We start from the raw sequence: 121,896 nt of genomic DNA, 5'->3' as shown, positions 1-121,896 counted from the left end.
GCCCTTCTTAGCATCAGAAGCTATCAGGAAACCTATTTTTCCCATGCCTCCTATATGACCTATAAAATGAAAATAAAACCTGTCTTCCGGACAGCATTCTAGAGATTTTTTATGATTTAAGAATAAAAAGAGCTATAGAAATGCAAAGCTTTATTTATTACTAATATTCAGCAGAGACTAATTCCCATATCGACACTTCTGGGCCTTAACAACTTGGCAAGGGCTCTTCTGACTCCCTCCAAGATTAAGCTCCTCATCTCTGTGAACATAAAATCAATCTGCTATGTAGCTTGAAGAGTCTTTGTCATTATGCTCCTAAAGAACCTAGCACCTCTCTTCAGAGGCCAAGAGAAAGCTTTAAAATCTTTTGTAGACTTCTTCTCAGCATGTTTTGCTAAAAATGACAAAATGTTCATTTGGAAGCATAGGCAGGCATATTCGGCTGGTTAGGTCCAAAAGAAATAACAGGAGCTGGGATAAATGAAGTGTTACTGGAAATCTGGGCCATTTGTGGACTCCTAGAACAACTCGCCTCTAGAAGCTAGCTATAAATATCCTTAGAAATAATTTCCCTTCAAAAGCCTTGGGAAAACATGCCAACTGGATTTTTACAAATGAAACGGTTACTTTGGTAAAAGAAAACCTCCAAAGGCTAGGGTAGGTCCGCGTAGGTTAGTATGTGGGGTGACACTGCCACCTGGTGGCTGGCATGCACTACAGCACAAGGAGCTCAGCAACAGGGAAACCACACTCCCCGCGTTCAAAGAATAACCAGAGCTATTAATAAAAAAGAAACCAAGCTTCCAGAACAGTCCTTCTTACTGAGAGGCTACTTCTTGTAGAATTGGCCCCATGCCTGCAAGGACAAAATAATTTAAGCTTGGAATTTACTGTGTGATATGAGCAAAAGACTTCTATCTGCTCGATTCTTAGTGCAAGGTGTAACCAAAGGATGTGATTAAAAAAGAGCTTGACTGAAAAAAATTCTGAAATGTTTTAATTCATATCGTACATACTTTTAAAAAAGGCGGAAACATTTAGGGTAACACCACTGACGTGAAAGAATCTTGAGCCACAGGACCTTGAAAATCAGTCTGAAAATGTTTTGCTTTCACATTGTCTTTTTCATGGCTGCTTGTGTCATGCTGAAGAGATAAGCTTCGTAGATTATATTCAAGAAGTTGTCATCGTTCTGGAAAACAAAATCAAAAGACCCAAGGGAATGTGATTTGGCTGGCAGGAACCAAAGGCTTCCTCTGTCTTGGAGCTAAACTGGCATTCTGACACTCAGATGCTCCTCTCTGCCTGTCTGCTCCAACGGCTGGTGGTTTTTCACTGCACACAAGAGTGTTAAGTGGGACTGGAGGCCTGACCGAGTCAGCTGCTGGTGTCCAACAGTCATATGAGAAGTAGCAAGTGCTCATTACCTACAGCACGGATGGGCAGCCCAGCCACATGGCAGTATGGGATAAGGGTCACTCAAAAAAAGCCCAGGTCTGTTTCAGGAAAAGATACAGGTCCTAACAGAAGGCTGGAGTGGGAGGCAATGATCCAGGTCAGTGGTCTCTTTGGTTAGGAGATAGCTGGGGCTTCTTAAAGGTTCTCCAAGTCTCCCACAATATATACACTTTATTTCAACATTAGTTAAGATTTACTTGCAACATGCTTCATTTATATCATCGAAACTAGCATAATTCTCCCATTAATTATGGAAAGTTTTTGGTCTGGGTGAGTGGGCAGCAGTTAGACTGGCAGTCTCTGGGCTCTACTGCCTGGCTAGGACTGAGGGAGAATCATGGGTCTAATCAGTGGTGCTCTTTGTTTTTAATTCTAGAGACTTCTCCCTCCCACTCAAATCCTTTAAAGCTTTAGCAATTCACCCACATTTCACATTCCCCCTTCATTCCCTCTTGGCACCCCACGCACATAGTGTTATTCTCATGCAATGAAAGAGTGATTTCTCCCTGTTTTTCCTACAAAGTAGCCACAAAGTCCCTGTGCGTGAGACTGTGTCCTACCAACAGGCGAAGACTAAAAACAGTCTGCATGAGTGACTTCTAAGAGTCCATCAGGAAGATGATGTCTACATGGGGAAAAGTAAAGTGTATGCGGAGAGTGGACGGATCATAATTTTCTACCTAGCAACGTACCGGGCCTGCTCTAGACTTTTGCTGGAGTCTTGGCTCCTGTACAAAGATCTTTGGAACAATGTTTTTTTAAATGGAATGAACCAGAAAAAAATGTGAAACTTCTCAATTTAAGTTTTTTTTTATTTATTGCACATAAAAAAGTTTATAGATGTCCTAAGTCCTCATGAACTTATGAGTGGCTTGAAAAGGTGGGAAATATTTTTACCCTGATATTTGTTTATGGATTATATGGATCAGCAACTCATTTGTTGCTGATCTTTAGTGGGCTGCTATTCTGCTTTCACACTTGGACACTGATTGCTAGCCCTCTCTCCTTCCCTTCCCTCCAAAATACGTGACCTTTAAAAAATGTTTTTAATAACAGAGACCACAGGCTTTTTAACTAGGACGGAACATCTGTGGAGTGCTAGCCAGCTCTCTGAAAGTCTGCCAAAGCTTAAGTAAAGTACCACAAAAATTTTCTTAAAGACTGTATCAAAGACACCTAACTATGTTAACTGAGGTGTTTGAAGTCTGTCTGGATAAAAGTGTTCCACTTTTCAAGGCCTAGCATATATTTTTGGGGTATGCTTCACCTGGTAGACTGCTGAACGGCCTCCGGAGGCCCATCCCTTGCAGTCCCATTACTACCATGGCCCCAGCCCAGTGCAGCAGGAAGGAGCACTCTGTAGCCAGAGTGCGGTTGAATCCTAGCTCTGCTATTTCCTAGCTGTGGCCTCAGGCCAGTCACTTAGCCTCAGTTTCCTTGTCTCTAAAAATAGAAAAGATAATAGGGTTGTTGTAGAAGGATTAAATGAATTAATATATGTGAAGCATTTAAGACAGCGCCCGGCACAGAGCTCTCTACATGTGGCCACTGTTATGTTGTTACCTCACGAGCCAAGTGAGACAAATGGCTGACAAAGAAGTCCCCTCCTTCTATCCTGTCCTATCAGTAGGTTTCAAACTTATTTGTAAAATATGCCCTTAGTAGTCACAGCCATTACTTGCTTCCCTACCTTTTTCCTCCTTCTTCAACAGTCCTTGTGAACCTTCCCCTAAATGCTGCCACTTACTCAAGATGGCTCTCACCTCCATTTCCCCATGGTGAGCTTTCTGGGCACCAGCCAGCACCTACAATCCTCCCAGTGGCTGCTTAATTATACAGTATACGTTTCTTTCTTTTCTGGCAGGTGACAGCTTGGAGGACTTAGTCAATACTACAAAATCCTTGATGGTCTGAGACACCCAAAGTCCACAGCCAGTATTTTGAATCTCACCCAGCTAACTGAGCATGGATGCCGTTGAGGTTTAGGTTGAATTGTTACATGGTCCTTTTATTCTTGGGGAGTACTAAGTAGGCATTAGCTAACTGAGTCTTTATCTCAAAGTGGCAACCAACAGGTCAGCAGGGAAAGGGAAGAAGAGAGACGACGTGACTCTCCTACCTGAATGAGGTACAGCAGTGCTTCCTGAAGCTGGAGCTTGGTAAGTGGGCTGCTGGTGACTGCAGGGGGTTCTGGGGTCTGCAGAGGCAGGAGGAGGCTGGTGGAAGTGGCAGCTGGTTCTTGGCTTCCCAGAGGCAGGAGCCCACTGTCCCTCTCCTTTGGTGGGGCACAGGTGGGTTGTGTGAACACCATAGGGGACATGAGCAGAGAAGGAGCCACTGTGGCAAGGACGCGCGGAGGTGAGATGGCCTGCTCACAGCAAATACACACAGAGGGCAGGAGTAAGTAGCAACTCATTGAAAAGAAAGGTAGACAGATAAAGAGGCCCCTCGCTGGCAAGAATGGATATAAATGAGTTTCAGTATTAATTGCTCACAACTCCACTAGGTGGAGGAGCCTGTAGGAGACTGACTCCTGCTCAGTTGTCTCCACATTTTCCTTTGTCATCACTAAGCTGCTCTGGCAGTCTGCCGCTGTAACTATTGTTCCCATTGCATATAAAGCTCATCCTCTGAGTAATATTTTCTGCAGTTTACCACCATCACCTTGCAGCATGCATTTAGGACTGCTGGTCTCTTCCTCAGGGCTAACTGGCCACTACTCTGACCTAAAGGTCCAGCAACCCACGTGAGTTGTGACACTTGCTGGGGGCACACACACATTTCCGCTCCTGATTTCTCTACGTGGAGGAAACTTCCCGGCCTCTCTCCACCTGCTCATGATTTCTCATTAGGAGGGAGACATGCTTATTAGGTTCACCCCTCCTAGTCCCTCCCTGATAGGATCTGCCAGCTCACGGAGAGCATCCAGCTCAAGTATGGCGGCAGGAAGGGCCAGTGGTGCTCAGCACTGCCAGTGACTTATCTGTCCAAGACAGTATGTCTACCTCACTTGGCTAAACACCTAAAACCAAGTTTTCCAACAGCTTTTCCAGTTATGCAAGTGACATTTTATCCCTGTCTGATGGACTCCTACAGCTAGCTCTCATTTGTTTCTAAGGCAGGTGAGAAAAAATGCCCCAAAAGAACTCACGAGAAGGGGGCATAAAGGCTGATAGTCTAGAAGCTGCTGTGACTTTTATATATCTTATAAAAAGATACTCCCTCAGTATCTTTTTGGGCAGAAAGAAGCCTGGAGGAAGGCAGGTTGTTTGTTTTCTTTAACTGTCCCTATCTGCCATCGCGAGGAGAGGAGCTAGAACAGATGCCACCCACAGTGCGGGTCCCGGCACCCTTAAGGAGAATGCAGTGCAGGCTGACGGATGCACACTGTCGTGATCAGCTCTCCACACACGTGGGCACTTAAGAGAAATGAGAATTGTGCCCACTGAAGTTGATGTCAAACTATTAACCCCAACTTTTCTAGCGTCCCATCTAAACCACCAAGAGAAGCAGCTATCAAAGAAAGGGACACTATCGCACTGAAATGAGGAGGGGGGTGGGTAACAATCGTTTCTTTGAGATTGTCATAAATAATCAACAACGCTTTGACTCAGGCTCTCACGTATACAAAGACTTACGCTATGTGACTGTGATCTTTGTTTTCAAAAAGGTGAAGGACTTTTGAGGAACCGTTGTAAGCTACGGTCCTGTAAGCAGGACAAAAAGACCAATGCTGACATCTGTTAATGAACAGAGAGAATGTCCTAACTTTTTTATTTTTTTTAATTTTCTTTTTTAAAGTTTATTTATTTTTGAGAGGAGACAGAGCATGAGTGGGGGAGAGGCAGAGAGAGAGAGGGAGACACAGAATCTGAAGCAGGCTGCAGGCTCTGAGCTGTCAGCACAGAACCCGATGTGGGGCTTGAACTCACAAACTGTGAGATCATGACCTGAGCCGAAAGTCGGATGCCTAACTGACTGAGCCACCCAGGAATGCCAAGAAATGTCCTAACTTTTAAACCCAATGCCTTTTCACTGAATTTGTACCAATCCAAATGGGAAAAAAAAAAAAAATCAGAGGTCTCCAGATGTTACTCATAGGTGATGAAACAGCTGTGGTTTTCTCACCGCTCCAAGTTACTGATAAACTTAGAACTGCCTTTCTCAAAGGACAGAGTATTTCTGAAAGTATTTCCTCCTGTCTGGCACTTTGTGTGTGTGTGTGTGTGTGTGTGTGTGTGTGTGTGTGTGTGTGTAGTTAGATGGCATACTCACTCCTCTCTCAATCTTTATTTTTTTTTTTTAAATTTTTTTTTTTCAACGTTTATTTATTTTTGGGACAGAGAGAGACAGAGCATGAACGGGGGAGGGGCAGAGAGAGAGGGAGACACAGAGTCGGAAACAGGCTCCAGGCTCTGAGCCATCAGCCCAGAGCCCGACGCGGGGCTCGAACTCACGGACCGCGAGATCGTGACCTGGCTGAAGTCGGACGCTTAACCGACTGCGCCACCCAGGCGCCCCTCTCTCAATCTTTATTAAGCTATACCAGTGACAGAAATAAAACCAGCCTGCACCTCTGAGGTGGTGAGTCTGCATGTCTTATCACTCGTCACACACCTGCAGGTATGTACCCACAGGAAGCACGGTGCCCGGCACGTAATAAGTGCTCAGAGGTATTTAGTGAATACATGGATAAACAGTAATGATTTTAAAATAATCAGAAAAGGTCGAATGTTTGGCATCTCACAGTATTTCAGAGCAGACAGTAAGTATCCATGGTCAAAGATTAGGGGGTTCTCTGCACGTCCGTGTTGTTTCCCGTGTTCACGTGCTTGTGTCAGGCCTTATGACACTGTGAAGATTTAACTGTACAAATAAAGTATCTCTAAAAGGCGGGAAGCCCCCAGATGGCTAAGCAAAGAAAGGATGCTCTCTCCAGGCAGAAAGTTATGGTGATAATCAGATGCACAGATATGGCGCTCGGCGCCCTGCTCTGCACAGAAATGTCCCTAGAGCACAGAGGCTGATGCCAAGCTTCACTGCAGTGCAGCAATACCGCCCCCACGCCCCCACCCCTGTAGACACGCACCTGAAAAAGAGGAGTCTGCTTTTCTGTGCTGGGTGTCTTGTCTATCCAGGACTCCAAGGTCTTCCCTGTCCTAGAGCTCTGGGTTACCACGGGGAACTTCGCTGCCAAAGCCGGCCGGTTAGATGCGTGCAACTGCTGCTCCTGCTGTACAATCTGAAGCTTTTTCAGTAACTCTTGAGGGGAGATCACTCCAGAGCTGCTCATCTGATTGCCAGAGAGGGGGAGTGTTGGTCTCGGGTGTGTTGACTGCTCTTTTCCATGAGCCTGATGTCCTGGTGTCTGAGGTGGAAGGGAGCCATTGAAATACCCCACCTGTGCCTGCACCAGTCCCCTTACTGGAGCGCCGGGGGTGGCAGCAGGGAGAGTGGTGCTGAGGGTTGGGGCAGCTGAGCCAGCAGGTGCTGGTATACTAGGCTCATACTTGTTCGCTGACCTTGGGGTGCTCTGAAGCTTCTCCAACAGGTTCTGAGTTCTGGAAGCACTCTGTACATGACAGGAAGTCCCAATGCTATGGGGAGACCCTGGCTGGACAGGTCCCAGAAAAACCTCCCCAGCAGAACAGGTATTGCCATTTTTGGAGGGCCGGTTTTCAGGCAGCTCTGACAATGGATGGAGGTCTGTACTCCTGACCATGAGTTTCTGAATGGCCGGACAGAGCTGTTTCTCGAGGGGGGGTGAGTGTCTTCTGGGTTCCTCATAGGAGAGAGAGCGTACAACCCCCTGCCTGACTGGAAGTTTCTCCTGCTGCTGCTGCTGCTGCTGCTGCTGCTGTTGCTGGTGGCGGATGGTCTGTGGGGACCCCACAGTTTCTTGACATGTAGATTTGTCCTGCTTCCCAAAGAGAGCTGTCAAGGACAAGTGCTGTGGTTCAGGGTCTAAGGTCTGGAAAAAATAAAAATGTCTGAAAATGGTTCTATAGACAATTTGGTTATATAGGGGGGCTATGAAACATAACTAACCTCACTGATGATTTATTCTATTTACATAGGATCAATTAGAAGGGATGAAAAAACTATAATTATAGTAAATTTTACAAATTTAAGACCTCCTTTTAAGGTCAAAAATTTTCAGTATTCTTCTCTACCACCCCTGAGATAATGGTCATATTCTAGCATCTGTTGATAAAATAGGTCCTTGATGGGCTTGGGGTTCACAGACAGGGGACCAGTATGGTACAAACTTATATATACTAAAAGGGAAATAATCTCTTCAACAGGAAGTCTGCCTAACCCTGCAGAGTACAAGAAGATGCTAAGAATGCACAGGAATGTGAGGATTTTTGTAGAATTATAAATTTAGGACTGGAAAGAAATCTAAGTCATCTAATCTAACTTGACCCTTTCAACTATACACCAGTAGCTTTAAAACAATCATCATGTGCATACATACTATGTGCCCTGGCCCGATCAGTCACAAAGCTACCTCCTTCCTGCTCTGTATCACCTCCTGCTCCTTCTGCTGCTTCCTGTGTTGTTGGACTAAGAAAACATGAGCTTCATTCTAAAGTCAACATATTCCAGTTTCTCTATTAAAAAAAATTTCCATGGAAGGCAAACAAAAATAAAAGAAAGCTAAAACATAATTAGAAAAGACTTATTTTTAAAAAAAATCAACATGAGACTTTCATTTAGCCAGTCTTTATGTCTTTTGGCTCTATATTCATTTTCAAAATTGATTTAAATGAATTCCTTAAAAACAAACAAAAAAAAATATCAAACCTTTAATGAGGAATAACCATAGGAAACAGAAATAGCCACGTCACATTTGTAATCAATAATGGGACTTCCAGATTAGCAATTTTGTTAATGCTGCACTATTCTGAAAAATATATGTACAAAATATGCCATCATACTTATATATTTAGATGCAAATGCCATGACAAATCATCAGGTCTACAGGGGAATTGTATGCCCCTCCTCAGAACAGGAATCCATTTCTGTACACTCAGTGCCCAGCGCCACACCCAGTATAGTGGAAGTGCTCAGAAATGTTTAACTGACTTGTTGCCTTGGTGTCCTTCCCTCAGTAGCCTTGGGAAGCCAACCACCTACCTCAGAAGAACACGGACCTGCCAGGTAGTATTCCTGTCAGCTCTGACAATGTTACGAGTTTGCTGTTTTTTAAAAAATATATTATCTAAGGAGTTCAAGTCCACAAGAGATGAGCACAGATTATGGTAAATGCCAAAATTAAAAATTTCAACCTGCTTCTAGGAAGAATACATTAATAGTAATTTTTTAAAAATCTTGAATTTGAAATCTCTCTTTCTTGGGTTTACCTTGAAGCACCCTTGAATAGTACCAGGCTCTCCCTTGACTATACTCTGGGTCAAAGTTCTTTAAGAATTCTAGAGAGACATGGCAAATGAAAAGCACAGGACTTGTACCTGGCTGGGCCGAGGTATGCGCTGTTGCTGGTTTTCACTAGGCTTCACTGGAATTGGTTTGATGAGATTGGGGTTGTCATAGATAGCAGATGAACTGGTTATCTGTTTTGGCTCAGAACAGGTTTTACACTGAAATGGAAAAAAGAACCTTATTTTTGGTGAAAAAGAAGCTTTAATCTTTTTAAAAGTACATAACTTGTTGCTCTTTATTTTATCTAATTGGTAGCTATTTTTTGATAAATTTTTGTGCAAAAAGGAAAATTACTTTATCTCCTCTGATATGAGCTATATTTGAGTATAAGTCAAATTCCAATTTAATTTTTCTTTGTTGTACAATTTCAATGCCCTAAAAATATTACCAACAGTGTCAGTCTGCAAGATCCAGAGACTCTGAGATACCTAGATGCTTGAAAGGCTATGGATATGCTTAAGAAGCAATAGTTTAAAGATACAGAGTCTAGGAGCACCTGGGTAGCTCAGTTGGTTGAGCATCCGGCTCTTGATTTCAGCTCAGGTCATGATCTCACCATTGTGAGACTGAGCCCCAAGTCATGTTTTGCACTGAGTATGGAGCCTGCTTAAGATTCCCCCCCTCTTTCCCCCCCTCCCCCCCTGCCCCTCCCCCGCTCATGCAAGTATGTGGACACACTCACTTGCTCTCTGTCAAAAGAAATGGAGAGAGTATCACTTACTTAACCATATGCTTACTGTTGTTTGTTTACATTATTTCACACTTTTCAACATGGTATAATAAAGATTTTTACTTGTGGAAAAAAAAGAAATGGAGAGTCTAATGCTTTTCAATGAAAACAGTGATAGAAACAATGATTTATTATTTTTAAATTTTTTAATGTTTATTTATTTTTGAGTGAGAGAGAGAGAGAGAGAGAGAGAGAAAGAGACAGAGTGTGAGCCAGAGAGGGGCAGAGACAGAGGGAGACACAGAATCCCAAGCAGGCTACAGGCTCTGCACTGGGAGCACAGAGCCCTATGCGGGGCTTGAACCCACAAACTGTGAGATCATGACCTGAGCTGAAGTCAGACGCTTAACTGACTGAGCCACCCAGGTGCCCCAGAAACAATTCTTTAAATGCCATGTCTGGATAACTGTATGGTTTATTCACCCATTAGCAGTTGACTTAAAACTGGGGAGTTGCATTATCAAAGTAACTAACCTTTTCGGTCTACAAACCAAAAAGTAAAGCTGATTCAAACCACTGATTTAAAAACTGCTAACATCATCTTTATTTAATAAATGACGTTTTACATAAACAGAATAATTCAAATCTGAGTGTTCTGAGCCACTCACTACAAATTAGAATTTCACAGAGAAAGAGACAAGAGACAAGACTCATCATTTCAAATACTGAATCATTATCATACATTAATCTAACCAACCATGCAATTGCTAACACAGTAGGATTTATAACACCAAGAATACAGCAATGATGTCAGTATCTACCTTGTTGAAACACCAAATAAAACTGAATATAAAACCACTACCTTCTATTCTATATTCTCCATAGCATTGCTAGTTTCAACTGTCAAGGCTTCAGGCCAGAAAATATCTCACACTGTCCCTGACATGGAATGAGCTATAAAGACACTCTTGTCCCTCAAGAATCTAAGGTGCTTTACAGTTATTGGGTTGTATTTTCTAATTCAAGGATGTAAGAGTATGGGGTCAATTACCACCATGTTCACTTGGGTTTGTAAAGTTAATTGTACATAGGACTTATTTTCTTCCAAGAATCCTATCAATAATTTGGGTATTTGGCACTAGATTGATTGGTAGGTGAAATCCCTTTGAGTCAAAAAATGTTATTTCTAATTCTTAGGTGAATGCTGGTGGCTGCATGGACCAACTGGCCTGGCTTTCCAAGGCAATAACCAACACAAGACAAGAATACAGCCTGAGATAGAGTCACTTACAAAATGTTAGCATGGAAGCCTAGAACTTCTGCTTGCTATGTAAAAGAAAGAGGACACTCAGATTACTTTCAATGAATGACCGTGTCTGTACTTTTTCATCCTCTCTGTTCAGGGACCTTGAATTCAAGCAAGGAAAAACAGATTTTCCCTCCACCTTTGCTATACACATATCTGCATGTGCCAAGAAGCTGCTGTTTCTTGCTATGCATAAGCCCCAGATAGCCTTTCTAAGTAAAACTGCTATAAGCTGTCTTCTGTGTCACTATCTATCCATCACTGAAGCCTTGCTTTCATGTAAAAATTGTTCTTTATCAAATTGCTCAGAATTAAACATCATCTGCCTCAATAGTTCGTAGCTCATTTTCCAGCTGTTTAATTTTCTATGCTTCTCTCGACCCAAATAACTCTATGATACTTGGAAAAAAACACAGAGCTGGAAAAAGTGCATAATGGATTCTCCATAGAGATCCTGAGGCACTTCTTTAAAGCCTTAAAAACTATGTCACATGATCTAATTTTCTCACACACAAACACACAAACATATGTACCCATGCCAAGAGAGAAGCCTGGAAGAAAATATACTGAAAGCGTTAAAAGTAGACATCTTGGGGTTATAGGATTATGGATATTTTTTATTTCCCTTTTCTACTTTTTTGACTTTCCTCATTGAACATCAAACGACACTTAGTAATTTCTTTAATTTTATAAATAAATCACAGTATATTAAAAGAGACTTATTAATTCTTGCCTTAAACCACAAAACACAACATAGTCCATTTCTGCACACTCAGAACTTAACTATGCAGCCAAGGATCCTTTCTGGCCCTGGTTCTTTTTCTTACTGAGCGTTGGTGGTTTTACTGTATTGCTCATTTGCATATCAGCTAGAAGTCTAATAGGAGGTAAAAAGAGATGAAGCTCAAATTAACATCATGCTACTTTACAGCAGATTCACAGAAAGTTGTTGCTTAGGGGAAAAAATATAAAATATTGGCCAAAATAAGGTTTTTAAATTATTTTATTCACTTCATGTAAGTAGTTGCATCTGATGTCAGTAGGCTTCACTTTACCAACATCATGTACCTCTAGCTCAAAAGTTTTCCTCCTCTTAAGTTTTGGGATTTTCAAGAATTGAGTAATTTTAAAGTTGGGAAGCATCCCAGAAATCACTGAGTTTAATCCCTACCCAGAGAAGTGAGATTCTTTTCTAGTATCCTGGTATGTCATCATGTGGTTTCTTCCTGAATACTCCTGGTGATGGGAGAGGCACTTCCTCACACGAGAAGTCCGAGGGAAATCTTGTTTTCTTTCTCTTTTGCCTCTTTCTGTGTTCCCCCTTTCCTGTACCTCACAGCCATTTTACTCATGATCTCCACATGTTCTGAAATGTCTGTGTGTGGGAGAGGAGGTAACACAAACACAGGCAAATATAAAGCAGGTTTACACAATGCAACGGAAGTTCACAGAGGAGCATATACATCAGGTTGCGTAGATCAGAAATAACAGGATGGACAAAGACCATTTGAAATGGGCCGTGAAGGGCTAATCATACGTTGGCAGGTAAAGAAGGAGAGGGGACAGCATGGGAAGAAGGCATGAAGACACTTGCAGGAAGTGACACTGTTACTCTGGTAGGAGTTTCAAATATTTGTGGGGGGTGGTGGAGTAGAAGGTAGTGAGATTAGAAGAATAAACTGGGGCTATGTTATGTAATCCTTGGAGAGTCCAAAGGTTCATATACTAGGCAACGAGAAACCAGGAAGAATTTAGACCAGAGAAGTAATATAATGATTCAGGTGCTCCTGGGTTACATCATTGGCTGTTAATGACAGAAGGAATAATTTCTTCTGCTTATCACACAGTTGGAGCAATTAACATTATGCATATAACATGTATTTGGGTTTAGAGAAAAGCAAGTCTATACGCTGATTAAACATCTGCACCTCATGTCAACACTATAACAACCAATATGGGGGGCATAATGATGAATAGAACACTGTTTTGACCTCAACAAGTTTATTATTTTTATTTTTTATTTTTTTAATGTTTTTTTCAATTTATTCTTGAGAGAGAGAGAGAGAGAGAGAGAGAGAGAAAGAGACCATGAGTGGGGGAGGGGTAGAGCAAGAGAGGGACACAGAATCCGAAGCAGGCTCCAGGCTCTGAGCTGTCAGCACAGAGACCAATCCGTGAGATCATGACCTGAGCCGAAGTCGGATGCTCAACCGACTGAGCCACCCAGGCGCCCGTGACCTCAACAAGTTTATAGTGGTAGAAGTTGACTTAAAGGTAACAAACGAGGAAGAACAAAATAAGTTCTAAATAGTAACAGACTGCTGAGTTCAGTAGAAAGAATAATTAATTTGAATGAAGAGATATGGGAAAATTCCATGTAAAAGTGGAATTTTAACTGGGCTTTGAAGGATATGTAGATTCTGAAGGGCAAACGAAGTGAGGGGAAACACTGTAAGTTGTAGGTACGGTATAAAGTGATAGCCTACATGACATCTCCAAAACCACGTATGAGTGTTTCTGTGTGTGTGTTCTGTGTCCTTTGATGAGACAGTCAGGTGCAGCTATAAGAGGAGACACTGGAGAGGCTCAGGAAACAAAATTACACTCAAAGGTCCTAGAAACAGGAGGCACAGGACGCCCCGCAGGGCCACACGGGGCAGCCTCAGGGTGGGCAGGGAGCAGAAAGCGGGAGCAAAGGGAAAGCCAAGACTAGAGCCTCTGCTGGGGTTTCTGCACTTTAGGACTGGCTAGTTTGGATAACTGCAGTATGTTCTACACTACAGGGTGGTCCCTAGTAGCCTAACCTGGCTCTGAAATGATTAAGGCAGAGGAATATTACCTCCTGGGGTGCTGGGGCCAGATCCAGGAGGGATGGCTCTAGACTGGTTAGTGTGCATGTCAAAGGCATCCTCTGACTGGGCCCTTTGCTAGTTCTAAGAATTGGCTAGCCCAAGGAGGAGGATTCTGTCCCCAACCAGAAGACTTTTAAGATGTCAAAACATCATAAAAGAAAAATAACACAATATATGTGTTTGTGTATGTGAATGTGTGTATGTGTGTGTATGCATATGTGTGTGTGTATTGAGAGGAGGGAGGGAGAAGAAAGAAAATAATTTTTGTTCAATATTTGCATTCATTATTTATTGGCCATGGTTAAGTTGTCCTCACAGAACTTAAGTTCCCAGAGGGCAAAAATGTCACCTTTTAAGATTAATCTTTGGTGTGCCTAACATAGCGCAATTAGTAAAGTATAATGAGTTGACAGTTGCCAAGTCATTAGGATATCTTTCAATGGCTGTTAAAGAATTAAGCAAAACACAAAACTAATACAGAAATAGTTGTTACTGACTGAATCTGGCATTTTAAAGCATCCTCTGTCCAGGCCCTCCAATAGAAGGATAACGAAACTGTGGTTAATTCAGATTCATATTCATTTGTATTCATTCCCTCAACAATCATTTATTTAGCACCTATGTGCTGGGAGCTCTGAAGGTTCTGAAGATAAATGAAGGATGTTCTTAGTACTCAAGTAGCTCACAGTCCAACAATCAAGAGAAGGTCAACCATCAAGTCAAAGGCATGCTAAAGAAATTCGGTCCGTTGTCCTTTACTATGTACCCTCCCCTCAGGATTTTTCTGAGCTTCCTTGTTGTGTCATTTAAGTTGTTTTCTACCTGCCCTTTCCCCCTCTTCCCTTTCATTTTCTGTAAACTATAAAGTTTAAGAAAGCTCAAGACTTAGATTCAGAATCTAATGACATGTAAGAACATTTAGAAGTGGTGCTACATGTTTCTGTTTCACATTATATCACATTAGGAGGCACGTGATGTCTGGTTATCTGACTTTTAAAGGCACTGATCAGTGGATTCAGATGGTGGCAGATTGATCCTTCCATGGTCAAGTTTCCATCAAACTTTCTCATAATATTAACATTACTAATGACAATTGCTTGAATCACTTATTTTACTATGGTGATTTTAAGTTCTATCACTTCATCTACATTTAATAGCTGGAATTCTTGGTTGAGAACTTTCCCTCCTAAGCCACGATTATGAGGTTACTCTGAAAATTGGTCCCTGCTGGGCAGGCAGGGTAAATGCTTAATTCCTTCCCATAAACTACCAATTATCAGAGGAACGACTTGGTGTCCTAATACCTCCAAGAATAGCCAACAATTATTTTTTGTTTTGTTTTATATTTTTAGTCTGCTTGCTCTCTTATCACCACGAACTCACAGATTATATATATGCAATGTGTTTCAATCCATTGTAGTCATTCTTGTTGATGTTAGAATTTGATGTTTTGGTTAGCGGTCCCTTCACGTTGACTTCTGTGCTCCTTTCACATAACCCTATTTGTTTGATTTTCCTATTCCAGACATGGGATATAGGAATTGGGAATTTCTTCAAAGAGCCCTGATACCTTTTAGGAGGGAACAGTATTTAGAAACAATAATCTTGGGGCCAGGGGTGCTTATTGCTACTGGGTTGTCACTTATCTCTAGGTCTCTTCAGGGTAGAAGTTAGTAACTACATATTTAAGAAACCAAATATGAACTAATTCTCACACTTTACTTAAAATTTAACATTATATGACTTTAACTTATTATTTTTCTCTTATACGAAAGGTTTTGTTCTGAGCACATAAACATACTCATTTATTATATCCATGACAGCTAAAAAAAATTACAATGCCAATGTTATTATTAACAATAAAACCACTGAATGAAGTTTACAATTTCTTTGCAGTTCTTTTTGTCCTTCAAATATAATGCTCTAAGGGTCCTTATGTCCTTTAAATATAATGTACTAAGGGTCCAAATATGGGGCTCTGAAGTCACTTTAATTTCTTTTCTAAGTAATTATAATATGATATTCAGTTATGTACATTATTTCAGCTGGTTTCCAAATCCTAGGTTTTAATTATCCTTTTTCCCTAATTTTCTTTTTTCCTATGTTTCTAGAGAGTGTCAATCTTTTACTTCTCAATTTTTATAAGAGCAGTGTATAAAATAGGGAAATTAACCCTCTTCCTCTTGCTTAAATATAAATGTTTCTCAGTTTTATATATCTTTCCACTTTTTAAAACCAGGCAAAACATTTATTTTTTGATTTTTATATAGCTGAATTAATTGCTTTTGGGTTTTAAGATATAGTTAGGAAGATTTTCCCTTTCCAGATTACAAAGAAATCTATACAAATTTTCCTCTGGTACTTGAATGGTTTTTTTTTACAATTAAATTTCTAATAATTTGGAATTTATCCTGGTATAAGGGACAAATCCAATTTTGTATTTTTCCAAATGGCTACCATTTGTTCCCATTTCATTTATTTAAATATCCACTCAAACAGTTGATTTGAGATTTTCATCTTTATCTTCATCCTAAATGACATCCTAATGGGGGGTCATTTTGGACTTTCTCACCTGTCCCATTGGTCTCTCTGGCTGTTTATGCATCGATACCATCAAGACCATAGTGTTTTATGTGCTTAGGTGTTAATGCCTTAATATTCAGAGTTTGCTGCCCCTTCTCTCCCAATAGTGCCCTTCTTTGTCAGAGTTTCCACTGCTTTTCTTCCTGTATATTTCTTGATGAACTTTACAATCAACATGTCTGGCTCCAGAAAAGAAGAAAATAAACCAGTCTTTATTTGTTTAGGAATCATCTAAAATTTACAGACTAAACAGAAGTGAAAGCTTTAAGTTTCATCTTCTTATCCAAGATCAGGACATATATTTCCATTTGGTCAAGTCTATTTTTATGCCTTCATACAGGTTTTGCCCTTTCCTTGTTACCTTTATTCCAAAGAATGTTATATTAATAGTTGCTACTGTAAATGGGGTCTTCTAGTAAACCTTCTGATTGGGTACTATTTGTATATATGAAGCCTGCTGATTTCTTAGGCTACCTTTTAATCCACTTAAAACAAACAGTCTTCTTTATCCTGCTGAAAGCAAATAAAGACTTAACTTGTCATACAATTTTGTTTGGTGGAAGGAATAGCACTAAGCCTTTCCCAACAAGCATATTACCACTGTAGGATTTAAGTATGTTTCACAAGGGAAGACAAAAACTCACCTTGGTGTATTCATCTTTGGCCTTGGTAAGCATTCGCAAGATATCTACTTCCTTGCCCTCTCCTGAATTGAGGATCATCGGGGAGTTTCCTGCTCCAGCTCCCTGATGGGCTTTCAACTGTTCATACTGAGTTAGGCTAGAAAAACAGAGGGGAGAATCCACAGAAGAAAAACGAACTCAACACAAATGGCTTTTAAAACCATCCAATTCTCACCCAGTTGTTTTTGTCTTGTTATAGTCATAGTAGAAGTAGGACTGCTTAGGAATTGAAAGAAGAAAAATAAGAGTGGAGGTCCTGAGTACAGTGAGTACATAAATGAATCCAGAGTAGGGGTGGGCAAACTATGTCCTGCAGGCCAAATCCGGCCCACCACCTGTTTTTGTAAAGTTACAAACAGACACACTGTTACTGTATCACTTAGCTGCCTCGCACAGTAACTGCCGAGTTGAGCAGATGTGACAGATAACTATGGCTTTACAAAGCCTAAAATACTTGTTTTTTTGTTTTGTTTTGTTTTTCAGAAAAAGTTTGCTGACTCCTCATTTAGAGCATTTGACAGGACTCATTAATTGCTGAGGAAACCCAATTTAGAGTTCTCAAACACTGAGCAAACGGCATGGCATATCGAGATTTCCACCCCCCCCACGCCTTGTTTCAATATGCCTTGAAGTCAAAGCAAAATTGATTCCAGCAACTCAAATCCTCTAGTCCTCTGGCAGTTTATGAACTGTGAAGATTCCACTCTAGAAGAGGGGCATTACAACAAACAAACAAACAAACAAACAAATGGAGCAATGTAGAGTGTCTTCTGTTTTCCTGAAAACAATACAGAAGGGAGACCAGATTGCTCCTATGTGGTGCTAGGTGACACTGAGAAAAATACTTTTCCTTTTGTGTGCTTTGACTTTCAGCTCAAATTTTTATAACTGCCATGTCATTTATGGTAAAAGAGATCTGAGAATTTACTGGGAGATTTAATTCTAACTGAGGAAGGGCTCAGAATCCACACATATCAGCTGCTTATTGCTAGTCAACAATCAATTTCCTGCCCCAGCTGTTAAGTAATTACTGCAGAATGCTAACAATTTTAACATGGCCTCTTGGCTGAGCCACAGGGTATTTTTTAATCTATATAAAATCCTGCTATTATTATCCATTGCACAGTTTACAATAACATGAATGTGTTAGGAACTAGTTGTTATGGTGGTAAATACCAGTTTGAGCACACTTAATCACCATCTGCAACTTGAGCTGGTTACCTACAATTAGCTATCACAAGCTAGATTTTCAGAAATCTATTTATAAAAAAGTGTTCCCCACATTTCGTTTTGCGGGGTCACTTTTAAGTCATTTCCTTGCCTCAGGATTTAAAATTGGAAAATGGTTCTTTTACAGATGGAGATGCTTTGTCAAATCCATGCGGGCAGCAGCCATACTGTGTGTTTGGCGAAGTCCAGTCACTGGCTGCGATACGGCATGTGTAGGAAATTTAGTTCATTCTGAGGCTTTAAACCATCCCCATAAAGCAGGGAAAGAACTGCCTCCCAGTGAGCAGTGTCGGGGCTCAAGAACCAATCACAGAATAGACAGCATGCTTACCTGGGCCTTCCTTTCAATGCAGTCAGGGGAGCCAAGAGTGGGAGTCAGACAGTGATTTAAATTTCCCAAAATGCAGATGGGACAAACCACAATGTATCAAGAGATTAAAAGAAAAAGAGACTAGCTACAAAAAAAAAAAAAAGACTGTCTACTGATCACTAAACTAATATTAACCCAGATATTTCCAACAAGATTGAAAATAAAGTCTACATACTCAACAGCATTTGAGATGTGAGGAAATTCTGATCTCCCATAACCATGGGTATGCAGTTAAAGGAAAGCGTTTAGGGCAGGAAGGAAATGGAAGATCTTAGAGGATGTGTAGTGGCCTTTAAAACGGCTCAGAGTGTTCTTTTTACTGACAGCTATACTGATAGCTTTTCAAAGAAAAAAACTGCTAATTTGCAAATGAGTAAAATATTGAAGAAAACTGCCATCTGGAACAATTCATATCATGGATATTTCACACATGCAAAAAAAAAATGAGGTGAACTGTTCTACCTACTGAGGAATCTTACCTAGTGAAAATGTAAAAATGTGTCTGTTTTTCATCTAAGTAATAGTACATGTTTTCCTAACCACTGTGGAAAGGATTGCTGTGAGGGAGATATTCTGTTAAGAGTATAGTGTAGTCATACTGGGAAACACAAACAAAAGCATCATGTCCTGAAAAATACTTAGCCTTTCAGCACCTACTTTTTCATAAGCTCTGCAATTCTTTGGCATTCTTCCTTATCATAAAACCAAATTCCATAAATGGACACTGCAAAAAACACATCAAACAAATTATGAGCACCTTCAAAACTACAAAAGGGAAAGAAATTCCCTTTCCATCTTGAAGAAAATACACACTTACAAATAAATGAAACCAATCACTGGAGTTTAAGCTTGAAAACCTAGTACTGGAATTTTCTAAGCCCACAGAGAAATCTGTAGTGGTCTTATGCGTGCGCAGACACATATACATACCCCAAATAAAGTATGTTGCCCTTAACAATATAGTACCTGAACATAATGGGCATCTGGCAAATGCTTCTTAAATGAATGAATACAGGCTGAAGACTAAACCCCTGGCTTTGAAGCATCATTGTTTCTAGACTCCATCTGCACATTTATATATGTATTTCATCTTTAGGTATTCAGAAACCTGATGCACAAATTAGGCCTAGAAATCTCTCTCCTTCTCTCAGGAATACGTTAACTGAAAAACTGGCTTTGTAAGCTCTAAGTTAAGAAAGAGTACAGAAAAAAATAAAATTCAATAACAAATCTCTGCCTTCAGAATGTACAGAATACTTACAACTGTTGAAAGATGAGATGTGACTATGTCTTAATCATTTAGGAATGAAAGAAAAATGTAGTAAGTTGTAGCTGCTATGGATTCATCTAACAATTTTCAAATAAACTGTATACCTTAGTATGTGCCCATTTATATCACTTTTATAGCAAAGGCTAAACAGTTCCAAAGTACATTTATAAAGATCTAGTTAAGGATTTGGTGGTATTTTAATCATATAAATAATGCATTAACTACAGATACATTTAAATAATCTTCATTGAAAATAGCAGCAATGTTATGATAGAGCAATGAAAAATAACAATATATTTTTTTAAAGCAAAAACTTTAAAATTTAAACGTTCAAAACATTTAATTATATACATATTATTTGGTCATTAAAACAGCTGATATTTTAACAACTTCTTTTCCCCACCCGTCTGACCAGTGCCTCGGTGTGGGATTTCTGCTTCTTGTCAGTAATGATTCAGATACGAAGCTTCAGGAAATGTCTCTTTAGTGCTATTTTAAACAGATATATTTTTTAAAAGGAACCCTATAAATCTGAATTACTGACTCGCCATAAGGTGGCAATGAGGTTTTAAACTTTTTATATGATTAGTGTGCCAGGAATCTTTATCTTACCTACATGTGAAGAGGAAAAAAAAAAATGGAAAAACCCTCCAGCATTTTCCTGAACAGGACCATTTTATCCTCCTAGAAATACATACACATATTTCTCTTTAGTACATTGATAATCTTTTGAAAAAAGAACATCTGAATTCTGAAGCTTATGTGCTGAGAGAGCCTCAATACTGAAAAGAAATTCTTTCATCTCAAGATCATTAAATGTGTATCTTAAAGCTTTTCACTCAAGGTTCTTTGCAAATCCATCCACACTAATGTCCTATTCTGATTGCCTACACAGATTCCTATACACTCACCCATTGAGCCTTGTGTCCTTGTAAGCAAAAGTGCATTAGGTCACTGACATTCAACGACAATAAATCTGAATACATTTGTGTGTTGTGGCAGTTTTAACTGTAGTTATAAAACTAGGAGCCTGGTCTATTTTTTGATTACAGTGAAACCTTCCAAATCTTGGAGACTGGGTTTCCCAAAACTATCAAAAGAGAAAGGTGGTAGCAGGGGAGAAAAACACAGCACAACTAAGAAACTCCAGGCCCAATGGCAGAGGAAAACGAGCCATTTGTGTCTCATCTGTAGAATGTATTAGTAGAAATGTTTTGAGTGTCATTTTTTTTGTTTGATGTTACACATTTGTGGCATTTGACATAAGGATTAGGTTTTCGTAAGAGTTAGATGCCAAGGAAACTGTTGATACAAACAGAAAAGCAGTCTGACAATGTCATTACCATGAGGTAACTGAAATGTACATTTAGGAAGGAAAAATGCTATGAAAACATCTTTCAGATGCCAAAGCAGAATGAAGGGAAGATCAGGTCTGTAATGACTATTTAAGACATGGTGGAGGTTTCTTTAGGACCTGACCATTTATCTCTAAAACAACGGGACTTCAAAATTAAAATGGGATCATTTTGAAATAGCACTTTTCATCCCAGTTAATACTTAGTTTGAACATAAAATTTAACTAGTCGGTGGAGAAAAAAAACAGACCGCCTAACAGTCTTGGCTACTGAAGGGTAACACTGAGATAAAATGTAGAACTGGACCTAAGTTTTTTTCTCCTTAAAATAGTTTCGCAACTTGAGTTGCATTCCACCAGGAAAGGGCCAACAGTTACATGAACGTGCACATTCCAACTGAAGTTTTCTGCCTCTTAGGCCCAAGGTCTCCCAACCCCTGGACAAAACTATCGCTCTTCCACACAAGAGGCTATATCAAAGCAGCTCGTGCTGATATATAAAAACCAGAGATCAACATGCCTCAGGGAGGTGATGAGCTGACAGGCTGACAGAAACCATTAACTTCACATTTCAATCCCAGTTTTCTTGTACAGCCACTGGGGGAGAGGCCCATCCTTATGTAGGCAGTGAGTACAGCAGGCAAGACAGAAAAAAATAGGTTGAAAAGAACCAAAAAAGAAGGCGTGGTTTCTTGAATTCTAACACTTAAAAAGGAATCACCGGGACCTAAATTTGCGAGGTGATACAGCGGTGTAAACTTGTAGAACAATGAAATGGGAATGACTTCTGGGCTTTAAGAAATTACAAGGAGAAAAGCTCATGAGAAGATTTGTTTTAAAAAACTGACCTATTAGTCCACATCTGGACATCCACCATGCTTCGAGCCTTTGTTCAGCCTGCTGCGCCTGCATACCAGCCGCTTCCCAGGCACCCTTCTGCCGAGTCAGAGGTGAAGTTTAAGGGCACTTTGGTGCATGAAGCTCAACTCAACTGTTTCTACATCCCTCCCGGAGGTAAGTAACCCAAAAGTGGAGTAAAGGCTAGAAAGAACACGTTGAAGTTTACTCTAAAATATTCTAATGACATCTAGAATGTGTGATGTAACGACTCATCTTTTTGGCAATCCTCTTCGTATTTAATGCAGGACTTTCAATAGCACAGTTGTGAAATTTTGCTGAAAACTGTACTGTCCTGGTCTATCTCATGCTTTGGAAAATTTCAATTGAAAAAAAACACTGTTTGAAGCAACAGGCAATGTAATATTGCCTTCACCTATCTATTTAAGCAACAATCTTCCACTTTGTTTTTAATTCTGCATGCAAGATTAAGGAAAGTAAATTCCCCCATTAGGTTTCATGTCTGAATATGTAGGTACACACAGATGACAAAGAGAGCAAGCTGATTATATCTGATAATGGTATTTTCTTCTTTTTAAATTTCTTCAGCAGAAAAATTGAAAGCTGATAAAAATTTAAGAGTGTAGTTAAGAGGTCATTAGAGGCAATATCAAAGGTCCTTAAATGCACTCTTGGATTCGTATTAGCATGGAGCATTAGTTCATTCTGGATGTTCTTTGGGGATTTACCTCATCTGGTTTATGTTCCTAACAAGTATTTCTATACAGGATGTTCTTTTAAGCCATATATCATTTGTCCCATGTTTTACCCTAAATATCTTTCAACTCCCAATCATGAACGGTAGTGTGCAGTCGTCTAATAAGGAGTCATGCTAATATTTGTGCAACTTCAAAATATAAGGCATATTTCTATATAGTTAGGAAGTAGATAATTCATAATTACATAGGTAAAGTTTAAATAGGCATGAGAAGGATATCTGATTTGGTAATGCTCTCTTCTCTTTCTCTCCTTAATTTTTTTTTTAATGTTAATTTTTGAGAGAGAGAGAGAGAGAGAGAGAGAGAGAGAGAGAGAACGCGAGCAGGGGAGGGGCAGAGAGAGAGAGGGAGATGCAAAAACTGAAGCAGGCTCCAGGCTCCGAGCTGTCAGCACAGAGCCCAATGCGGGGCTGGAACCCACAAGTCGTGAAATCATGACTTAAGCTGAAGTTGGACACTTAACCAATTGAGCCACCAAGCGCCCCATTCTCTCTCCCTCTTTAATAATTTCATTCAAAAGCAAAGGGATATACGCTTCTTAGAATGCAGCAAAGAAGGCATTTAAATTCTCTTTTTTAACTAGGAGAGCTATGGAAATGTGGCAGTGTAAATTACATAAATCTCTTCTGCGCAGTTAAGGATAAACCAAAATTTAAAATTCCTTCAAACCCCATTCCTTTCACCAAGTCTTTTCCAAATGAGTGGAATAATAACCCCAATGTAAGGACCAACATCTAATCGATGTAAACACTTGTTTTTGAGACTTTGCTCAAATATCATGTTTCTTGAATCTTTCTGTAAGATTGGCCACGTTGACGATGACCTGTCACTGGTATTTGGTGGTAAGTCTGCACACCCAGCTCCTACCCTTTGAAAGATCAACAGGTAGTTAAAAAATCAGAAGTTAGAATCATGAAGTTTTAGAGTTGGAAGGCAGCTAAGAAGTGTGCAGTTCAACAACCTATTTCACTAATGAGGAATGTGTGGTCTAACAAGGCAAAATGACTTAGTCAATGTCATTTTTACTGGTTCAATCTGTTTTCTCTAAAATATGCTCCTCCCCCCACCTTACAAATTAAGTAAATAAAGATTGAAACAATTTTTATGTTTGAGGTGTAGGCTTGGTTTTAAGAGATGGGAATTAGCCTTTTTTAAAAACAAGTCTGATATGGACTCTCAAAAAGGAAAAAAGGAAAGATGGGAGGGAGGGTGGGAGGAAATGAGGGTAGAAGGAAGGAAGGGAGAGGGAGGAAACAAAGAGGAATCTGAGATTTCTAGTATTGGCAGTATTTTTATGGCAGTGAATGCTAGGACAGCAATCATACTGCCCATGTTCTGGCAGCCACATATGGGAAACGCAAGCTCTGTTTGGCTGCTCTACGCTGACTCTGTACCTCTACCCCATTTGGAAGGCTTTGCACTAAAAATGTTTTCCTTCATAATGTTCTTTAATGCCTTTAAAGCAGTGTTCTTTCATTCACCTTCTGCCTTAGCTCTACTGACCAAACACGGACACAATCTTGTAAAACAAAATCTTCACTGGCCACGGAGAGTCTACATAGCGGTGTTATCTTTGGCCCCCCGGTCTGGTTCTTTTCATATGACATAGCTTTACTGCACCTCACAAATCAGTGATCCCATGATCTCAAAATACTGGAAGGTTCACAGTAGATGAGAAGCAGTTTCTATTTTATGGGTGACTAATACTCATGAACATTTTGTGAGAAACAGTAGAAAACCTAAATAAATATTGTGAAGTAAAAACAATTCTTTTTTCTAAATAAATTATCTTCATTGTAAAGTTAACATCAGAAACAACAACCACAAAAACAATCTCTCAACTAAAGCATTATACTAATTTGGATTAAGTTAATATGTATCTCCAACCATACACTAGCATTTATTACTTCAAAAGAAAAGGATGGATTTATCTTTTAAAAAGTTTTTATTTAAAACAAATGCATGTTATGTCATAAGGCCTCCCTAATCTCCACAGAGGTCGTTATCCAAATGAGAAACTTTAGGTCTACTAGCCTCAAGTTCATGAAAGGCCAGATGGAATCTTTTTCATGACATACTAATTTCCTAATTTTATTTATTTCAGGGGAAAGTTCCTTTAATCTGAGATTTAACAAAGTAAATAAACATTAAAAAAATTAGGAAGCAGGAAAAGTTATCAGTAATAATAAATATAAATAGGAATTACTTATTCTGCTTTTTGGCCATTTAAATTTATATATATATATATATTTTTTTAATTTTATTTATTTTGAGAGAGAGAGAGAGAGAGAGAGAGAGAGAGAGAGAGAGAACTCATGTGTGCATGTATGAGCAGGGAAGGGACAGAGAGAGAGGGAGAGAATACCCTAAGCAGGCTCCACACAGACAGCACAGAGCCCGATGTGGCGCTCGATTTCACCAACTGCATGATCATGAACTGAGCTGAAATCAAGACTTGGACACTTAACCAACTGAGCCACCTAGGTGCCCCTATATCTTCTTTTTGTTCATAATCCTGTGGATTAATTTCAAAATCTCCTAGACCACAAATAACAAACATGGGTTCCCTAAAGTGTCTTTCCCCCTCTCTGAGCTAATAGTTGTCTTCAGAACTATGAGTTTTTCTCATTCCTTTAGTGATAACTAATCTCAACTTCTTTGTTGCTCACATAGTTTTTTGTACACCCTTGAACCAAAAAAAGAAAAAAAAGAGCACATGTCATAATTAAGTACTTACACAACTGTTTGCTCCACTAGACTATGAATTCCTGGAAGGTAGGACATTGTTAATACACCCAGCATAAGACTAGCATGGGGTAGACAGTCAATAAATATTTGCTGAGTTGAACTGAAATCAGACTACAAGATCTTATACTATCAATATTCCTTGTATTGTTAATATTAATAGTTATCACTATTCTGGGCTAATTACACATCACAGGTTAGATGTGCTAGATCCTCTGTATTCAATGATAACAACTTCTACCAGGGATTACATAGCATGGGAATTCTCCTAACATTGCTTAACATTTCTCCTTCTAACCGGAATTTATTTAGTTTCACACATTTGGTAACCTTCAGCATTAGCCATCTTGATGGGATTTTGTCACTGGGGTTGAGCTCCCTCAGATTGTATATTTCTATTGCCCCAGCACTTTGTAGGCACTAATGTATTCATTTCATGTGTATTTATTATTATGACAATTCTACCATATGCCAGTCTTCCTGACTGAATACCTGTCAGGCCCTGGCAACTAAGAGCTCAAAGAATGCAATTAATCTGCAAAATCACATGCATTTATCTTGAATCCCAATGTAGCAAAATAAGTCTTATCGCATACAATTATAGTTTATGAAAAATATATGTTTAACCTAAACATAAAAGAGTGTTTCTACATGTCAAAGCTTGTTCCAATGAAAAGCAGACTTCGTCATATTTGACTCAGATTATTTAACCAAGTGTTTGATAATTACAGGAATAGCTTTGCTGAAAATATCCTAACTATTAAATATATGATCAATGAAAAACTTCTAAGATTCCGTATAGCAGTGGCCTAGAAAGGAGCCAAATGCTACTTCTTTAAAAAAAATTTTTAAATTTTTAATGTTTATTTTTGAGAGAGAGAGAGAGAGAGAGAGAGAGAGAGAGACATAGCATGAGCAGGGGAAGGGCAGAGAAAGAGAGAGGGAGACACAGAATGTGAAGCAGGCTCCAGGCTCTGAGCTGTCAATACAGACAGCTTGAACCCACAAACAGTGAGATCAGGACCTGAGCTGAAGTCGGCCGCTTAACCGACTGTGCCACACAGGCGCCCCCAAATGCTACTTCTTGATTGAAGAAAAATAAGCCAGAGTTTCTGTACTTTTTCCAATTTGACCTCAATCTACAATTATGGATATAGGAGATACCACTTTTCCCAAAGCCCTTTATGTTATAAACATTGAATCATGTTTTGGTCCTACTTAAATTAAATTAGATCTCTAAGGCTGTATACAGTATAATTTTAACACAAATTCTTGGCTAAAATCGTTTTATTTCTCCAAAACCCCTAAGAACATGAAAAATTCTAACTTTTCCTTCTGTGGGTTAAGAAGTATATTAATCCAATACTTTCAAATTGATTATTTGAAACTATTTTCTAAGTGGTTTTTGGACAAAAGTCAATAATAGAAAAGAAAGACTCTAAAGAAGAACAGATATGAGCACTCAGTGCAGCCATAATGAGCACTGACTATGTGCAGAGCACTGTGTTAGGGTAGGGAAACTAAAAGATGCTTCACACATTAAGCATTTCCGAAAGTGTTTTGGAATCCAGTTTTTTTCTGCCAAGATTTAGACTTCTCTCATGCCAAACTGGGCTCTGAAAAACAAAATATAAAATACAGTCTGTCTCCAAGCCACAAGTGTAGTGTATGAATCCAAATAGCATCACTATGCAGATGTTTCTTTGGTAAAGTTGAGAATCCTAAAAGTGTTTTTTGGTTCAGGATAAAATAAACGTGACTTCACTTTAATTTCACTCACATAGTATCTGTGTATCAGGTTTGCTACATGGGTTCTTTATCTAACTGTGCCAGATTGTTAAGTCAAATAAGTTTAGAGATGCATATACACAGCTCCCCATTAAATTCATGTGACTGTCCTATATCCACTGAGTCCTCTGGTAATAATGGAAGTCTGGAGGCTGCATAAACTGGGTGGTCAGGGTGAAGAGAAGTATTGTTTCCCCACCTTGTGTGTGTGTTTCAAGGAGCTACCAAGTATCACAACTCAACACAGTAATAAAAAAAAAAAAACAAAAAAAAAAAACATGAAACCTAGACATACTACATGGCTCAAAGGTGAAATTTTGCTTTATGTGAGGCTTTTCAGATCCTCCTTTAACTGATAGGATGTGAGTTCTTTAGATTAATAGTCTCCTCTAGAGTTTAGATCTTTTCCTTTCACCACGGACTGAGCATTGACAGAAGAAGAGTGATTCTGGGTTAAGGTCAGAGTGACAGGTTTCATCACTCAAGTCACAGCAGATGTACAACCCTTAACCATATATTAAAACACACTAGCTTTCTGAGCAATGGTGCATAATAAATAGGTCAATTTTTCAGTTAGAATGGTAAAGGAGGCTGACAGACACAGAGTAAGATTCAGTGACCATACTGTAAGGTTTAAATTTTGGTGGCCTTCTTTCTTTCTCACTAAGAAGCCCAGACTTCAAGTTGGTAGAAAGAATTCTTGGTTACCTAGTGCAACCAACCACTCCTCTCATGTACAGTAAAAGAGCAAGACTATATCAGTTACCTATTCTAATTGCATATGAAATGTCAAATTCCTTGTCTCCCATTCCATACTGCATATGATTTGAATGAGTTTACTTTAAGGATCTTGTATCACTGGACAGATCCTTAATAGAACATTCTCTTCTTATTCCTGCAAATACTAAGATTCTGCTAGAATGTCAAGTATTTTTAGCCATATAATTACTTTAAAGATCTTTCTTGACTCTAGAGGGCTTTAGGGGTTCAATAAAATCCCTGAAGTTGTATGCAAAATGATGTGTCTATATGCAAAGAAGACATTCTTGAAGGTAGGAAGTACAAAGCATAACCGCCCCCCCCCCAACAATTCCTGGCACATGGCAGGCAATTAAAAAATGTTGCGAGGGCAGGGAGGAAGAAAAATGTTGCGAGGGCAGGGAGGATCATCAGATCCTCAAAGGAATCTGTGACTCAAAAAAGGTTAAGAACTACTATTTGAGGATCAATACACCAGTAAATACCTTAGAATGGAAAAATAACTCTCAATTATCTGTGGGCAGATAATGTGACTTTCATTTTCTTCGTAATAAATTTACACAGAGTTCACTTTTAACCTTGCAAATTGGTTTTGTAATAATTGCCTGAACTGATTCCAAGGTTAAAAAAACAGTTGATAAAGTCTCAAGGTCTTCAAATTTGTTAAGATGTAAGACCTTTTCCTCCTCCACGTGGCCTGAAGTCTAGGAGAGAGCTTCAAAAACCAGACTTTGCATCCTTGGCCACAGCAAGGGTGAACCACACAGTTCAGCTTCTGTTACTGCTCTACATTAGCTTGATAGGTAGGATTTTCAATCTTAACCATGAAATGGCCAACAGTGAGGAATTCAGTAAAGTTGGGCAACATTGTGGCCCTTTCTCAATCACCCCAAGCAGAGTATCTTCATAGCTGGACAAAAACATCAGACATATATCCCTAATAACAAATCTAGAATTGATATAAATGATTTGGGAATTACACTAAGTACATTGTGTCTATTTCTTATCTAGATCTGTTCATTTTCTGTGCTTATTTGGTACCACAGAACACAAAATATTAAGATGTAGTCTCTGCCCTTGGTAATCTATTACTCAGGTCACTGCTTTCTCAATAGCCTAGATAATCAATAATCAACCAATTAATGACAGAATAGTGGAAGAGAAAACATTTCACAAAATGCATTTGACCTATCTTTGTTTGCAAATTTGGCTTTCTTACTGCTATTACTTATTATGACTATGCCCAGGTATATTTCAACTGGAGCTTTGGAAAAAAATTAAAGCTTATATTTCATAATATGTTTTCTAATAGCCATCAAGAAAAATTGTATTAATTGCTTACTATATATGAATTGTTTACTATATATTTTGTTCTAGAAAAAGGACTGCAAAATAGATGCTACGGCTTCTCTCTACCAGAAAACTGACTTTATTATTTTTTTCATTTTATTGTTTTTAAATTTACATCCAAATTAGTTAGCATATAGTGCAACAATGATTTCAGGAGTAGATTCCTTAATGCCCCTTGCCCATTTACCCCATCCCCCCTCCCACAACCCCTCCAGGAACCCTCTGTTTGTTCTCCATATTTAAGAGTCTCTTATGTTTTTGTCTCCCTCCCTGTTTTTATATTATTTTTGTTTCCCTTCCCTTATGTTCATCTGTTTTGTCTCTTAAAGTCCTCACATGAGTGAAGTCATATGATATTTGTCTTTGACTCACTAATTTCACTTAGCATAATACCCTCCAGTTCCATCCACGCAGTTGCAAATGGCAAGATTTCATTCTTTTTCATGAAATTTCATCAAATTTGATCAAATTTCATTTGATTGCTGAGTAATACTCCATTGTATATATATATATACCACATCTTCTTTATCCATTTATCCATCGATGGACATTTAGGCTCTTTCCATACTTTGGCTATTGTTGATAGTGCTGCTATAAACATTGGGGTGCATATGTCTCTTTGAAACAGCACACCTGTATCCCTTGGATAAATACCTAGTAGTGCAATTGCTGGGTCATAGGGTAGTTCTATTTTTAATTTTTTGAGGAACCTCCATACTGTTTTCCAGAGTGGCTGCACCAGCTTGCATTCCCACCAACAATGCAAAAGAGATCTTCTTTCTCTGCATCCTCCCCAACATGTGTTGTTGCCTGACTTGTTAATATTAGCCATTCTGACAGGTGTAAGGTGGTATCTCATTGTGGTTTTGATTTCTATTTCCCTGATGATGAGTGATGTTGAGCATTTTTTCATGTGTCGGTTGGCCATCTGGATGTCTTCTTTGGAAAAGTGTCTATTCATGTGTTTTGCCCATTTCTTCACTGGATTATTTGTTTTTGGGGTGTTGAGTTTGATAAGTTCTTTATAGATTTTGGATACTAACCCTTTATCTGATATGTTGCTTGCAAATATCTTCTCCCATTCCATCAGTTGCCTTTTAGTTTTGCTGATTGTTTCCTTCGCTGTGCTTTTTATTTTGTTGAGGTCCCAGTAGTTCATTTTTGCTTTTGTTTCCCTTGCCTCCAGAGATGTGTTGAGTAAGAAGTTGCTGCGGCCAAGATCAAAGAGGTTTTTGCCTGCTTTCTCCTCGACGATTTTGATGGCTTCCTGTCTTACATTTAGGTCTTTCATCCATTTTGAGTTTATTTTTGTGTATAGTGTAAGAAAGTGGTCCAGGTCCATTCTTCTGCATGTCGCTGTCCAATTTTTCCAGCACCATTTGCTGAAGAGACTGTCTTTATTCCATTGCATATTCTTTCCTACTTTGTCAAAGATTAGTTGGCCATATGTTTGTGGGTCCATTTCTGGGTTCTCTATTCTGTTCCATTGTTCTGAATGTCTGCTCTTGTGCCAGTACCATACTGTCTTGATGATTACAGCTTTGTAGTATAGCTTGAAGTCCAGGATTGTGATGCCTCCTGCTTTGGGTTTCTTTTTCAAGATTGCTTTGGCTATTTGGGGTCTTTTCTGGTTCCTTACAAATTTTAGGATTATTCATTCTAGTTCTGTGAAGAATGCTGCTGTTATTTTGATAGGGATTGCATTGAATATGTAGATTGCTTTGGGTAGTACCGACATTTTAACAATATTTGTCTTCCTATCCAGGAGCATGGAATCTTTTTCCATTTTTTTGTGTCTTCTTCAATTTCTTTCTATAGTTTTCAGTGTATAGATTTTTCACCTCTTTGGTTAGATTTATTCCTAGGTATCTTATGGTTTTTGGTGCAATTGTAAATGGGATCGATTCCTGGATTTCTCTTTCTGTTGCTTCATTGTTGGTGAATAGGAATGCAACCGATTTCTGTGCATTGATTTTATATCCTGCAACTTTGTTGAATTCATAAATCAGTTCTAACAGTTTTTTGGTGGAATCTTTTGGGTTTTCCATATAGAGTATCATGTCATCTGCGAAGAGTGAAAGTCTGACCTCCTCCTGGCCGATCTGGATGCCTTTTATTTCTTTGTGTTGTCTGACTGCAGAAGCCAGAAAACTGACTTAAAAAACAACACTGAAAAGGGGAATGGAAAGCTAATTCCTTCCACTCAGGAAAAAAGATCAAGTTGTACAGGTTTTCATATATTCAGCAAAAAGAAACATTTCTTCTTTGGCCCTGTGGAGGAAGTAGATGGCCCAAGCCAGAGGAAAGGGGGCATAGCCTTCCTAACAATCTAGACACTACAAACGCAAATTAAACTATTTCCATTACCTCAAATTACTTAAAACTTTCAGTTGAGGTCAAATTACATGAAGGCTTTGGTGTCATTTGTTTTAAAATCCTGAATATGTGTTTTAGAATAAAGATAGTGAGTTATACCAGGTTGAGGAAGCCAAGATAGAAATTGGAGAAGAGTTAGTTTAGTACTCTCATCAATTTAGAAGAAGAGATCAAGATTAGAAGAAATGGTGGTTAATACATGCCAGGATAAAAAAGAAAGGTAACCAATTATATTTAAGTATTCATTTATGTAAAGAGTCTTCTTTTATAAAATTCAATTGTTTCCACTTTTTTTTCAATGTTTATTTATTTTTGAGAGAGAGAGAGAGAGAGAGAGAGCAAGTGGGGAAGGGGCAGAGAGAGAGACAGAGAGAGAGAGAGAGAGAGACATAGAATCTGAAGCAGGCTCCAGGCTCCAAGCTGTCAGCACAGAGCTTGATGGGGGGGGGGAGGCTCGAACCCATGAACTGTGAGATCACGACTTGAACCAAAGTTGGACACTTAACCGACTAAGCCACCCAGGTGCCTCTACGTTATGTATGATAAAAGGGACAGAACTCAAAGTGTTTTGTTTGATGAGTTTTGGCAATAATACACTCTCAGGTAAGCAGCCACCCAAAACAAGATATAAAACATTGTGATCACCTTTTCAGTCAAAAACTATAGAATTTCCACCACCAACTCCAGCAGATAAAATCATTTTCTCACTTCTATCACAATAGATTAGTTTTGCCTGTTCTTAGACTTCATATGAATGGGATCATACAACATGTACTCTTTTGTAGATGGCTTCTTTTCCTCAGGATGCTTTTGAAATTCATCCATGTTATTGAACCAATCGGTAATTCATTCCTTTTCATTGCTAAGTAGTATTCCCTTATATGGATATACCAGATTTGCTTGTCCACTTACTTATTGATGAATGGACATTTGGGTTATTTCTAGATTTTTCTGGCTATTATAAATAAAATTGCTATGAACATTTGGATAAAAGTCTTTGTGTGGACAATATTTTTTCATTTCTTTTAAGTAAATACTAATGAATGGAAATTGTTGGATCATGATAATTATGTTTATAGGTCTATAAGAAATTGCTAAACCATTTTCCACAGTGGTTGACCATATTACCCTCCCACCAGCAATGTATGACAGCTTCAGATGTTCCCACATTCTTTTTTTAAAAAAAATTTTTAATGTTTATTTTTGAGAGAGAGAGCACAGGAAGGGGAGGGGCAGAGAGAGAGAGAGAGGGAGACACAGAATCTGAAGCAGGCTCCAGGCTTTGAGCTGTCAGTGCAGAGCCTGCTCCGGGGCTTGAACTCACAAACTGTGAGATCATGACCTGAGCCAAGTCGGACGCTTAATCAACTGAGCCACCCAGGCCTCCTGACTGTTCCACATTCTTATTAACACTTAGGTAATGTCAGTTATTAAATTTTGGTCATTCTACTAAGTTATGTGGTATTTTCATGCTAGTTTTCATTTGTATATCCATCCAATGTGCGATAAACATATGAAAAAGTGCTCAACACAATTAATTACGGCAAAATGCAGATTAAAACCACAATGATATCACTTCAGAACTCCCAGAATAGCTCAAGTTAAAAGGAACAATATCGAGTGTTGACAACGATATGAAGCAATTGGAACTCTTATACATTACTGGAAAGAGAATAAACAGGCGTGCAACTTTAGAAAACTGTTCAGCATTATCTATTAAAACTAACAAACCTCTGTACTACATATAAGTGGTTGCTAAAAACGCAAAACAATTAAGTGCATATACCTACTTGAAAACCATGGTCCAGAATGTTCATGGCAACTTTATTCACAATAGTTTAAAACTAGAAATAATTCAGATAACCCACCAACAGGAGAATAAATTAACAGATTGCAATATTCTGATGCTACAGAATACTACGTAGCAATAAAAAGCAATAAGCTATTGCTACAACATAGTTACTTAGAAGTTTCTGGTAATTATTGTTGAGCATCTCTTTATTGGCTACTTATAGATCTTCTTTTGTAAAATGTCTGTTAAAAATATTGCCAATTTTTAAATTGGGTTCTTTTCTTCCTATTACTGAGTTCTTAGAGTTTTTACATATTCTGGATATAAGTATTATGTCAGATATATGAAGTGAGAATATTTTTTCCCTGTCTGTGGCTTGCCTTTTCATTTTCTGAAAGGTATCTTTAGGCGGCACCTAGGTGGCTCAGTTGGTTGAGTTTCTGACTCTTTCGGCTCAGGTCATGATCTCATGGTTCGTGGGACTGAACCTCACATCGGACTCTGCACTGTTAGCCTCTGCTTGGGATTCCCTCTCCCTCTCTCTGGCCCTCCCCCATTCTCTCTCTCTCTCTCTCTCTCTCTCTCTCTCTCTCTCTCAAAATAAATAAAGAAAAAAATTTTTTAAAGGTATCTTTAGAAGAACAGAAGGTTTTTTTTGTTTGTTTTTGTTTTTGTTGTTACAGTTTTTTTTTTTTTTTTTTTTAAAGGGGAAGGCAGATAGGTGGCTCAGTCAGTTAAGCATTTGACTCTTGATTTCAGCTCAGGTCATGATCTCACAGTGGTGAGACTGTTTAGGATTCCCTCTCCCCTCCCTCCCTCCCCACCCTGCACCCCAATGTCCCCTTGCCTGCTTGCTTGCATGCACAAGCTCTCTCTAAAAAACAAACAAAAAACCCTGAAGTTTTTGATTTGATAAAATTTTTCCTTTTGATGGGGAACAACTTATCATTTTTTTCTTTTATGGTAAATGCTTACAAGATTTAATTTAAATCTAGTGTTTGGTAATACTACCTGTTTTTAACTGTTGTTGGTAAAGTCTTACAGATTTGGTTGCTTACACAAACATGGAAAAAAGGATTTCTTATTTAATTCTCAGATAAATTGTCTATAGCATAAGCATTACTGTTTAAGCCATGTGATTGTGATTTAACAGGGCCACTGGAAAATAGCAACATGACCTATTTTCATATATCCTAACTTTGGTGTAATGAATAAACTTCTTTTTTTGGGGAGGGGGGTGCATTTTAAAAAGGTGATTTTATTAAAGCACAGGGATAGGACCTGTGGACAGAAAGAGCTGCCATGAATAAACTTCTTAAATATCAAATCAGAATGCCTCAATAAAACAAATTTGAATGAAACATTCTTTTTCTTTAAATGTTTATTTATTTTTAAGAGAAAGAGAGAGACAGAGTAGGAGCAGGAGAGGGGCAGAGAGAGAAGGAAAAACTGAATCAGAAGTAGGCTCCAGGCTCTTAGCTATCAGCACAGAGCCCAGTACGGGGCTCAAACTCACAAACCGTGAGATCATGACCTGAGCTGAAGTTGGACACTCAACCGAATGGGCCACCCAGGCGCCCCTGAAGGAAACATTCTGTAAAATGTTTTTTAAAACTTAAAGTTTCATAAAGAACATTCACATAAGATTAAATTAACATTTTCCCACATTATATATCTCTTCCTAGAACTGTTAAATTTCTCAAGATGAGAATGCATGAATTTTCACAACTTGCAATAATTTCTAGAAACTTTTAGGTAAATGTTACTACTATCTATATAAAATCAACCTTGAGGAGCAGAGGAATTCCTATGTAAGCTGCTGAAATTATTTAGTATTTTGAGTTTCTATCCAGGAACCACACAGAGCTTTAAGTTATGTTTACTGGCTGTTGGATAATGCCCCAAAAGAAAAAAGATTGAAGAAATAGTTGTGAAATTGTTGGTTAAGCTTTATTGGTTGCCTTGAATAAAGAAATCTAATAAAAACTCATTGCAAATATTTAACTGTGCACACTTAATGCCAGGAATTAAGGAGAGTGGAAGGATATCTTGTCACGTAGGAGCTTGCTAATGGAGAAACTAAGACCAATATCTATAAGGTAAAATATAAGTACTAGTAAGTGCCTGCTCTATATTTCCAGCTCAGCATTTAGCGTATTATTTTGAACACTTATATTTATATGTCCGTCTTGTGTGCTAGGATAGTAAACTATAAGAGGGAAGGGATGTGCCTTATTCTTTAATGAACTCTTGAAATCCAGCATTGATCCATCACTATCAACAGACAAGTGTTCAATAAGCACTTAAACAAATCAAAGTATATGTTGCAGCAAGAAATCACAGCTAGACACAGGAATTATAAAAACAGTAGGGAGAGGTCAAGTTTCACTTGGGTTTTGAAATATGAGTAGAATTTATATGGTAGAGATTGGTCAGGGTGAGGGAGAGAATTCAAGGAGAAAAAATAAGAAACATGTTTAAAAACATGGAGATAAGAAATTAAAGAATATTCTGGGAAAAACATATGTTGTGTTTGGTTACAACAGAAAACAAGTGTAGAAGAATAATGGTAGACTCGGCCAGACAGGCAAACTGGGACCTGACTATAGTAAGGTTTAAACACTTCGTGAAAATGTTTTCTTGGTAGGCATTTAAGATTTTGAGCAGGAAAATGACTTGATCAGACTTATGCTTTAGGAAGATAAATCTAACAGTGGTTTTGCATGGAGGGGATAATAAGCCAGATGCAAATTATAAGGCTAATGTTATATCATCCTTTTTATATGTTCCTGGGCTCAATTTGCTAGTATTTCTTTTTACTATGGTAAAACATAAATAACATTAAGCCTACCATTTTAACCATATTTAATTACATAGTTCAGTGCATTATGTACATTCATGATATTGTGCAACCATCAGCACTATCCACCTCCAGAACTTTTTCATCATCCCAAACCAAAACCCTGTACCTGTTAAACACTAACTCTCCATTCCCTCCTCTCTCCAGCCCCCTGGTAACCACTATTCTGCTTCCTGTCACTATGAATTTAACTCTACTAGGTACTTCATACAAGTGGAATCATACAGTATTTGTCCTTTTGTGTATGGCTTATTTCACTTAGAATAAAGTCTTAAAGGTTCAACCATGTTGTAGCACGTATCAGAATTTCATTCCTTTTGGGGAACCTGGGTACTCAGTCAGTTAAGCGTCCTACTCCAGCTCAGGTCATGATCTCATGGTTCATGGGTTCGAGCCCCGCATCAGGCTCTGTGCTGATAGCTCAGAGCCTAGAGCCTGCTTCGGATTCTGTGTCTCCCTCTCTCTCTGCCCCTCTCTGCTCATGCTCTGACTCTGTCTCTCAGAAATAAATAAACATTAACAAACTGTTTTTTTTTAATTAAAATTCTGCAACTTACATTAAAAAAAAAAAAAGAATTTCAGAGTCACCTGGGTGGCTCAGTGGGTTAAGCGTCCAACTTCGGCTTAGGTCATGATCTCACTATTTGTGAGTTCAAGCCCTGCTTCAGCTTCTGTGCTGACAGCTCAGAGCCTAGAGTCTGTTTCAGATTCTGTGTCTCCTCTCTCTGCCCCTCCTCTGCTCACACTCTCTTTCTCTATCAAGTAACTGATAGTGTTGCCCAGGTTTCTATATCCTTGCTGTTTTCTGTCTATTTGTTCTATCAATTATAGAAAGTGGAGTACTGAAGTCTTCCAAGCATATTTGCAAGGTTTTATTTCTCCTTTTATTTCTATTACTTTTGCTTCACATATTTGGAAGCTCTGTTATTAGGTGTATGTTAATGATTGTTATGTGTTTTGGATAAACTGACCTTTTTTTTTTTTTTTTAATTTTTTTTTCAACGTTTATTTATTTTTGGGACAGAGAGAGACAGAGCATGAACGGGGGAGGGGCAGAGAGAGAGGGAGACACAGAATCGGAAACAGGCTCCAGGCTCTGAGCCATCAGCCCAGAGCCCGACACGAGGCTCGAACTCACGGACCGCGAGATCGTGACCTGGCTGAAGTCGGACGTTTAACCGACTGCGCCACCCAGGCGCCCCTAAACTGACCTTTTTATCATTATATCATGTCCATCTTTATCCCTGGTAAGTTTCTTTGTTCTGATGTTTACTTTGTCTGATATTAAAATAGTCACTCTAGCTTTCTTTTAATTAGTATTTGCCTGGTATATCTTTCTCTCTTCTTTTACCTTTAATTTATCTACATCATTACATTTAAAAAGGGTTTTTTAATAAGCAGCATAGTGTCAGGTCATGATTTTTTACCCAATTGGACAATCTCTTTTAATTGGTATGTTTAAATCATTTATATTTAATATGCTTAATATAGTTAGATTTAGATCTACTGTTTTGTTTCATGTTTATCCTTCCTGTTTGGTTCTGATGTTACTTCCATTCTTGCCTACTTTTGTATTACTTGAAATGTTTTTAGTATTCTATTTTAATTTACCTATTGGCATCTATATCTGTTTGTATTGTATTTTTTTAGTGGTTGCTCTAGGGATCACAATACACACACTTAACTTTTCACAGTCTACTACATTTTTTATTTTACCATTTCAAGTAAACAGAAAGGCTTTGCAACTATATAGGTCCCCTTGCCCTCCCCCTTTATATTATAGTTGTCACACATATCACATCTACATACATTAACCCCCCCCGACAACATTATAACTTTTGCTTTTAATAATCCTGCACATTTTAAAGATCTAGAGAGAAGGAAAAGTACTTTTTATTTACCCATATATTTACTACATATATTGCTCTTCCTAAGGCACATTACAGTTCCAACTTTCCCTGTGGTATCATTTCCCTTCAGTCTGAAGAATTTCTTTTAGCATTTATTTTAGAACACGTTAGCTGACAAAAAATTCTTTTAATTTTTCTTTATCTGATGTCTTTAATTTCACCTTAATTCTTGGGGGACATTTTCACTGGGGAGAGAATTCAAAGTTGACATTTCTTTCATTTCAGCACTTTGAAATGTTGCCCCACTGTCTTCCAGGCTCTGTGGTTTCTTAAGAGAAATCTGTAGTTATTCAAAACATTATTCCTCCATATGTACCATTTTCCTCTGGTTGCTTTCATGATTTTTTAAAATCTGCTTTTCAGCAGTTTGGTTATGATTAAGAGGCACAGTTTCCTTTGGGCTGATCCTGTTTGGGGTTCAGTGAGTTTCTTGACTCCATATATTTGTGTCTCACCAAGTTTGGAAAGTTTTCAGTCATTATTTCTTCAAAAACTTTTCTGCAGCAGTCTTTTTCTCCTTTCATAGTACTCCAGTGACACAAGTTCAGACCCTTTGATATTGTCCTATAGGTTTCTGAGGCCCTGTTTTGTTTTCATCTGTTTCCTCTATATCTTCAGGTTGGTGATTTCTACTGATCTATCTTTGAAGTTGCTGACTCTTCATTCCTATTCTGCTATATCTCTATTCTGCTATTAAGACCATCCAGTGAATACTGTATTACTCAGCTCCAAATTTTCCATCTGGTTTGTTTTTATATCTATTTCTCTGCTGAGAATTTCTCTTTACATTCTTTTTAAGAGTATTTAGTTTGGGGGCACCTGGGTGGCTCAGTGGGTTAAACGTCCAACTCTTGATTTTGGCTCAGGTCATGATTTCACGGTTCACAGGATCAAGCCTGGCCTCAGGCTCTGTGCTGTCAGTGTGAAACCTGGTTGGAATTTTCTCTATTATATCTCTCCCCCTCATCCCCATGCTCTTGCTCTCTCTCTCAAAATAGATAAATAAATAAACATTAAAAAATCAGTTTTACCTCATGGAGCATAGCAATAATAACTATCTTAAAGCCACTGTCTTATAATTCCAACATCTATATCATCTCAGGGTAGGCTTCTGTTGATTGGCTTTTCCCTTAAGAATTGATCAGATTTTCCTGTTTCTTTTGCATGATTAGCAATTTTGGATTGTACCAAATGTCCAACATTTTGGTTACACTGTGAGACTCTAAAAACTCTTAAAATCCCCCAGAGAATGTTTATTTTGTTTGAGAAGGTGATCAACTCTTTTAGGGTTAGATAGGAAGTTCTGTCTTGCCTTTTGTGGGCCATGGTTCTTATGTCAGTTCCATTTCAAAGCTGTGTACTACTCAGGTGTTAGTCTAAAACTTGGATGGTGATTTATATTGTAGGTGAGTTCTCAAAGCCTTTGCTGTTTCTTTGTCTTTGTTAAATGTATGTGAACCTCAGAGGTGAGACCAGGACATGTGTCCATTTATAATCAGAATTAGGAGATTTTCTTATTCAGCTTTCTCCTCTACAGTCTCCCCAACTTTTGAGCTCTCAGGGACCCTTTCCCCCAGTCCTCTGGCTATAAAGTCAGGATATCTGTCAAAGTTTTAGCTTATCACAGTCAGCTAGTCTATATAGGTTGGGATGTTCACAGGTAAAGCAAAAGAAAGATCAAAATATATAGTGGGAATTCTTCCCCATCTTTAGACCACAGGGGTCCTGGTTTCCAGTTCCCATGGCAGAGACAGGCTGTTTTTTGGAATCTTTAGGTGACTGTGCCACCACCATCACTGCCACAGTGGCAGTTCAGCTTTGAGCTACAATTGGCTTCAGGGTAGGGCTAGGAGAGGGAAAAAAGGGGGACTGAGGGAGATTCTTTTCATGCTTTGTAGCTTACAGGAGTCCACTTCTCCAGTTCTGAAACTAAAAAACGAGTTTCTCCTAGTTTTTGTTGTTCTTGTCCATAGTTCTGCAACTTGGCCCACTCTTGAGTCACCATCAGGAGATAAAGAATGAATAAAATCCAGAAATTCACCACCATACTGGTTGTTCTTTAAGCTTTGATTTCCCTCCCCAATATGTCTGTTGTTTACTTGCAGAATCTTCAATTAGTTGCTTTTTGTATTTAGGACTTTTAGTTCTGTTTAGATGTGAGAGAGATGTCTCATAGTGAACTTACATTTTGGCTGGTGCTGGAAGCTTTGGTCATAAGGAGTTATGACATACCCCCATGTAACAGATAATGCCTGAACCAGAATGGATGTGGGAAGGGAAGGGAAGAGAAAACAGGAGAACCACTACTGAACTAGGGCTTAGCAACTGTCTGAGACAGCTTCAGTTTACTTTACTATTACCAAACATGCTACAATACAATTCATATGAATATTTAGCCTTACAAATAATCTATTAATACAAATGAGCATTAGAAGTCCTCTGACCTGTAGCTAAGGAAGTTATACATTTGGGGATATACATAAGTTTTATTCTTGAGTAAATTTTCCTATACAAATAATGCTATACATGCTAGTGCTATATTTCATATGTGCATCATTATAATGTTAGTGTGCTATTCTTCAGTGTGTACACTGGACTGAAAAGACTCTTGTGAGTTGACTCAGAAATCTAACCAACTAAAATATTATTTTTATGAATGCATCCTGATATCCAATTTTTTAAAGTTTTAATTTTTTTATTTGGAGAGAGAGAGAGAGCATGTGCATGAGCAGGGGAGGAGCAGAGAGAGGGACAGAGAAAATCCCAGGCATGTTCCATGCTGTCAGTGATAAGCCCGATGCAGGGCTCGAACCAATGAACTGTGAGATCATGACCTGAGATGAAATCAAGAGTCGGATTCTTAACCAACTGAGCCACCCAGACACCTCCTGATATCCAATTTTTTTAAATGCTAATCATTATCAAAATAATACATGTACATAATATAAAGTCATATAAGGTTTATAATAACAAATAGCAGAACTCTTCTTTAGCCATTACATTCTTTATTACTGTACCTCCAAAGCCACCTTAATTATATACATGACAATTATTACCGCTCTCCATTTATTTCTCATCTAACTTTTCTTGAGGCATTTAAACTTCTTTTTCTATATGTTGTATATACACTACTTCCTGATTTTTAAAAATTCATTGACGATTTAGTTTTCTTATAATACACACACTCTTACATATAAACACACTTTCCCCCATCCTTCCAATAAGTATAAAACCATTCTATAGTCTGTTTATAATTTAGTTATTATAACTTGCAAAGCCATATAGTGTACTATAATTACATTTCCTTTCTTTTACTATATTTTGTTTTCCCAGGAATTAAGAATTGCCTCCTTTTGTTGTACTTTTCCCTCCCTCTCTCGGTTTTCAATGTTTTTACAGCCTGCCAAACTTTCTTAACAAAAAACTATAAATGTCCTAATAGATTCAAAGTATTAGCTGTAAAGTTTTTCCTGGATACCCTTCCTGAAGCCCTTTATTCTTTTTTTAGTTTTTTTTTTTTTCAACGTTTATTTATTTTTGGGACAGAGAGAGGCAGAGCATGAACGGGGGAGGGGCAGAGAGAGAGGGAGACACAGAATCGGAAACAGGCTCCAGGCTCTGAGCCATCAGCCCAGAGCCTGATGCGGGGCTCGAACTCACGGACCGCAAAATCGTGACCTGGCTGAAGTCGGACGCTTAACCGACTGCGCCACCCAGGCGCCCCCTGAAGCCCTTTATTCTTATACTTTAATTTAAACTGACTGATCTTTAGTTGCACAGGGTTCATCATGGGATTCCTTTTTACCACTGTCGTTAGAATTCCTTTACCTCCATCCAGTGTTTGGATTCCCTTTTTCCTGAATGGTTTATGTATCAGTCACAGCAGGCCAAATTATGCTTCAGTAACAAATGACCCCCAAATCTCAATGGTTTACAACGATAAAGATTTATTTCATATACACATTACATGTCCATCATGGGTCACTTTTACCTCTGTGCCATATTATCCTTACTCTAGGATCCAGGCTGACAGAGCAGCCTCTGCCTAGAACATTGCTGGTCATCAGAAGGAAAAGAGACATGGTGAATCATGAACCTGTTCTTAAAGTATCTGCTCAGAAGTGACACAAGCCACTTCTACCCATATTTTACTGGCCAAAGCAATTCATATAGCCATACTTGAGTTCAACAGAGTCACTACATATCCTCCAGGATGGTGGGTCATAGGGGGAAGAACCAAATCACGTAGTCAAGTCTGACACCAACAGAGCAGAGGTATATAAACTTTTGCAGGGAAGCAAAGTTAATAATTGTGAATAGTAAAGCTATCATAGCATATCTTCCTCTTTCTTGTTTATTTCGTCTTTTATGTGAAATGCATCCCCTGCCCTTGTGGATTTATGTCTTTTTGATTTCTTTGTTGTTATTTCAATAGTTATAGGAGAACCATAGGAATGTGTTCAACATGCCATGTCATCTACTAACCAATTAGTTTAAAAGGGCACTGCTAGGACATGGCATGTTTGAAAGAGGAGGACTGCCCATATATTATCTTTTTCATTTAGTGTACCATTTTCCATTATTTATATCAGTTTTTATCAGATCCTACAAATGTCAATAAAGGATTTGAACTGTATTTCTTTCTGAATACAAAACTACCCAATATGGTAAATTCCCTTAAAACTGAGGAGGAGGTTCTAAAACAACTTTGATCTTAAATATCTTGATTTTGCTTTTATCATTTTCTCTAAGCTCCAGGCTTATGTCTGCAATGAAATCAAGCAGCTCAAAAGAATCTTGTTCTAATCCTGTAGCCACACACAATGATACATTCAACATGTTGATCTAACTCTGAAATCTACTTGCCAGTGCTGTCTCTAATGTATCTTAGATATTACGATATATTTGGGAAAATACAGTCTTTTTTAGGTGTACGATGGAAAACACAGTAAATGGTTGCTAAAGGATTATAATACAAAAGAAATGGTCAAATTCAGCTTTTTGATACATTATTTTTATTTGATTTTCTCCTTTCTAATAGCTGAGATACAAGAGATTCTCAACTTAAAAAAAAATTGGGGGGCGCCTGGGTGGCTCAGTCAGTTAAACATCAGACTCTTGGTTTTGGCTTAGGCCCTGATCTCATGGTTCGTGGGATCAAGCCCCATGTCCAGCTCTGTGTTGACACTGCAGAGCCTGCTTGGGATTCTCTCTTCCTCTCTCTCTGCCCCTCCCCCACTCACTCTAGCTCACTCTCAAAATAGAAAAAACTATAACAAAAACACCTTGTCTTTTATTTATATATTTTCATATTTGTATAGTAATACTGGTTTTATTTTCCTAAAGTCTTTCTTTCTCTAGTAACAGAAAGCTATTCAGAAATGGTAATTAAAAGGCATTGAAGGTCATCTGATTTGTTGTATTGGCTTTATGTCAGTGACTAGATTTTACCAGTCACTGCTCTGTCAGCTTTTTTTTTTTTTTTTTAATTTACATCCAAGTTAGTGAGCATATAGTGCAATAATGATTTCAGGAGTAGAACTCAGTGATTCATCCCCTAGATATAACACCCAGTGCTCATCCCAACAAGTGTCTTCTTTAATGCCCCTTGCCCATTTAGCCCATCCCTCACCCAAAACCCCTCCAGCAGCCTTCAGTTTGCTCTTTGTATTTAAGTCTCTTATGTTTTGTCCTCCTCCCTGTTTTTATATTACTTTTGCTTCTCTTCCCTTATATTCATGTTTTGTACCTTAATTCCACATATGAGTGAAGTCATATGATATATATATTTTTTACATTTATTTTTGAGAGAGAGCACAAATGGGGGAGGGGCAGACAGAGAAGGAGACACTGAATCCAAAGCAGACTCTAGTCTCCCAGCTGTCAGCACAGAGGTCAACACGGGGCTAGAACTCACAAACCATGAGATCATGACCTGAGCTAAAGTCAGATGCTTAACCCACTGAGCTACCCAAGCACCCCCATATGATATTTGTCTTTTTCTGACTAATTCGCTTAGCATAATACACTCTAGTTTCATCCACATTGTTGCAAATGGCAAGATTTTATTCTTTTTGATTGCTGAGTAATATTCCATTATATACATACATACACACACACACACACACACACACACACACACACACACATACACACACACACCACATCTTCTTTATGCATTCATCAGTCGATGGACATTTGGGTTCTTTCCATACTTTGGCTATTGTCAATATCAATGCTATAAAATCAACATTGGGGTGCATGTACCGCTTTGAAACAGCACACCTAGATCCTCTGGATAACTGCTGGGTCAAAGGGTAGTTCTATTTTTAATTTTTTGAGGAACCTCCATACTGTTTTCCAGAGTGGTTGCACCAGTTAGCATTCCTACCAGCAATGCAAAAGTGTTCCTCCTTCTCAGCATCTTTGCCAACATCTGTTGTTGCCTGAGTTGTTAATTTTAGCCATTCTGACAAGCGTGAGGTGGTACCTCATTGTGGGTTTGATTTGTATTTCCCTGATGATGAGTGATATTGAGCACTTTTTCATGTATCTGTTAGCCATCTGGATGTCTTCTTTGGAAAAGTGTCTATTCATGTCTTTTGCCCATTTCTTCACTGGATTATTTGGTTTTTGGGTGCTGTGTTTGATAAGTTCTTTACAGAGTTTGGATACTAACCTTTATCTGATATGTCGTTTGCAAATATCTTCTCCCATTCTGTTGGTTGCCTTTAGTTTTGCTGATTGTTACCTTCACTGTGAAGAAGATTTTTGTCTTGATGAGGTCCCAATAGTTCATTTTTACTTTTGTTTCCCTTGCCTCTGGAGACCTGTTGAGTAAGAAGTTGATGAGGCCGAGATCAAAGAGGGTTTTGCCTGCTTTCTCCTCTAAGATTTTGATGGCTCCCTGTCTTACGTTTAGGTCTTTCATCCATTTTGAGTTTATTTTTGTGTATGGCATAAGAAAATGGTCCAGGTTCATTCTTTTGCATGATGCTGTCCAGTTTTCCCAACCCCGTTTGCTGAAGAGACTGTCTTTATTCCATTGGGTATTCTTTCCTGCTTTGTCAAAGATTAGTTGGCCATATGTTTGTGGGTCCATTTCTGGGTTTTCTATTCTGTTCCATTGATGTATGTATCTGTTTTTGTGCCAGTACTATACTGTCTTGATGATTATAGCTTTGTAATACATCTTGAAGTCAGGAATTGTGATGCCTCCAGCCTTGAAAAACCTTGCTTTTTAAACTTTGAAGTATAAAATAAAAAGATTAAGTATTTCTTAAAAGGTAAGCTTTGCTCAAATGCATCACTGATATGTTAGTGCTTTCACTGCTTGGTCCTGGGCTTTTGAAGTTGGGCTTTCTCAGTTCAAATGTTATTTCCATCTCAAAACTGTCATGGATCCTGATAAATTACTAAATCTCTTGAATCTCAGTCTCCTCAATTTTAAACAATAAAAGAATTTCCAAGAAAAAGTCATTAAGAGTCATATAACCCATTTAAAGCCTTGACATGGTACTTGGCAGACAGCAAATGCTCAGTAAATGTTTGTGGAAGAAATGAATTTCAGTCCATAATTAACAGCTGTCTTATTTACTTTTAAAGCTTATATAGGTCAAGCCTTATTATAACGAAGTTTAAAAGCTATAAATCCCTTACTATAATAAAACCATATATTTCGTGTTTGGTCAAAATTCAAAGTTGCTTATTTGTTAAACATCTTTTTTTTTATTAACTGAAGAAACTTTAAGATTTTTACTTCATTTTGCTCTTCTAAATTCATCCAATTCAAGGCAGGGTTAATTGTCTCCCTATGTACCATTTTTTTTTTTTTAATTTAATGAATCTAAAACACTCCAAGAGAAAACTCACCACAAACCTAAATCAACTTTACCTGCTGAAATGTCCAAACATGGCCTATGACACACCTAGACCAAAGTGAAATGCCAAGACCATACAGAGAAGACTCTTGATTACACAGGTCTTGGGGGATATAGAGTCTTAAAAACCATTCTTGAGTGAAGCTGGGTTCATTGTTCAAAGGACAATCTATATGACAGCAGAGAATATGTAAACCATAAGCAATCATTACATAGAGTATTTGAATTTAGAAACATTTGAGAGGTATCTGAGACTCTGAAAGCACCTGGGGTAAACTCTTCTGTGAACCTTTGATGTCAGAGACTGAAAAGGCTTTTACAAATGAACAAAAACCAAAGACTACGGCTGCAAAGGCAATTAGTACCAGATATTAAGGAGAAAATAAAAAGCAAATAAACCCAGAAAGGTAAATAGATCCATTCCCTACCATTCTTTGTTGTTTAACTGATTTCATTTCTTTCTTATGGAAATTATTAGAAATATTTTGTTATGCATCCCAAAGGCTGCCTTCAATTTGCATTCATGTTTAATAGTGCAGAGAACAGTACAGATGATGTAGAGAAAGCAAAAAAAAAAAAAAAAAAAAAGCAAAAAAAAAGCAGAATTTATGGGTTTCTGTCAGGTCTGTCATCTCATTGAGCCTCACTTCTCTCATCTGGTGAAAATGTCTACCCTACAAAATTGTGATTACAAAATATGGTAAAATAAATGAAAATGCCTAGAACAGTGCTGTTCAATGGAAATATAAGATAAACCACAAATGTGAGCCACATATGTAATATTAAATAAAAAATTAAAAGAAGCAGGTGAAATTAATTTTAATAGTATATTTTATTTAACTCAATAATTCAAAATATTATCATTTCAAAAGGTAAATCAATATAAAATTATTAATGAGATTTTTTTACATTCTTTTTTGATAGTAAGTCTTTGCAAATCTGTGTGTATTTTATACTCACAGCACAGCTCAATTCAGACTGGCCACATGTCCAGTGCTCCATGGCTGCTTGCAGCTTGGGGAGACCCTACTAGAGAGCAGAGGCAGCTTGGGGCGACCCTACTATAAAGCCACGGCAAAGCTTAATAGGTTTATTATATCCAAACAGTATTTCTTATTAGATAAACCCTGTGGGACTTAGGAAAGCTATTTTTTAAATCAACCATATTAAAGAGAATTTGTATTTTTATATTTTTGACATAGTATGTGATATATAATACATAATACTGTGATAAGAATTTACAATAAAATACCATCTATACTGACTAGACCAAGTATTTATCCCAAGTAAGAGCAATCAAAAAGGATTATTATAAATCACTAAAGTCATTTATATTTATTTTTGTGGTTATTTTATTAGGATTTTAATTGTATATTAATTTGGCATAGAATCTAATAATCTAAAAAAATAAAACCTGACAGAACTATAAGCATACAAATAATTCAAATACCTATAAGCTACAATTGACTTAACTACACTCCCACCAAAGAAATAGGAGTAAAGAACAAAATTTTCCCTATATTACTAAATTTTTTACTTCACAGGACTTACCATTGGTAAGTCATGTTACAGTTTTAATGGCTTTTTTTCTCATAAGAATTTAACTGTATTCTCTAAATAATAGATGACCACCTTTCATGACAACTTAATTATATGTGAATATAAGTTAAAATACTATATTTCAAAACAATTCACTTAAGTTAAAACATTAAATATTATTTGCATTACACTCATTATTAAAATTACACTGAAGAGTATACAGTCAGCAACTTCTTGTACCTTGACCTCAAAAGCAAGGTGGCAAACGTATGGAAAACATTTCCTAACTGCAAAGTTTTTCTGCAAGTTACGCACAAAGCACAGATCATGCGCATGCACATAAAATTTATATTTAAGGATGCTCTCATTTTCTGTGTATGGAGATGTTCCTGCAGTTTATATACTTTTCATCATTCTTCTCTGGGCTGCCCAATAGTTCAACACAAATGGTCAGATAAGATATAAGAGTAAAATGGAGAGAGAATATCGGATAGGTCATCGCTACCTCATTTCAAATCAGACAAGGCCTAGTTAGTTATCTAATACCACAAAGTGTTATGTAACGTTGAACATTATAAAGTGTTATGAAATTCGTAATGAGCAAAACTCTTTTGGCTTTGGTTTTTCATTTACTATATGTTCAAAAGATGGCAATTCTAGAATATAGGCCCTCTCCCTCAAACATCCTGTCAGGATGTTCAGTCAAGTGATACATAAGGAAAAAGTGCCACTAGCTGAATCACTAATTCTGTATCTGTACACTGCCTATGTGTCTGTCCCTCTACAGTCTCCTGACCAAGAATTCACCTCACCTAGCCCTGCTCAGGCTTAAAATCTCCAGTGGGTTCTACTACAAAGTGGTCTAGCTGCAAAAGACAGGGTTCAAATACTTCCATCATCATATCACATTGTTTTCATTTAAACTTTCTCAAGGAAGAAGATATTCCCTCTCAGCGGGACATGCATTTCCCAAGCTAACTGATGCTGATACTAAACACAAACACAAACACATCAACTGTACAATTTAAAACACTTGGCCAAACTGCAGAAATAAAACTACCAAATGCATTAAGAAAGACTCACATCTGGCATTTCTGTAGAGAAGGAAAGGGTCCTGGAGCTGGAAATCCAGGTCTTTAGTAATGGGTTCTGTCCTGTTTTCCATGCTCAACCTATTCATAATGGTGAACCCATGCTTTGGAGAAGCAGACCTAAAAATCACAAGGGGTGGGGAGGATATCAAAAGACAAGTTATTCAACGGAAGTACACTTTTAGTAGAACTAGTATTTGAATGTCTCTCAACCTTTTTGCATATATATATATACAGCTTTGTGCAAGCAGACTGTACACATACAAAGCAATGATTTTTTTTTAAGGTTTCTTTTTTTTAATGTTTATTTATTTATTTTGAGAGGGAGAGAGAGTGAGAGAAACAGAGTGAGAGACAGAGAGAGAGAGAGAGCTAGCAGGGAAGAGGAGCAGAGAGAGAGAGAGAGAGAGAGAGAGAGAGAGAGAGAATTCCAAGCAGGTTCCATGCTCAGCATGGAGCCCGATGTGGGGTTCAATCCCATGACCCAAGCCAAAATCAAGAGTCGGACACATAACCAACTGAGTCACCCAGGTGCTCCTAAAGCAATGATTCTTTACTATTGACTAATAGAATTAATGTACTAATTTATGCACCACTTCATATGTAACACATACAGCATGACTGCCATTGCTGTTCCTTTGGCAAAATCAAGTCCTACTCATTTAGCTATGTGTGTAGAGATATCTTGTTTCCCTATCTAGCTTGTAAATTCCTTTAAGGCAGGAATATTAACCACTTTAAAAAATTACAGACACACTTTTGAAGAATCTTGATAGTTAATAGAGAATGTACATCACAATCATTATGAAGAAATTTTTCATAGAAAATGTTAGTGTCAGTTTGAAATTTAGAGAAATGATGCCACTCACTCTGGTCAACAAACTTGTAAAGAGATTCAGTACAATTAAAACATTACAGAAGTAAGCAAACAGCTTCACAGATAAACTAGTATAAAAGTTTTTCTCCATAAAAATGTGGCATTTAGTGATTTTTATTTTTTGTTTCACTGAATAAACTGTCAGTGCCTACTCTGTCAGGCAGAAAGAGCCCAAATTTTACACCAAGTAGAACTCTACCAACTACATGTGCATTTGTCTACTCTTGGGTGACAGCCATATAGTAATCCAACTGTGCAACTTCTGGTGACAAATGAAACACCAAATGCTTCTATGCTGAAAATGAAGCAAGCAGAATTCATTTATTTACTTGAAACTAGGGCAGCAGGGTAACAAACCCACAGAAATGTTGTGAGCAATAGGAAGAAAAGGTGTTCATGTTTTAATTTTATTTCACCTTAGCCATTTAATGCTGATAAAGAAGTAAAATAAAGCTACAGTACCACCTACAGAATTTTCTTTTGAGACTTCCAATTTTAAAGTTGATGGAAGGCAATCATTGTGTAACTTATTTTACAAAGAGGTAAAGCAGAGGTGGGCATATAACCAATACTAGAAATAATCATGACAATCATTTCAACTTAAATTCTCAGAAAGTATGAAAAGTGAGTTCCAGAGATCTCTGACAGAGGGTACTTTGGAAGTGTCAAGCTCAAAAATCACCAGTGGGTGTCTCTATGAACTCTCTATCACAGAAAGCAAGCCATGGGAGGAAATAAATAATTTTTTAAGTGTTTTAGGTGTTTTTATACAGAATCAGAATTTGATTCTTCAAGTATTTCATTATCACAATAGGACCTCACCTCTGTAATAGTATGGTTATTATATCATCTCATAATTTATAAAATAGGCTCAGGGGATAAATGTGCCAGTTGCTTTAAAGCAATATCCGTAACAGAAGTCAAAATATTATCACCAGCAGCTCCATTACCTGTACTAAACACTCCCTTCTGACTTTTATGAGCTTTCTGTCATTCTCTACTGAGAAAAGACCTCAACATGCTAGAATCTGACATCTATCTGGTCGGCGGCGGGGAGTGGAGGGGGGTTGGCGCACCTCCCCCCTAGCGGCGGGGGGGGGGGGGGAGAGGAGAGAGATGGGAGAAGCTCCTATTGTTGAGGAGTTAGATTTGGGGAAGAGATTAAGGAACAGGGAAAGAGTTGTTTCTCAACTTAATGGTTTAACTGACAGCTCCATTTGGAACTCAGAGTATATTAAGAAATACTTGAGAATGCAAAATCTACATTTTTGGGGGGTACAAAAATGTATAATTTGTTAATCTTCTGCAGACAAGAGAGAGAGACCCTACTAAAAATCCCTAAAATAAATCATTAATGTATATGAACACATTTTTTCTTTCACTTCTCAAAAGATTAATACATGTGAAAAATGAATGAGAATGTGTCATGTGTGTGCTTAGCATATATCAGAGTTCAACCGTTTGGTTTTCTTTCCACACTTCAGAATTCTCAAGAGTAATCTACACTCTACTGAAGACACTCACTTGGTGGTATGCTCTGGTACTCTGGAATGTAAACTGAAACAGCCAAGGCTCTTGGGCACTCCCACTTTTCTGAAACCTTGAAGAAACTGGACCTCCTCCTTACCTCGCTCATCCATTCCTTTGTTTCCGCTCCCACTATGGCCTCCTCCTGCACCTGCACCTGCACACTCTTCCACCATTCCTGCATGGTGCCCGCATCTGGCCTCTGTACCATTCTCATTTTGCTTGTATTTGTACGGCTGGCTCTTCTTGATCTCTCTGGGGCCCTAAAACTTGACCATTAGCTTTTGTCACTCTCCTGTCCTTCAGAGAACACTCATTCTCTCATGGCTTCAATGACCAAATTAAGGCAGATAACTCCAAACTCTGTATCTCCATCCCTGACCGGGACCGGGCATCTCCACCTGAATGCCCTGCTATCATTCCAAAATCGTTATTTCAAAATAAAATTATTTTCAGCCCAGATTCTCGACCTCCTGTCTTTCCATTCTGCTCCTGGTTCTGTCAGTTTTTCAGTCTTCCCTTTCAAAACTTCCATTTTTTAAATTTATTTTAAAAATTTCATCACTCCTTCTATATGTGCGATGTTTCAAGAAATCTTCTCCAGCTCCACTCCTACCATTTTAGTCCCTCCCCTCCTCATCTCATATCTACTCCACTGCAATAATCTGTCCAATGTCCTAACTCCAACTTCTGGAATCAGTGCATCTTCATAATGCTAATGTACTAACTTACCCCACACATTTTGCTGGAACTCTATTACTTCCCTGGTCATAAACCTTCAAAGACTCCCTACTGCTGAGAAAATAAATGTCAAAATCCATAGTCTGACATTCTAAGCCAGCAAAATCTCTTCACCCTCACTGTCTCCTAACTAACATAAACCAGTAAAAACTCTCTGCAGTCAAAAGTCATTTTCCTTACTGTTCCTTCACCATGCTGGGTTCTATGCCTCGGCTTCCAAAATTCTTCCTGTTGAGACAGCCCTTCCCTCTCCTCTATGCAAGTCAAGTACTACCTTATTCCTAAGGCCTACTTGAGACTCACCAATTCTAAAATGCCTTCCAGAATCACAGCAGCCTATTCACTGCTTATAACCTATCAACTGGCCCTGAGGATAGGCTATCTGTATTGGGGTTTATGTTTATTTGGGGGGGGGTATCTTTAAATGTGAATGTGTAAAAAATATATACTTGCGTGTGTGTCTCTGTGTCTGTGTGTGTGTGTGTGTGTGTGTGTGTGTGTATGCATTTTCTATCTCCCCAGTGAAACTGTTTGCTCTCGGGGCACCTGGGTGGCTTAGTTGGTTAAGCGCCTGACTTTGGCTCAGGTCATAATCTTATGGTTTGTGAGTTTGAGGCCAGTGTCAGGCTCTCTGCTGTTAGTGCTGAGCCTGCTTCAGGTCCTGTCTCCCCTTTCCCAGCTTGTGCTGTTTCTCTCTCTCAAAAATAGATACTTAGGGGCACCTGGGTGGCTCAGTCGGTTGAGTGTCTGACTTCAGCTCAGGTCATGATCTCACGGTCTGTGAGTTCGAGCTCCGCAGCACGCTCTGTGCTGACAGCTCAGAGCCTGGAGCCTGCTTCGGATTCTGTGTCTCCCTCTCTCTCTACCCCTCCCCTGCTCATGCTCTGTCTCTCTCTCTTTGTCAAAAATAAACAAACATTAAAAAAAAATTAAAAAAAAAAAAGATACTTAATATATAAATATCAAAAAAAAAAAAAAGAAACTTTGCTCTAAGAGGGTTTGTACTAGGCCTTTGTATTTTATCTTTGTCCTCCCACTGACAATGATGGGCCTTAGCTATGACATTTTATATGAATAAGACATTTAGCTATTAAGACAATATACATACTACACGTACCTGTGCCCATATATGATGTTAACAATTTCTGATACAAATGACAAAAAACTTGAGTTTATTAAATCTATCCTGAAACACATTCTATTAACTATATAATGGAAGACTCAAAGACATCTTTAATTTTGGTGCATATTTCTTTAAAGAGTCAAAGGCGGGTGGGTGGTGAGGTGACCAATAAAACCTTTTTCCAAATAATGATTAAATAATCTGATATTCTTAATAGTGTACTTCTCTCCTTGCCAATGCATTATATTCAAGGACCTTGTACCATTAATTTGAATTAAAGGATAAATACTTAATACTATTTTTAAAAGAATGCAAAGGGGAACCTGGCTGGCTTAGTCGGCATCCGACTCTTGATTTCAGCTCAGGTCATGATCTCATGGTTTAGTGAGTTCAAGCCCCACATCGGGGTCTGCACAGGCAGTGCTTAGAATTCTCTCTCCATCTCTCTCTGCCCCTTCCCCACTCATGTTGTCTCTGTCTCTCTTTAAATAAACTTAAAAAAAAATATATATATATATATATATACATATATATATAAAAGAACACCAAGATTTTTTTAAAAAAAATTTTTTTTTTCAACGTTTATTTATTTTGGGACAGAGAGAGACAAAGCATGAACGGGCGAGGGGCAGAGAGAGAGGGAGACACAGAATCGGAAACAGGCTCCAGGCTCTGAGCCATCAGCCCAGAGCCCGATGCGGGGCTCGAACTCACGGACCGCAAGATCGTGACCTGGCTGAAGTCGGACGCTTAACCGACTGCGCCACCCAGGCGCCCCAAGAACACCAAGATTTAAGTTTGTCTGTATTGGAGTTTAAGTTACATTCTGCAATTAGTATTCCTCACATGCTACCAGGTGACATTACTCAGTATTCTCTTCTTTACATCAACTAATAACTTCAAACTAAGATTCAGGTTTTTTTCTTCTTTTTGAAATAAAACTACATTTGTGGAAGAGGGACACAATGGAGTCAACATATTCTTTCAAAGACTGTCAGTTTCTTTGTAAAAGTAAAATTTTCTTACCTTGTGTAAACAAATAAAGTTCCTTCCACATCAGTCTTCTCCTAAAAAAAAAACACAGCAAAATATATATATTTTTCTTCATTAATAGTAACTTTCACAGAAGCTAGAGAACATTCCATTTCAAGTAGGGCCAATCTATGTAATATTCCTAGGACAAGGAGGAAAGCAGTACTGCCTCAGCCTGGCAGTAGCCCTGCTGATTCGACATCGGGAAGCATCCATTCTCCTTTTGTCGTTTACAAAATAAACTGTCATTATCTCTTTTCACCAAAGACAGGGACAGCAACACACCTCTGGCTAAAACAATACAAAAATTTGCTCCATGGATTTCATTTGAAAGAGGAGACTAAAAGTGTGCTGCCTTCTCTATCCTGTGAGCGGAGTATATGCCAAGCTGCGCAAATCACTCATGTCTGCCTTTCATTACACTTCTATTTTCTGGGTTCATTATCTCTTGCCATATCCTGTCACCTAGGAGAGCAGATGATCTGCCAATAATAACTCTACTTTGACTACAACATAGAAGAGTGGAACAATGCTGTAGTTTTCAGAAAAATTAATCACCAACGTGGTGTGGAATATTTAGAGTCTAGTTTGGATCTTTGAAATCAAGTTAGAAACATTGCTAGGCTAGGACTCAAGAAATGTCACAGAAACTGGTTAAATGGTAAAGTGAAAGTGTTCAACTCATTTCAGTTCATTTGGAAAGGCTCTCTTCCATCTCTCTGAAGACAGGGGCCCAGGCCATGATGAAAATATTCATCAATATAATGCATAATAAGTTTTAATAGTAAACAAGTTATAATTCAGAATTTCAAAGGTACTTTTGTTATTTACATGTTTTAGTTTCAGCATTCCATTTAACCTAATATTTTACTATTAATCTCTATTATCAAAATCATTTGAAATTTAAGTACACTGTAGTTGTGGGAGAAATATACTCTTTAAGAACAAGGGTATATAATATCAAGTGGTAATTTTTTAAAGATATATTTTTAAATAATCTCCACACCCAACATGGGACTCAAACTTGCAACCCTGAGAATAAGAGTCACATGTTCTACTGACTGAGCCAGCCAGGTGCCCTACATGCCTTTTTTAAAGGCACATAAGGGGCACCTGGGTGGCTCAGTCGGTTGGGCGTCCGACTTCGGCTCAGGTCATGATCCCACGGTCTGTGAGTTTGAGCCCCGCGTCGGGTTCTGTGCTGACAGCTCAGAGCCTGGAGCGTGTTTCAGATTCTGTGTCTCCCTCTCTCTCTCACCCTCTCCTGTTCATGCTCTGTCTCTCTCTGTCTCAAAAATAAATAAAACATTAAAAAAATATATAAAGGCACATAAAACATTGAAAGCATGATCCTCTCACAAGCTCAAGTGATTTCAACAATTTTCTTGGTCACCTTAGTTCGGTGGGTCTTAAAAGTATGGTTCCCACATCAACAGTATCAGCCTCGCCTGGGAACTTATTAGAAATGCAAATTATTAGGCCCCTCCCCAGGCCTAATGAATCAGATGCTGGGGTGCTGCCTAGCACCCTTTTTTATTAAGCTGTCAGGTGACTCTGATGCACGCACGCTTTGTGAAAACCACTGCCTTAGTTCAGTAACATATTCTCTGACCATAGAACTATATCAGGAGTCGTGAAATCAAAATCCACTATGCCCCAAATTATATCAAACATCACCATTGTTTTTTAAGAGCAAATGGCTATTAAGAGTAAATTACTTAACAAGAATTGTAATCCTCATTATTATAGAATATGCAATTAGAAATAACTTAGAACAGTGAAAGCAACTTTAGTCAGTCTTTTCTCTAATACATAAACATTGGTAAGAAAGTTAGAGTTCATCCTTAAACTGGATTTATTATAAAGTTCATATAAATCACTTCAGTGTACTGTGAAAAATATCCTTATTTCTCAAATGTGGTCTTTTGCCACTGTGCTTTGAAAAATACTGAGTCAAAATTAAAAAAAAAAAGATACAGAAACATTATTACTTACCTTTCCTTGTGTAAACAAACATGGTTAATTCCTATCTGTTGAGAAATCTATATCCTGGGTGCACTTCTAAGAATTACTTAAACTGCCACAATATTAATCATTGAGAAAATGGCTACCATAGAACAATAAATACTACCCAAACAGTCTAAAAACTTGTGGGCATTCCTAAAGTTCAACTGGCACAGTCAGCAAGTATTTACTATTCCACAGAGACTTTAAGAATAATTTGTAAATATTGGGGCACCTGGGTGGCTCAATCAGTTAAGCATCTGACTTTGCTTCAGGTCATGATCCCTGGTTAGTGAGTTCGAGCCCCGCATCAGGCTCTTGTGTGGATAGCTCAGAGCCTGTTTCAGATTCTGTGTGTGTGTGTGTGTCTCTCTCTCTCTCTCTGCCCCTTCCCCACTCACACTCTGTCTGTCTCTCAAAAATAAACATTAAAAAAAAAAGAAGAAGTTGTAGAGATTAAATTTTTGGTATTATTACATTTATAAGAAACTGAAATTGAGATACATACTGGTGAAGAAACTAGACTAAGAGCCTATATGTATTGCTAGGGGCACTTGCTGCAAGGCCAAAACACTTTTCTGTCTTCCAGTATTTGACCTTGGACTGTTTCATCTTAGTGATCCAAACCAGGATGTTTCTATGGATTGGTACACATAAAGCTAAAAGCTTTTGACTTGTTTCCTTTCTTCCTCCATGAAGTAGTAATAGAAATTACCTTTTCTTGAAAAAAATAAAAATAAAAAATACTTTAATGCCCAATTTTAGTTTTGAAAATCCAGAATCAGAAATATAAAAGGCATGTTTCTTCTGAAATTATTCTCCAACTGGTAATAAGCAATTTTTTTTTATTCCACATATAAGTGAAATCATATGGTATTGGTTATTTCTTCCTCTGACTTATTTCACTTAGCATAGGGTCCTCAAGGTAATGGACCCCCCTCTTGATAGTGTTAAAGAATTTGTGGCCATCTTCAATTGCAACAGGTCCTTAAAAAGTTAGAAATTCTCTGTGAATGGCTAGGGGCCATACTTCCACACCCCAATACCACCGGTCTGGTCTCCCTGTATAATGAACATCATCAGGCAACAGCTTTGGAGTTCTCCTTGGGATCCAGACCCAAGTAACTAGGTAAGTCTGCACCAAAAAAATCCACTGTGTCCACTGCCCACCATGAGCACTGTCATCGGCATTGAATTAAAGTGTATAAGGGATTTCTTAAATCCTGATTATGAATACTCAGAGTGGGGTTCTTTCCAGGTCACACTGGGCTAGCTAGTTTATTCTTTATTCTTAGCTAGTTTCTCCACTGAAAAGATAGAACCAGTCTATACTACTCAGATCTTGATGGAAAACACATATTTTTTTGAGAAAACATATTTTAAGTGCTCTGTTACAACTGGATAAAAAGGACTTTGTTAATGTAAATTCTGATCTATCATAGCTGAACAGCTCTAATTCATGCATGCATTTTCCTGGTGCCTCCAGAGTTATCCAAGGGTAACCAGATTCCCCCCGCCCCCCCGGGCAAAGCCCAGGGTTGAGGTTCTGGGGTATAGTTAGAACAAGATTTTATTAGGTCCTCCTTAGCTCTTCCAGGCAAGGAGGACTTCTATGTTAAATCATTAGTTTATAGTTCTGGGGAATTTTAGCTAAAATTTTAAAAGTACAATTTAATGGTTTAATATTACACTTCATTATAAAATCTAACATGTATTTAAAAAACTAAGCAGTTCAAAATTTAAAATAATAAAATGGAATATAAAACAGTGCTAGCTGGCAAATTATTGGGACTTGGCATAGTATTTGGCACTTTTGAAACAACCCAAAGCAATCTCTGCATTACTGATTATCTATGTTAATATAATGAAAAAGTAGGTCTCCATTTATCCTCATAAGTCGGTCTCTCTCAGTCATGCATGTAGCACCTAAGTCAACTGTGAAGCTTTTAACAAATAGCAAATGCCTGGACTTCACACCCAGAGATTTTGATCTGGCAGGTTACACCATTTAAAACTCCAAGTGATTTCGATACACAGAAAACTTAGAAAACCACTAGCTAGAAACAAGAGGACAAAAGTCACTCTGAAGCAATTTCTCAAACTCAGCACTTTCAACATCTGGGGCCAGATAAATCTTTGTCACAGGGGCTTGTCCTGTGCTCAGGGTATTTAGCAGCAGCTCTTGCCTCCATCCTTTGGATGCCAGCAACAAGTTCCCTGGAGACAAAGTCAAAACTAGTTACAAACCACTGCTCTGAGGACTGACATGAAAATAAATAAGGTTATACTCTTCAACTGACACATAGGGATTTGGGGGGAGCAGTCTTTCCAGATAATGGGAAGTAGTTCCAGCTCTAAAATTCTCATCCCAGTCACAACATAATCTTTCTTAATCCTTCCTTCAAGTACCTCATTTTCTATCTGCCCTTTATTACTAATACCTCCTGCTCTGAATGCCTGAAGTCATTCTTCATCTATTACAGTGTAGTAAGAATTCTCCTCCGTTACATCCCATCTGCTTTCTTGCATATACTTTCACCTCCAATCTCAAGACTGTTCGTTAAACTTTTATTGGGTTTATATTCAAAAGGGTCCCATCCTGAGGCCAAGTGATGGCATATGGAGAGAGTGGTGACAAACCATTTACCCTCAGCAACTGCTCTGCATCTGAACTAGGTCTCTTTTTTCCGGCTACCACAGCCTTGAAGATCAGTACTTTGAAAGAATGACCTTTTACTGAATGAAATATGCCCCGTCTGAAGGCAACAAGTCCAGGAAGCAGGAAAACATAACTCCTGTAAATAATGCACTGTGACACTTCTGCCTTTTGATGAGGCTTTAGAAGGACTTCACTGGCTATCTAATAAACCTCTGTAACTATTTTAACAGGTATCTATCACACAGATCCTGTCAAAAGCCTATATAGGGGACAATTGTTTTCCATGATTAATGTTCTCCTCTACATGTTAACAATATCTCAAGATTCTCCAGACTCTAATCCCACTGTCCAGTCAGTTCACAGGACTATACATCCTCTGTCCTTATCTACTACAAAATTACCTTGATAGAATTAACACATGCCTTCGGCCTTTTTTTTTTTTTTTTTTTTACTAGAGCAGTATAATAGCAATACAGGTGTAGAATATCCTTGTATTTTTTCTAAATTGTCATTGATGAAATTATCCACTACATTGCTTAATGTCCTTTAAATAAAGACCCAGGTGACAAATTCTCCTGAAAATCAGGAAGAAATAACCTCTCTCCTGACCAAGTGGCATACTTTCTATTACAGAGCAATGGATATTAAAGAGCTCTCCCATTTTCCCTTTTTGCATGATTACTAGGAGTACAGACCTAAATTCCTTGCTCCATTCCAGTAAATTTCCTCAGTTAAGAACTTCAGGCAAAGCTATTCTCTTCTCCCCCATTTTTGGGTCTCCTTTTTAATCTTTTTACTTTTGTTAATGATTTTCAGGTGAATTTTTATTACAGACTGCTCAAGATCCACACTAGAGATAAGGAAATTAACAAATGCAAATGTTAAAAAAATATGTGAATTTGTTCAATATGCATGTTTTCCTTGCTTGAATTTTGATGTCTTGGAGAATACATTTAAAAAATCACCTGAAATCCATTAGTCTAGGCCTTATTCTTTATACTGTTTTCTAACTTATTTAAAAATGATGGATGGCTATATAATGGATGGATTCATATTATTTGGGACAAAAATCAATATGAGGAAAAGAGAAAAATCACATCTCTATATTCAAGTGGGTAGGTTTACAGAATCACACGCAGTAATTCCTGCAACAGGACTCAAGTGTCTTGTGCTCCTACCCCATTCTAATTGTGAGGAAAATTAAATTTAATCCCACTGCTATTTACTGGGGTTTTGCTTTGAAAAGTGCACTAAATAATTCAGCTCCCAAACGGACTCAGATTTTAAACCCATTTTGGTCTTGGTAGGCTGTGGTGTAACGATTATCCCAAGAGCGTCAGCCTCCTTCGAAGTGTTAGACCCAGCCCCATTTTGTCCTTGATCTCCCGATGCTTGCTCTTTTCTTGGTGTATTCCCTGAGTTCACAACTTCTACCAAGGTTTCACTTCTCTTCGTCCCATCTAAGACAGATGTTCCAGAACCAGAACTCGGTTTGTCCATCCGTCCCCTAACTCTGCCTCCCCTACAGCCACGTTTTACTGTAACAGAACCCTGCTTTACTTTCTCGTAGTACATCAGTCTTCCGGCCTCGAAGCATCAGGGCCCCCTCCTTCCTTCAGCTCTCAGGGTCCCGTCCCTGATCGGTCTGGTCTCCCCACGTGGGGTATCGTAGATATTTAAGTCTTTTCCCCAACTTCAGGTGGCTTCTCAGAGCGGCCTCCCTCTCCCCCAAAACCCTCGGCCCAGGAGTCCAACTGCCACAGCTTCAGCCTCAGGCCGCGATCCACCACCATCCACCTCCATCCACCTCCAGGGCGTCAGCGTCTGGTCCCCCTCACCGGGTTCTGGAGCCCCGAGTCTGACCACCCTGTCCCCACCCTATCCCTGCCTGCACGGCCCCGTCGCGTCCGCACGCACCCACTCGTTGGCCCGATGGCCGAAAGTGTACAGAGCCACCTGGCTGGCTACGTCCACGATGCGGTTGATATAGGGGTCGTGGCGCTGCAGGGCCGCCAGGCTGATGTCGCGCCCCTTTCCCACCAGGCCGCCAGCTGCCACGGCCGCCATCTTCCCTCCCTCCCCGACATCAACCCCGAGCTGTCGGAAGCCACTCTCAATAGATCGCAGAACGAGCGAGCCACCTCGCAACCGAAAACACGCGGCGACCGCAAGTCCAGGGAGGCCTTCCTTCTCCAGCCATGCCCCCACCTCCTGTGACGGACGCAAGACATTACTAATCGATGGCCGCACTCCCGCCGGCGACGATCGTTGCCACTGGCAACGGCAAGCCCAGGCTGGAGGTCTGAATCCTGTACCCCCTCCCCAAGAGCTGTTTTCTTCTTCTGTGAGCCTTGGAGCTGCACGCGAATAGGGTGTATCTCTTGGATGTGTTCGACGTCTTGGCATGTATTTTCTTTGACGCTCAGTGATCAAATCTATAATAATAAGCTTCAAGCCTCAAGCATTAATAACTGAGGAGAAACAGAACTGTGATTTCTGTAGGCGCTAACACCTACAGCTTCTCAAAGTGTGGTTCTCAAACCCCCTGGTAGTTCCTGAGACCCTTTCAGTAACTGGCCAGGTCGGAGCTATTTTCATGGCAATGCTAATATATATTTGCCTCTTTCACTGTGCTGACATTTGCACCAATGGTGCAAAAACCATGGCGGTAAAAGTGCAGGTGTCTTAGGAAGAATCAAGGCGGCGGTACCACACTGTAAAAGCCAGTGTCACTTAAGAGAGTTCTCAATAAAGCAGTAAAAACTATTGACTTTATTAGAGTCTAACTCTTTGGTTCACTTTTTAAATTCTGTGTGAAAAAATAAGAAAGAAGTATGTTCAAAGCACATGTGCTGAATATGAGAGTACTGTATATTTGTCTCCATGAAAACACTTCTGTGCTTGAGTTAAAAGCCGAGTTAGTATATTTTTATTTTTATTTTCATAGAACACTATTTTTACTTGAAAGAAAGATGGGCAAACTATGGTTATTCAGACATATTTGATAGACATTTTTTCAAAAATAAATAACATGCATCTGTCACTTTCAGGAAAACAAGGGCAATTATTGTTGCCAATGATAATTTTTGAGCTTTCAAGCAAGAAATAGAAGTTTAGAAAACATATATCTACTACCACAAGTTGGACAGCTTCTCAGTACTTGAGGTCTTTTCTGATGAGATCAGTAGGCATTTACAAAGTCTGTGATAAGGATTTGGTCTTTAAACCTTGAGAGAAGATGAACGTTCGTCAGTTTCATTATGTATAACTGGATGTACCTTTTTGTTAAAATCTTTTAGTAAATGTTTAACATTTCTTTTATAAAGGAATTTGCCTTTGTATCTTGAGGCCAGTGGGCAAAGTCTACCTTTCCCAATATTTCAGGGAACACAGATACACCCTAGTTGTCTCCCTAGCAGTTGGTCCAATGCCTTGTGAATAGAAACTTAGTAAATGCTCACTCTATTGAACTAAACCATGGGATGCTTAAATTTACTTATTAAATGTCTTTTTTTTTTTCTTTTAAGAGCTCTTGACTTATAGAATACTGGAATCTGAGTTGGGATAAAAGAACCAAATATATCAAGTCCTGAACTTTCAGAGTTTACATTCTGAGGAAGATTGAAAAAATTGAATCTTTAAAAAAAAAAACTTTACATAGTGTAAGAAAAAAAGAAAAAGAAAAGGGGAAAAACCTTGAGGATTAGAAATAACACTCAGAAAAAAAATAATGTCGCAATGACTTCAGCATTGCCATATTGTTCATCTCCTGGCCCACAGAACTTTGTTCTGTTTTTTAAGATTGCTTTTCTCAGGGCACCTGGGTAGCTCAGTTGGTTCAGTGTCTGACTTATGCTCAGGTCATGATCTCACATTTATGAGTTTGAGCCCCATATCAAGCTCTCTGCTGTCATCGTGGAGCCCACTTCAGATCCTCTATCCCTGTCTCTCTCTGCCCCTCCCCCGCTCATCCTCTCTCAAAACTGAATAAACATTTAAATAAATAAAATTATTTTTCTCCAAGCTCTTTAAGCTCTAGCCTTCTAGGATAAAGACAGACTTCTACCTAATTTCTATTTGAACAACCTGTGTAAAACAGGTCATTACTTATCCAAATATACTAAATTGCAGGCTCTATGTTAGTAAAAAGACCATTTACAATAGGCGAATTCTTTTTTAATCCCTATCACTTCAACTTCCATTAGCTTCCACACTGCTGGCATACTTCCACTGTGTTTCCAGAAGCCTCATTATGATACCTTGAACATCTATTGGTAACTTTGGGGTTTCATGATTATTTTATAACTGTCATTATGAGATAAAACATGTGCTAACACTTGGTATTTAAATTTGTACACCACAATTTAAAACAAGTTTGTAGTATGATAAATAATGTCCAGGTCTGTGATTTTTATACCATTACAATGACTAAGATAGAATTCACTACCTAATCCATAAAGGTAATTTCAGGAACAGAATATGTTTAACTTGTTTGAAAATAGGGATATAACTGAAAAATGTTTGGTTTTGTAGCTATGTATGAATACTTGTAAACAAATATAAATTGACTTTTTAGGGCATAATAATCTAGAGACAGAAATACACAGTCCACTTTATTAGTACTCTTTTCTTTATTGTGTAAAAACCTCTAAGTTTTGCATTTGTCCTAGTGTAGAATGTGTTGGAATGGAGGGGAAAGAGGAGTTTCCAGGATACTCCCTAAGAGTTTGTGATTCTAAAATGATTTAAACAAATTCTAATGTTCTGCTTGTGCTGCCTGTACAAACCATCCTTTTTGCTAGGAATTTTTTTCTAAATGATGATAGAAGTAAAGAATTAATGAATGTCCTCTTTCTCCTAGTGGAGGGAATGGTTTGAAGCTGTGTTATCAATTGTTTTCAGCGCAAGGTTCCTTTCTTTTTCAGGCAGCAGTACATAGTGGAATAGGCACCCTTTGGAAAGGAAAATTACTTTAACCTCTTTTTATCAGTCACCTTCAGCAAGTGACCTCACCTGTAACTTAGGGATCCTAAATAATATCCACCCTACCAATTTTATAGAGTAAATGAGATCAAGTTAGAAAGAGTACTTGAAAAAGATTTGCAATCTATAAAATGTTCTGCAAATGAAAAAAGCTATTATGATTATGATTATTATAACTGTACTATCATTAGTATTATTTTCTTCATTGCTATTACTATTTATAATAGAAGCCCAGAAGGATCCTTCTTGTCCAATTACCTAGTCAATGCTCAGTTCATCTCAACAAAGTTTTGTGTGACAAGGAGCTCATTAGTTCCACAGACAGTTCAGTCCTAGGATTTTTACAAGATGGAGAATCTGAGCTAAAACATACTTATCAGAAACTTCACAAAAAGAGGAAGAAATAATACAGGAGATATAGGTATGTGTTCCATGAGATTGCAAAGCAGTTAAGATGTGAAACAGCCATCAGAAGGCCTTGGAACAGAAGAGAAGGGGCAGATGTGGGGAAGGAAGGGACTTGTTGGGCGAACCTTTGCTTGAGCCTGTAAAAAAGATCAGAATTTCTCCATTCTGGGCCCAGCCACTGACAGGATTAAGCCTCTGTTAACCTGACCTGGAGTGGACATGGCGTAATTGGAGCTCTTTGGTGTGGGGAGACCACGCATGCACATTCTCTTCTAATCTCACTTTGCCTTGAGTCTCTCTGCCAGTCCTACTAAACCTATTCATTTTGTCTCATTGTCAGGGGTCAGGCTTAGTGGGCTTAGAGGACCTCTATAATAACAACATATTTTCAGCTACTTCTCAATGCCCAGAACATACTAAAACATGAGGAAGTGCCTTGAATTCCACACAAAGAGATTATAGGCTTAAAATGCAAAAACCACTGTGGTAACTTATGTCCATGAGTCTCAACACCTGATTGCTAAGAAGGCTTCAGGAAAGGGTGAGTTGAGAGGGCAAAAGACAAATCTCTCTGTTTTGAGAGTGCACGGTGGAAGGGACCATAGAAGTTGCATAGACCCTCTGCTGTGTCTCTGCAAACACAGGCTTCTCTGTGGCACGTGATTCAGGAAGTTGTTATTGAATGTGGCCAATTTCATATAAAACAGTTTGTACTGGGACAGAGTGGGGATGTGGGGGATTCCTAGTGGACTGTCCATTAGGACAAGGATAGTAAACTGAGTTACCTCTCAAATTACCTAGGTGTGTGTGGTGCTAGCTGGTTCACCATAGTGGTACCAATCCCATACAGGAATGGCTTTAGGATTATTTGACTTGGGTGGAGTCCACAGTTCTAGGCAAGTCACTTAACTTCTCCGTGGAATATGGTGATTGAATTAGAAGAATTCTTCCCCCTCTAGATAGCGTGACTGTCTGTTGAACCACCTCCATTCAACAAACCTGTAGATGATCCCAGAAACGATAATGAACAATCTGTTTAGTGCACAGTGAAATTAGGTCAAGATAGCAGCCCATTAAGGACTTAGTAATGTTACATCAAAACTGAGGGCTGAATGTTTTAATCAAGAAAGAGAAAGGTGTCTTCATTCATTGTGCTCCCTTGTTCTCAGATGGAAGCAGTCATTGTTCAGAGGAATGAATGTTTATCCTTGCCACCCGTTAGGTCGCCTGCTGCCAGGAGTGATCACCTCTCTCTGCAGATTTTTAATCCAGGTGAAATACATATTTCAAGTTACCTTGATGATTTACATGGCAGCCTATAGGAAGCAGTCAGAAAAAGTGTCAGGGACTCCTGGCTGGAATACATTCAAAGAGTTTTCTAATTACTTATTATTGATGCAACCCTACCATGTCAGCTCTTCACTTTGTATTTGATTTTTTTCTTTTTAAACTAATGTATGAATCCCCAAAGGAAAAATGAACAGCAAAATATTGTGCTGAACTAAACTCACGTCCAAGGAAAGAGGCTTTGGAAAAACAATTGGCTTGGTCAGAAGCTAGGACTCTAAAAAATGGGCTAGAGGCCTGAGGGGGAGGTACAGAATCTGCTGATAAAATGCTGATATTTCAAAACATTTCCCAGCCTGGACCCTTAAGCCTATCGTATGTAGTCTCTATTGAATTGACAAACTACAGCCCACAGGCCAAATCTGGCCCTCTGTTTCCTAAATAAAGTTTTATTTGGGGCACAGTCATGTTCAATGTATTGTCTGTGGTTGTTCTCACAAACAACACAAACAACAAACTGGAACAAAGGAATTGAGCAGCTGCAACAAAAACCAGATGACCTGCAAAGCCTAAAATATTTACTATTGTTTCCTTTGCAGAAAAAGTTTCCTGACTCCTGGTATATTTGGTTTTTTGAAATGATTTTTTTAAAAGTTTATTTATTTTGGGACAGAGAGAGAACCCCAAGCACGTTCTGTGCTGATAGCATGGAGCCCAATGTGGGACTCAAACCCACCAACTATGAAATCACGACCAGGGCTGAAACCCAGAGACAGATGCTTAACCGTCTGAGCCATCCAAGCACCCTTCCCAATAAGTAACTTACATCAGTAGGCACCCAGTTTGTGCACATTGTAAGCACATAATAAATTAGAAAGGGCGACAAAGTTTGAAGCCTAGTTTTTATTCTCAAGGAACTTAAAATCTAGTCGAGGAGATGAAGATAAGCATACATGGAAAAATGGTGAACAATAAAACATAATATATAATCAAGGGTTAAATTTAATGTGTGGACAAGCACCAGACTTTAGAGAAAGGGAAGGAGGGTGTGTGAGTCCTCTAGTAGTTGGAGCAAGCAGTATTTAATATAATAAAGTTCCAGGATACCATAAGAGCTTGAATGCTCCCTTGAGGTCCACTGTAATTGGGTTTGACCTGTATTTCTACTCTAGTGTCATTTAAATCACTGATATTTTTGGCCCTGTGCTTAGGGGATACCTTAATGACCAGAAGTATTTCTGAGTAACTTTAACTGATTGATTTTTCTGGGATTTGGGATTCCTTCAATATCCTAAACTACAGAGAATTTAATTCAGTCATAGTGGCATAATGTCTTTCTTTTTGGAAAAAATATAGTGTAATGATTAAGAACATGAGCTTTAGAGTCAAAGAGACCCAGGTCTAAATCTTGGCCTCATCTTCTCCTAGCAATATAACCTTGGGGGTTCTGTTAATCTCTGGACCTCAGTTTCTTCATCTACAAATTAAGAACAATAATAATGCCTACCTCTTCAGGCTGTCATGAGAACTAAATCATATAATGCATGTGAAGTGCTTAGAATATAAAGCGCTTGGTACAAAGATGGGGCTTGATCAATGTTTAGTCATTGGCCATTACTTTCTTAAAAATTTTTTGACATTTATTTACTTTTTGAGAGACAGAGAAAGCGTGAGTTGGGGAGGGGTAGAGAGAAAAGGAGACACAGAATCCAAAGCAGACTCCAGGCTCCGAGCTGTCAGCACAGAGCCTGACGCGGGTCTCGAACTCACAAACCGTGAGATCATGACCCAAGCCGAAGTCGGACATTCAACTGACTGAGCCACCCAGGTGACCCTTCTCCCCCTTTTTAGTTTGTTGATGGTTGTGATTCTTAATTTTTAACATTATCGCCATTGCCAGTCTCCTAATTTATTTCTATAATGTCCTTGGGAACTTGGGGACAGGGAGCACTATATAAAAAATGCAAATACAGACCTACACTTTGATGTACTGGCAGGAACCTGGAGCTCTTTCAGGCTTTATATTGACTGTCTTTGGAGGAGAGGTAAGTTGACAGTTGTACTAGCCTTGTGGATTGAGGATCAGCATCTATAGGTTTTCACCTATTTCTGTGATGATAGGAGAAATCATGTAGAAACAAGACCAGTTTTTCTTGTCTGTAATGGGGGGTAATAACACTTATTTTTGTAACTGTTCTGAGTATTCCTGAAAGAGCTCTTTGAAACACTTTAAGTATTTTGATGTAGTCATAAAATACAAGGCTTTAAAATCAGGATTTGAGTGTCCAAAGAAGGCTCTCCTTCCTCTGTGGATAAAGCCCAATGATAGCATTGCTTTTTGTTTCCCTTGAGGTAATTTGAAGATTAAAGGACAGGGTATTTTCTACATTTCCTGTTGGTAATAAATGGCCTTCTGCAGGGCTTTGACCTTCACTGCTGTTTTGGAGACTCCTAGGAGCAGTGGCCATGACTCTAGCCAGCCTCGCTCATGTTATTACAGGGTTGTTCCTCTGAGGGCCTTTAATGTTAATACATTTTCAAAGAACAGCAAACACTGAATCCATTGTTTGGTTTTAGTTGCTTTTGTTAAGAATTATATGGGCTTTATAGAAAATGAGAAAATGTCAGGAAAACAAGCATGTTTATTTAACCCAAATAAACCATGATTAGTCTAAACAGGGAGAATTATTGTAATAAGTAGGGCAGCCTCTGTCTCTCTCCTTCCCTGTGAAGTAGATAAGAAGTATTGCTGTATTCGTTTGTCAGATATCCTTTACATTTAATCATTTATTCACTCAGTGAACATTTGGTAAGCTCTTATGATAGAACTGGCACTGGACTGGGAGCTGAGAATACTACAGTGAGCAAGACAGGCATGCCATGCCCTCCTAGAGTTTAGTCTAATTGGGAAGATGGACACATAAACAGCTAATGACAATCATGTGGTCGGTGCTATGTAAAAGGTTTGGGATGCCATGGGAGCACATGCTGGAGGCTCAAGAAAGGCTTCAGTTTCTTTAAATGAATTGCCAAGTATAACAAAATGAAGGTGTTGTATATCTTCTCTTTAGGCCCAGACCAGGGTGGAATGGCCCTAAGATTGAGAGACTGGGCCCTGGTCATTCTTACACCATGAGTTTTCTTGGGTGGTTTGAGCTTTTTGGTCTTAGAGAAGCCCTAGAGACTTGTCTGAGTGGGGCCGTAGACATCATCCTAAAGCCACCCTGATACCCTTTGGTCTTGGAGGACAGCCGACTAACTAAGACCCTCCCAAGGGCAATCCTTTCCTCCTTAGGGACTACCAAGTCTTAGTCCAGGTATTCATCTGTATGAATAGTATGTACTCAAACTACCGATAGTTTTCACCTGATCAGCCCTCCCTTATTCTCCTTGGGGTCTCCCTTCCCAAGGGGGCAGACTGGATTCTCTACTTCTTCACACTTGTCACCCTGAGGCAGGGCAGAGGAGACCTTGTCAGCTATGAAAGGGCTAGTTTACTAATCAGTAGACTCTTCTGTACTCTGTCCCTTTCCCCAGTGCTAAGTGATCATCTTTAAGTAGGGCTAGCAAGGCATACTCATTGGGTTACATTTATTCCTTCTTATTCTTCCTAAGGAGCTATACAACTTTTGTTCCTTCACTGCATTTCATGAAGTAAGCTATAGTGTTGGCTTGTCATAGCCCCAATTTCCCTTCAATGGGGCTAAAAACTCCAAGAGAAGGCTGACTAGGAGTCCACATATGGAGATACCAGGAGCCCCCTCTTTGCTCATACCTGAGGTTAGGGATAGATGAGGGACAGGGATAATTCCTAGGCATTCAAACTTGAATTGTCACCAAGATAAGTAGTTTTAGCCTCTTCTTTGTGTAGAAGAAAGCTAAGCTAGAGGAATGGCTTTTGTGAGGTTACATCAGTTTAATTTTTTTTTTAACATTTATTCATTTCTGAGAGACAGAGAGGGAGGAAGATACAGAATTCAAAGCAGGCTCCAGGCTCTGACCTATCAGCACAGAGCCCAATGGGGGGCTGGAACTCATGGACTGCAGGATCATGACCTGAGCTGAAGTTGGATGCTTAACTGACTGAGCCACCCAGATGCCTCAAGGTTACATCACTTTAGAGAGAGCCTAGAGAAGAAGTTCTCAAGCCTTGGTGGAAGGCATTTAAAAAGAAGTACCAATGGTGAGGGCTCACCCAGACTAGTTCATCAAACTCTCAGATTGGGCCTTGGTAAATCTCCTTAAAGTGAGTCTAACTGCAGCCAGGTTGGAAAGTCCCTGGACAGCATGGTTGGCAGCCTGTATGCCAAAGACAAGCTTCCTAGGTTTGAATGTGGCTCAGCTATGTCAACCTCAGTTTTCTTTCTATAAAATGAAGTTTCTAATGAATCCTACTTTGTAGCACTGTTGTTGAGAATTAAATGAGAAAGTACAAGTAAAGCACCTGAAAGGTATCAAGTACCTTTAAATAAAATGGCAATGATAGAACAGGATTAGACTGTGGGTCTACTGATTTCCAGACAATGCTCTTTCCACCTTTATTAAGGCCTATGGGATCAATTCAGTGGCAGTTGGGCTGCTTCATCCTTTAAAATGATTCACTGTATTAAAAAATGACGTGAAGGGGCACCTGGGTGGCTCAGTTAAGCATCCGACTTGGGCTCAGGTCATGATCTTGCAGCTTGTGAGTTCAAGCCCCCCGTTGGGATCTGTGCTGACAGGTTCTTTGGAGCCTGCTTCAGATTCTGTGTCTCCCTCACTTTCTGCCCCTCCCCCACTCATTCTCTCTCTCTCTCTCTCTCTCTCTCTCAAAAATAAATAAACATTAAAAAAATTAAAAAATAAAATATAAATAAAAAATGACATGAATGGCCTGGTTTCTTAAATAGGGAAGAGTATTCCTTATTTTAAGCTCCTTTTTTTTTTAATGTTTGTCTATTTATTTATTTATTTATTTATTTTCTTAACATGAGTAATATTTTTATTAGAAAAAAACTGTTTCCCAAAACATACAGTTAATGCAATAAATGGCATTGTTTTGTATTTTTTTGCAAATCTCTTTAATATCTGGTTTAACAAAAGAAAGCTACATTGTCACATGGGCTCTGCATTCAGTTTGTTGTGATACATCAGTTTGGTTAAAGGACATGAAAAGAATCAAAATATTGCCTACAATCTTTTTGATAATATACCAAAAGCTGACAAGGGGTAGTTCCTTAAAGTTAGTTGCAAAATGGAATCTGAAACCATATTAATGAACTTCTCATAATCTGTTACATTATAATTCAATGCCTTGCACTTTGCAAGAATCTTTTACCTATGAATGATTTTGTAATATCATGTACTGATTACCTAAATCAATATTGGTTAACTGTTTTTATGCTGGTCTCTCAAATACTGATATAGTTCATGACACGATATCAAAAAGTTTCATTTGCTAATATCATCATTAATCTCATGAGAAAAATCTTTAAGTTATTAGGATGCTATTAAGGTCATAGTGACATATACAAATTTTTCAAAATCCTAGCTTTCACTTAAAAGCTTAAATTTCGTGGATAGCAACAAATGCCATCAGCCATTTGCCTTACAGTGACATATTCATTTCTTTTTTTTATGTTTTTTTAATTGAATTGTTAACTTTTCAGAGTAGTTTTAGGACCACAATAAAATAAAGGGGAAGGTACAAAGATTTTCCATATACTCCCTCCCCACGCACACACACATGCACACACACACACATACACACACACACACAGCTTCCCATCGTCAACATCCCCCATCAGAGTGGTACCCAAAGTTCATAGTCTACACTGTGGTTCGCTTTTGGTGTTGTACATTCTATGAGTTTGGAAAAAAGTATAATGGCAGTCATCCATCATTATGGTATCATATAGGGTACTTTAACTGTCCTTAAAAAGCCTCTATGTGTGGCCTATTTATTCTTTCCCTACTGACCCCTTGGAACCACTGATTTAATAGTTTTTGAGGAATTTTGAATCTACTATGTTCATGAGAGATATTGATCTGTACTTTTCTTATACTGTCTTTGTCTGGTTTTGGTATTTTGGTAATGCTGGCCTCATTGAATGAGTTAGGAAATATTTCCTCTGCTCCCACTCTCTGAAAGAAAGTGTAGAGAATTGATTTAATTTCTTCCTTAAATGTTTGGTAGATTTTGCCAGGGACACATCTGGACCTGGTGCTTTCTGTTTTGGGAGGTTATTAATTACTGATTTTATTTCTTTAATAGATATTCAAATTGCCTACTTGTATAAGTTTTGGGATATTGTGTCTTTGAAGGAATTGGTTCATTTCAACTAGGTTACTAAATTTATGGTCATAGCATTGCTTATAATTTATTATCTTGTTAATGTACTTGGGATATACAGTGAGGTTCTCTCTTTCATTTCTTTCTTTTTTAATATATGAAATTTATTGTCAAATTGGTTTCCATACAACACCCAGTGCTCATCCCAAAAGATGCCCTCTTCAATGCCCATCACCTACCCTCCCCTCCCTCCCACCCTCCATTAACCCTCAGTTCTCAGTTTTTAAGAGTCTCTTATGCTTTGGCTCTCTCCCACTCTAACCTCTTTTTTTTTTCTTCCTTCCCCTCCTCCATGGGTTTCTGTTAAGTTTCTCAGGATCCACATAAGAGTGAAAACATATGGTATCTGTCTTTCTCTGTATAGCATCACACTCTCCAGTTCCATCCACGTTGCTACAAAGGGCCATATTCTTTCTCATTTCCATGTAGTACTCCATTGTGTATATAAACCACAATTTCTTTATCCATTCATCAGTTGAGGGACATTTAGGCTTTTTCCACAATTTGGCTATTGTTGAGAGTGCTGCTATAAACATTGGGGTACAAGTGCCCCTATGCATCAGTACTCCTGTATCCCTTGGGTAAATTCCTAGCAGAGCTACTGCTGGGTCATAGGGTAGGTCTATTTTTAATTTTCTGAGGAACCTCCACACTGTTTTCCAGAGTGGCTGTACCAGTTTGCATTCCCACCAACAGTGCAAGAGGGTTCCCGTTTCTCCACATCCTCTCCAGCATCTATAGTCTCCTGATTTGTTCATTTTGGCCACTCTGACTGGTGTGAGGTGATATCTGAGTGTGGTTTTGATTTGTATTTCCCTGATGAGGAGCGATGTTGAGCATCTTTTCATGTGCCTGTTGGCCATCTGGATGTCTTCTTTAGAGAAGTGTCTATTCATGTTTTCTGCCCATTTCTTCACTGGATTATTTGTTTTTTGGGTGTGGAGTTTGGTGAGCTCTTTATAGATTTTGGATACTAGCCTTTTGTCCGATATGTCATTTGCAAATATCTTTTCCCATTCCGTTGGTTGCCTTTTAGTTTTGTTGATTGTTTCCTTTGCTGTGCAGACGCTTTTTATCTTCATGAGGTTGTCTATTTATTTTTGAGAGACAGAGAGAGAGCAAGTGAGGAGGGGAGGGGCAGAGAGAGAGGGAAAAAGAATCCCAAACAGGCTCCAGCTTGGAACGAACTTGATCCCATGAACCGTGAGATCATGACCTGAGCTGAAATCAAGAGCTGGATGCTTAACCAACTGAGCCACCCAAGCACCCCTTATTTTAAGCTTTTTACATTTCATTCTGTTTAGTGTCTCTTGCTTGATATAATTTATTGATTTATTTGTTCATTCATTTGTTCTTTGACAAACATTTGTTGTGTTCTTATTTGGTTGCCGAATACTATCTAAATATTGTCAATATGACAAAAAATTAAAAACAGATCCTGCTTTCCAGCAGTTTAGAGTTTGATGGAGGAGATACACTAAAGCAAATTACTGTACACTGTATTTACTATGTCAATAGATTTATAAAAATAAATAAGTAAAAGTTCTTTTTTTTAAGTTTACTTATTTATTTTGAGAGAGAATACATTCAAGTGTGCACATGGGGGAGGAGCAGAGGGAGAGGGAGAGAGAGAATCCCAAGCAGACTCCACACCCAGCACAGAGTTGTACATGAGGCTTGATCTCATGACTGTGAGATCATGATCTGAGCTGAAATCAAGAGTCAGATGCTTCACCGACTGAGCCACCCAGGCACCCCAACTAAGTAAAAGTTCTAAGAACAGTTTCTAGTCCTCCAGGAAATCTGGGTGACCAAAATACTATTATAGTTTTGGTATAATTTAAGGTGCCAGATGCTAGCTTCAGCCCAAGACATTCTGACTTAATTGATAGGGGTGTGACCTGGGCATCAGGATTTTTAAAAGCTCCCAGATGATGTTAACATATATTAAAGTTTGGGAATCACTGATGTATGAGATTCCTGCTCATCAAGGATACAACTGTAGGTAGACTGGAGCTAGATGCTTAGGAGGCTTCTGGATGTGGCTTGGACTTTGGGACTGGAGATTATTCTCTAGTCAACAGGCTGAAGTTTAAGAGAGAAGTGACATCTGATTTCCAGAAAGATACTTCTGGCTGCAATGTAGAAAATAGATAGGTCTGGAGACAGGGTAACCCATTAGGAGAAAAAGATGACACTGAAGGCCTAAACTGGACTAGTATGGTCAGAGAGTGATGGTATCAAAACCCTGGGCACACAGGGGAAAAGAAAAGGAGTCAGGGCAATGGAAATGTTTTGCTTTTGCTGGTTTTCAGCTTTGAAACTGAACTGCCATCTTGGTAAACATCTAAAGAACTCAGTTGATACTTCATAGGTTGGTCTTTAAATGAAGGCTGCTCCTTCAAGAACTCTCAAGCATTTACGGATTTCAGAATCATACAGAGATAAGTTTTCACCCTTAAAAAAAAAGGATACAGATTTTTTAATTATCCAGTTAATTTTGGCAAAATAGATAATTACACTCCCAAATAGACTTTTTGGAGGGAGAGGAGAGGAGTGGTCTGGTTACTTACATTGATCCAATTACTTGGATAATTGCCAAATATCCACTTATGTGATGTGAAGATTTTTTTTTTTTTGGCCTTATCCAATGCTTCTTATAATCAAAACGTATTTTTACTGTTGTTGGGGCTGTGGAGCTAATGTGATTCTGGTGGTGAGATGATTGGGTTCATTTGCCTTGTGCTGTATCACATTTCTTTGTCAGTTGAGTCTAATGCCAGACTCATCATTCTCAGGAAGGAGGTAGAAGAAAGCAAGAAGAGCTGGCTGGAGGCTTGCATCTTGGCTGGAAGGCATAGCACAACAAATCAGAAAGAACTTTGGTTACCTTCTAAACTGACAAAACACAGTATTAATGTCTCAACAAAAGTGAGGTTCTGAATATTTGTTAGAGCCTTCTAAAATATAAAAAGTCATTCTGTGCTCAAGAGTCATACAAAATCAAGCCACTGGCCAGAGTTTGCAGACCCTTGGTCTAAACAGTGAACAAAACAACACCTCAAGGGCCGATATGTAGTCTTTGCTGATTTCTCTGCTATAGATATTCCCTCTAAGACTTGATTTCACATAGCAACACAAACGTCGAATGTGGAGTAGGAAAGAGATGCTCAGTAGCCTATGGTTTTCCACCATACAAATTCAACAGACCTAAGTAAGTCCAAGAACAAAAATAATGGCAAAATGTAGTAAAGCAGTTAGGAAGTGATAAGATTTTGACTGTTTCTTCCCTTTGTTTTTGATGTAACTTATTTAAGTGTAAGCTTACATATTTGATACCTGCTATGTTTAACAATTGGTTCACAAAACTTCTGAAAATTTAACAATCTTCTCTCATCAGCTGGTGCAAGCTGCTCCTGTGCACCACTCACAGGTGTGGTAGGCAGAATGGAAGGGAAGGTGGAATGCTGAGAAATAACTGGGGTAGAAGTGAAGGAGTGTGGAAAGACGAAATTCAAGGGTGTGGACAAACACTTCATCCATCAACTGAGATATAGCCAAGCTTGGGCATTGCACAAGACAGTAGCTGATTTTACAGAGCTAATTTGGTCTCTCTATCTTAACAAGCATGACTCAACTAATTTGAGAAGAAAATCAGTTCAGTTTGACCAATACCCGGTAGGGACAGAGAACTTGACTTAATACAGGGCACATCTGATTTTAAAAACAAGGTACTCAAATTTACGTGTGAATAAAACTATAATGGTAAAACAAAAGATGGAGCTTTTCCCTTATCATCATGCTGGGTTTTCTTTCCCAATCCAGCTCTCTTACAAACATGCAAATACACTGAAGCCAGCTAAAACATCAGTCCCAAGTCCCTAATTAAAAAAAAAAAAAAATTAACCCTCCTTTAAACATTGTCTGATGAGGGGGTAAAATTTATCACTCTCCGCTGAGAGATGGGATTCCTGATTTCTGTGGAGGCTATTGGAGGGAAAAAGGTAGAAGTCAAACTGGGTGGCTCCCTGAGTTGTTACTTGGGCTCTAAGCTGCATGAGTCTTTAACTACCCCAGAATAGTGCAGAATGGATGGTTTGGTAGGGAAGAAGGAGGAAGGGGGAAAAGCAGAGGTTGAGATGCTTAAGGATGGGAAGTAGAATCCAGATGGTCTCTAATGGAACATGTTATTTTTGTGAGAGGGTACTATTAACTATAGCACTGTTTGATTTGCTCACAGACTGATTCAGTTTTCAGTGCCCATAATATGTTAAATATTACTTAATATGAAGTACATAACTGCACATATTTAATATTTACTACCTAATGGTATCCTTAAAATATCAATGGTAGATGGTTTTATGTTTCTGTTGATTTCTCATGTTCCTTAACTTTGTGTAGGGAGAAACCATTTGTTAAATTTCTTCTTATGTTTCTTACTATACAGCATTGTGGCATGAACATGGTGGGCAATCTTTAAAATAGGGTTAAAGACAAACATTAAAGGTATATGATTCTTTCAGAGAGTTTCTCTCTCTCTCTCTCTCTCTCTCTCTCACACACACACACACACACACACACACACACTTCTCTTGGAAGCTGAAGGAAAGGCAGGAACAGAATCCTATCAGCAAAAGCCCTTTGATGGACATCAATAAAAATAATTGCAAACTTTCACTGAGGAATCTCTGTATGCCAGATACCATGCTAAGCATTTACATGCATTACATCATTTAAATTTTAGAATAACTCTGTGAGATGGGTACTAATATTATCCAGACTTTTTAGATAAATTAACAAGGATCAGGAATATTAAATAAGTTGCTCAGAGTCACTCACAGTAGTTGGGAGAGCTGGATGGGGTGCCTAGGACCATTTGTTCTCCAAATCTGTGCTCTGCACCTTTACTTCCTGGTACCTTCCTTCCCAAATCATTAATCAGGATAGGTTTCCTGAAGTCGATTTACATGGAGTTAACTTCAGAATGAAAGAATAAAAATAGAAGGCACTGGGGGATGGGAGAAGGTAGACTCCTTAAGACAGATACAGTAGAAAAGAAGGAGAAAAATTCTAGATGCTGTAAGCTTCCCGAGTCTATAAGTACACTTGGCTGGAATGAAATGGTTGAAGGGGAAAGAAGGGAAGACAGAAGGGCTGATTTGGTGGAAGGCCATGGAGGGAATAAAATTAGACATTGTAGTTACAGAATAGAAACTCTGAAACTACACTGAATCTACAGCATCTCAGGAATGGAAGAGAACTTGAATGCCATCTGCCTAATACATAAATTTGCTCTGCGTCTTGACAAGATGGTTGTTAAGCCTCCTTGAATGCCCTTGAAGATGGAGAACTCATTAGGCAGTGTCAACAGATGGTGTATTAGAAAGTTTTTCCTTGTGTGAAACCTATATATGCCAACCAGTAACTTCTCCTCAGTGGCCAGGAACTGACTTTTTAGTGCCATATACAACAAGTCTCAGAATAGTTCCTAGGGTAAATACAGAAATATCCACACATTGACTATTTTTTCCCAGTAGTAAAATTATTCCTAGATATGGAGTTCACAAATATCCCCTAATCACTGATTATCATTCAGAACACTTTTCAATCAATTGGCATCCTCCTAGGTAATAATAATAATAATAATAATAATAATAATATAATAATAATAGTAATAGTTGATAATAGTTGAGTGGGTGTTTATATGTCAGGAGCTTTATATGTGTCATTTCCTAGGTGATTATTTCTGTCTTATAGCTGAGGAAGCTGAGGCTCAGAGAGCTTAAATAACTTGCTCAGGGTCACCCAGCCTATAGACAGAGGAGTTGGGGTTTGCATACAGACAGCTTGGATCCAGAGCTAGAATACCCAATAAATAAACCAATCTGCCTGGTATAAAAAGAGAATGTTACGGAAGGTAGAATCTACCCAGGGATATGTAACTTGCACAGTCCCACTTAGAAGGGCTCTGAGCTTGGTTTAATGCTCTGCTGTCCTGTCTTAAAATTTCTAATATATTGGGAACAGGGAGCCCTGCATTATCATTTTATACTGAGCCCTGAAAATTAACTGGTTCTGGGCCTACCAATGAAACAATCAAGCTAACAAAGAAACTACCTTTTTGGCAGTGTGGTGCATCTAGTGTCCTGTAGTTGTGAAGGTTAATATGTTTTGGAATGACCTGTAGAACCCACTTCGCATTCTGTGCCTCCTGATTCACATTCCCCAGAGGGCAGCTGCAGTGGTCTGGGCACAGGACGTGTGGATGGCTTCTTTCCTTGTATCTTCAGTGCTGTGCACAGAGGATGGGCCGAGTTCTGGCAAGGATGCTTTTACATTTTTGGTTTTGTTACTTTCTACTCCTTTGACATCGTGTTTTCTGTCAGATGAAATTTATGGGCACATTATAATAGTTGACAGGAACAACAAGCCTCCAGGATTTCCCCAGGAGAAACTTCCACCTGCTGAGTGAGAGCTTCCTCCTTTTGGCTAACATGGGAGCTCTTGGCTCTCCTCATTACTTCCGCAGACTGCTGTAAATGCCAGGAAGGCGGACGTCACAAGAGTCGACAGAGGTGAGATCTGGAGCTGCAGCGGGATCTTTCAGTAACTGTTCCAGGAAAAGTCAGCTGGAAGAGGTCATGTCAGCGCTCCTTGAATATCTCCCTTCATTTGTCTTAGCATATCCAGTTGAACAAAAATGTGCCTGTCTAAGTAAATGTGACTCAGCCTATGGCTGCCAATTAAGAAAAAGGACAAACAACATGTAATAACACACATCCTCCCCACACCTTCTTTATAACATCAGTTGCCTGATATGATATTTCACTGCTCATTAGTCTTCCTTTAGACTGTGAATTCTTTCAAACTGGCAGGAAGGTATTGAGAGCACTGGATTGAGAGTTAGGAGAGCTGGGTTTCCGACTAGTTTTACCTGTTCCAATTAAGTGAGGGGGTTAAGTAAGTAATTGCCAAATCCTGCTTTTCATATCCAGCCCAGGACTTTTATAAGGCTTCGTAATTTGGGAATGGACAGATTTTTAGCTTGAGTTTTCTTCTCTTGGCTCAAAGTACATAGGCTTTTGATCAATGAAGAGGTATTTTCTGAGGTCTTTTTATTCACTGCACTGTGAGTACAGCATCAGAGTGATATGTACAGGCAAACAGGTTTATTATGAGAAAATCCCATAGGGGGTTGCTTTCTAGACTTTCCACACTTTCCACTTAGGGCCATGGAGTCTTGGCTCTGACTGTCAGGCAGGATCCACCTGGGCCATATATTTGCATATGACATCCTTAGATGGGATACAGATTCGGCTGCTGTAAAAGAAGCCCAAAATAACAGTGAATTAAATGGAGGCAGACATTTAATTCTCTTTTGAGCAAGCCAGTGCTTCCCAGTGTCAGACACCCAGGTCCCTTCTATCTTGTTAAGTTAACCTCCACACCTAGGCTGTTGCCTTCACATGCATGGCCCAAGATGGCTTCCAGGCATAGTCACTGTACCGGTAACAGGATGAAAGAAGAGGACTGAAAGTATGCTGCAGCCAACGTATTCCTTCCTAGCCCATCAACCAGAACTCAGTCTGTTGGAAGAGGGGAATGAAATATTTATTCTAGGCAGCCATGTGGGACACTTGCCAATGGATATTGGCAGATAAGTAGCAGTCTCTGACATGTGGTTTTTATCTTAGGATTTGATTAAGATGAACAAAAGTTCTGTTGCAGATGTTGGGAGCATCTGCACCCTTGACCTGTCAGAAGATCTCTACATACATTTAGTATATGAACTTATATGTGATGAATTATGAAGACTAAAGCAGATTATGGCATCAACAATCCATCTTCCTCTGAGGAGTTAGTGCAAACCTTCAGGCCGTGTGGCCATGGATACAGTCTCTGTACTGGCTCAGTGTAGGTCTCCTCAGAATACCCCACAGGGTTCTTGTTTGGACTGTGCTAGAATGTCAACTTCTAGCTCTTGGGCTTCATTTATGGACTTGTCAAAGTGTAGTCTCTGGGCACTGGTTTCTACGGAAGGCAGGCTTAGCTTCCTCCTAATACCCCCAACAAAATGCTGTAGCTTCCAGTTTTTCTAAACTGAATTCTCTGCATCTCTGTGGGATCTCTGTAGGGAAGGGGAGGAGGCCCCTTTTGGAAGGAAAAGTTACTTCCTACTTAGAGTCAGGGTGGAAAAATGATCTCTGGCCATACAGAAACATGTTCTGTAGTTCCGTGTTCCATGCAGCACCTGTAAATGCTGATACCAGGCAGTGGTGTCTCAGCAGAGCAGGGGCAGTGTGTGTGATCCCCCCACCCCCAGGCCAACATCTGGTAGGCAAACAACAAGGGACATTGTGGGGTACACAGGGACTCTAGAAGTGAATGTGACAGTATGCTTTTCCCATCCTAGCTCTGTATGCTCTGCACAATGGAGGGGCAGGCATTTTTTTTGTTACCCACCAGTTTACTCAAAGCCTCTAAAATGGTTCTTGGATTGCTTTATTTTTAGCCTCCAAACAAGGCTGAGCCTTCCTGCTCTTCTTTTTTCTCTCACATTCCAGCCTCTTGGAGTGTAGTTCTGTATTCTGTATTCTGCTTCAAGTCCTCTTCGTCCATTTAAGACTCCAATACCTCTTCTTGGAGAAGCCCTCCCACAAAATACCAGCCTCTGAATTTTTTTGACACTTGCTGATTTTACCTCATATTTCTTATATTCGTTGACTTGAACTATCATTGATCTATATTGTTAAGTACTTAAACTCACATGTTTTTGTCATCTTTTCTCAGGTTGTAAACACTTGAATTCTTTTGTTCCTGTATTTATCAGTCATTTACTAGGGCCTGCTCTGTGCTAGGTACTGTGCTAAGCACTAGGTATGCAAAGACAAACAATTTCCCTCCTAGCACCTGCCTTGGATAACTGAGGAGGGAGGGCAGTTACTAGAAACAGCAACAGAGCAAATAATTATTCTACTGGTAGACATATGTGTGAATGCTTTGAAAAATAAGAAAATCAATTGCCTGGGAATGTTGGAAAGTCTCATGAAAGAGCTGACATTTTTAATGACCTATCAGATGGAAGAGATGGGAAGTTGCTGACGGAGGGAGACAAGAGTGTTAATGTCTATGTTCCACGGTTTGAGGGAGGTGGGGGTTGGAGGTCTGCATGTGTTTGGGTGGGGAAAGGAGAGATGAGCAGATGAAAATGCTGAAAAGGTGAGGTGGGCAAGATAGTGAAGTACTTATAGGCTCTGCTAAAGTTTTTGGGTAATCTTGTAGTGAATGCGGACCTGAAAACTCTTAAGGAGGGGCATGGCGTGATCACATCTGTATATTAGAATGCTGATGTTGACTTCAGTGTGAAAAATAGATTGATTGGGGTAGGGAGTAAGATCAGAGACAGGTGGATCAGTTTGATACACATTCCTGCTGGAAGATGGCACTAGCAAGATGGGGTGGGGAAAGGCTAGGAATGAATGAAGGGAGCACATCTGGGAGGCATGAGATTGACTCACTGTATGTGGAGGAAGCTGTAGGCGCCAGAAGCCTTCACTCCTCTGCAAAAGGCCATGTCTTACCCCATATATGATAAAATATCAACTGACTTTTAAACACTGTATGGGGCACCTGGGTGGCTCAGTTGGTTAGGTGTCCAACTCTTGGTTTCAGCTCAGGTCATGATGTCACAGTTTCGTGGGTTCAAGCCCTGTGTCAGGCTCTGCCCTGGCAGTGTGGAGCCCACTTGGGATTCTCTGTCTCCCTCTGTCTCTCTGCCCCTCCCCCACTCATGCTGTCTCTGTCTCTCTCAAATAAACTTAAAAAATTTTTTAAACACTGTGTACAAGTATATTTTTGTGAATATTTGAGTTTTGATGTTAACACCTCAGATTTAAACATTGATATCATTATTTTTTTAATTGATTATCAACAATTCATGTGAGTTTACTGCCTAAGTACAAGATGGTGTGATGATGATGACCAGCCTATTTGGTGGTCAGACTATTTTCTTATTAAGTAGCCTTTGTGACATTTTGGGGAGTTCACAGTGTACATTCTGGGAGTACATAATCAAAATGCATTCCCTGCCATGTTACAAACAAACAAACAAGCCTAAAACTGCAAAATGTTTCTTTTACTTCAGGTTTCATGAGTTAAAAAAAAAAAGTAGAGAAATAGTCCTCTAATTCTTTCCAGCCATTCCCCAAAGAAAGGTACTTATGATGTTTTATTAAATTCTAACAGTGAGGGGTTTTTTGTTTGTTTGTTTACTTGCATCAAGCCAGCAATCTGAACCATGATGTCGGGGGTGAGGGGAGTTAAGAAAAGGAAAATGTTTCCTGGTATAATCTCTCTACTAGTACTAAGAAAGGCTTTGTCCCTTGGGTGGTATATGCCACCCAAATGGCAGAGCAAGGGGATTTAGGAAAATGTCTTTTCTTTTTTGTCTGGTGTTGCCCATAACCACATAATTGTTTTTAACTTAATTGGTTCAGATGCTGCATTGTTTCCAAAGGAGATCAATCTTTCTTCTCTCCATCTCCCTCCTGTTTTTTTCCCCCTATTTGTTAAGCTCCTCTGCTTTAATGCCTAAATGCTTAACAGTTTATCTGTGGATCCCCTTAGCTCCCAGATACTGAAAATGAATTATCTTTATGTTATGGCTGCTATTAATATATTCCTGTTTGTCTTGGCCTCTGAGTTATGGGTAGCTGTCTGCCTTGAACATTGCGTCATAACAGTTGTATAACCTCTTTCAAGCACTGCAGCAAACTTGAATTTATAAATGCCTGTGGAGTGAGAGGGACTGACTTGAGCATGAAGTTCCCTTCCCTGGAGGTCTCTGTCAGTTGATCTTTCCAGAGTGACTATAAGAGACTCTTACTCTTCCTGGCATTTCTTGTCCAATTATTCATTGACCAAGTTTAATTGCAGGGATCCAGCAAGATATTAGTATCAAGTTTTAGAAAGAATGAAGTGGGGTTGCGTTGATTGACATAAAACTCTAATAAATGATCCAGCTTAATAATTTTAGGCTATTTAGACAAAACACACAGATCCAGAACTGAACAGCTTGTCTCCTGGGAGGGGATCCATTGGGCTGGTAACATTTAGCAGTTAGTTAAAAGGGATGCAGAGAGCTCTTTGGAAGGCTTGGGTTTTGAACATTTTCATTTTGGTCTGGGATTGCGTCCTTGGAGGGATTCCACTTGCACTTCTTACCTGAAATCTTCACCAACTCTGTACAAGGTCATCAATTCAAATAAATATCTTCGAGCGAAGTGACTAGAATATTCCAAGTTTCCCCACAGCATTAAATAATGCCTAAGGATGCAGTATTTGAAATTAAAATTTTTAGGTTTTATTTTCAAAAGAGCTTCATGAATTTCTATTTAAGTGGGTCTCAAACTATGTTCCACAGAGTCACAGGGGTTCCAAGAAAGTGTCTCAGGAACTGCCTGGGACGTAGAAAGAGATTCTGTGTTCTTCCTATGTCACTTTCATCCAGAACAGCTCCACACTTTTATATGCTTTATATGTTGGCCTTCCAAGTAAGTTTAATTCTAAGAATGAGTTCTGCTGCTTAAATAATTGGAAAACAATTGCTCTAGTCCAACTTCTCCGTTTTAATAGAAGAAGATACTGAGGGCCAGAGAGGTTGTAAAATCTCACAGTCACAATACCAATGACCAAGATAGATCTAAAACATTGATCTCTTGTCTACCAGTCCAGGGCTCTTTACTTTTCCTAATGACTATTAGATTCCTCAGTGTAGCCAGAACCAGCATGAACCTAATAGCACCAACCTTAGAGCTAAACTAGAACCAAAAAGAAAATAGATTCTGCCTATAGAGAGGCTGGAGAGCACAGAGGTTAAACATGAGGGCACTGGATTTGGACTGTTGGGGCTCAAATCTCTTCTCCACCCTTAGCTGTATGACCTTGCATAAGCTACTGAACTTTTCTTGCGCCCTGCTTCCTCGGCTGGAAAACAGCTGTTACGATGATAAAATAAGTCAGTGGTATACAAGCACTGCCAACAGTGTGTGACAGGTAGTAAATACTCAATAAACATTAGCTTTTATTTGAAAGTTTGTATCTTAAGCTCTTTGAATACTGGGATTTCTGTAACTTTCCTTTGGATGAATTGTAACCTGTAAATCCTATTACATTTGGTGCTGAGAATGACCACATTTGTGGGTATATGTCCCTTAACATTTGTTAAAGACTTTATCGCGTGGCAGGAGCAGTGATAGGATCATATGCTATTTGAACTGGAAGCTTGTCTTACATTACAGATAGCTGAGTGAGAGCTGAGGCCCCATGATCAGAAATGACTTGCTCAGTCTTCTGGGATTTTCCAAATTGTGACATCTGACACAATCCTGGGGAGCCTGCAGTCTATCCTAAAACTACTTATTCTTTGCATCAATATGTTTATGTTGCAGTTAAAATTTTTTTAATGTTTATTTATTCCTGAAAGAGAGAGAGAGCACAAGCAGGGTGGGGCAGAGAGAGAGGGAGATACAGAATCGGAAGCAGGCTCCAGGCTCTGAGCTGTCAGCACAGAGCCTGACGCGGGGCTCGAGCGCGTGAACTGCAAGATCATAACCTGAGCCGAAGTCGGGTGCCCAACCGATTGAGCCATCCAGGCGTAACCCCCCCAAAATTGTTTTTATTGAGGTAAAATTCACTTGACATAAAATGAACCAGTTTATAGTGTACTACTCAGGGGCATTACATACATTCACGATGCTGAGCCACCATCATGTCTATCTAGACACCAAACATTTTCATCACTTCCAAAGGAAACTCTGTACCCGTTGAGCCGTCACTCCCCATTCCTGTCTCCTCCCAGCCGCTGTCAACCACTAACCTACCTCTTGTCCTTATAGATTTACCTATTCTGGATTTTTCAGGTAAATGGAATCATTCAATATGTGAGCTTTTATATCTGGCTTAGCTTACTTGGCACAGCGCTTTAAAGGTTCATCCACATTGTAGCATGTATCAGTGCTACATTTCCTTTTTATGACTTTTATATCGCATTTCAGTTAAAGGATTCCATACTCCCTTTTGTCTCCCATCATCCCCCTGAACTGAGGCTAACTGATTGTAACACAGTTTTCTGTTTTACTATTTCTCTTTTCCTTTCCACTCCAAACCTCCATCATTGATAAGGGACTGCACTGTGGTTCCCTTTCTTACTACCAACCTATCCCTAGTTTCTCAGGACAGGAGCCCAAGAGCAGAGAAAGCTCACCCACCTGCTATTTTATCCAGAGTATATCTGTGAGGCACCCCGTCCTGCCATTTAGATACATGCTTATGCCCAGGTATTTGTGAACTCTGAGGACCAGGCTGACAGCTATTCCGTGAAGAAGGAAGAGACCTCAGAAGCTGGACAGTTCAGCCTCTGGATGATACCTAAGTTCTGTACACAACGCATATGGCCGTGGAGAGGCTCCCTTTTCATCAATGCCAGCTCTGCCAGCTTTTTGTCACACACTCCCAGCCTGAAAGGGGAACCAGCTAGCACGTGGCCCACTCTGTCTTGGCAACAAGCCATAATGCAGACGTCATTTCATGATATTGAGGTGTTCTGTTAACCAGGTGAGTTCTTTGTCTGTAAGGATGGACATCTGAACTAGAGAGAAGGAAATTTAAAAAATAACATCACTATGCTAATGAGGCCCAATAATTCCTATTTTAAGGTTGGATCTAATGCTGAAGAATCTCTGGCATCCTTCCTTGGAATCAATTACAGTCAATTTCATCACATTTTACATCAGTTAAAGGAACATTGTCAAGATAAAATCTTGCCCAACATAGTTTTTGTTTTGTTTTGTTTTAATTTCCTTACTCTCATAACCAACAACTTCATAGATTATTTTGCCAAAAACGTATTTTTCGAGCCAAATTTTACGGGTTCAGTCTTTATTTGGGCTGTGGTGAGGAAAGCAGCATCCTCCTGTTCTTGATCTCACATTGGTTAGCTGTACTGCTCTGGTCCTTCTCCATGGTTCTCAGGTGTGCCCTGGGGTTGACCTTTTGTCTGCATGCAGGGGCCCGTGTCCTGTTTCTTTAGGTGCTTGTGAGGTTGTGTCTGTCTCATTGATGGGATGATTTGTGCTAATCTTTCCAGAGGACAGGCATGGGCCACAGCAGGGCAGAGCTGCCTGGGAGGGGTCAGAGCAGGCAGCCAGAGATCTGATGGGCAGCAGAGCCTCGGCAGGTATAAGGCTATGCTCCACAGTTCTGAAGCTGTGGACAAGCCAACCTGTAGGTCTAGGCACCAGGAGCATGAACTCAGTGAAGTTGAACTCAGAGTAGCTGAGGCAGAAAGGATCAAATGTGAACTTTTATACCACAGGTGAGTTAAGTAGCCAGCAAGAGGACCACTAGCAGGTTGGGACATGGCCCATGAATTTAGGTTTCAAAACAGAGGCAAGCTTTGTCCTGACCTCTTTGACCTTCTTTTTTGTTCCCTGTGTCAGGCAAGAATCCACAGGGGTGTGCTGGCTGCTGGAAGGCAAAACAAGCCTCCACACGTGCAACTTATTTCTGATTAAGGATGGACAGAGAAGCTCAGACCTTTTCATAGGTCTCCTGGCATGAGTTGTTAATTAGATTTTGTTCTGTTGTGGCATAGGGATCTAGAGACACTGCTGCGTAACTACCCATGGCCATTCCTGGGCCACCTACCAGGCAGACCTCCTCGTCATCAAACTTGGAATATCCAAAGGGTCAGACACCTCTTGACTCTCTTAGGGGTCCAACCTGGATTCTTTCTCATCACTGTGGTCTCAGTATGGGGAAACTCTGGAGCTTATCCACGCTTTCCCTTCACTGAGGCTTCTGGTGTCCAGGTGAGCTTGAACTGGCTAAACGGTGGGCCAGGTTCCTTAGCACACAGATGGGTAGAATGGTGAATGTGGGGTTGATCTGAGTTCTCCAGGCTCAACCATTTGGAAGACAATGATTTCCTATCTCCTATCCCTCCTTCCTTGTCCCATATCTTTCTTTGGGCAGAAGAGGATTGAAGAATGATTTTCTTTTTATTTCCACCCTTATTTTCTATGGGAATAAAGTTTCAAAATAAGTCTGCTTGAGTGTCTACCTCTTTTCCTCTCCTGCTTCCCCTTACCCCAGAGCAGTTTCTGAGTGCAAAATGGAGTCACCGTTACAAATTCCTTTACCCAGGTTGCACCCCTAACTGATTAAATCAGCACCTCTGAAGTGGGTCCCAGGCCCAAGCTGTTTATGCTCTCTCAGTAGGCAGTCATGGTTGGGAACCAAAACCGTAGCAAAACTTCCTAACAGTGGCCTAGCCAGGGTCATCTTGGCCAATGGAGGCATCTCTCTGCTCTGCCTTCCTGGATGGGATCACCAGGAGGCCAGGCTTCACTGCAGGTACAGTTCTGCATCTGAGGCAGCACAGCAGTTAAGAACTTGGCTTCTGACCCTAAATTGTCTAGCTGGAAATCCTGACTCTGTCACTTACTGCTCTGTGTCTTCACCAACAATGCGGGGCTGATAGTTGCCCAGGCTTTGGAGGGTGGTTGTAAGGAGCCTTTGAGTTATTGCACACAAAAGGTTTAAGGGATCATGAACCATAGAGGTGCTAAATAAATATTATTATCTGTTATGGAATGATTTGTTTTCGTAAAACTTTATTGTTGAACATGATCTTTGCCTCTTGGTGGTTTCTCCTTGGTCCTAGTGTCAATTTCCTCCTCAAAGACAAATGCTCCACCCCTGCTGTGAGGGCTGTGCAGGGCTGACATAGATGTGAGTGAGGAGCACCGACTGCTGGTGTCCTGGTACCTGGAGATGGAGGGCACGCTTTGGGGCACCCCTGGGGGAGATTCCTGTGGCCCCAAGCCCCAGTCCCTCTCTGTATGGATTATCTTACGGTTTTAGGTTTCATCTGAGTGTTTGTATCGTAATGACTCCCATTGGCCTCAGTGTCACAGACTATCCCTAACATGAACAACAATCTGTCACCAGTCACATCCTGGTGCTCCTCCAGGCAAGAGGTTCAAGTGCGTGTTTATAGGTGGCACACAAATTCAGAATAACTCTGATGCTCTTGAAAAGGATTTTTTAAAATGGACTTAGCATCTTGGTTTTCCTTCCGTTACTAACTAAACCTACCAAATGCATCTTTAAATGAAGTCAAAGTTAGGACAACTGATGTTTCAGAATAATTGACAAGCATGAGAACCTGCTGGAAACAGCAAGGTTATTAGGCAGATGTGTTTGTGGGTGTTCAGATGTGAATTAAACCGATCCATTACACTTGTTTGGTGTTCATTGGGGCTGCAATATTTTTATGCAGAAGCCGTGAAAGGAGACACAGTTCAGTGGTGTTTATTAGTGACCTTGTCTTGTCCTCTGAATTATGGACAGGCAGCTCAGAACATCAGGAGGTGGTGCTAACAATTGTGCCGTGTTTCTGTGTATTCTGTATCCGTGAGATGTTGCTGCCCTCTCGGGCTTGAATTTTGAAGTAGAGAAAGTGAATGTGGCTTTTCAGATCGGAAGTATTTATAGAACTAGGTTCTGATATAACAATGGCTGAAGCACTTGTGCAGGAAATAAGAACACACCAGAAAAGAAAGAGAATCTCCCTCCCTACAAAACACCTTCCTCCTGACAGTGTCTACTTTTGGGGGGAGTCTTCTTTATGCCAAATTGAAGGTTTGCCAGTCTGATCAAAGGGATATTAGACTGAAAATGCGGGTGGTGGAAGAAAGTGCTAAGCCAACCCTATGGCACTGAGAGGAGCACTGGGCTGGCACAGTGATGCAGCTGAAACCTCCCTGGGGGTGTCTCGCTGGCCTAGTCTGCCTCTGGAGAGGAGATGTGTGGGATCTCCAGTCCTTGACTTATAAGGAATCCTGGGGCATGTGTAAGCAGCTCCTCCGGCAAGTGAAGCCCAGTCTCTGTGTCCAGCTGGCTCCTCCTTCTGGCTTCTGACACAGGTGCCCTATAAAGCCCGCCCGCATGCCGTGGCCATTAACCTGCTCGCACAAGCAGACACTGTCTGGGCCGCACCTCTGTCCTGGAATTCTGTGTGGGGCTCAGGCATCTGATACCTCTAGCACCCAGAACATGGATCCCTTTTCCCCCTCCAAACCCAGGCTACTTTTATACCTTAAAAATACAAAAGCCTGGCTGTATGTTCTTTCCTGGAAAATTGAGCTTTATTTCCATTCTTCTATGCTAAATGCCTCTTGGGGTCTTACTGTCCTTGAATAGTCAGTGGCATTATCTTCAGGGCCTTGAGTATGATTCATGCTATAATTCTTTTTTTTTTCTTTTAGGTTTATTAATTTATTTTTAAGAGAGAGAGAGAGAGAGAGCAGGGGAGGGGCAGAGAAAGAGAGTGTGAGAGAGAGAGAATTCCATGTAGGCTCCACACTGTCAGCACAGAGACCGAAGAGGGGTTTGAACTCGCAAACTGTAAGATCATGACCTAAGTTGAAATCAAGAGTCAGACACCCAACCGACTGAGGCACCCAAGTGCCCCCATGCTATAATTCTAAGGGCAAACATTTTCTAGCTGTCTCATACTAAAACAGATGAGAACAACAACAAAATTCCACTCCCCCCACTATTGTATCATAACACCCCTCGCCCCCGCAGTCAAACCTCCAGCAATCATCTCACCACAGACAGGAGCATAACATGGCTAGATGCCCAGGAACTACAGAAGATCCAGTTTCCAAAGGAGCCAAAGGAACCATAGGCATCACGAATAGAAGCATCACATCTAAAATGACGGTGGTTGATGATTTGTGCTGGTCTGGTCACCACCCTGAGAGCTCAATTCTGGTAGCATGGTTTTTTTTTAATGTTTATTTATTTATTTTGAGAGAGAGGGAGACAGAGAATCCCAAGCAGGCTCCGTGCTGTCAACACAGAGCCCCACGGGGGGCTCAAACTCACAAACTGTGAGATCATTACCTGAGCTGAAACCAACTGAGTCACCCAGGTGCCCCTGGTAGCTTATTTTGAGAGAAACACTGATAGAGAAAGAGAGATGAGGATGGCAGAGAATGTGAAAGTAGCTTATGTTTTGGCTTGGAGAATAAAAGATTCATAGAAAAGGGAGGAAGATCTTGTATATATTATTTCATATGTTATCTATATTATCTCCCTATAGTAATGATCTATATTCTAATAATAATAATAGCAATCATATTTTGAATATCTGCTATGTCTTAGATCTTTGGAATGTGTTAACTAGACAGTCCTCATGACAATCCTGTTGGGTACAGATGATGAAACTGGAGAGGTGAAATGACTTGCCCAAACTCCCACACTTAGTAAGTGCAAAGCTGAGATTCATGTCTGAGTCCTTCCAGCTCCAAAGGCCATGTTCCATCTTCCTTGTCTCCCTGCTTTGTGGAAGACAGTACGCTTTCTCTCGGTGCCAGAAAACTGAATTAGAGTTACAGAGAAGGAATTGAAGCAACAGAGATTCAACTCAACATTAGGCAGAACTTTCCGTCATGCAGAGTTGTCCAGAGATGAAATGAATAGCTCTACTGTGAGTTTCTAGTCCCTCAAAGGTCTTCAGGCACAGGCTGAGGGGCTGATGTTGAAGGTGCAGTGGGGGTTATTGAGTATTATAAGAAGGAGCCACCAGATGACCCATAGTGATCCCTCCTATTTTATTAGTCTATGTGAAGTAACTCCCCCAAATATACAAGCTAAAAGAGAAGGTCAGTTAATATGCTGGACCAATAACCAATCACTCTGAAATAATTCAAGGACTAATTGTGCCATCCAGTGTTATTAAAGCTTGTTATTTCTCATTCATTCATTCATTCATTCACTTACTCAACAAGTATTTTTCTGAGAGCCTACTATGTGCCAGGCCCTAGATATATAATGGTGATTAACACAGAGTCCCTCTCCTCAAGGCAGAGAAAAGTATAAATAGGTGATTTTAATTCTATGTGTAAATATAATTAGGAAATTACAGGATGCTGAAGGATGCCTAGTGCGGCTAAGTGGAAACAATTCAGGAGCTACCAAGGTGAAACCCTGAAGAAAACATAGAGATCTAGGCAAAGAAAACAGCACATGTAAAAGGCCTAGAGGCTTGAGAAACTATGGCTTGAATGGGAAACTCCAAGCCCAGTCATGCACTTCGGGTGTGAGCGCCCCCTGCTGGTATGGGTGGACCTCCGCTCCCCTGCAGGGCCCAGTCTCCCCTAGCCCCACCATGGTGCATGTGACCTATGAGAGAGGATCCTCAGGTCTGTTCCAAGACAATGTCTCCTGCTGCTCTAAAACTTGCACGTTGAAGTCTTGCAAAGGGGCAGTTGGCCCTGAAGATTTCACTAGGCCAGAGCCATTCTGAATTTCTCCACAGAGATTGGGGTACCATTCTTTCTTCCACTAGGTATTATGCTTTGTCACTGGGAAACAAAGCAGGGCTGCTTGTGTCCCGGTGTTTCTTGGAGTCCCTTGGTTCTGCTAGCATCAGCTGCAGTTCATTAGACTCACATGGCAGGGAGTGGGCAGGGTGTTATAGGGGGCAGGAGAGGGGGAGGGGAAGAACTTGGAAATGACAGCTCTGTTTCTTCCAACTCCATTCTTTTCCCCCCAAAACCCCAGCACACAACTCTTCCATACAGACACCTTCCCACCTCATGCAGACAGAACACTGTGGGTCTTACATCCTTTCAACAACTTGGACACATCTGATTCCCAGTGGGGGGCACAGCCCAGATTCAACCTGGGATCCCTATGATGAGTACATCTATATCTAGGTGTGCTTGTGAAACACCAAAATGTGACAGGTAAGGGGATCATCTTATTATTTTCCTACCTCCAAGGCAGGACTGTACTTAAACCATCTCAGACAGATGGTTAACTGTCCTATTTTAAAAGATCTCTAGGGAGGACGATTTCGCAATTCCCCATGGCTGTCTGTTCTAGTATTTAATCATCTTCATTACCAGCGAGTTCTTCTTTATGCTACATCTAAATCTCTTTGGTTGTGATTTAAGTCTTGTTCCTTGAGGGTAGATGCTGTGGATCTTCTGCTTTATGGGAGGGAAGGATTCTGGTCCTAATTTTTCAGGCTTGGAAATCATCCATTCTATTTTAACCCCCTTCTTTGGGGGTTATTTATTTATTTTTTAATTTATAAACATGAGGGTTGAGTTAGGGCTGGTTCCCAAGTAGTTGTCTAGCTCTAAAAGCTGTGACATCTCAAACTAAAAGTGCTGCACAGGTATCCTGTGTGATTCAATACTCTGTAGAAAAAAGAATGCTTTGCTGCATGAAAAGCTTGTGGCTGAAATTTGAAATGAGGCCATATAGACCTAGTCCAGAAAGCCATCTTTCCATTAGTGACATAGGATGGGACTTTAGGAAGGGATGGACAATGGAGGGGCTGCTGCCACTCAAAGCTGGACCTTTCAGAGTCTCTGCAGGGCCATCCATGACCACATTTTGTGGGTGCTATGCCAGCCTCTAGTCCCTGACAACTGAGAAAGTGAATACCTGGTTGTATAGAAGGCTAGCTTTTCACCCTCCCCAACCTTCTCTATCTTTAAAAAGTCAGTGCTTTAGGAAGGATAATACGTTAAGCCAATACTGTGTAACTCTTCAGTGAACTGAGAAAGGAGCTGTCACAGACTCATTTTTGGTTTAGAGAGGCAGTGGTTGGCATGGGAGGATTCAGGCTGCCTGAGGATGGAGGTTTGCCAGGAACGAAGACAAAGGCTCCACACAAAGAGCAAGAGGATGCTGAACACAAAGTTCACTTATTTCCCAATTTTTTCTAAAGCATTCTTGTCTGCTACCTTTGGTATGCGTGTCCAGAGGACAGCTTGCTGAAGGCTGGTATTAGCTCACTTTAGGGGATAGCTGTTGGGCACAGTTTATCCCAGGCAAAGTTCTACCAGCTAAGCTCACTGAGCATCCGGCCTCATTGGTACAGATCTTTCTCGACTTATAATTGGGTTATGTCCTGATAAATCAATTGTAAGTTGAAAATATCAGAAGTCAAAAGTGCACTTAATACACCTAACCTCCCGAACATAACTTAGCCTAGCCCACCTTGATACTTACACTAGCTTCCAGTTGGGCAAAATTATCTAACATAAAGCCTATTTTATAATAAAGTGTTGAATATCTCATGTAATGTATTGAAGACTACTGAAAGTGAAAAACAGCATGGCTGTAAGGGTAAAGAATGGTTATAAATGTATCAATTGTTGGCCATGTGATCACGGGGCTGACTGGGAGCTGAGGCTCACTGCTCCTGTCCAGCATTGTGTGAGAGAGGATTGTATCGCATATTGCTAGCCCAGGAAAAGATCCAAAATTCAAAATTCAGAATCCAAAATTCAAAGTACACTGAATGCATATTGCTTTTGCACCTTTGTAAAGTCAGAAAATCTTAAGTTGAACCATCATGAGTTGAGAACCATTGGTCCCTAGCAGTGAAGGCAGCTTCAGCCAATGACAGGATCACATCATGAGACAGATTAACCTACCACTCACTTGTATACTCTTACCTCCTCAAGTTCTTTAAAAAGCTACAGAAATAAAGAATTTGTTGTTGGGTAGGCATGCCAGGAATTTTAATCTTCTACAAATATAAATGTGAGATTGTTGAATTTCTCTTGCTTTTATTACTGGTATCATCAAACACAGCCCTAGACTCACTGTCTGCTGACAGCCATTCTTGTTTTATTATCTCAGAGTTAGCTGGGAGTTAAAGTGTATTAAGGACCCAACTCGGTCTTGAAATTATTTGTTAAAAACTGTAGGGTACTTAGATGGCTATATACTGTATGATTCCAACTCTATAACATCTGGAAAAGGCAAAACTACAGAGACAGTAAAAAGATCAGTGGCTGGGATGGGGAAGAGATGAATAGGCGAGCAAAGAGGATTTTTAAGGCAGTGGAAATACCCTACATGATATTATAATGATGGATTTAGTCATTATACATTTGTCCAAACCCACTGAATGTATAATACTGAGAATGATCTTGTGGGTAAACTATGGATTTGGGGTAATTACGCTGTCAATATAGGTTCATCCTTGGTAAAAAAAAAAACATACCACTCTGGTGAGGGATGTTGGTTCATCAGAGAGGGGATGCTTCTCCTTCTCAACTTTATGGTAAACCCAAAACTGTAGCAAAACAAAACAAAATAAAAATAAAAAATCACGTTGTGCCTCTGAAGGGGAGAGAAAGAGCAGGACCATCCTACCTGGATTCGAGTCTTTTAGGAAGGGGTGTGGGCAGATAAAGCGGGGGTGTGTTGCAGAGCCCATTCTTACCATTGTGCAAGTCAGGGAAGAATTTAAATTAGCTCAGGATTCTAACCATCCCCCACCTGATGAATAGCACAAAGTTTTGAAAATACCTGAGCCTTCTATATAGCTTTTCAAAGCTTGGGGACTGGCAGCATCCTCCTCCTCCGGGAGCTTGTAAGAGAAATGCAAAATCTCAGGCTCCACCCCTGTCTGTGGAATCAGTCTGTATTTTAACAAGATCCCCAGCTGACTCATATACATATTAAAATTTCAGGGGCAGCTGGGTGGCTCTGTTGGTTAAGAGTCTAACATCAGCTCAGGTCATGATTTCCCGGTCTGTGGGTTTGAGCATCAGGCTCTGTGCTGACAGCTCAGAGCCTGGAGCCTGCTTCAGATTCTGTGTCTCCCTCTCTCTATCCCTCCCTGGCTGTGCCTGTGCGCTCTCTCTCTCTCTCTCTCTCTCAAAAAGAAATAAACATTAAAAAAAATTTTTAAAAATTTGAGGATCACTGGAAAATGAGAGTCCTTCCAGGTGGAGTCTTAGCATACGATCCCAGGCAAAATTGTGAAGGAGTTCTTCGAATTCACTAGTCTACTTTTTGATAGTCTTTTTTCTCATTCAAGTTTTCTTCTCCCTCCATTCCTTTCTACTCTCGTCCCCTTCTCCCCAGACTGCCCCCCCTCTAAAAAAAGCCCAGATAGACAAATAATAACACAGACTGTATACTCAGTATGGCCCAGGTCCCTTACATACTGGGACAAAAGAGATATGAGAAGATAATTCATGTTAAATTGTAAGTGACTTCAAAACTTGAAGAGTTCTTTTGTTGGGATATTATAAAATAGGATACTTAATAAATCACTAACCTAAAGAGTGCATTTCTATTTGTAGAAACTGAGTCATTGTGGTACTCTGATAAAGACTGTAGACATCTGGGGGATAGGGTGACTTTCTTAAAACTCATTTGATACTTTGTAGGCAACCACTTAACTACATAACAGACTGACTTAACTGAAAGGATGACCCCTAAAGCTTCTCAGACTGGTAAGTCCTCATTGCTCACAGACACTAAATTCTTAGTGCTGCATCTCAGATACGTTTTTCTTATCTGTATTATTTTCATGTACTTGGCCACTTAAGGTACTAAGTCCAGGTTTAAAAATACGTGATGGGTCACCTGGGCGGCTTGGTTGGTTGAGCGACCAACTTTGGCTTAGGTCATGATCTCATGGTTCATGAGTTTGAGCACCGCATCAGTCTCACTGCTGTGGAGCTTGCTTTGGATCTTCTGATCCTTTCTCTCTTTCTGCCCCCAGCTCTCTCTGTCAAAAATAAATAAAGTATTAAAATAAGTGATGGATGTTAGAAGAGTTTTGATAAGCCAAAGAAACATAAGAGAATTTTATTTTTAAAAATGTTTAAAAAGTTTATTTATTTTGAGACAGAGACAGCGTGAGTGGGGGAGAGAGAGGGAGACAGAGAATCCCAAGCAGGCTCCGTGCTGCCAGTGCAGAGCCCAACATGGAGCTTGAACTCACAAAACCGTGAAATCATGACTTGAACTGAAACCAAGAGTCAAATTGCTTAACTGACTGAGCCACCCAGGTGGCTCAGAATCTAAGACAATTCTTGGGGCACTTGGCTGGCTCAGTCAGTAGAGCATTTGATTCTTGATCTCAAGGTCACGAGATCAAGCCCCACGTTGGGACTAGAGCTTACCAAAAAAAAAAAAGGGGGGGGGTGGAATTGTTGAGATAATATTTCTGGAGATACATGGACCCATGCTTAATAAGTGCTAGTGGTTTGCCAGGCAGCTTTGACATGTGATAAATGCTCAGATGTTTTTGTGTCCATTTTCTTTCCAGTTACTGTAGGAACAGATCTGACTTGCGTGATATTTCCCCTTTTTATTGCTTGATCTGATTTTTCTCTCATTTAAGTCACTTCCTGGAGATGCAATCCAACATCACAGCAACTCCCTGACTGTCCTGGGCCCAAATGTTATCAGAGGTGAAATCCCTAAACATGAATTTTGTCAATAAGTGATAGTAAAAGACAGATGCTAGGAAAAGGAGATGGATAAATACAGGTGTTACAGATGGGACACTGGCAAATGCAAGGATTGCAAATGCTTTGTAAGTAAACACAGCTTTTATAGGTAGGAAATTGCAAAATACAGTTGCTATGAGCGATGGTCTTTGGGGCCAACAGTCAGCCCCTTGCTACAAACAGGGGCCTCTTACTAGAAAAATAAGAGTCAAAACATGCATATAGGGTCCCAGATCCCTAGAAGAGGGTCTTTTTAGCTAGATAGCCCACTAAACAATGATGAGCAGACAAGTGAAGCAATTTAATTTAGTTTAAAACTAAATTAGTTCTAAATTTAGTTTAAAAACTAATCATTGTGGGTAACCTACCAAGGAGCTTCGTCAGGAACATTAACTACCAGCTCAAGGCCACCCTTTCATGTAGATACTTCTGTGAAGTGATTGAGAGAAGTAGGGCAGGTCTCCTGGTCTCAAAATATCTCCTCTGCCAGTCTGTAATATGCCTAAAATTGCACCATTAGCAAATATTCCTTTGGATAAACTCCCTACCACCTCCAGAGATTGATAGAACAATCATTCATGCATTCATCAAATGTTTCTTAACCACTTACTATGAACCAAACACTATTCTAGGGAACAGAAATTTATAGGCAAATACAACATGGTTCTTGCCCTTGAGATGCTCAAAGTCTAGTCAAAGGGACAGGAGGTAAACAAATAACTCGAATAAACAAATGGCAATTAGCAATATAACTAGTGCTCTGATACAGATAATTGCAAGGCTCTGTGGGGGACAGAGGAAGAGAATTCTCACCCACCTGAACAGGTGAGGCTTCAGGACATGATTCTTGACCTGAGTCTTATAGGATACAAAGGATGCCAGACAGATGCCAGACAAGTGCCACACAGATGTCAAGGATAGGGGTTGGCAACTTGGATGTGGAGAGAAGGAATGGGAGGTGATTTTGGACTATGGGGCTCTGTAAGCAGGAGGGAGCATCCCTGTGTCTAGGCAGAGGAGAATAGACCTTGGGTTCCCATGGAACATCATGTAGGCATTGCATGCCTATGTGTGTTTAGAGAGTGCTTCTGCAAATTGGGGAGGGGAGGCATGGCAGAATTTATGCCCAGAGATGGAGGATGGCGCAGACCAATTTGTCTACTTGGTCACTTTGTTGAAGGCACGATAGCACCATATTTCTCTTCATTCAACGTTCACCCATCCCTCTTTATTCAACGTTTTGCCACCCACATGCAGCTTTTCTATCCAGTGAAGTCTCACTCCATAGCTTCAGCAATGAGAGGGTTAACCAGCAGATTTTTTTTGAGGTTAGACAGTTAAACTCCATCTGTGTGTGTTTTTTTTTTTTTACATTTATAATTTGGGCATTTAAAAACTATTGAATATGGCTTAAATGGGGTCTTTGTGTAATGAGAAATGTTTTAAGCCCCATGCTTACCAAACTTCTATAACATTGATCTGTCCCAGGAAATGGAGCCTGCTCTGCCCTCTGCAGTACAATTCATCTTAATGGGACCTTAGCTAAATGCATGACTTGGCAGCAAATAATTTGGTTAATCTAAGTACTCCCTTTACAGGATTTGCTTTTGGAGTTTTAAGGGAAATTTTCAAGCAGAAAATGGTTACTGGGATAAAATTGTTGAAATTTAGTTTGCCTTTCATGGGAAATTTGGCAGAATTTGGTTATCAAACTCCAGGTGTAGGCTGGGTAGTGTGGAGACGTTGAATATTCTTGACTTCTGCTTCTGAAGAATAGGTTTCAAATATTTTCTCTTCAAATAGGTAGTGTGGACTCTTACATAAGCGGTGGTGGCCAACTCTTTCCCCTTTTTCCAAAAAAGGAATTAAAAAACAAAAAGAAAGGACTGGAATTGTGCTTAATGATACTCAGGTTGGACCAGAAATGATTACTGGGTGCTACCACAGATTGTCAAATATGATTTAAAATTCCATCTTTCTGGTAATTTTCTACTTCCTGCTATTTTTCTACTTTTACTCACCACATGTTTTCATATTAATGTTGTTTTATACTCAGAACCCTCTCCTTGGGGGTTTCCCAGTTTATGGTTGAGGGAACTGATACTCAAAGAACATAAGAGACTTGGCTAAAGTTACACAGCCAGGTAGGAATAGATACAAGCTTTGAACTCAGATTTCATTCTAATACCTAACCTTTTTGGCTCCCAGACTGTACATGAAAATATGACAGATTCAGATCTGTTCAATAAATCCTGACTGAAGGCCAGAACCAGGAGAATTTCTCCTGAGGCTGAGAAAACCCAATCTCAAGTTGTTGAAAGGGTAGACCCAAGCAGTGAAGTCCAATAGTCTTCTCTGTTGGGTCTCTATGGATTAAAAACATACTTGAAAATCGAATGATTCTGTCATGGAATAAAATACAAATAATCTGGGGTCAAAAAGAATCCTCAGGAGTGTTTGGATTGTCATTTTCCAAAGGATGTTTTCTATACTCTCTGGGATAACCAGAGACATGACCACATGACACTTAACATCTCTTTCTCTAAGAATCTCAAGACTAAAAACCTTGAGAAGGGAGGCAAATTGCTCAAGACCATGTTGGGGATAAACAAAGGGTGGGAAGGAGAAATCAGACATGTTAATTTGTTTCACAAACACGTGCTTATAGACCAGGCACCTGGCGTTGGGAGCCCACCTCTCCTTCTGAAGAGCAGTGCACACCAGTGTGGAGGCAGAGTTAGCCTATCCATAGGCTGCCCTAGGTGGGCCTCCCTGGGCATCAGTCCTTGTTGAGCCAGGAGTCCCTACACTGCTTTGCTTGCATATTTCCCAAAAAGAGTTTCAAAAAGTATGTGCTTCACTATACATTTTCAAGTTAACATCCAAAATTTTTCAAAATAAGTTTAAATGGTTGTAAATGATGCAATTTCTGGTGCTTTGTAGATCTTGACAGTAAAATAAAATAAAACTGTTGCACCCCTCTTTAAAAAGTTTCCAATGAAATATAAACACCATCGCTATTTGAAACCTCTATTTATCCACTCAAAAATATTATATAAAAGCTGTTTTTTAAATAAGATTTTGCATCATTTCTTTTTCACCTTAGAAACATATTTCCATTTCATTTCCTCCATAAAAGTTTACCCTGATGCAATATATTTTTATGCTGAAACGTCTCTCATTGATTACACAATCATACTATTCTGCAACAAAGAGGTATATAAATTTAAATGTAAATTAAAAAAATTTCCTGTGACTATAAGGCTTGGTGCTACAAGTTTCTTCTGGGTTGAATTATCATCACAAATATTATTAATATACAATTGAGCAAGACAACGTACATACATTATGAGCTTTTTTAAAAATTCAAGTATAATTAACATGCAGTGTTACATTAGTTTCAGGTGCACAATATAGTGGTTCAACAATTCTATACATTTCTCAATGCTCATCAAAAAAAGTGTACTCTTAATTTCCTTTATATTATTCCATGTGCCTCCCCACTCACCTCCCCTCTGGCAACCACAAGTTGGTTCTCTGTATTTAAGAGACTGTTTTTTTTTGTCTCTTTTTTTCCTTTGTTTGTTCATTTGCTCTCTTTCTTAAATCCCATATATGATGAAACAATATGTATTTATCTTTCTCTGACTGACTCATTCACTTAGCATTTTACCCTCTAGCTCTATCCACATTGTTGCAAATGGCAAGATTTCATTCTTCTTTATGGCTGAGTAATACTCCATTGTATAAATATACCACATCTTCTTTATCCATTCATCTCTGGTTGGGCACTGGAATTGCTTCCATATCTTGGGTACCGTAAATTCCACTGCAATAAGGCATACAGGGGCATAAAATCTTTTTGAATTAGTGTTTTTGTATTCTTTGGGTGAATACCCAGTAGCGGAATTACTGGATCATTCTATTTTTAATTTTTTGAAGAACCTTCAAAAGCCTCCACAATGGCTGCACCAATTTGCATTCCCACCAACAGTGCATGAGTGTTCCTTTTCTCCACATCCTCACCAACAATTATTTGCTGTGTTTTTGATTTTAGCCATTCTGATGTATGTAAAATGATATCTTATTGTGGTTTTAATTTGCATTTCTTTGATAAAAAGTGATGCTGAGCATCTTTTCATGTGTTTGTTGAATATCTATATATTTTCTTTGGAAAAATGTGTATTTTTAATTGGATTATTTGGTTTTTTTTTGGTGTTTTAGTTATATAAGCTCTTTATATATTTTGGCTATTAATCCCCAATGAAGTAATGATTAATATAAAAGTTAAAAATTATCCCAAATGTATCTCTTACAAAGATGGACAACTGGAGAGGGTATGGTGTCTGATTAAAGGAGGCTTTCTGGACATCAGTATTTCAAATATCTCCTTTTTTGGTGCCCTGGTGGTACTCGCATCACAGGGAAATGGATCACGGAAGGATGTGTGTGTGTGTGTGTGTGTGTGTGTGTGTGTGTATAAAGGCATGACTTTCTTCTGTCATGTGAATGAAGGATGCCTGTGAAAGCTCAGAAGAGAAAGAGAAAGTGGCTGGCAGCCTCCAGCCTCTGCCCCAGTTTGTCCTCCAAATAGTGTTAAGATTGGATATATGTGAAAGTTGGGGATCTGGAAACTGATTCCATTAAAACAATCCATGTACCATGAAGATAACACATACATCAGTTTGAAGATGCCATAAACTACTCCAAATACTTTCCAAACCTGCTTAGGAAATTGCTAACATGTTCTTGATATATCTAGATAAGACTAGTTTGCCTAGACTATTCAATATAAATACAGGCATAAATATACCTTTACTTTCAGTAGATTTTAAGAGAAAAGTGTGTTTGGGGGATATTTCATCTACAGAATCAGTTGAAGTGGATATTGTCATTGATTTATCTAGAACAAATAAAAGCTATTATATGCCACATAAATTATAAATGCTGTCAATATTACTCTATCACAAGATTGTTATGGTTACAACATACCCTCTTATGAATTAGAATCATTGAATGATTTTATGCTGATTGGAATGGGAACCAATTCAACTAATCAGAACTTGGCATATCCCTAGCACACATGGGTCACAGACACACAGAGTTGTTGATTTATACTAGTCCGTTAGTCAGGATAGGCAATGTCGCACATTGGTGATGACTTCCAAATTTTGGAGACTTAGTACAATAAATGCTTCTTTTTTTTTTTTAATTTTTTTTTTTTTTTTTTTTTTTTTATTTTTTTTTTTTAAAATTTTTTTTTTTCAACGTTTATTTATTTTTGGGACAGAGAGAGACAGAGCATGAACGGGGGAGGGGCAGAGAGAGAGGGAGACACAGAATCGGAAACAGGCTCCAGGCTCTGAGCCATCAGCCCAGAGCCTGACGCGGGGCTCGAACTCACAGACCGCGAGATCGTGACCTGGCTGAAGTCGGACGCTTAACCGACTGCGCCACCCAGGCGCCCCTTTTTTTTTTTTTTTAATTTTTTTAACGTTTATTTATTTTTGAGACAGAGAGAGACAGAGCATGAACGGGGGAGGGTCAGAGAGAGGGAGACACAGAATCTGAAACAGGCTCCAGGCTCTGAGCTGTCAGCACAGAACCCGATGCGGGGCTCGAACGAACGGACCGTGAGATCATGACCTGAGCCGAAGTCGGCCACTCAACCGACTGAGCCACCCAGGCGCCCCAATAAATGCTTATTTCTTGCTCATTCTATATATCCAGAGGGGGTTTGTGGGAGAGGTTCTGCTGCACAAAGTCACTCAGGGATCTAGGCTGATGGATGCTTCTCAGTCTTGTAGCTGCACCATCTGGATTATGTGGCAGAAGAGAGAAATGGGAACATCGCAATGGGTCTTTCATCACCTCAAACTTGAAGCGACACATGTCATTTTTACTTACATTTCATTAGTCGGAACTAGTCCCACAGTGTGTACAGGTACAGAGTAATTGAGAAGTGCACTCTTCCATGTGCCCAGAAGGGGAGGAAAACAGAATATTATTGGAATTAAACTGTAGTAAAGTTGATATAGGTGTCAGTTCATAAGCAGCATTAATCATCTTGGAAAAAAATGATTACCAAGGGTTGGTGATAAATAATAAAACAACGAGGTTATATTCATTGCAAAACATGATTATAGAAGCAGGACTGAACATGAGAAAAACAGAAAACTTGAATCTGTTTTAGAAAACGGCAAAACTGGCAAACTTTGAAAGAATGAAACTTGTCTTCAAATATGACTTTTTTTACCTAAGACCTCTCTAGTAGGTAGAGCTAGTTCTGCAGGGTCATATGAAGAGATAGTTCCAAGTCTCCTGTTGCACTTGAAAACTCTGCCAACTTCTTGACTCTACCAGTCTCCACCTGGTTACTGAATTGAAGTCATTTAGCAAGTTCATGATAGTCATCACTAGGAAGATATTCTTTTTGTGGACCATGTAAGCCCTTCAGCTTTGCTTTGTCTAAGTTGTTACCTAGATGTGTTATGGGGCATTGACCTCACTGTAATGGTGGTAATGTTCAGCTATAACTTCTCCATCTTCTGGGACTTGGAAAATCACTTTTCAACAATTTAGAAGATAGAGTGACTAAGCCAGATCAAGCGTAATTAGTTATAGGAAATTTGGGTTTACTTTCTGAGAATGTAAATATTTGGAATTATTCTTATCTAAGTAGCTTATATTAGTATTCTTTCAGATTTAGTACAGGGAGGGGACTGCTGCAGGTTGGTCCAGGGTATCCCAATAAAAGATCCTTAGAATTTATAGTCAGAATAGAGGACCATCTTCAAAAAAGAGGTCTTGGGGAACAAACATCCTTCTCTTGTCCAATAAGGTACCCTTCCCCCAAATGTCAGGCAAAGGGCTACCTCACCTATGTCAGATCAAGAACCCAAAATTTTCAAGGCTATGAGAACTCTAGTCTAACGTGATTTGTGATCTTCTAGAAAAGCAAGGTGGAAATTAATGCCATGGAATTCTAAAAGGGATAGATGCAAAGTGACTACTCAATAAAGAATGATCCAGAGCACAGGTATGAACTGAACCATTATCCATGGGTAAGAAAGAGAAAAACCAGGTGTCAGAGAGAAAAGACATTTAATACCAGCTGAAATATCAAAGGAAAGGTGAAATTACCAAGAGTGGTATTAATAGGAGGGCTGTGGATTGAACAAGAGAGTTGATAACTGATTTCTGATGGCCAGGGGGGGAAACATGTTTTAAAGATAATAGAGAACTTAGAATGCATTTACAAAAGGATGGAGGGAGAGGAAAGAACGTTTATAAAGTTGGTTAGAAGAGGAAGGTTCTGGAAGGTTTACCGAAGAAAACACTTTACAGTTTACTTTGAAAAACATTTTCAGGGCACCTGGGTGGCTCAGTCAGTTAAGTATCCCACACTTGATTTCGGCTTAAGTCATGATCTCCCAGTTTCATGAGTTTAAGCCCTGTATCAGGCTCTACTCTGATAGTGCAGAGTCTGCTTGACATTCTCCCTCTCTCTCTGCCCTTCACCTGTTCATGCTCTGTCTCTCAAAATAAATAAATAAACTTAAAATTTTTTTTTAAAAAATAAAATAATAATATAGCTCCAAAATTAGTAAGATACCTAGGAATAAGGCTAACCAAAGAGGTGAAAGATCTATACTCTGAAAACTATAATACTGCTAAAAGAAATTGAATATGACACAAAGAAATGGAAAGACATTCTAATGCTCATGGATTAAAAGAACAAATATTTTTAAAATGTCTATAATACCCAAGAGCACCTGGCTGGCTCAGTTGGAGGAGCATGTGACTTGATCTTGGGGTCATGAATTTGAGCTCCACATTGAGTATAAAGATTACTTAAATAAATAAAACTTTAAAAAATGTTTATACTACCCAAAGCAATCTACACATTTAATGTAATCCCCATCAAAATGCCAACAGCATTTTTTCACAGAACTAGAACAAATAATTCTTTTTTTTTTAATTTGAGAAAGAGAGAGAGAGAGAGCACAAGTTGGGCAGAGAGGCAGAAGGGGAGAGAAACAGAGAGAGAGAGAGAGAGAGAGAGAGAGAGAGAGAGAGAGAATACCAAGCAAGCTTCATGCTTAGTGCAGAGCCTGATTAGGGGCTCAATTTATCTTATGACCCTGGGATCATGACCTGAGCCAAAATCAAGAGTGGGACGCTCAACCTACCGACCCACCCAGACACCCTGAGAACAAACAATTCTAAAATATGTATAGAACCACAAAAGAACCTGAATAGCCAAAGCAATCTTGAAAAAGAAAAAGCAAAGCTGGAGGTATCACAATTCTGGACTTCAAGTTACATTACAAAGCTATAGTAGTCAAAAAAGAGTGGTACTGGCACAAAAATAGACACATAAATCAATGGAACAGAATAGAAAACCCAGAACGAACCCACAACTCTATGGTTAATTAATCTTTAACAAAGCAGGAAAGAATATCCAATGGGAAAAATAATTTCTCTTCAACAAATGGTGTTGGGAAAACTGTATAGGAACATGCAAAAGGATGAAACTGGACGATTTTCTTATACCTCACAAAAATAAATTAAAAGTGGATTGAAGACCTAAATGTGAGACGTGAAAACTTAAAATCCTAGAAGAGAGCACAGGCAATAACTTCTCTGACATCAGCCACAGCAGCTTTTTTTCTAGATGAGTCCCCCCTGAGGCAAGGGAAACAAAAACAAAAATAAACTACTGGGATTACATAAAAATAAAAAAACTTCAAGGAGCCTGGGTGGCTCAGTTGGTTAATCATCAGATTCTTGATTTCTGCTCAGGTCATGATCTCACGGTTCATGGGTTTGAGCCCCACGTGGGGCTCCATGCTGATAGTGCAGAGCCTGCTTGGGATTCTTTCTCTCCCCCTCTCTCTTCCCCTCCCTCACTTGCTCTCTCTCAACAATAAATAAACTTTAAAAGAAAAAAAAAACAAAATAAAAAGCTTCTGCACAGCCAAGGAAACAATCAACAAAACTAAGAGGGAACTCATGGAGTGGAGAAAGATATTTGCCAATGACATATCTGATAAAGGGTTAGTACCCAAAATATATAAAGAACTTATAAAATTTAACACTCAAACACAAATAAACCAGTTAAAAAATGGGCAGAAGACATGAACAGACACTTCTCCAAAGAAGACACATAGATGGCCAACATACACATGAGAAAATGCTCATCATAACTATCATCAGGGAAATGCAAATCAAAACTATAATGAGATATCGCTTCACACCTGTCAGAATGGCTAAAATTAACAACACAGGAAGCAACAGGTATTGGTGAGGATTTGGAGAAAAGGAACTCTTTTGTACTATTGGTGAGAATGCAAACTGGTGCAGCCACTGTGGAAAACAGTATGGAGTTTCCTTAAAATATTAAAAATAAGGGGCGCCTGGGTGGCGCAGTCGGTTAAGCGTCCGACTTCAGCCAGGTCACGATCTCGCGGTCCGTGAGTTCGAGCCCCGCGTCGGGCTCTGGGCTGATGGCTCAGAGCCTGGAGCCTGTTTCCGATTCTGTGTCTCCCTCTCTCTCTGCCCCTCCCCCGTTCATGCTCTGTCTCTCTCTGTCCCAAAAATAAATAAACGTTGAAAAAAAATTAAAAAAAATATATTAAAAATAGAATTACCCTAGAGGTGGCTGGATGGCTTAGTCAGTTAAGTGTCTGACCCTTGATTTAAACTCAGGTCATGATCTCATGGTTGGAGGTTCAAGCCCCGCATCAGGCTCTGCGCTGACAGTGCAGAGCCTGCTTGAGATCCTCTCACTCCCTCTCTCTCTGCCCCTCCCCTGCTTGTGCTCTGTTTCTCTCAAAATAGATAAATAAACTTGAAAAAAACCCAAAAAACAGAACTACCCTACAATCCAGTGATCATACTACTGGGTATTTACCCAAAGAATAAAAAAAAACTAATTCAAAGGGATACATGCATGCCTATGTTTATAGCAGCATCTGCAATAGCCAAGATATGGAAGCAGTCCAAGTGTCCATTGATTGATGAATGGATAAAGGAGATGTGATACGTATATACAATGGAATATTATTCAGCCATAAAAGGAATGAAATCTCGCCATTTGCAAAGACATGGATAGAGCTATTGAGTATTATGCTAAGTGAAATAAGTCAGTCAGAGAAAGACAAATACCATATGATTTTATCCATATGTGGAATTTAAGAAGCAAAACAAGCAAAGGGAGAAAACGAGAGAGAGAATCAAGAAACAGACTCTTTTTTTAAAAAAAATATTTATTTTTGAAAGAGACAGAGCTTGAGCAGGGGAGGGGCAGAGAGAGAGGGAGACACAGAATCCAAAGCACATTCAGGCTCTGATCTGTCAGCACAGAGCATAATGTGGGGCTCAGACCCACCAAGGGTGAGATTATGACCTGAGCCAAAGCCAGATGTTTAACCAAATGAGCCATCCAGTAGGAAACAGACTCTTAACTACAGAGGACTGATGTGTTCCAGAGGGGAGGTGGAGCAGGGTGGGTGAAATAGGTGGTGGAGATTAAGGAATATACTTGTTATGATGAGCACCAAGTGATGTAAAGAAGTGTTGAATCACTATATTGTACACCTGAAACTAATATTACACTGTACATTAAATAACTGGAATTAAAATGGAAAGTTAAGGGGCTCCTGCATGGCTCAGTTGGTTGAATGTCTGACTCTTGATTTTGGCTCAGGTCGTGATCTCAGTGGCTCTGCACTGAGCATGGAGCCTGCCTGGGATTCTCTCTCTCTCTCTCTCTCTCTCTCTCTCTCTCTCTCCTCTGACCCTCTCCCCTGCTCACTCTCTCTCTAAAATAAAATTAAAACTTAAGATTAAATTTCAAAAAATAAAAAGAAAAGAAAAACATATTCTATCCAGCACAGGGAATAATTTTGGAATTGGCCTGGAACAGTTAAGAAGGTAAAGAGGTTAGGGAGGCTGAGTAGCAAAATGAACTATGGGGTTTAAAGTCAGGTCCACTCCTACCCAGCTGAGTTGGTGTGGACAAGTTACTTAACTTCCCCAAATGTTCAATTTCTTTAAATAAAAACTGGGGATAATGTTTACCCCACCGAGTTGTTATATGTGTGAAGTTGAGTATTGAGGGAAAGGAGTATCTTCTGTAGTCTAGCAACTGCGCTGGGTTTATTTGCCACTCATTCAAGTATTAACATATGCCCATAATTTCCATTTATAAATGAAGAACTGAGAGAGAGAGAGAGAGAGAGAGAGAGAGAGAGAGAGAAAGAGAGATTGCTCAAGTTTCAGTAACTAGTAAATATTGGACTTGAGATTGAAATGAGAATGGGTGAAGGGACTTAGTCTGAGTGAAGGTAGTATGTGAGTTGAATGGAGACTCCTCAAAATATATGTCCACGTCCTAATCCACAGAACCTGTGAATATTACCTTATTCAGAAAAATAGTCTTTGTTGATGTAATTAACTGAAGGATCTTGAGTTGAAGAGATCATCCTGGATTATCAGTGAGTCCACCAACAAATGATGTCTTAAATGTGAGGCAGAGGCATATTTGACAGCCAGGAGAGGTGGAGGCAATGGTGACCACAGAGACAGAAATTGGAGTAATGTGGTCACAAGTCAGGGAATGCCAACAGCCACCAGAAACTGGAAGAGGCAAAGAATGAATGGTCCCCTGGAGACCCTGAAGGGAGCATGACCCCGCTGGATTTTTTTGACTTCAGCCCTCAAATCTGAGAGAATAAATTTCTGTTGTTGTAAACCATCCATTTAGTGGTAATTTTTTATTGCAGCCCTACGACATTAATACATGTGGGAATGGCTTCCACTCTGTGAAGGCCCTTGAGCACCTGAAAGGTGGACACAATATTGGACTGGTTCTGAGACTTACTGAAGGGATTCCTTCTGAGGGTCAGCACGTCATCCATATGAAGCTGACTTTCTCAGGGCCTTGACAAGATATCAAGAAAGTCATTTTAATGACTTAGCTCTTCTTTGGGTATCAGCTTTTCTTTGCAAAGAGCCATAAGAGATGAGGCCACTTGCCCCATTTTTCAGAGGGGGCAAACAGGGGGACAGGCTACTTATGTGACTTAGCTTGGACCGCTGAGTTGCTGAGTTAGAAAAGAGAGTGCCATGATTTGAACTCACATGTGGCATATGAATTCTCCTGCGAGAACAGCTGGTCTTCAGGATTGGGCCATCAACCATCTTGCTGCTTTCTACCTTTGGGCGTTAAGTATTGCTGAAAGTCACAAGGGTGGGTATTTTACCACAACGTTATCCCTGCCATTTAAGCTTGCTCTAGGATGAGGATTGAATTCCCCCCACACCTCAAACACTCTGGCCTCCTCTTTGGAATTGAAATTGGGGCTGAGCTGCCAGGAGAGCTCTCCTTAAATGCAATATATAAAGACAACCCAGTGGGTTAGCGGGAATCTGTTTTTATCCTATGGCTTCTAGATAAGTAGGTGAGGAGGAGGGATTCCAATGTGATATAGAAAAGAAGTCTGTCAGTAGAGGTTCTTCAATACTGACATGGGTTATGAAGGCAGCAGGGTTATTGTGGGTCTCTCAAAAGGAGGGCAGGGATCACTCCACCCTCTTCAGCTCTGCTCACTGAATTGTGAGTAGGGCGAGTTTTCCTGAAGCCTTTCTCTCCCCTCCATTTTAGATCCAGTACCTGAATTGTCTTGTGTAGTAGAGTGGACTGCACACAGCCTCTGGATTTGCATAGACTTGGGTTCAAATCCCAATTTTAATGTGTTTATTTACTTACTTTGAGAGAGAGAGAGAGAGAGAGGGAGAGAGAGAGAGAGAATGTGAGCGGGGGCGGGGGACAGAGAGAGTGGGAGAGAGAATCCCAAGTAGGCTCTGTGCTGCTAGCATGGAGCTTGATGTGGGGCTTGATCTCACAAATGCTGAGATCATGACCCGAGCTGAAATCAAGAGTTGGACACTCAACGAACTGAATCACTCAGGCACCTTTATATTTTTAAATGCTTTATAGTTTTAAATGGGTAGGGGTGAGTCTCTTTGGCAGGGCTGTGGTGGAGTCACATATTAGACACTTGATAAATCTTTCTTACGGGGATGAGGGATGATAACAACTTTAAATGAGCACATTGCACACTCCTTACCTGGATTATTAATTCTCCCAAGCACTCTAGAGAGGTAGGTACTATTGCTAGTTCCATTTTGTAGAAACTGGGCATTAGGAGGTGAAGTCAGGAGTCCACATTCCCACAGCTTATAGGAGGGAGGGCCTGATTCTACGCTTGGCCTGTCTCCAAAGACCAGGCTCTTAACCATGGTTAAAGCACCTGCCATGGTACCAGACACTCACTAGGTGTTATTAAGTGATGGTACTTAGTCTGAATTCAACAAGTATATATAAAGAGCACCTCTGTTCTGGGCACTATTTACTCCTGAAAACATCTAGGCAAGTGACCTGGGAAATGCTGGGATGAATCAGTTAGGTTTGATTAAGGAAGCAGTACCCTCATGAGTACTGGGGTGACAGGGAGGAAGGGATTGTTTGTAGGGCTGAGACTTACCCAGTGATGGGTCTGAAGTAGCTATAGATCAGCAGGGCCAGAAGTCTGGAAGAAAAGCCAGATGTGAGGTGGGAGAGAGGGAGGCGAAAGTGAAACCCCCAAAGGAACTTTTATTTTTCTCTTGCCACTTTCAACCTTGACTTTGAAACCAAAAGCTGGTACCCTTTACCACAGAACGAGACATAAACTTTGCTCCAGACTCAGAGTAGCTGAAGGGGAAGATGTGGCAGGAGCTGGGGAAGGCTGTGGGTCCACACCAACAGGGAAAGTCCCCGGATGGGTCACAATGTGTTGACAAGTTTGAAGCAGCCCCCGTAGCCACACACTGACCTTCACAACATGAAAGCTGCCGTTTCACTTCTACCTTCCGAATGCTCCACAAATATCTGTTGTAGGCAATCCTGAGGAACTACACACAGAAGGTAATTCTAGGAAGGAATTAGTTAAGTTGGCCTGATGCAAAACCGCTGCACCGATGTTCCAATGGTGCCACTTCACTGATGCACATGGCCTTACTGAGGTACAGAGGGTAGGTAACCTCTTGGAAGGCACATTGAGGCAGAGCCTTCTGACTCACTTCTTCCCTGGCAGCCTTGGGTCAGACAGAAAAAAAGAAGAATGTACCTGTGATCCTACTTCCCAAAGAAAGCTCTTGTCAACATTTTGGTGTGAAGCCTTTGTAGTCTTTTTCTTAATTCAAGTATACACCTAGTTCAAATATTCAAGAAAAATGGAATCTTAGCATACATGATATTTTATAACCTGTTTTTCTTTTAGTGTGAATAGCCTTTTCCATGTCATTAATATTATTCCTTAACATTGTTTACATCTGCGTAAGAATTCCACAGCATGAATGTACCTAGTTTATCTATGAAGTGGTTAATGGCATAGTCTCTGAAGACAGACTACAGGGGTTCAAATCCCAGGTCTTCCAACATTTGCTAGCTGTGAAAATGGGCAGGCGAGTTAGCTATCCTCAGTTTCCTCACCTGCAAAATGGGGGTAATAGTACTTCCCTCAGAGGGCTGTTCTGAAGAACAAATGACTTTTTATATGTAGATAACCTACCTCTATTCTGATATTATTTAATCAACCTTCTAAATTGAATATTTAGATTGTTCCCAAGCCTTTCACCAAGGCTTTCACTTTTACACATACACCATAATTAACAAATTAAGTATAGTAAATATTTGTGGTTACATTAGGGAATCTCTTCCAGAGTGAATCATGAACTCTACATACATTGACTGTCCATAACGTACAAAACATTATGCTATACACAAAAAAATGAACACAGTTCTCTTCCTTAAGACATTTGAAATGCAGTGGGGGTGGAGAAAAGGCACATTCATATACAAATATAATACTATGTACAAACATACCAGCATGTAGACAGAGGGCACAAATGAAGAACCGTGGGAGAGGAGAACACACCTTCAGCTGGGGAATCAGACAGGCAATGGAAGAGATAGAAAGACTTCGCCCTCTGCTCCCATCACCTCCCAGATCCTCAAATCAGAATTCAGAGTGGTTTTCGTTTGTCAGGTTCAGAATTTGTTACCTCGAAAGAGAGCACCAAGGGCTGTGTTCCAAAGGTTCCAGGGATACAGGTGTACAATGCAAGACCAAATATTTAGGAAATACCTTTTTTTCTGGAAAAGGAAAGAACACATTTCACAGCTGAATAGAGAAGTGAAAAATGAAACTAAAGAAGCATGAAGGTAATATTTACTTGCTAGATTTATACGGTGCCTACCTTTAGAAAAGCCTGGCTATAAATCCAGCATGTGCCCTCCCCTCCCGCCCCCCCCCCCAACATACATATACTCTGTTCTGTTATCAGGCTCTGAATTCTCTGAAGCACATTTTGCAGTCATTTTACTATCATTTTAAACTCTTCATCCTTCTACCCACCCCAGATCACCCTCAAACATCCTCTCCAAGAGTAGATGTTTGGAGTCAGACACTCCTAGGCTAAATCCAGACTCTACAGTTTACCTGCTGGGTGACCTTGGACATGTAACTGAAGTCTCTAAGTCTCAGTTTCCACATCTATAAAATGGGGACCCGAAGAGCAATATCACATCACCTATTGCACCTAGGGCTGCAATGAGGATTACACGAGTGAGGCCTGTAAAACACTTACACAGTGCAGATCACTCAATGGTGTGATCACTTATCACTCTGACATAGGCCTATAAGGAAGGCCTTAAGGAAGAGAACTGTGTTTATTTTTCTTTGTGTGTTCATTTTTCTTTGTGCATCCTGAAACTAAGTGGAAGAGATATTTAGATTTGTGTCATTTCTAATTTTCTCTGTTAGGTTGAAAATTGAGTATGAAAACACCAGAATGGTGAAGAAGTCAGATTTCTCTTGTAACCAACAAAATCTAGACTGTTTCTAAATCTAGGCTGCTTTTCTAAAGGTAGGCACTGAATAATCTAGACTGTTCACAGGAGAATGAGGATGACTGATAATGTGTAATGCCTCTCCCAGGGGGCATTTGCATTTTCAACTGGGGCCAAAACCCTTGGCCAAAGGAATGAAGATGGAATGGTGGGATTTCAGCTACCAGGCAGGGGACAGTGGGAAATATTTTGATGCAGTGAATTTTAGTACTCCTAAACCATTTCAGGCACTCATTCATTCATTCACTCATTCATTCATTCAATGCATATTTATTAAGTAACTACTGTCTGCCAGACATTGTTTTTATGCACTTGAGATACAATGGTGAACAAAATAGACAAAGATCTCTGTCCTCATGGGTTTCACATTTTAGTGGGGGCATAAAGACAATAAATAATATAATTAATGAATAAGTAGGCTTTATTACGTTACGGATTAAATACCATGTAAAAACTAGAGAAAAGGGGAGAGTGGCAGTCCTGGGGGGAGGTTGGACAGGTTGCATACTAAATATGGTGGTTAGGGGGCGCCTGGGTGGCTGGGTCGGTTAAGTGTCTGACTTCAGCTCAGGTCAAGATCTTGCAGTTTGTGAGTTCGAGCCCTACGTTGGGCTCTGTGCTGACAGCTCAGAGCCTGGAGCCTGCTTCGGATTCTGTGTCTCCCTCTCTCTCTGCCCTCCTCCTGCTCACACTCTGTCTGTCTGTCTCTCTCTCAAAAACAAACAAACAAATAAATAAATTAATTAATTAAATAAATATGGTGGTTAGGATGAGCCTCATTGAGAAAGTGACATTTCCCCACTGTTTTGAAGGAAGTGAGGGAGTTCACCAACTGGACATCTGAGGAAAGAGTATTTCTCAATGGGGACAGTTAGAGCAAAGGGCTCAGGGAATGTGTGTGTGTGTGTGTGTGTGTGTGTGTGTGTGAGAGAGAGAGAGAGAGAGAGAGAGAGAGAGAAAGAGAGAGACAGAGAGATGGAAAGGGAGAGGGAGGGAGATGGAGATGAGGAGGGAGAGGGGAAGACAGGAACTGAGAGAGACACAGAAAGAGAAAGGGGCAGTGGGAGAGATCATTCCTGTAAGTGCGTGGGGAACAACAAGGATTCAGTGTGGCTGGAGCAGGTGGGAGAGCACTAGGAGATGAGAAGGTGTGCACTACTGTTCAGGTGAGTTTGTAGGCTACTCTAAGGAACTTGGCTTTTACTAAGTGAAATGGGAACCACTGGAGGGTTTTGAGCAGAGGAGTACAGTGATGTGACATTTTAAATGGATCGTTGTGACCACTGCATTAGGGATATACCAGAGGTGGGGAGAGAAAGGTACACCAGGGGGATCAGCTACTGCAGAAACTCAGGTGAAGGATGATGTTGGCTCAGACCAAGGGGGCAGCAGGGGAGGAAATGAGAAGTGGTAATATTCTGCATTTATCCGAAGGTAGAACAAAAGGGATGTAGGAGGATGAGAGAAAGGAGTCAAGAATGACTCCAGGTGTTTGGCCCCAACAGCTGGGATGAGGAAGACTGTGTGAGGAGGAAGGCACAGAACATAAGGAATTCAGGGTTTGGATATGTCAGGTTTGAGGTGTCTATCCGACTCCCAAGTGGAGACTGAGGTTGGCTGTGTAGCCTGGCACTCTGGAAGTCTGGGCCGGAGATACAAATTTGAGATAGACAGTTGCTTAAAGGCATGAGGACAGATGGGATCACCCAAGGAATGAGTGTGGATGGGAAGTGAGGCGGTCTGAGGGCGGGAAGGTAAAGGTTTTCCCAGAGGGAACTGCAGGTTCCCCTGCTAGAGCTGACGAAGGTCCATTCTACAGCAGCCCGGGCCTGCAGGGGGTGCCCTGGAACTGGCTGTGGTTGCAGTGATGGAGAGAAATGTTTGCTTCTCCGGGAAGGAGAGACGCTCAATAGATTCCTTCGGGAGTGGCAGGAATAATTAAGAGAAGTAGGTAAGGATATCCTAGTAGCACACGTGCTCGGCTGCCTCCAAGGAATTGGAAAACCTGGGTCTATTAATCTGTTCAGACATCTGGGCACCACCGCCTAGCCTACGAGGCCCCGCCTCTCCAGCCCTTTCTCTCTCTCTCCCCTCCCCTCTTCCCATCCTCGCCTCTACATGTCACTTCTACAACCGCTCTGATTATAATTGATCAAACAGAATCACGGAATCACGGCTCATTTTGCTGTTTTGTTCAGTGGCCCGATCTGCAAAGAGACTCTGGTAGTTGGGCAGATTGTATTCTCCCCTCTTGGAATTCCGCTCACAGAGGCCTTCCCGTCGTGGTCTGCCGCGCAGGGACACGCCGGTGCCGCCGAGGATAACGAGGGCGGGGGGCTGGAGGCAGGCGGGGTGGGGGTGGGGGACGCGGCGCCGGCGGCGGGGCGAGAGGGGGTGTGTCCGCGCCCCGGCCCGCCCGCCCCCCCTCCCGCCCTCCCCGGGGGCGCCCCGCGCGGCCCCTCACCCCCGCCCCTCGGCGGGCCCGCCGCCTCGCCTCGCTCCCCTTGACGTCATGTGGGCAGCAGGCTGGCTCGCGCGGCGCGGCCGAGGGCCCGAGCGGGTGCTCAACTTCGGGCTCAAGTCCGCGCGGTGCGCCCTGAGCCGTGCGCCCGGCTCCCCGCGCGCCGCCGCCGCCGCCACATCTGGAAGCGTTCAGCGCGTCTGCCTCCAGCGCGCCGGGCGGGCGGGCGGGCGCGGGCAGGGGAGGGCGCGGGCGCGGCGGGGCTGGGCTGGGCGGCAGTGAGCGCGGCGCTCTCTCGCGCGCCCGGTGTCTCCCTCTCCCTGCCTCTGCAGAAACAGCTCCCTGCCAGAACGGCGCTCGGCGCGGCGCGGCCCGGAGCGGCGGCGGCGCCTCTTCCTGCCTGCTAGCCCTCAGGAGTTGCTGGATCTTTTTGACAGAAAAAAGCCGACAGGGGCCTCGAGGAGGACTCGCCACGAGCGGGCAGAGACGGTTCGGCCCCCTGCTGGCCCGGGCGGACCCCTCTCCCCCCATCCAGGGGTCCGCTGCTCCCCCACTCCCCTCCTTTCCACCTCTTCTCGCTCTGCCTCTCTCGATTTATTTTTTCGAACGGTGTAGCCGCCAGAGGTGCGGTGCTAAATTCTTGGAAGGGGCCCGGATGTACTGAGGATGCATTACAATTTCACAAAAGGAGGCAGTAGTGGAAAGGAGCAGTTTTTGGTGTTTGATGCAATAATGGGAATCAGGTAATCCTCAGAAGGGAAGAAGAAAATACTGCAGATCCACGGCTTCCTTGAATTTGCACGAAAGCCGCCGACCTCGGAGGAGGGATTAATCCAGACCCGCTTGGGGGTGTTTGGCCATTTCTTCCTCTTTGTGGCTTCTTCTCCTTTTAAAACAATTTTTGGTCAATGGTCAATGAGAACACGAGGATGTACATTCCAGAGGAAAACCACCAAGGTAAGGCTGGACCCCGCCGCCTCGCCGGGGCTCCAGCCCGGTCTCCCGCCCGGTCTCCCCGCCCTCTCCACCCCTCTCCCGCTCTCCCCCGCGCGCTCCCCGCGGCCCCTGGGCCGGTCCCTGCGGAGTTGCCCCGGGCTGCGTCCGCGAGGGGCGCCGGGCAGCGGGGCGCCTCCGCCTCGCCCGAGCGGCCGGGAGCCCGGCGGGACCCGGGCCGGAGCCGCCCGCGAGCCGGAGCGGAAAATTCCCGCCCCTCCCCCTCCCCGTGCCCGGCTTCTCCAGAGCATGTGTTTCCTATGAAATTCCAGGCGAGGGGGAAAAGTTCCCCAAGTGTCTGCTCTGCCTCGCTTTCTCGCGTTTGCCTGGGAAGCCCAACTGCCCGGCCGGCGGCGCCGGGGGGGAGGGGGCGCCGCCGAGCCCCGCGGGCCAGGGTCCCTCGCCTCGCTCCGGGCGCGGCTGGGAGCGCGCGCGCGCACCCCGCCCCAGGTCGGCCTCGCGCCCCCGGCAGCCGCCGGGCATCCCGCTTGCAGCCGGGCGCCCCTTCCCCCCGGCAGCGCGCTCCAGGTGGCGGGTGGGGGCCCGGGATGCAGATGTGAGACTCGGCGCCTCTCTCCCTCTTTCCCGTCTCCCTCGCTCCCTCTGTCTCCCTTCCTCTCGCCCGGCTCCCTTCTCCTCTCTTCCTCTCTCCCTCTCTCCCCCCTGGCTCACCTACACCCACCCACCTCTCTACTGCCATTGACCCCGAGTGCACCCACGCCCCGTGTGTTCTTATTCGCACCCACATGTGGGCTAGCACCTGAGGATGTAAGCAGTTAGAATTCGGGCGGTGTGTGGGCTTTGCTTTTTCATGTTTTAAGGAAATAATGAAAGGGTGTGCCAAGCTCACGCGGCTGCACACTATTGCCCAGTGTTTTGCCAGCATCTCCATCCTTGGCATCAAGTGTCACCAGCTCCCCTCAGTGAGGGGGAAAGGCTTTCAGGTAACTCCCCACTTCTTGGAAACTTTCTCCCTCACCCCCATCCCCATATTAACAAGTTATTATGTTTTGGCATTGCTCAGCAGTTAAGGTTATGATGGAGTGTGGAGGGTTGGTCTTGCTGGAGTGTGGCAGCCTCCAGCTTCATCTCTGTCTTGTCTCTATGGCTTTCTCTGTCTCTTTTGGGTGTAGTCTTTCCTTTTTCTCTCCCAGTTTCCCAAGCCTCCCTGTTTACAATCTTCCTTTCAATTTCTTCCTCCTGAATACCTGTCGCTGTTAGTCCTGTTACTTCCTGGGGTATACTTTAAGTGATTCTCTGAGGACCCCAGCCTGGTGTGTGTGTGGGGAGCGGTTGTCTCCATGTCTCTTTTTTCCAGCCTCCTCCTGCCCCCATCTCCACCATTTGGGGACAGAGCCCCTGTCCTTTAGAGCCACCTGGCTGGTCTCTGTCCATCCTGAAACCGATTTGAGGGTCAGCTGTCCCTTTGCATTCCAGCTGGGGTGGCAGCATGAGGATTTTGACTTTTTGGTAGAAAGAATTTTGTCAAGCGCCATGGGTTCTAGGGTGAGCCAGGCTTTGTCATTAGGGCAGCTTCTGTCCCTGGATTTCTCGATGCCATGACCCCATCCCTCACCTGTTCCCCTGTCCCCTTTCTAGCAGATGGAGCAGTGGATGCATTAGGAGGGAGAGGGTGAGAAACACAAAGGAAAGGGTGATATGTGTGAAGTGTGGGGATGGATGTCTCCCCTCCAGGCTCTCAACTCGGTGTGAGCAGCCTTGAAGAGGAGAGCTCAATAGTATTGTCCTTACTATCACTAATGATGGCAGTATACTGTGGTAAGAATTATTATTCGCATAACGATAATATTAGTTTACCAGGTCCCCTCTTACTGCAGGATAAACCCCTCTTGGCCCCTTTCCTTTCTTTTGCCCCTTTGTTCCCTGGCATCCTTCCTCCCACCCCATATGCAGGGAGCAGACATTAAAAGTAGGAGCACTGACCCTGGAAAGGTTTATGAGAAAGATGGAGGGACAGGAGCAAGTGAGCCGTGGCCGGGAGCTCTGCCTTTCCAGCAACATGCCAACAAACACTATGGCAACCTGAATTCCAGTTCTCTCCCTTGAAGCTGCAGTGATTATATAATTCACAGGAGCAATTTTGCCTCCATTCCTGGATGCGGTTCTCAGGTGAAAGAGCACCAGGATCCCTGTCTCCCCTCCATTTCCCATCCCCCTTTCCCTGGTCTTTGGCATTGCCCAGGGTTTTTTTTGCAGGGAGGCGAGATGGAGGGTGATGGAGGTAGGGAAGGGCAGACCTGGAAAAGCATGAATATCTACAAGGAAGGGGTTGCTGTGGTTTAATAACCAAAGGGGTGATGAAACATAATTGGGGGTTAGAGTTTCAGGAAAGAGAGTAGAGAAGCCAAACAATTACCTCAGATCAGTGATGGTGACGAACCAAAGAGTGGAGAACTGAAAAAGTTGCCAGTGGTGGGGCTTTACATTCTTCTCTTCCTGACAGAGTTGAAGGCACTGGATGCACTGGCCCTTTCTCCCCAGCTTTTCAGTGTTGTGTGTGTGTGTGTGTGTGTGTGTGTGTGCGCGCGCGCGCGTGTTAATTGAGAGTTGGGATATGGAGACCAGTGGCCAGTGCATTGGGATAGCCTGAAGGTTCACTGAAGGACTGGCTTTTGACCCTGGGCTTCAGGCTGGGAGTGGCTCATGTGGGCCTTGCCTCACCTCTGGTGCCCTATCTACTCGGTCCCACGCCAACCTCCCGCTTTTCTGGGCTGATTTTCCATTGCAGGCTCCAGCTAGCAAATGAGTTTCTTAATAGTCAACCAGTTAGCAAATAAAACATCAGAATGTCCCTTATCTGCTGGAGACAAGGCAGAGGGGAGAAACATGTGTTCTGGGAGGGAAGACATACTGTGCTTTTCTTTTAACTACTTAGCAATAAGGCAGAATAGTAATCATCATAATAAAGTAATAATAATAATAATGATCACAGTTAACTCTCTTTACAAATGGTCATAGACAATGTTGCTTGCACCTTAGCTTGTGTGGGTTATAGAAAGCATGACATTAGCTTCTCTTTCTCTGGGTACTGCATGGAGGAAACTGGAGAAAAGGGGCTATTGAGGCTCAAAATATCATTCCTAGTATTGCTCTGATACTTTACAGTGTATCAGAATACTACATAATAAACTATATTACAAGAACCAATTATTCATTATTTCCATAGAGCACATGCTAAGAGTATTTAAATGCGCGCGCGCGCACACACACACACACACACACACACACACACACACACTGAATAAGGAAAAGATTTCAGATTACACAAGAGTTTAATGCACTTTGGGGACCCAGTGAGTTGTGGAGAGGAATATTGGTAATGCAGCCCCCTAAGACTGTTTGGACATTTCTACCTCATATTAAGTGGAGAATTGTTCTCTACAAGTAGATGTTACAGGTATAGTACTTTGCAGATGAAACGGTGAGCTGTTAGCCCCTGCAGCTGCCTCTCAGAGTCTTGGTGATGACTTGAACTCTTTCTGCATTTTTTTCTTTGAGTGAACATTGTCCTAGGTGGGTTCATCTATGTATATAAGACTTTGGACTTAACACTGAAGCATACCGAACGGGGATTTTGAGGCCCTGCTGATCTTTGTATCCTTACTTCTGCCACAGGTCCCCGCTCATTCAGGCTCTTGATACATGAATGAATGCATGCTGGTGAGAACGAATGAATGGAGACCTAGAAGACCTAAAGTGGATGTGCTTTCTGCCTCTCCCAGTAGGTGGCACTCCAGGGCTTAGGAGTCAGGAAAGGGGCAGTCTCCCTGCGTTTGGTGAGGAAAGATATTGGGAGAGTTTGGAGAGAATTTCCTGTGTGCTGTGACTCTTTGCTTATGCCTATACCTGCCCCAGTGCAGAGAACCCCAAAGACCAGTGTGTGTTCCCGTGCCAGCACACACACCAGAGGACCCCCCAGTGTGACTGAGGCCCTCAGTGACCTTGCCACCCTCTGGTAAAGAAAACCCACTTTGGATTTCTCCCACTTTTGCACACTCTTACCTCAGACTTCTGTTTACCTCTAAAACAGCATCCTACTCAGCCTTGAGGGAGCCTTTTGGGTGATTAGCTGAACTTGTTATGGCTGTATATTAATTTTCTCCCTGATTTACCATAGATGTTTTAGTAACCAGAGGGGCCAGGACTTCCCAAGCCCAGTGGAATATGAGGTGACCAGAAATTTGGGATTTGGAAACCCTAACCTATAGGGTTACAGAGCTTGTCCGCTCAAAGGCAAGAAGGCATTTTCCTAACTTTATTAGGGGAAAAAAAAAACACAAAAACAACTGGGTACACTTCACAGCTGATTTCTGTTTATGAGTCTGGCTGGGCTCATGCTGGGTAATGGCAGAAAAGCTCCCGAGACCCAGGTTAGTCAGTAACTGAGATTTGTTCTAATTTTCAGTGATGTTTTCCAACTCTTGGTTGTTTCTTTTCTATCCCTTCAGTTGGCCTTCTTAGTTGTTGTGGCAAATTCTGTGAGGTCTGAGAACCTCTTGCTATCAGGTTAAGAAGGGGCGAATGAGTGGACCATAGCGTTTTCTTCCTTTTCAGTAATTCTTCCTGCCTGGTGAGGCATCTGTTTGTTACATGGTAGTAACAGGTCAGCTGGCATCATCCCCACTTTTCCTTGCTGGGACTCCAAAATCAGTGCTCCGCATTCAAAAGTAAGAGACAATTTTATTTTCCAGTATGGACTAAAGAAAACTGATAGATTGTTTGGGAAACACCTGAAGACTTAAGAGCAAAGCCAATTAGCAAATGATCACACTAATTTAGTCTGTTTTTAGATCCCATCCTCACTGTTGCCTCAGTTAATGCTGGGCACTGTGGAGGAGAGCAGAAGACTGATTTAAAAAAAAAAGCATGGGGAATTGTTTTGCAAAATATCAGGTGCTGAGTATTTAGCAACATGAGTGCTAAACATTCTGATAATGAAACAACACTCCAAGCCATGGCTGTCATTATTAAAATAATTTAGTAAACACCTGTTTACATGTACCTCAAGGTTAGATACTGTATAAAACAAGTAAAAGTGACAGGATCCCTCTGGGAAAATGGAATGATTTTCAGTGCTGTTCTAAACCCAGGTCCATAGACTTGAACTGAACCCGGGTCAGAAAAGCAGCATGGAGGGCTGAAGTGTGAATGTGATGGTTTGAACCAATAGCCCAGGTACTACAGGAAAGGTCTTCGATGTATTTTAATTCCCAGATGGAGTGCTTCTGTATTCAAGATGAGGCTTTACTGACCCTAGGAGGTGCACACCTAGAACATTGCCACAGACCTTGCTTCTTTCCCTCCATGGTGTAGGAGCACTTGGAGGCAGGTGCTCGTGGCAAGAAGGCAACTGGAGCAGAGTCTCGGGTTCCTAGGAGGCTTGGGACCCTGAGAGCCATGCTGCAGTTGTAGTCTGTGCCCTGTGTGGGTGGGGGCCCAGGAGGGCCTTGTAGAGGAGCAGAGTTGTGAAATGGCTGGGAGCTTCAGGAAGCCAGCTGTTGGGAGAAGGACGCAGGAAGAGGCCCAGATGACCGGGATGTGTCCAGGGTTGGGGGGTAGTTTGGGGAACACAGTTACAACTTGTGGAACTGAATTAAATCAAGTGGGGATTTAAGGGACATAAGGAAAGCAGTTTGGGCCTGGAGCTGGGGAGTCAAACAGAGGTTGAAAATAGGCCCTCCCCAGAGACCAAGGGAATGAAGGGAATAGTAAATCTGGCTCAGAGCCAGAGAATGAGGAAAGGGTGGATTAACTGGCAAGAAGCCAAAAGTTCCTCCCCTTCCCAAAACCTCATCATACCATTGCTGTCCATAACATGTTCACTTAAAAACATCTTCTTGCTGCACTGTGTGCGTGTGTGTGTGTGTGTGTGTGTGTGTGTGTGAGAGAGAGAGAGACACAGAGAGAGGGTGGGGAGGGGGTGGTTCTAGATTCATGAGCTTTGAAGGGTTTGTCAAACAGACGTAGAATAAATGTAATGTTTCTGGGAATTTACTTTCTAGGATCAAAGCATTTTAAGGAACCTTAGGACAAACTCTGTTTCTAGTTACGAAAACAAAGGCTCCTAAAGAGTCAGTCACTCAGGCAGGGATGTGACAGAAAACAAGGTCTTCAGACTCTTTTTCCTCCTGCTTTCTCTTGACCACACTTGGTATATGTTAAACATGATAAGAAAGCATTGCTTAGTATTTCTGGTAAAATTTTGCTTAA

The 121,896-nt window shown here is 40.5% G+C and overlaps 2 protein-coding genes across 13 annotated transcripts in view; one reads left to right on the top strand and one right to left on the bottom strand.

The window, feature by feature from the left end:
* Positions 1-970: 970 nt before the first annotated feature.
* DCP1B (decapping mRNA 1B) lies at positions 971-60,975 on the bottom strand. The gene is made up of 9 exons (XM_047065567.1): positions 60,809-60,975; positions 54,223-54,263; positions 48,921-49,048; positions 19,256-19,322; positions 16,960-17,095; positions 8,934-9,062; positions 6,548-7,429; positions 3,578-3,826; positions 971-1,192 (listed from the first exon to the last, which is right to left on the bottom strand). Exons 1-9 carry the CDS (start codon positions 60,956-60,958, stop codon positions 1,112-1,114), a joined length of 1,863 nt encoding a protein of 620 aa, XP_046921523.1. The 5' UTR covers positions 60,959-60,975; the 3' UTR covers positions 971-1,111.
* Positions 60,976-115,580: 54,605 nt separating this feature from the next.
* The window catches only part of CACNA1C (calcium voltage-gated channel subunit alpha1 C), a 662,038-nt gene continuing 655,722 nt past the window's right edge, over positions 115,581-121,896 (top strand). For all 12 annotated transcript variants that reach the window (XM_047065565.1, XM_047065566.1, XM_047065559.1 and 9 more), the window contains exon 1: positions 115,581-115,629. In XM_047065565.1, coding sequence (XP_046921521.1) covers positions 115,581-115,629 — 49 coding nt within the window. The remainder of the gene's footprint in view (positions 115,630-121,896) is intronic.

The sequence above is a fragment of the Lynx rufus genome, unplaced genomic scaffold (assembly GCF_022079265.1).
Source record: "Lynx rufus isolate CCGP_SWC_20201006 ecotype Redwood Valley unplaced genomic scaffold, mLynRuf1.p SCAF_7, whole genome shotgun sequence".
Classification (NCBI taxonomy): Eukaryota; Metazoa; Chordata; class Mammalia; order Carnivora; family Felidae; genus Lynx; species Lynx rufus.
The sequence above is the reverse complement of the archived record's forward strand: the minus strand, read 5'-3'. Positions and strand labels throughout refer to the sequence as shown.

Bases quoted from the DNA above. Each gene is read 5' to 3' on its own strand.
- DCP1B (XM_047065567.1), bottom strand. From the start codon at position 60,958: ATGGCGGCCGTGGCAGCTGGCGGCCTGGTGGGAAAGGGGCGCGACATC. The intron at 49,049-54,222 runs GTAAGAAAATTT...TGTGATTTTTAG, and splicing joins ACTTTATTTGTTTACACAAG to GTCTGCTTCTCCAAAGCATG. The intron at 9,063-16,959 runs GTGAGTTTTTGT...TTTCCATTTCAG, and splicing joins CCAAAGATGAATACACCAAG to TGTAAAACCTGTTCTGAGCC.